Source organism: Gavia stellata, chromosome 1, assembly GCF_030936135.1.
Source record: "Gavia stellata isolate bGavSte3 chromosome 1, bGavSte3.hap2, whole genome shotgun sequence".
In the NCBI taxonomy this organism is placed as follows: Eukaryota; Metazoa; Chordata; class Aves; order Gaviiformes; family Gaviidae; genus Gavia; species Gavia stellata.
In genome coordinates this window covers 103453873-103598051 of record NC_082594.1, presented here as the reverse complement: position 1 = coordinate 103598051, position 144179 = coordinate 103453873, and the positions used below count along the sequence as shown (strand labels likewise).

Below are 144179 nucleotides of genomic sequence, written 5' to 3'. Positions count from 1 at the left end.
GTGTGATCAATTACAAGCACTGTGATGATGTTTTCATGGAACAAACTATTAGAAACCTAAGAGCTCATTCTTGTGAGGTAGCAATCACCTTAGAGGTCATCATTTTATATGTGAAAATAGGATTGTTTTTCCCATGTACACAACTTTATGTTTCCCTACAATGAATTTCCCTGACCACTTCATCATCTCATCGTTTACTCTTATAACTCCCTTCTGCAGTTCTCACAATCAGCCTTGCATTCACTGCTCTGAATAACTTAGTATGATCAGTGAATATTGTCACCTCATTTTTTCCCTTTTCGGATCATTTAGGAACACATTGAACAGCACGAGCTCCCCACACAAATCCCCACAGGACTCCATTCATGACCTTCTTCCGCTGTGAAAGCTGACCACTGATTTTTGCCTTCTGTTTCCATTTAATTATCCATGTGCAGACCTTCCTCTTTCCTCATGGCTGTTCAGCGCTGCAACAGCTGATGGTGAGGGACCTTGTAAAAGCAATCTTAGAAAGTTATCAGTTAAATGAATCACTCTTATCTACATTGTTGTAAACAAGAATGTGTAAGTAGATGTGGTTTTTTAGTCTTCTTGGATGTGAAGCCACATCCGAAGGCAGTGAAATTTCTAGCAGTGATAGAACAAATGTCAACAGTGAAGTTCTCCCTGTCTTCACACGTGCAGCTTTATAGCTGAGTAATGCTGTAATTGCAGAATGAATCCCTGATCTTCAGCACGGTTTATGCTGGTCTGGGCACTTCCAAAGAGCTGCTTTTATAAGAAACACGAGAATAAACTGTGAAATAACCGGGAACAGGTGTTGTAACCTGCAAATAAAACAAAATTTTATGCCAAAGTTGATATTTGGTATTTCAGTTTGAATTGGGCATTCCCATTTGGCAAAACATTATATCTTTGTAGTTATTTAAACATACATATATCACAGCCTTCTTACTGCACTGAGAGCAGTTCATTAATTTTTTAATTATCTGATTGTTTCTGTTAGTTGAATAAAACTATTGTGAAATCTGGGTTCATGTATTTTAATCAACTACCTCTTTTTATCCAACTTCTGGCAAATTGAAAGTAAAAGTAATACATCAGTTCTCTAAAGTACATAAGGAGAGGATCTGAACTGGTGATTCGTGGTCCCAGCACTTTGAGGATTTTAAAGCCAGTAGCTTGCAAACTCTAGGGCCCAGCTTCTACTCGTTACTTAAAGAGTAGAAAACAAGCTTTTCTGCTTCTTCCAATACCAACTGGCTGCCACGTTGTGAGTGAACCGGGCACTGACCTGAACTAGCTGAATAAACGAAAATGAAAAAATAATCCCTCTACTGTCAGAAAAGACTACTCTCGTCAGTATTTATTTGGCACCTCAGCAAGTCAGTAACCATCCACCAGCTCAGCAGTCTGCCTTTTGTTTAAAACGTTGGCACCAAAAATATGCTACTTTATACTATCACTTTATAATCTAGTCTGACATTGTGAAATAAATTTTAAAAATATTCCTTAAACTTCACCTTGCCATTGATTTTTAAATTGTGTCTCAATGAACGAAACAGTAAAATTTAAAGAATCACTTTTTGCAGTAGACACCAAATTGTATCTACTCTGAAATCTCTAATATCACATGCTGAGAGGATAAATCTTGCAACTGTGTGGGGAAGGTTTCAGGGGTATGAAAAATTTTTGCAAAGCAAAAGAAGACCAAGGAGCACAGAAAGCTTTTTAAATTAATCCACAGAAAATCAGCCACCTCTGATGGTGCGGTAGCTCTCTGTCCCCAGGACTGCCATCCCAGACTGTACAGTAGGAGGATTCTGCAGGGTTGGAAATATCGCAAAGAATATGATTTGGTTAAAGAACGCATCTCCTCCCCTCCACGCAAACGGCTTGGCAGCAAGCCTGACCCTGTAGCTGCCAGCGCGGCACATGTGGCTGAGGAACAGGGTTGCACCACAGCAAGACCCGTCAGATGCAACTGGGGTGAGCTCGCACGTGTCAAAAGGGCATTTGCCTCTGCCGCTCCTGCTGGCAAGGTTCTTGTTATGTCCAGTGAAACTGGAATAAAACTGCTGCAGTAAGTAGTAACAGAGAAGTGTATAAACGTTACAGAAAACACAGAGAATTGCTTCTGGCTGATTATTTCAGGCCAGAGGACATTTAAAAAATATTCTTGCTTTGAACGAGTACTGGGCAAGACCAGCAGAGGTGATGGCTGGACATGGAGCGCTCTCAAGAGAAGTTTAACAACATGCTGTCCCTTACAGTCCTCCACCGTGGTTTTTAAATATTTTATCTCTTTCCTGCACTCAGGATTATGTATTAGGAGAAGGAAGGAAGGATCTGGAAGATTGTTTTCCTGTGTTCTTGTTAAGCTTCTCTCTCTCAAGCCTGATGCCCATATGGCCTGTTAATAATGCAGCACCATAATTTAACACAGTTTGCCTTCAGATAAATCCCAAAGTAAGCATGGTCAGGGATAACGCTCACTTAATATGAAGTGCATGGCTCAAAGAGAACCGACAAGCAAACCAAACCATAAATGTGAAAAAATGGAGGAAAAATACAGGCCATCCCAAGCACTTCAGAAGTTTTTATTACTATTATTATTCTGTTGAGCCTTCATCCTGTCAGCTTAAATGAAAAAGGATTAGATCTTAATATTGTCCTGCAGTTCCAGTGACTTCCAGTAAGGTGCAAAGTTTTAATCAGAACAATAAAGGGGTTTTTTTTAGAAAAAGTTTGTAATTTCATTCTAATAGTATCTGGGAGGGTGTTTCAAGGCAACTGGTGAAATATGTCATAATTTGTTAGCACAAAAAAAAAAAAAGAGGAAAGAAAGAAAGAAAGAAAGAAAGAAAGAAAGAAAGAAAGAAAGGAAGGAAGGAAGGAAGGAAGGAAGGAAGGAAGGAAGGAAGGAAGGAAGGAAGGAAGGAAGGAAATGAAGGAGTTAAGGAGTTGGACCAGAAGTTTAGCTTTGTGCAGCAAAGCCAGGAGTGAGCTAAGAAGATTTCATAGCAGGGAGTATCACTGTGATATAGATACAGGGCTTACAGGTTTCAGGTCAGCCGCCGGGGACAGGTACACTCCCTTGGTTGGTGTGGGGACCACCCAGCAGTGCCGTGGCTGCTCTTTAAGTGACACAGACGGGAGGAAAGAGGAGCACTTTGGGCAATGCTCATGTGACACCCATAACCCCGGACACTGTCCCACATTTACCATGCCTTTGGGCTTTGAGACACCGCTATTATTTCTTCTTCTGAAAGCATAAGAAAATATAATGAGCCAAAAAGTAAGAGAGCCATTTGGACTTGAGAAAGACTGTGTCATGACTGTGACTAAGCCGTGCTTTTTCATTAGAAACCACAGCACCTATCCACGCAGGCCCTGCTTAAAGAGAACAAATAGAGAACAACGAAAAGGTGAGCATACAGTTTGGCCAGTACATTTAATTTTACTGCACCTCCACAAACTCTGCCCTGCAAGGTCAGAAGAGAAGCCTGGGACAGCATCTGGTAGAGGTCTATTAAGACAAATGGAAGAATTTATAGTATTCATATGGCTATTTTTACTGCCAAGTGCTGGCCTGACCCGGACTGACCGGCAGGACAAGGGCAGCTCTCGTGCAAGGGTGTGTGTCCTCCCGCAGCCTTGTGTCGCCTGTGCTGCCTGCTCTCACCGCCGGGCACAGCCACCCTCGGGATGCAGCCCCAGCTGAAGTCCACAGGGTTTAGCACACCAGGACTCTCAAAAGGCCTCTATTTTTCAAAGGAGAAAGCAAAAAGTTTTACTAAAGGGGAAATTCAATTCACTTAATGTGTTTCCAGTGATTATTCAGAAACAGTAACTCTTTTTATTTGATTTCTACCCACAGCACCCCAGCTAACATAATGCTTAAGTATCCAGAGGAGACAAAAACAATTATGTAACTTTGTGATAGCTAAGCAATAATAATGAAAAAGCTCCATTTCTATGACAGTTATAGAAAAACAAGACCTATTACTCACATAACATTTAACTCGCTTTCAATATGGCAGTACAGTTCTTCTGTCTCAAAGCATTAATGAAATGTAACTGCACTGCATATGCTGTTGAGAAAGCAGATTTCCACAGATTTACTGAAATATCTGAAGCTTTCTGTTTAAGCATGAACAGGTAACTGATATATTATTGCAACAATGAAACTAATGGCTTTCTAAAAAACTCCCCAAAGTGCACATGTGGCTTGAAAAATAGATAAATAAATATGAGGTTGAGAAACGCAATACCAGTTTCAGTTCCTGTTCTAGATTCCCCCCCTCATCTTCCAAGTGTAAGCAAATTTGCCAGGTTTTTTTTCCCTCTAATTGTTCTGGGAGTTTGAAAATCACAGAAGCAAAACAAAGCACATTCCTTCATATGCATGATCAGGATCTGTCAAGTCACATTCTGCACTGGTTTGCGTGCCTGAAACCCATAGCATTGGCATTTGCATGAATTAGAAAGGAAAGCTGAAACACCCAGTAGAAAATGGGGAGTTGCTGGCTACATGGGAAAGCTGGCTGCCAAAAAGATGACAAACCATTTACTTGTCAATAATGTGATGCTGTTTCTGAGAGAGGAAATCTTCTCTTGGTGTGCATTGACAGGATTATTGTCCATAAGACTCGCAAAGAAAATGATCGTTTCTACCTGTACTGGGGAGGCCTCAGCTATGCAGAAGTATGTACCTTTGGGAACTGCTCTCCAAGAGTGCCATAGGACAGATGGAGAGAGCACAGAGGCAATCCTTCTAACAGGTCATTTGGTCTGCATGTCTTCATAAGGAAACAGTAAAGGAACAGACTTCCGAAAATATTTTTTAAAAATTTATATCCATATACACACACACATATATATATCACATGTCTGTTTTCTAAGGGGATACCTTAAAAGTCAATGGCAGTACTATACAGATCAACTTCGGTGTTTACAGCCTAATGAAACAGTCCAGCACAACGCCTAAGTGCAGATTTCTTGATGAACCTTTTACTATATTGATTACATGACAAGCTACATAAAACCTACATTAGCTATCCACAGAAAAGCTTAGATTTTGGCTAAGGATCAATTTAAGAGTTTTTATGTGATGCAGGCAAATCTACTTTAGCTTTGCAAGACTATAACATTCCCAGGTTCAAGAGAATTTACTGTATAAAAATCCACTTTTCCCCATACTTAAAGTGTGTACAAGAATATTATAAAGCATAATTCTTCATGATTACTTAATGTTATTATGCCCCAGTTATATCAGCTTTTGTAGATTTTAACTTCATAGTTCTATCATTGCCAATGGATATGTTTATTTCTGTTTCAAACTTACCTAAAAATTATTCTCTACGCTTTTGTTTATTTTTCAAAGTTTCTTCTAAAAGAAGAAATAGCAACACAGCATCTAGACAGAGGACTAGAGAAAGAAGTTGCTTATGAACTCATACAAAGGATTTGCACCCTTAGCATTTTCATGACTGCTGACTTTTTAAATTTTACTTTGTGACTTTCACAGTTTAGATTTTAACTCACTGAACTGGAAGAACTTTGGGACATGGTGGTTTGGTACAGACACTGATCTTTTTTGCTGAGCACTATCTGCAGAGAGGAACAAAGAGATATATTAAAAGTACCTACAAATCTGTATGCAGTTTTCAAATGGGACTGTATATCACAAAGATTTCCTGCACTGCATCTACACTGGAAAGCAGTTAAATCAAGTTTAGATATACATAATGAAACACTTTTGAAGTACAAAGGACATTTCACACAAGACAACTACCAGATGCCTATTTCTGTTAGCTACATATCTATCTAGTAATGGCTTACAGTTTGAAATATGTATTTGTTTGTTTGTTTTCACATCTGATGGCTGTAAATAGCAGAAGTGACACCCCAGCTAAAATAAGCATCTTTCCTGGAACACATCCACACAAATCCTGAGAGGTTCAGTAGCCCCTTACCTACACAGGCAGCTCTATGCACCCATCCCTCGCACTCTGCAGGTGGGCTACAGCTGCATCAGCACGAATCTCTCTAGCATCCCTTGTCCACCTCTCCTCCACCACCCCCTCTGCTTTCCCCCAAAGACAATAAAGATCCTTTCTCTGCAGTCATCCCGTAGCTTGATCCAGAGCCTTTAATACCTGGTTAGGGCTAGGATAGGAATAAGCCGCTCTCACCTGTTTATCCAGTGCTAAGAGCCTGGGGAAAAGCAAGGAGATCATCCTCTTTATGATTATTACTTTTACATTTCCTATTTGCATCTTATTTGTGAAATTTCTACCAGCATCACTAAGGGATTTGAATGGCTGCCATTTTAGGAAGTGTGTATGAGAGATGTTTTGTCAGTTACCTTTAATTTTCTAAGCCAGATCCAAAAGATTGGTCAGTTTTCAATGAGCCTCCTTTCAAATCGTGGGTGTCCTCATACGCAAAACCTGCACTTCACTCAGGAAAGCAATGGGAGTGATGCTAGATTTATCTTCAGTGCACATGATCTCAATTTGTATCAGAGCAGGTTAAATCCTAACACAAGTTCAGCAAAATGGATCCCACTTCTTGCTATCCTTTTCTCTCTTCCAAGACATCAATCTGTGTGTGAATTATGGGTGTTTCTTCATTGCCTCCTGTGCATACAGTGTTGTCCTCAAAACATATGTGTCTGTTAGATCTGCATAGAGGCTTTGTTATAAGGGAATAAAGATGCTTGTATTACACAGTTTAAAGTGTGTAGGTGTTGCATTGGTAATGCATCTGTCCATTTATGCCTATGGTACGTTTAGCTTATGCCTCTAGTGTAGCGTTTCTGACGTACCCTTCTCACTGGGTGCATTCAAACCAGTGTGTTGCTATTTGCAAGACTTCTGAAGCCCTGTTACGTTTATCGTTATGCATTCACAATAAATAGCACTGTATTTTAACTGGATTGGAGGAAGGTTGGGTTTTTTTGCTTGTCAGGAAGCAAATTTAATATAGATGTTCATTAAAGGCGTGAAGCCAGAGCATGTTGCAGATGGTGCCAACTGCTTGTTGCAGGTTAAACTGAGGCAAAGGACATGGCAAAAATACAAAAGGTTCCTTCATCTATGTACACCCGCAAAGAACTGCTGCTTCTCTCAAACACTGACTGGCACATAGTACTGGTATGCAGGAGCCAGTGATTTTACCACCCCTCACAACTCCAGCCTAAAATTTTCTATTGTTCAGGGCATGCCTCAGTTGCATTCACTTATGGTTTTGAATGAGCTAAGAAAAAATTAAGGTTGTTGGTTTCTGAAGCTGCTTTCTCCATGAGACACTAATGATGGGTTATTTGCTCTGCCCTTTTATTTTATTAAGAGGAGTGCATATGGATTCTCATGCACTTTCTTTCTTCATGCTGCACAACTCTACAAAAATATAAAATCCTAACTCAAAGGAGATTAAATTAGATTTGGGAGATGAGAACTCCCCAAAAAAAAAAGAAAACAGAAATCCTAATCAATGTATTGTGATCATGGAAGACAGTCTAAAGAAATTTAGTGCCAAGTAATACATATTTAAAAGGCAGCTTTTTACAGCCACACATTTTTTCCTGTTTGCTTATGCATGATAACAAGTAACACTGAGACACAAAATGCATTAGAAGCCACTGCACAGCACAGCCACGCACGGAAACAGCGAGTTAATTTAGCATCCGCTCCTTGTGGTTTTTGACAGAGTCGCAAATGGCAGATTCTAGTAATAGCAAGCTGCTGCAGCTGGTTGCCCTATGTCCTTTCTCTTATCCCATTGAGAAACCACCCTTGCAGCTGCTCTGCTTGGTTGTTGCTCTGATGCGTTACTTAGTTATCTGCATTTTTCTTTCTTTATGCTGAGAAAATAATCGTCATTATAGGACCTGTCTTCTGCGACAAGCCAACCGTTGGGATGTAAATGTAGTTTCTTCCATGACTCAAGGAACTCTTTCAGTTCATGGTTATTAAGAGAGGACCGACCAAGGCTAGCTCGACCGAAGGATGTTGGTGAAACAATTCCACGGTGGCTGACCCAGTCTCACAGGTGCCTGCCTTAGTCAATGAACTCGCAACCCGAGGTGAGTCACACGAGCGTCCTATTCAGCCTCAGGGAAAGGAGTATGTATGTTGCACTTGGATCTGTGGACATGCTTCCTAACAAAGAGTCAGACTAAGCACAAAGATGGACTCCAGGATTGCACCTAATGTACTTGGCTGCTAATGGTATTCAGTTCATGGGACCAGGCTCGTGTTAAACTGACATAGCCCTTCCAAAATGCACTTAGATGGATATCAAGTCCCCAGCACCAAGTGTTTTCAACTGCACATCTGTTCCCACTGGACCACAATACTCGCTGATGTAGACAAAAGCATCAGCATGATGATCCAAGCTGTTCAGACGCATTATCCTCCCTCTGAGATTCAGAAACCCTAAACTTCTTCCTACGTGGTCGCCTTTCGTCATGAATCATTGGCACAGACAGAGATGTGGAACAGCCACAGATCTTACGTCATCTTTCTCCTAAACACCCCAGTGACTACTGGGAAAGCAGAGGTACACAGAAACTTTAGATCCCCCCCTAAAAGGTGAGCAAGGATTTTGAAGATTTATTTTTATCAATTCGTGGATCTGTTTCAAACACAGCAGTCTCCTTCTGTCTCCAAACTGAGCTTTCCCTTCTGTTGCTTAATACCACTGGTATCTGTTAACGTTCCGGGAGTTGTTATACTGTCTCCAAAAGACAAGACCATGCTGCTCACAGAAAACAATATTTCCAAAGGAAGTTCAAGCTGTTTCCAAAACTGGGATTGAACAGGGTTGAAGTTCATCCAGTGAACTGTATTGTACACTGCCTGAGCAGAACTTTGCCTCTAAATGGGTAAAAGACCATGCTAGAAATTAATTCCAGTCCATACATTCACTGTTAGTGACAGCCATAAAAGTCATGCTTTTGAAATTTTGAAGACTTCCATCAAATCACTTATTACTGCCAAATGCATAGAACAACTTAATTAAGGTTAAAAAACCAGACCATCATATGCAATCAGGATCCTATTATTACAAGAGAAAACCATTATCCGAGTGACCCTACACCCTTCAGGAGAAGATACAAAATTGTTTCTGCAGACAGATGGAAAAATACTCTTTAATGAGTCACCTTTTGACAATAAAGAATGAAACCTATCTGAATTTCAAGAATTCTGAAAGTTTTTTAAAAAATGTTTTAGTTTAAGAGAGTTTAAGACTTAGACACGTTACGCATACTAGTTTTTAAAGCAACAAGGTGGAACTGAATGAGTAGGCTAGTGGTAAATAAGGTTCTGTGGTACCTCTCCAAGTTCATTTCAAGAAGCCTTGACTCTTTTTGTTACAGATAGATTGCATCCAGAATAGACTGTTCAGGAAAAGGTTGCACCCTGAAAATGTAGAAGGGCAATAAAACAAAGGATGCATCATCAGATATTAAATCAGATCTCAACAGGCAAATTTTAGCCTTAGCTCTTAAAACCTTCACTTAAGAACCCGTCAATAAATGTCTTGATGTAAGAGAACAGAGAACATACATTTTGTTAGCTGTTAGGATCTGAGACAAATCTTTATATTTATCCTTAACCAAAGCAGGAACTGCTTCAGTGTGTGTTGGCTGTGTCTCTTGTCCTATTCCATACCTCTGCGTTGCAAGAGGGAAATGCTGCAGTGAACTGAGCTCCTAATGGTGCTCTTGTTCCCTGTTTGAACTCTAGTTCTCCTTTCCTTGGGGACTGGAGGTGTGGACATTAATAAGGAAAATCAATGATTCCTGATGAATCCTCACATTTCAGCTCAAGCCAGACACCAGTTTCTGGAGAAGTGTGCCAACAGGGGTTGACTGGCTCAAGAATCTGGGAGCCCCCTGGCCTTGGATGGCCCTTGCCATGCTGCACAGATCAGCAGAGACTGTAAGATCACCCTCACGGCCTCAGCATGAAGCAGTGATTCATGGTTTCTGGAGGGCAGATGTCCACAGGAGGAAGGCCCTGATCAGTACCGGGCATTCTTTGAGATGATATGGAGAACAGATGACTTACAGAGTCCCACCATTGTGGGATTTCCCCTGTTTTTTTAAACTTTGTTACGTAATTTGCTTTGTCAAATGCCATTTCTCACCATTATCATTTACAGATATGTCAAAAAGCAGCAACCTTTACTTTTCCGTCTTTTGTAGCAGATATGCTTTCCTGGACAAAAAGCAATGGAAATATTGAAACATGTAAATCAGGAATTGTTGTCTTCTTAGAAAAAGAGAGTTGAAGAGGCAACTGAGGCTCCTGCATGGTTCCAGCATCGTGGAAACTCTCTTTCCTTCTGCTGATCCAGAGATAACTCGCCAAAGGAGGATGGCAGCATAAATTTCCTCTTTCGTGGGGTCTCTGCTCAGAACACAATGTCTGCTCCAAAATCTGGTGAGATGTTGGAATTTTTCCCTTTGATTCAGTTGGTCTTTTTAAGGAAGTCTCTCTCTATAGTTATACTTCGGGGTTTGGAAGAGAGCTTTGAGTGATCCTTTGTGACTTTCCTCAGTGCAGAGCTTCAGAAAATATTTTGTGAAAATATTCAAGAACAGTAAGATCTGTAAATCTTTTCCAGTTCACCCCCCTGCTATCTATAGCTGAGGAATGAAGAAAGTTTATTGGCTCAAATAACCTAGGTTGGACTCTTCCTGTACTCAGCTTCTCAGCAAGGTTAATCAGTTCTCTAGGATGTAATTGAGAGCAGAGTTTAGGATACTCAAGGCAGAATTTAACGCCCTGCTATGTAGTCAGTTTTAAAGATCTCATTTGTTCATCCCTGAATAAAGAACTTACTGTGACAAAGCATATTCCTGTTAATTCACTTCCTGAGCATTTGTCCTACAATATTCTTGCTTCTTGTTTACAGAGAAAATGTTGAACGATTCCACCATATGGGTATAAAAATATTATCTCAGTTGGCTTATTATTTTATAGCATCCTATTTCCCACCCACAATATGAATTCTTACTTGCACACTACCCAAACATTAGCAGCAACTACTTAACATTGACATCTGTCCATTATTGCTGTTCTCTTTTCCCTAAGGAAACGAGGTTATGCAGTTGCACTGTCTATCCATCCATCTGCCTGTCTGACAGTTTCCCCAGCACGCCCCCAAAAAAGTGCTGGTTCTTGGCCAGTTGCAATGACATTTGACAGAAACATTTAAAACCCAAAATTAACAAGCTTCATGAAAATGAAAGTCAGTCAAAGGAGACGGGCCCAAATTACTGTCTCCGCTGTGGGAAAGGCAGGCAGAGCTGAGTCGTCCTCTGCTTAGCAGCAGCTACATGGCCGATGAGCCAACATGTCCTCACCTGCCCATTGGTGCAGCGGGGTCCCTGCCTAACCTCCGCCCGCACTGCTCCTTGCCCTTTGTGGTGGCATAAGAGTATATGCAGGGAAGAGAGACTCTTATCACAAGGAAAAGGGCTTAAGGACACAAACCTGCAAGAAACTTAGCTACTGGAGCTAGAGTTTTCAACAGTTCTGCAGTTCACGGGACAACATCCCTCTTATGTGGTGCCCGTGCCTAAAAGCCCCTTTTCTCTATCAGACCCCAATTTTCTCAGCACTGTACAAATACAGAATACAAAGACAGTCTCTCCTTTTTCCTGCCAAAGCTTCAGTCATTCCTGTCACAGTTTCTCTCTCCTGATTGTGTGTCAAAAAAAACCCAATAAAGACAACAAATTGTGGAATAAATATAATATAGAGTGACAGGGGAAATGCATGTAAAAAATATGTAATGAAGCCAAACCATTGCTAGTGTAAAGTCTCGAGTACGCTTAGTAACTTTGGAGATGTCGCTGGATTTATTTTGCATCCTCACTGGATATGTCGCTGACAATACCTTCAGAGGGCCTAATTTCTCAGGCGTAGTTGCTCAGTGCTGTGAAATAAAGTGAAATCTGTGTATGGGGTTCATGCAGCTGCTGATCCAATGCGAATGGCTGAAATTATTGCTTCCTCAGCCAGAAGTTCCCTCCCTGTAGATACAATGAGATGAGTGAACTGACCATATGCATGCTCCGAATCTGTTATAATGTGAAATAGAATAGGTAGCTTTTATCACACTTGGTCTATTTCTGGCTCCAGTAAATGAAAATAAATCCGTTCTGTCACCTTAGCAGGCATGATTTTCCCTCTCTCTCATGGGCATTAAGAGCTTTTGACAAGAAAAGTACCTTTTATTTGAGGAAAAGGGGAGGAAGCAAAAATAAACATAATGCAGCATCTCAAAAATTCAGTCAACTGCACAATTCCAGATTAACCAGGGAGCAGCAAAGTCCTTCGCCCCTGGTCAACCCAAAATCCTCCCAGGGCCCTGTGAGACACAGGGGAGCCAGAAGGGTGCCCACCCCATGAGTTAGTGTCCACCCAGTTTACATCAGCCCAGCTGACCCATCCAGGCTCAGCTATAATGTCAATTTTTCACCTCCCTGAATCTAACCACGTTTCCCCTCAAAGTCAGCCTGATGCTGTTTCTGACTCTGGCCCTGGATCACTTCAACTGTTTATCACAACAAACGCAACCGATTCCAAAGCATTAAAAAGAAAACAAAACCAAAACAAGCACTGGGTAAGGAAAGCTATGTTTTACATAAATAAAATAAATGAAGGTCGTGAAAGTTGAGTCCCCCCGCTTTTTTCCATATAGGAAGAAAATCATCTCCAAATCCAATGGTTGCAGGGGTTTCAATTACACGGACTAATCTTGTCGGGGTCAAGAGGATGAAATTCCCCAACATTGTTTTCTTGTGTTTTGCTTTAATTTTACTACCTCTCTTTTCCATTCTTTTGGCAGCTCAAGAAATCACGTGGGGTGCTGAGGAGGGAGTTTCAGTGCTCTGTGCTACTCCATGTCAGCATAAATTTCAGAGAAAAAACATGCAGAAACAGAAAATTCTTTTTTAACCTGAGGAAGGGTTAAGCCCCTTTCTCCTACCCACAAATCATGAAAAATGAGAATGACTCTGAGATATCTTTGCCCTAATCCTCTCTGCTGAGAAAGAGCATTGTCTGCATCGAGTCACAATACGACCTCACACCGAAGGGCTCTCTTTTTAAGGAAAAAGAAAAATCCACATTCCTGTTTTTGTTCACAGTTTCTGCTGAAACTATTTGCAGGCTCTTTTCGTGAGTGAAGATGAAGAGCTCTTTCATTTACATGTGGTTACTTTCACTTAATTTCCTTCAATTCATTCTATCAGCTGCTGCAATTATTTCTCTTCACAGAAACCCTTTGCTGTCTGTTATCAAATTCCCAGCACTGAGTGGCCGAGTACCCGCAGCAATACTTACCACCGGTGTCAGTGCCAGAGCCAAGCACATCTTCTTCTGAAGGACAGATTAGTAAATGGGCTCTGTTTACTTCTGGCACTTTCCTTCCCCGGGGCGATAGCGCAAGCGAGTCCGACTGGAAAAGAAAGGAAACACCATTCACGCATGTATGGTTTACTTTGAAAGAAATTTTCAGGAAAAAAGACAACCACTACAGAGAGGAAGAAACAGGAGTTCCCACTGCTCACTTTTGGCTGCAAAACGTGCTTTGCTGTTGCAATTATCCAGTGTGCTATTCTGTGTTATATTTCCAAATTAACAAGGCGATGTATTGTGGCAACATAAAATGAAGAGCAAAGATAAGTCTTCCCAGCAAACATTTGGGTAATGCAGGTCAGTCCGTAGTCGGCCTCGGCCATCTATCTGGCACCTGACCCGACTACTGCAGGATTGGAGCACTGCTGCCGTAGTCAGAAACAGAAACCCAGCCCTTCTCCAGAAGGAAAAATGTCTCCATTTCAATTTCACATCATTTCTGAGGCTCCCATCTTTCCGTGCATCCAAATACGCGTGCCTCTTTCGGCCAGTGTTATTTCCCTATCACCCACCCACCCAGACCTTTCCTTCTCTAGCTCCCTCACGCCTTCACTATACGTCTCAAATTCATTACTTGCTGCTTACCTCTTTTGGGCAACTGGTGACTCTGTATCTGGTTTGAACGTGCTGCTTCTGAGACAATACACCTACTGAACAGGGTTTGATTTCTTTGATGCAACATCCTCTCCAGGGTGATACCGTTCCTCAACGCCTGGTCTGTGCTGGCTCCGGAATCGCTGGCAGCAGGTCAGCTGGCCGTGTACACGTGTCCTCAGCTGCACCTACTGATTTTGTACGTACACGAGGGGTTTGGGGGGCTACAGGAAAACTATTCTGCACTACCGAGTCTCCTTTAAAGGAAGATGGGTTCTAACTGGTTTTAAGCATAAAGAAAAGTAGCAAACTCGTCTGCTTAACATTTCAAGACATTAACTTAGATTTGGACAAAGAAATCAGATGACAATGGCTTTCTCCCTGCTTCCTTATCTTTTCATCTTTTTTCTTCACCTTTTTTTCTTTCTCTCATCTTTACCTCTCTCTCTCTTTTTTCAATCTTTTCATTTTTCTCATGTTCTCCCCTTGTCTTTGTGTTCCTTGGTCCTGCACATCACCAACGCCTCCCTCCAGCCTGGTTCTACTCAGAGCCTGAGGCTGAGAGAAGCCCAGAACTAGGGTAGGAGAGTTCAGTGCAGGGCAAGGTTGGCATGGACAGGCTGTGCCCTACATTGCTTAGCACATGAACGCAACTGATTCTCTTCTTGGACACAAGTGCAAAACTCTGGTGGTTCTTCCTAAACGTAAAGCGCCCGGTTCAGTCTGGGGAGTGCTGACCGAAAGGCTACAGCCCAGTGCTGAAGGGGTGCAACCAGTTTTGTTGATGAAGATAGAAGTAGCTTGCACAGAGAGACAAAAAAATTGGTTGACTTTTGTGTAAACAGGTTTCATGTCCTGACACCACAGAAATCCACTGCATTGCAAACATTGTGCTTCTCAGCTGGATTTTTCAGGCTATTCACCACCACCCATGTTCACTCTTCTCTGCTCCATCTCCTTGCTTTGCTCCCAGGGACGTGCAGAAAGGTGGTCCGCAGCAGCAGTGACAGAGCCAGGCTGGTGTTGGCCCAAGCTGAGAGCTTTCCCTACTCACAAATCCTGGCAGTAGGCAGGTCTGACAGGTTTCTGGGAAGAGGGCTTTCACCTTTGCACGCAGGGGTCTGTGGGAGCATATGGTCTGTGTCAGTAGCACCTTGCTCATTGCAAAAAGCCACAGGAATTGTAAAACTTAATGTATTCTTTGTGTACTTCTTATGAGCACTAATGCCTCTGGGCTATAGACTCTTTGTTTTCCTTCATGTTCTCTTTTACGCTAGTGGCATTTTATCAGGTTGATAATTCAGCTATATAAGAATCCCCTGATATCAGCATTAGTTTTGTCAAATCCCTTATCCACTGCGTGAAAACAGACAGGCATTTTGTTGAAACAATAAATCCATTATGTCAACACAATTAATTCTGTTCACTGACTAAAACATTCTGTCGAGGAACAAAAGGCATTAACCTAATATCTTTATCTCGTTGACAAAAAACAAATTAGTTCAGAGTCTTTGATGTCATTGTGGATTACGCCAAGGAAAATCCTTCTTGTCGACATACCATTTTATCATCATTTTCTGGGGAGTCAGGACACCTGGGCTTTACCAGGGATCTGCCAAGTGACACAGGGAAAATTATTGCATTTGCTTGTGCCTGTATTTCCCTCTGTCTGTTTGGACCAGGGCTTCTGTAGAGAACCGTTTCTAATTATGTGCTTGTACCATGATGGTCTTTGTTCCCTGGGTCAGGGACCATCAGTTCCCTGTGTGTTTATTTTTATAATACAAAAGGAAAGGAATGGGTTCCCTCTCTGCTCTTGCAGCACCAACAATAAGCACTTGATTTCTCTTGGCACTTCTTAATGCTATTATAGATCAAATCACTTTCAAAGTCATTGCTGAACACAAGGGTTTCAGGGCCCCAAGTTTCTAAATGAGATCAGCTATCCATGTATGTCTCCATATGCCTTAAGGAAAGTCCCTCTCTTCTCACATGTATGTTTTTTCCTACAGCCATGGAAAATTAGAGGTTGAAATTTCACATTATTTCTTCAGGGAATTATTTCATTACAAAGAGACCTCAGGTTTCACTGAAGCCCTTAACAGTGTGCTGCATATGTACAGAGAAAGGAAGTTTTACACTGGGGTAATGTTCTTTTTTTTTTCCCCTTCTCCTCAGAAGAGGTGAATTATATTATGAGGTGAGTTTTTAAATCAGCAAAGTAGTCAGTCCTGCCTCCCTGGAGGCTAAGGTACGGCGGTGGTTTCCCTCAGCTCCTCCTGGCACTGGGATGGCTCCTCTGCAGCGGTCCTGGGACTGGAAAGTATGAGAGCAGATGATGCAGACAAACCCAGTCTGTAGTAGAGGACAGCCTCCCCGAGCTCGGACAGGGCTGGCACGCAGATACAGGGCAGGACCACCGCTGACACCACTGCAGCAATTCCTTTACCACCCATGAACACGTATATCAGGACAGCAGCCCCTCTGGCCACGGGAGTAACCCACAGGCAGAAGTCTGAATTTGTTTTCCCATGGGCACAGGGTTTGTGCAGCACCTCCAGCACCCCATTTGGCCATGCCGCATAAAGTCAGGGGCTCCCCTGTTCACCTTCTGAGGAAGGTCCTCCTTTAAAGATGCCCATTTTATTTTGTGCTAACAGCACTACACACAAGCATGCAGATCGACATTGTCTTTTTGTTGAATGGAAAGGTTGTTATGGAAAGGATTCTGGCTGAGATTTATCAAACGAGAGCTAAATCTCTGGTCTGCCAGGAAAAACCTGTGCATGTCCCAGGTTTCCTTTTCTTCAGTGTCCATCTGGAAATGGCCACAGCGGCACTTCTTTTCTTCACAGTGAGAATAAAGATAGCTCTTGAAGGCGAAGAGGGTTGTGAAATGCTACTGCATGCAGTAATCTGAGTTAGAACTAAGCACAAATACAGTTTTAGAGACAGACATTTCACAGTGGTCACTTGGCCATGCGCTCCAGCTTCCTTACGTACCCTGAAAGTAGCAGGACACCATCAGTCTTTGAAGCACTGTAGGTCCCACACACAAGACTTTAAACACAGGTCAGGGCACGGGGCTGTGTAAGATTCATCCTAGCTACTTGCTTACTAGGAAGCTACACTTGCCTTACCTATGGGACTAACATTTGGCAGCAGATTTAAGAGGTTCATTTTAAAAGATATAAAATAGAAAAAATTAAAAAGGTGCTTACAATAAACACTCAAGGAAAATCCTCAAATTATACTTCATTATATCTAAACCTCCTTCAGACTGCATGCCTACATTTCTTTTTCAAATTCCCAGTAGCTACATTTTTTCTCCTTACATTGTCTAAAAGGCAACAGTGTAGCTCCATGCAATGTAGATAGAATGATTGTGAATTGTGTGGTTATCAATAGATTCCTGATTAGCAATTTTTCTTCCATTTATGCCTGCAGTGATTAAGAAACATCCAGCTCCTTCTTTCATTTTTTAAGAAACCTTATTTTTTTTCTATTCTGCTGGAAAATAATCTGTCTTGGTTGATCTGAGATTTGGCCCTCTGTTGGGGTCATGCATTGTTTTAGAGGAGCTTGTGAATCACAGTTGTGAGCTGAATTTCTAATGTACTTACGCATACGCTTACCTTCAAGCTGGCAAGTGATCCTTGCAAGGTCAATAACCCTGTGTTTAAGTACATGCTTAGGGGCTTTGCTGGACTGAGACCTAAGTGTTCAGAATCTACAAAGCTGAATTCCTGGTGGATAAGTCCTGTAATCTTTAGATTTGTTAAGTTTTAATTTAACAGCCAAGGCTTTCTTATTTATTAGGTAGCTGCTGTCCCCTAAGCATATTGGCTATGACATTTTTTTGAATGATCGTCTCAACATTCCCACAGACCTCACGTGTTGTATCAGCTAAGGTAGTCCGCTCTCTGAACTTCAGAGTTAGTACAGAAGTTATCAGCAGTATCAAATTATGTGATAGCTATTTTGCTAATTTGGTTAATGAGATGCTTTTCCAGTGTGAGACAGATGTTGCCTATATGCACAAGCACAGAGAGAAACCTAGATCTCTGGAAATAGCATTACTGCCTTCGGGAAATGTTCTGCTCAACGTACTTGCAAATGCTCGTGGGAAGCCATCCTGTTTTACCTAGCTGAACTGAGATAATTGGCTAGGGGTTTTCTATCTTCAATTTTAAACTTCTCTGATGTTATCTGGAATGCTTCAATACTTGATCTCTGAGGTTTTGCTGTGTTTCCTAAGTTATCCTCACTGAAATCAGCTGCAAAATCTTATTAAAACATTGCTTGAAATAATTTCACGGTCAAAGCCAATCTGTCTAATGTACTGTCATAATATTTTAGATAGCATCTGTACAGAGGTCCCTTAAAAAGAAATATTCTTAATTGTGTATTGTTCCTCGGTTATGTTTTTCCACTTACTTGCCCAGTATATTAAAACTGCTGTACCCAAACTATTCATTCTTCCTAAACAGAAAAACTAAGTTAAACTTTCAACACAAAAAGTTTCCCTTCCAGACACAGAAACATCTCTTGCTTTGTAGCAAATAAAATGTTAGAACATCACAAAAAATTGTGCAAACACTTACAGTCTGGTAGGACAGAAGCAAAAGGTGGCAACGCCACGTTGAGCTGCTATTAATATGTGGTACTGGGAGAAGAAATACAGACTCACTGAATCACAGGAGAATGGCTGAGGTTGGAAGGGACCTCTGGAGACTGCCCAGTCTGAGCCCCTGTTCAGAGCAGGGTCACGCACAGCAGTGCCCGGGGCTGTGTCCAGATGGGTTTTGAGTATCTCCAAGGATGGAGACGCCACAACCTCCCTGGGCAACCAGTTCCAGTGTTCGATCAACCTTAAACTAAAAAATGTTTTTTCCTATTTCCTGAACAGAATACTGTACATTGGAAAAACATTCAGCTGCAGTTTTTCACAGAGGACTGCAGAACTGCCCTCAGGCCACCATCAAGTCAGCAAAATGGTGGCAGTCCCAACTGCAGCGTCACAGACGGGCATCAGGGTGAGAGACACCCAAAATTGTAGTGAAGATGGTGTCACTGGTCTTTTTGAAATAGGTTGGCATTATCACAGGAACAAGCTATTGCCATAGTATTAGTACATGGCCCTGCCTCAGATTCCCCCAGGTTCTGGCAGCCCAGTTCTGGCAAATCTCCTGTCAGCACCTTGAGGTGCTCCCACACCAGCCATCCCACGCTGCGGGACGCTCGCCCCAGAGCAGGCGGCTGTGTGGGCTTGTCCCACTGCCACACAGTGGGTCAGGCTCAGGAAACCCTCTTTCTTCTGTGGCTTATGCTAAGATGGATGGAGAAAGGGACTGCTGATGAATACTCTCTGCTGCTGACTCTGCTGTGGCAAATGTGGCTGTGCACGGACAGGCAGACCAACGGGGTGACAGCAGTAACATTTTAAAGCCATTTCGCAAATATCACTAGGGCTTGCCTGTCAACTCCCATATTTAAAATGTCATCACAGATGAAAGACCACATAGTGCAGTCTCCATAGGCCACGCGTAGCATAAGAAGGGACAGTGCACTTATGGAAGGGTACAAGTGAAGCAAAACAAAGTTTGGGGTTGGCAAGAGGTGTTCAGTTGCTCAATATAAATGGATGATGTGGGAGCAGGGGGAAGGGCAATTGCTGACTGATGAGTGGTGCCGCAGTGCCCGGTCCCTCAACCCCCTTGGAACTCCAGTTTTGGTCACCAGCCCCATGCCTGTCCCCTTGACATGTCTCACACATCAGGCTTACTCACGTGGCTGAGACAGACACACCAGGACAGCCCACCAGATGGCCTTCAAGGCCGTCACTGGCCTTCATGGATGTTTTGATGGCTGAGAAGGAAGGTAGAGCAATGACTTTCTCTGGGTCCTTGCACTGCCCCTGGTCAGCCAGAGATCCTGGGCATGGAGGACCCCATCGTCCTTCGGCCGTGGATGGTGACATGTCAAGCATGGAGGGGCACAACAAAGGCACGAGATGTTGCTGCAACTTTTTCATATTTCAGGAGCCCATACTTGCGTTCAGGAAGGCAGCTATGGCCCTCTGAAGATTCATGACTTCCCTACACCCACCAGCCAGTGGCTAACCATTTTGGGATGGCACGTCTACCAGGCACCTGACACAGGTCTCCACAGCCTTCCTCCAAACTTTCTTAGACTGAGTGACTAGCAAGTACCAACAAAATCACCTGAGCCTTTGCTTTCCAGGGTTTCCCAACCCAAATTAGCTGTGATTACACAGGCCACATACATACACAGCATTTGTCCCACCGGTCCCACGGCCGGTGTTTGGTGGAGTGTGCCTCCAGCCCTCTTACTGAGGACAGCAGGTGAAGGGCTGGAAGCAGCACCGTGAACACTGCCCTGCGCAGCTCCTGTGAGCCTTTCTGTGGTGACCAGGGCAGCAAGGACTGGCTTTTTTGGCAGCTGTATGCCCTGCCCTCCATCCCCACACCACGCAGTCAGGCCATCCATCCACACACTGGCTGCCACCGGAGAGGAGCACGGCCACGCTGGGTGCACGGGGATGGACGGGCTGTGTGAGGACACAGACTCCTCTGCTGGATGGAAAATGTCAAAAGATGAATGAAAAGCACCAGATGGCTTGTCAGGGTTATCTTGTCACCCCCTTCTCTTGCTCTCCAGCAGCATTTGATCATGGTGTCTTCTGGGCAAGCACATTTCCTTTGCTTGCCTGTCCCCAGGCCCTCTCTGCTTCCTCCCGAACAGCACAGTGTGCCCACGAGCATGGCCTCCACCACCCCCAGGAGACCTCACAGGCCTCGGGGAGGGTGGCTGGGTGGGAAAAAACACATCACAAAGTGGCTGCACAGAGGATGGCGGGAGGGAAGTTTGGCGGGTAGCTTTCTTCCCATTTCCCAGGGTAAAGGCAGGGGATTTGGGGGCTGTGGGTGAGGGAAGATGGATGAGCAGCTCAGGGGGAGTCAGAGAGCCACAGCTACAGGGAAGCAAACATGCAAACATGTTCAGAGCATGACAAAACCATACTCCCTAGGAGGGCCAACATGGCCTCTAAGCATTAGGAAGATGAGCTGGGCTGGTGGGAACACCCAAAGCCTTTTGAGATAGGGCAAGACTGATCTGGAAAGCAGGCAGGGAGGGAAGAGGGCAAACCATGACAACAGCACCAGCATCACTTGGTGGATCGGCACATCCCAGTGGGGACTAGCAGTAGTAAACACTGGCCACATCACGTAATTGAAGTAGCAGGTGTGATGCTCCATCATGGAGAAGAGATGGCTCCAGCCATGCCCCTGTGAGCAGAGCCTGGGGGTGATGTGGGCAGCTAAGGTCCGTCCCTGAGGCCCAGGGTTGCAGCAGAGCCAAGAGAGGGCATGGTCCAGTTTCAGAGGCAGGGCATCCTTCCTGCCCCCCTCCTCCTCCATGATACAGCAGGCTTACAGCAAACCTGAAGGTATATTTGGCCTCTCCATTGCCTGAGAAGCACTTCAGAGAGCTGTGCAACCTCTCGGTATTTCCAGAGCCTCTGTTAGCGCATGCATCTACAACAAGTCCTGGAGATCTCAACAGCTGCATGACAGGGTTGTTGGTTCAGACCTTCGTGTTCAGACCCGTTGAAGGCCAGAGTGCATGAGGTGTGCTCCTGGAGCAGATCGTCCGGTTTCACTTAATCCAAAAGGGCGCCAGAATCTCCCTGCAATGTGAACCGAGGCAGGGTCAGTGGAGGTGATTGGGATGTTTGCGTGGAAAGCACACCCCAGAGCCAGCTAAACCGCTAATGCAAATGCGCACTGAGAGATCTGCTCTGCACCTGTTTCTTGGCTTATCTAGTATACCAGCTTTTAAGTGAAACAGGACTTTTACATGGACCAAAAGCACTCAAAAAAAGTCCTCAAAAGAGATTTTGTTGTGGAGTCCGTTAGGGTGGTATAGGGTCTTTTCTTACACATTTTGAAACTGAGAGCTGAATCAAAGTTCAGAGGGAAAAAAGAAAAGAAGGAAAGAAGGGGGTTTTTTTACAACTTGTTCATTTTTATTATTTGAAGGCAGGCTTTTCAAAGATGAACTCCTGACATTTGACTATGAAATATATTGTCACACACCGCAGCCAGCAGTCACCCATAATTCTCTTGAAGATTTCATAAATGGAAAACTGCAAGACTCATATTCCTAACTAAATACTCAGTGCAATGCCACAACACAGTGAAAACACACAGATGAAAATGCTAAAACCCACTAATGTAATGCGACGAGCCACACAGAAGTGTGCTATGATGTGCTGTAAGCTGCAGGGCTTTGTGTTCAGTATTCAAAAGCTCATATGTTGGCACCATTGCGATAACAAGACTTTTTCTCCTTTATTCCTCTTGCATTAGCAACCCCAGAGCGGTGGTGCCGCCAGGAGAACTGATGTGGAACCGCCTCCATTAGCAGGAGAGAGAGATAGTCAGAGGATGCAGCGCTTACTTTCAAGTAGGTACATCCACACCTCTTTAATAAGCAATTATAGGAAACAAATACCAGGTCCTATTTTATTTGAAGGCACAACAAGGCTCCCTCAGAACTTCAGAGCATATCATGTCACCGTGGACTGAGTCACATTCATTCAGCAACGCAACCGAGCCATAGCTAGTTCCTATGTGCCCACTGATGTTTCTCTGCACGACAGGGAAGTTAAACCTAGGATCAGGAAAGACAAATCTGCATTACGAGAAATTAATACTTTCCATAAGTACCAAACCAGCCAAAAGACTGGAATCCCCTACCACGTTGACGAAAAGGCATAGCTGTTGGCAATGTGGTCTCACTCAAACTGTAACGCATCTCTTTTTGTGTTTTGCCTTTAAAGGAGAAAAGTAAGCCTGTTTTCTCTCTGCATTGAAGGGACTTGCACATCCCAGCCTCCAAAACAGTCCCATGCAGGTGAACACCTTCTCACTTGAACAGGATAAATTTATTTCTGCTCTCTGTGAAGAAGTTACAGTGGGAAGAACTTTCCCCATCCAAGAGTAGGCCTGAGCAAATTGAGCTACCAGTGGCATTTGATTTTTATTTACTTCTTTTTAAATCAAGGCTGTCAGGGATATACTGTGCCTGCTGACTTTTAATGGTGATTTCCAGCCTCTGCCACGATGGTGTGACAGCAGTTTTCACAGTGCAATAGGCTACAGCATCCCCAACGACAGCGTCACCATCGCGCCACATGGGAATAGCAGCAACCGAGAGAGTGCGAGCATGCCCAGGGAGCAGCCTGAACTTAGCTTTGGGAGCCCCAGCTGAAAGCAACTAATGCAAAACCTCCTCAATGCCTTAAATCCCATCGCTGCTCCTGGAAGGGTTCTTCTGCTGTCACCAAAATAACAGAGAGCCACCAATGGAAACGGTTGTAATGGGTTTTTACCATCCAGCACCTGAGCATGAGAGGTGTTCACACGTGCATGAGATTGTTTTGTCAGCATTTCTGTCTTGCCCTTACACTGTGCTGTATTAACAGTCCCTTCAGGCTCAAATTCAGTTGAATTTAATTATATTAGCAAAGCAACATCATCCTCTCGCATGACTAACATCGGTAGTTTTCAGAAACACATAACGCATACAGTGTCTCAAGGATGTTCAATTAATAGCCTGCAAGTGAGGCTGGCTCTAGTTGTTTAGACAGTGATGGAGGAGCTTCAGGAAGAAAATGCTCCACCAAAACCAGACATCACAGGTCAACTGATATGGTCCTCACGTTTGTGAAGCTGTTGGTGTTAAATACAAACAACTCCAGTTCTTCATGAAACTAGAGAGAAGCCCTTTCCTGGCTGTAAAGATCCTTCCTCATTGTTTCCTGTTTTCATTGCTGTCAGGACCACAGAGCAAGAATCCAAGAGAAAGCTTAATCGATATACTATGCTTCCCACAAGCAGACCTGATTCACCACTCCAGGTGTAACTTCAATTAATGATAACAGGGAGGATGTTTGGCAGGTGGTAGGACCAGCCAGAGATCAGTATTGCACAGTGATACCGCAGTTTTTTACACACAACTGTGGGGATTACTTGTCTATGTCACGATGCTACTCTAACCTTCTGCGTGTTTGGGATCAAAGTATTACTATCCTGCAAGTTTCTTCCTCATTCCCCAGTATTAGACTCTCCAGGGTTGGGACATCTTTGTGGACTGACGAAGTACTTGGGATAATAGTTTTGCAGTGTGCTAATTCCTTTGATTCATGCTAAGCACACCCTTTGCCTACTGCTGCTGTATATTTTATATTTATTTATCAGTGTAGAGCCATAAGGCAGCATTTTAAATTGTGCACAGTTTTAAAAAGCAGATGTAGGTGTAGAGGAAGGGAACCGCTACCCAGCTGGTACCACAATATGGTCTTTGTTTAGACCCCAGTCACAAAACCAACCGGGTGAAAGCAGCAGCGTCCCTGTGGATTTTCAACATCAGAACAAGCAGAGATCTCGCCCTGTGCTGCAGACCTCAACCTAATGCAGGGTTAGAATGTGTGACTGTGAGAACCTGGCATAGGAAGCACAAAAAATGGAAAGCCCCTCTGGACCAGGTGAGCCCCCTTACCAGCACAGACCGGCTCTGTATGTGGGGGGGTTGTCTGTGCTGCCATGCCCCACAGCCCTCACTGCGGATCAGGGCAGCACTCTGCAGGTTCAAGCTATTCAGCCTAAATATACTAAATAAAAAAGTCCTCCCCTGTAGCAACTGTCCCACAACTGGGATTGTGGATTGCAGTATGCTGTTTCCTTTTTCAAAAATTCTCTCTTCATTTCTCTCTTCAGTTCCCAGCGACATTGTCTCAACTGCGCCCTCTCCCACCCCTGATCTTAAGTCCCCACACTGATGTTTATGACCTTCCAACCCCTGCTTTTGCCCCAACATACTGAAACGTCTTCTTGGGCCATCTACAGAAATAATGCCAATTGCAGCTCGCTGCTAGGGGCCTTTCCCTGCATCTCCTTGAAATCAGCTCTTGCAGCTCCCTGGGGAAATGCAGACAGCTGAGCCCCACAGCTCCAACTTGTCTGTACCATGGTGGGATGAATCTTCCCAGATCCACCTACTGTTTTCAACATGCATTTGCTGTGCAAATGTGCAATTTTTTTCCCAGCACTCTCAGTTTTATTTTACTTTTAACAACAGCTCTTTCTTTACTTTTTAAATGGGAGGCAGAGAAGAAGGGACATTTAAAAATCATTTCATTGCCAACTGCTCATTTTCTCATGCTTTGTGAGGTTTTGAGAGGGCAGAGAGGATTGGATTTTCTTATCTTTTCAAGTTACTTCTTTTTGCTGTCTTTATCTCCTTTTCCTGGAGTATTAGAGTGTATAATGTAACTAATAGCCTGCTATTGCAGTGTCCTCGAAGAAAGCTGATACTCTTCCCCTAGTTCAGTCTTTTAGTTTCTTACTGGAGATCTAAAGGGCTTTTTTTAATGCTGTATTAGGAACTTGTGGGAGAGGATGAAGTAGATTCTTCTGAACTGCATTTCTACCAAAGTTTGCTTCCACATCCCTCTGCCTTCTCCAACAGCAGGGTTTTCCCCAAAACTCTCCAGTATCATGGAGAACTCTTGAATGCTCTTCACCTGCCATTTTTAAGCACAGTGCTGCAGTTCTCAAAGCAAACTTCAGTGATGCTAAGCTCTTGCCTTGACCTACCCAGCCACTGCCCAGCCAGGGCAAGCAGGAAGGCTCGCACTACAAATCTGTAAATGGTCTTGGCGAATGGCTGCTGGCTCCCACACGGCCTTGCAGGTCCTGCAAAAGCCACTTGCAAGATTTGCCGGTACAAAACCTGTTTCTCCTTTATGCAGTATTTGCCTGTCATCTGAAGCACTGACACAGGCCTCATGACAGGGCTGAGCAGCCGGCCATCTTCCACATTTTTGCCTGTTGGAGGTGTTCTCCCCATCCCTTCCCTCCTTCCTAAATCCTTGATGGGATCCTTCCGTCCCTTTGGAGACTGAGTACAAAATGCTAGGCAAGACAGAGGGAGAGAGCTGCCCTCCTTCTCCAGGGGAGACGGATACCCACCGATCGGGAGCACCAGTCCCAGCGTCATTAGTGTTTAAACTACAAAGATACTAAACTTTCTAATGCCTCTTGAGGAGTTAATTAAAGGGGTTTAATCTCCGCTGAGAAGAAGTGATTCTGAATGTATCCCTGGAAATCACTTTCTCTAACGGAATGAGGTAAATCCCAGCCAGCACCCTGCGCCAGGTCGGCGGCCGCTCTGCAACTGCGCGGGATGCCTTGCGTGACGCGCGCAAAGAGGACGGCGCTTGACTGCCGCCAGAGCACGCCTGCCTTTAATTTATTTTCTGTTTATTTGTTTTATTGCGGCGGAAACCCGCGGCGGGATAAATGAGGGAGCGGGATAACCGGGGCCGGCGGCATCTGCGGGGGAAGAGCGACCCCTGCTGGCCACGGCCTGCAAAGGAGCCCCCGGCCCCGCCGGGCTCCCCCGCTCGCCCCTCCCGTGGGGCGGCCCGCCCTGCGAACCAGCGACTCCTCTGCCCTCGCCCCCCGCTCCCCCACAGAAAAGCCGCCGGGCTCATTGCTGGTTTCTGCCTCTGCCTGGGGACCGCATGGCTCCGCAGGCAGAGCCGCCCTCCCCAGGGCAGCCCCGGGGTTCTTTGGCAGCTGAGCGCGCCCCGGAGTTTTACCCCGGGAAAGCACCGGGTGGGCTATTGCGCCGTCTGCGGGGACCCCTCTTCAGCCTCTGCTCCCTCCTGCAGAGCCTGAGGAGCCCAGCCGCTTGCCAGCAGCGATGCTGCTACCTGGAGGGCAGAGGCACAGAAGCCAGCTGGGGCTCTGGCTCCACGCTGGAGCTGGTGTGGGAGCTAACTGCCTCCCAGCCAGTTAGCCCTGGACCACCAGCAACAGACAAGGCTCACATCGTGGTCATCAGGAGCAAAACTGCTCCAGTCACACCAGCAAACAGGCCGTGGGGTCCTGCACAGTCACTGACTGTCAGCTCAGCTTCTGGCAAGCTGTCCATCACAAAACATTTGGAGCATATTAGCCATGGCAGAGATATCTGAGCTGAAATACCAGCCTGGAGGACCAGGCAAGCGCGCAGTCTTGTGCGTTGCCTCGGTTGAGTGGGGCAAAGCCTTCAGCATGCCTGGGGAAACCATGCCAGGCTGGCCCATGCAGCTGAAAGAGAGCCTCAAGGCTCATTGAGTTTCCATGAAAGAACCCCAAGGAGCAGTGAACCACACTGGACCGACCCAGCGACTGTGCAAAGCGATAGGTGTTTTCTCTAGGAATTGAAAGGAAAGCTGCTGGAACAATGGCTGTGCTGTTAAATTTGAAATGTAGCACCAGGGACTGCTCTCTGGCACTGGTGACAGCTGATCCAGAACAGTCTATGTCTGTGCTGTGGAGTTCCCTTGATCCCCACAACACCATGGCCACAGGCAAATGTTCCTGTGGCCATGTGCTATCCCATGAGTTAACACGGGGGAGCCTAGGGCGCCTGAGAAGCAGAAGAGGATCTGGTCTTGTTTAGTATCTTTATCAATTATCTGGATAAGGGGATGGAGTGCACTCTCAGTAAGTTTGCAGATGACACCAAGTTGGGCAGGAGTGTTGACCTGCTCGAGGGTCGGAAGGCTCTGCAGAGGGATCTGGACAGGCTGGATCGATGGGCCCAGGCCAATAGTATGAGGTTCAACAAGGCCAACTGCCGGGTCCTGCACTTGGGTCACAACAACCCCAGGCAACACTACAGGCTTGGGGACGAGTGGCTGGAAAGCTGCCCTGAAGAAAAGGACATGGGAGTGCTGGTTGACAGCCGGCTGAATATGAGCCAGCAGTGTGCCCAGGTGGCCAAGAAGGCCAATGGCATCCTGGCCTGTATCAGAAACAGTGTGGCCAGCAGGAGTAGGGACGTGGTTGTACCTTTGTACTCGGCACGCGTGAGGCCGCACCTCGAATACTGTGTTCAGTTTTGGGCCCCTCACTACAAGAAAGACATTGAGGTGCTGGAGCGTGTCCAGAGAAGGACGACGACGCTGGTGAGGAGTCTGGAGCACAAGTCTGATGAGGGGCAGCTGAGGGAACTGGGGTTGTTCAGCCTGGAGAAGAGGAGGCTGAGGGGAGACCTTATCGCTCTCTACAACTACTTGAAAGGGGGTTGCAGAGAGGTGGGTGTTGGTCTCTTCTCCCAAGTGACTAGTGACAGGACAAGAGGAAATGGCCTCAAGTTGTGCCAGGGGAGGTTCAGACTGGATATTAGGAAAAATTTCTTCACTGAAAGGGTTGTCAGACATTGGAACAGGCTGCCCAGGGAGGTGGTTGAGTCACCATCCCTGGAGGTTTTTAAAAGACGTGTGGATGAGGCACTCAGGGACATGGTTTAGTGGTGGACTTGGCAGTGTTAGGTTTATGGCTGGACTTGATGATCTTAAAGGTCTTTTCCAACCTAAATGATTCTATGATTCTATGGTGAAGGAGGGTGTCTAGAGCAATTCTTGTAGGTACAGTGAGTGCAAAGGTTCGTCCAGCGCTTTTTTGAAAGTGAGGCTCATGCCACATAACACAGATCTGTATGTTGGCCCTTGGGCACGGAGGAGCGCTTGGCTTTTTCCTTGCCACACTCCAAGCACCCCAGTCAGGTGTTGTTTCAGAGCTTGCTCTCCTCTCGGAGACAGTGTAGCACACACTTAATATTCTATTCACGCCTCTCTGCAGCTTTATGAATCTCAGTTTCTGGCTTTGATCCGGTTCCTGCAACATTAATTAATTTCAGGCCCTCTTGCTCCGTCTTTTTTTCAACATGCTATTTCTAATTATGTCTTATTTCCTTGGGCTACCTATTTCATTTCAAACAATTTTTTCCCCAAGAGCAGATTACTTGGCTGTTGTAACAATGTGTGATTGCGTACGGGGTCATCAGCTAATTGCATAGATGTGACATAGGGATCCGGCACACCTCTCTAGCACACAGTCTACTGGAGTCTGTCCTAGCACTCAAAAATGGCATCGGTATTCGCCTCTCCAAACTGTGCACGGAATTGCAAGGGGAACTGCGGGAGAAAGTTTCCCTCTGTCTTCCTCTGTTTCATGCAGAGATGGTTGGCTCGTGGTAGCACAGAGTTTTTAAACCAAAGCAGCGGGAAGGATTTCAGACCTGGTGCAGTGAAGTGCACAGTGAACTGGCATACACAAGCCACTTGTCACCGCTTGTGTGCATGCTCTTCTAGTTTTGTGCCGCTTTCTGCTTGATGCCCTGACTCTCCTTCTTCATTTCACTACCTCACTGACTGCCTGAAGGTTTTGGATTAGTCTGGTAGTATTACAAGCTGAAAATAATCCTACCTTAAGTAGCAAACATTAACTTGCTGCACAAGATGCCACTGCTGTAGGAACTGCTGCATGTACCATAACCCATTTTCATGCCATTTCCTTTCTGTGCCCTCTAGAGAGACATGGAGCTCTGCAACATTTAACCACTCTAAGAATCCTTGTCAGACTTGCTGGCAACATATTCAAGATGTTTAATTTCTACTTCCTTTCACTGTCATATCTTCATACTTTTTATTATCTCTTTTTGGGGAAAAAAAGTCCTGTGGCATCAATGAGCAGGATTAATGGCTCTTTGAGTACCAGAAAGGGCTCAGTCTGGAATAAAAAGCTGACTAATGAGGAATATGGCAGAGATTTCTGAAGTTATGGATGATGTGGAGAAAGTTAGTACAGATAAGAGTCTTCACAGTTTCCTCCAATGTAAAAAGTTGACAGGTATCAAATGAAACCAGTGGGATCAAAATTCAGAATGAGCAAAAGCAGGTGGCACATCCCTGCCTGGGTACCAGATCTCTGAGACTCCTTGCCAAAGGATGTCTGGATGCAAAAAGCTTACCTGGATTCAAGGGCACACCGGACAGCCTCCTGGAGCAAAAGTCATTGGACAGCTCCTAAACCCACAGGGTGGGATACAGTTGCCTTGAATGCCATCTGAGCTGCCCCAGGGTTACCCTACCATACTCCAGCTGCCCCTCCAGAAGAGCATAGCTCACCTGAAGCACCCATGTCCTCCCGCACCCCCATGCAGATAGATGTCTTGGACCTTAGATGTCTGAAGTGTTACTAGTGACTACATGTGGGCAGCTGAATTGACCTTGGGATCTTCTTAAGTGCCTTAAGCTACTACATCATGAAACAGCACTATGTGCCTGTGTTTAGGAGCTGGGAGCATAGAGGTTGAAGTATCACAAATGTTTGTTCTATTCTTCTTCCCTAGACAGGGAAGACAGGCAGACACTTGGGTGCATCTGTAGGGGAGCCCAGAGGCATACCCCACCCTCCGTTGCCCCTTGCAGTCAACCTTTCCCAAGAGATGCCTCCTTCAGAGTAGCCACATTCTGAGTAGGATGCTGACCTCAAACACCTAGTGGGGAGTAGTACCTTCAACTCTGATATGCCAAAACAGGGGGTTAAGGGGAGATTTTCTCATTTCAAATATTTTGCTTCAACTGGGAGAAGACAGGGAAGTAGAAAACATGATTTTGTATACCCAAACACAGTTTAGATGAAAGTCGAGTGATGTTTTTGCAGCAAGGACCTAATGATTAGTGACGAACAGGCACTTCTGTCATTTACTGTGTTTAGTAGACCTGGGGCATCCCAGGAAATATATCTACATCTGCACCAAACACTTCTCACTGGGGCTGAGAGGATCAGGAGAAGGTGACTTATGGCCTCTTCAGTTGTCCCACCCCCACAGTAAATCTATGCTGCTGCCATTTCCTATGCAAGGTTGTCACCAAGCTGTATCTCCTGGGAGTTTGTCTGTTTGGTTTCATTGCAATATTTTCACCTTTTGATACAAAATTCAAGATACATTTTGCAGTTTGTTCCTGACTGGAAAAAAACAACAAAGAAACCGAAACTTATCCTGTGTGACCGTGTGTGGAGCGGTGTGGAGGGGGAGTCATAGGATCACAGGATAATGCAGATGGGAAGGGCCCTCAGTGAGGTCTCCGGTCCAACCCCCTGCCCCAAGCAGGGCCAGCTCTGTGATCAGACCAGGCTGCTCAGGGCTTTCTCCACGTGATTCCTGAAACCCCCCAAGGTCAGGACCTGCACAAACTCTATGGGCAGCCTGCTCTCCTTTCAGGCACACCGAGGCGTATTCCCCCGCGGCTGTGTGCAGTCAGCATCGCCTGCAACATCAGTGCCTGGAGGTGCACAGCCACAGAAACCATGGCTTCATTTTGAAGGTCACATGGAAAATACTTCATTGGTTACAGCTACTCCCTGACCCATCATCGTCCCTCCCCCTCTTATTAAATTGGTTGGAAACACAGAACTGAAAGGAGAAAGCAGCTCAATACCACAGCATTAGCGTACTCCCAGCTGTACATAAAGGACAAAGAAATCCCTGCTGCCCTGGCAGTCTGTGTGACTTTTCTGATCACTTTGTCACTGTCACAAAAAAGGATTCCTCACTACAGCTAATTACTTCTCTACATTAACGAAAAGGAAACATCGTCCAGACTAATGGCTAAACAGCCTTCTGCAAGCCTTTCACCAGTACCACTGGCTTGCTGCATGACCTTCTGTGTACTCCTCCACCTGCCTTCATTTGCCAAGCTTAAAATGGGAACAATTCACCCAGGCCCTAAGGCTGCTGTAAGACTTCATTATTGCAAAAAGCTACTCACGCTCATGCCCACGTACGACGCAGAGCTACTATGTATTATTAACAGGATGTGGCCAAAGGAAAAGAGAAACAGAGGAAGCAATTTTTCAAAGGCTTTCTTTCCCCTCACTTCCCCCCAGAATAAGGCAGAGCTGCAGCAACCTTCCAAAATGCCGGACTGGACTCATTCAGTAATACTGACACGCTGACAGTCTTCAATCAACATGCACAACAGCTCTTGTAATTGAAAGGATTAAATAGTGTTCAACAGAAGTATCTCAGCAACTGTTGACAATAAAATTAAAACAAAAGGAAAGCAAGTTGCAGAAAAGCTGGAGACACTGGGAAGGGGAACATGAGCTGTGGGGAGAGGCAGCACTGTTGCTGTCTCCACGATTATCTGGCCACATTTAAAATAGCCATACACAGGGATCAGGGTCACATTCTTGACATGTTATCTGCAGAGACAATAGCCTCAGAAACAAAGTATTTCCTGTGTTGTCCTGAAGCCGGTACTAGCAAAGCAAGTCTGCTAGAGAAGACAACAGAAAAACCACTGACTGTTAAAAGTGGAGTTAAGAAAAGCACTTCCCAAACCTCAGTGCTACGGGATGCCTGTGCTCTCCCCATGAGACTGCTGCTTCTTCTACTGCAGGCCAGACCAAGGGGCTGTGCAAGGTTCTTCTCACAGCTCTGGCAGTAACACCTCATTTTCTAATAAACCAGTTCCCTAATGTCCACCAGCCCACCTTTAAGGGACAATCTGCCAGGATCCATGCACATAACCAAACTGCCTGTACATAAGTAGTCCTAGTTCCCCTAAAGAAAAATGGTGGGAGTAAGGGTCTCACCCACAGGCCAGGGAAGCTCCAGGCTGCACAGAACACCAACCCATGGTGTGCTCCTTACATTTGGACTAAAATTCAGCACCCCAAAGGGAAGGGGGTTGGCCACGGCAAGACTGGAGAGCTCTTCCAACATAATTGGAATTCTTCTGGAATTTGCTGCTTTTTTCCTCTCTATTTTTAGAATATGCACTTCAGGTTCCTTGTGACCAGCATAGAAAAAGAAACAGGCATGACTGGTTATGGACATAGTAAGGAAAACGGCAACTCTGGCTTCTGCAAAATATGAGCTGAGCCTTACCCGAGGGCTCTTCCCTAAGTTACAGTGACTGGTAGCTGAGAATACAAGAACTACTCCATAGCATTATACTTTCCACCTACCACACCTTCTGTGTAAGGCTTGATATGTCATAAATGAGCTACATAACATGAATTTTTAATGCAAGGCATGATCTTATTGCAGTAGGACAGGCTCTTTAAGCAGCTTCGTATACAATCTGAAAGCTGAAGTCAGTTGCTGGGAACACTGCAGTAGCTAGTAAGAACTAAACTGTGGGGGAGAGGAACATATGAACACATCTAAAGAAAGGTGGCATTTAAAATAGAAGTTCGTACTTGTTCACATCTGTTCTCTGCCAAGCACACAAGCAAGCATTAGCACACTTTGCACTCATGTTTCAGTAGAGGTTGATGCAGTTTCACAGATCTGGGGAACAGTGTTGCTAAGTTACAGACTCGAACATGCCATTTTAAAGGTAGTGGTCCCACTAAAGGAAAGCTTCATTTTGTGCCAAGGTGCGTGCCAAACAGGCACACTGTGGGCAAATACTTGCATCTAGCATTTGATCATCTTGTCTGTCTCATTTTCCATCCTCTAACAGGCAAGGCACAAGGCTTGGACCTTCCACTGGGGAAATAAATAAACAAACAAAAAATGAGGTTTCAATAGGAGAGAAGGGAGGCCAACAAGCTTGCCCCAGCCTTTCACATGGGACAGGCTGAAGCTCAGCACATGCTGGCCAAAAGAGCTGTTATTTACTCCAGAGCTCAGACCCCACCAAAGAGCAGAGCCAAGACAGGCTGAACCTGTTCTAAGGGGATATCCACACACAATACAGGGCACACAGTGCTAACGGTGGAAACCTTATGATTAAGGAGACTCCCTACAGGTTATTAAAGCCAGGAGAGTGATCCCAACAGCTTCATCTACTATAGGACTTGCTTCCCTCTATTGAGAGAGGCACCTGTCTTGGAGGACACACATACCACTCTCTTGTATTTTTTTTCCAGTATTTTATTTCTGACAGGCATTTACAACGTTCCATTCATAGAACTAAAAACATAAAAATAGACCTTCTTTCAGATTATAAAAGAAATATATAAGAACCTTTGACATAGACATGTCATGACATTATGTACAACAACAACGGTACCTTCCCAGTACCAGCCTTCCAGTATTTCAGCGCTGACTGTATTCCGCTGGGTACAGCATAGGACAGCTAAAACCTCCGCTTCTCTAATACGCTGGGACACGACTGACAGGTAGATGATATAAAACAATGATGTCATAATACAAAGGGTATAGAAACCTTTCTAAAGCTTTTACGAAAAGAAATCAGAAGATAGCAAAAAGTTAGAGAAAGCTTTCATAAGATCAAGTATAGTGCACCAGAAACCAGAAAGGCGGGGAGGGGGGGCAAGGGGAGGATGCTAGCTGGGACACAAAGACAGTGATGGATTTTTGGGGGGAATAATTTTTGTTATGTTTTAAAATATAGTCAGAGTGGATTTTATAAAATATACTCCTAAAGCTATTATAAAATTTCAGGTTTTCAAAGTACCTACTAATGTGTCAAACATTAATAGATACCAACAAAAAAAAAAAAAGAAAATTTCATATAATCTTCCTTTTTTCCTATAGGTGAAACTGAAATGGGAAAAGCTATATAAATCTTAAAAAAAAAAAGTGCTATTTTGTGTTTTGTATTTGGAAGTCTACTTAAAAAACACAAGATTTTAGTCACATTTTACCCTGTTTTAGATGTTTAAATAAAAGATTTAAAATGTTAAAGAGGTTTGCTTGTGTAGAACGTGTTCATACTCTATTGCGGTGGAAAAGCTTTTACAAAGGAATTAAAATACACTAGTTTCACCCACAGTAGGAGAGTGGATGAGGTCAGTTTTTTGGCCATGAATTCCCTGTCCCCTAAGCCCAAACTCTGCAAGAGAGTGGACCAAACGGATCTGTGATGTTGCTACACTGGCTCCAGCGAGATTACACCATGGATCGGTTTGGTCCACTACAATTCGGTCATGTAATTTTATTTTATTCTTTTTATTATCTAACTAAACTCCAGTCTCAAACATATACAATAATCATTTTCCTGAAGAAAGTTATACCTAAATAAGAGTTTCCAGTTCATATTTTAATATAAAACCACCATTCCTAACCCTCTGCAAAAAGCTAGCCTTGTATCCTAGACGTGGAGCTACACTAACACTGTAAAACTCTTATCCCTTTGTGCCCCTGCATCTCAGGTAAAATACAAAAAAATATTTCTTCAAGTGTTAAATTTGGATCTCTTTTAAGAGAGTTTGGCATCTTTATAATATTATGTAAAACTAGAGCTTCCAACATTGACATTAAATTAGACCAGCCACAGACCAAGAGGACTTAACACAACATAAATCCCAAACCTTTCCTCACACATTCCTAAAATACATGTATACTCCTTTACATTTAAAGAGGGAAAAGTAACAAGAATACTGCAACTGTACACGTTTAAAAAGGCAGTTTCCTCATTAAGGAGATGAACCTACGACTGACATTTTACAGCTATAAAACCCCCTGTTCGTTGTGCTATTGTTTAAGCTAATTTGCTGCACGTAGGTTGACATCCAGAGTAATTTGTTTTCCAGTGATTATATTCTCCCCATACTTAATTTCAGCCCCTGATTATTTGAGAATAAATAAAATAGTGTGAAAGCCCTTGGTAACGTAAGACAGGACCTTAAGCTTATCCCGTTCCAGGTTTTGAGCGTTTTACAGTTGCCTAAAGTGTGGCCGCATGGCTTCGGACCAATTCAGCTGCCGAAATGGTGTGTGCAAGTGTGCAATCTATCGGGATCAGCTCTCCGCGGTGTGTGGGGGCAGGAGGAAGGGATGGAGGGCGGGACGGGGAGACCTACGCATCCAGGCAGGGAAGGGGACCGGTTTAGAGCTCCGTGTTCAGTTTCCTGCTGGGAACAAAGTCTTCACGCCTAACCCAGATGACCTCCTCGCTGCGGCCCTCCATGTCGCCGTTGATGCCAGACAAGGCCGCCTGCTTCTTCAGCTGGGTCATCCTGGAGGCATGCGTGTCCATGGCCGGGCGCAGGCGGTCTCCCCGGCATGGCTGGCTGCTCGTGATGGAGGCCGCCTGCAGCCGCTCCCGAAGGTCTCGGTCGGCCACGGCACCTCTCATGGCCTCGCAGTACTCATCGTCATCGCTGAGGATGTCCGTTTCCTTGATGTCCTCCTGCTCCTCATACTGAGCAAGGTCAAACTGTTCCTCTACCCAGCGGTCAGTGTCCCCACTGTGTGTGGGCTGCTGGGGCTCTTTTTCAGGGCTGCTCGTGTAGACGGCATCTGAGTCAATGGTAAACCTGTTTCGGGCCAGCCGCCGCCTCCTCCTCCCAAGAGACTTGCTTGGGGCTGACACTGCGCACACACAAAGATAAAACCCCACAGGCTTTTTACACATGGTACAACTCTCTTTAAAAAGTTAGTCTTCCAGGGGCCCTTTATTTAACACCGCTAGGCACAAAGCAGGCAGACTCCCACGAATGACCTAGTCATTCAGCATCCTCCCTGCAGGCAAGTCACACTTCACTCAGCTCCTCAGCACAGGTCTCTCTCCAGCTGAAAAAGGAGTTTCTGCTATTCAGATCCACAGTTGGGATAATGGCCCACAATTACTGTTCCTCCTAAGCGGTAGGCAGGCAGCCAGCCAGCACAAAGTGCATCTGTTCAGCTCAGCTTCTCACACGCAGTGCCCTGCTGTCAGCACACCGTGAAAACCAACTAGCCTTACGCCTCGGTACGGGAAATTGCTTTGTCTCGGGTAAGAGCAACACTATAGGTTTCCAAGTAGCTACCTTGGTGCTGAAGATGCTGCAATTGTTGCGTTATTTATGGGGAAGTAAGTTCCCTGGTCTAGGCTCTGCTACTCCCTTCCCTGCTCCCTCCCTCCTGGGGGGGGAAAAAAGAAAACCCCAAAACCAGAAAAACTTTCAGAAGTTCCTTACTCAGCATCAGCTGGTCTACTAGCTTTTGCAACTGGCCCAATTAGCAAATTGACATCTTCTGTGTTGGAACATCTTCATAAGAGTCTTGTGAGGCAAAGCAGGGGACGAATCCTGCAGCTGAAGGACCTGCAGGCATTCCAGTGCTTTACGTGCACACACACGTAGCTCCATGGCAAGCGGGTGAACTCCGAGGTTACAGTGTGTCCCCCTCCACTAAACAGCACCTTAGCACTTTCAGTAGGTATTTACTAAACTCTAGCTTGGGGGCGGGGTTACATTTTAATGCATGTTTTGAGGCTCAGGGATATTAAGTACAACAGCTCAGCAGTTGCAAATTTTAGCTGTAGTGAGAGGTCTGGACTCTAAGAGGAGATTTTAATCTCTGCAGAATTCATCAGGCAAATGCACTGACGAACCAAACTGAAAGAACGTTTGGCATCTACAGCAGATCAGCCCCACAGGCTGATTGAAGAAGCACTGTGGTAAAACAGTTGCATTTTGGCGCTCCTTTGACTCTTCTTCCTTATGATTTTAAGTGTCTCTGAGGCAGATGGCTAGCAACACCCCGAGTGAGAAGCCATGCTGCGAATGTTATTGGTCTGGCCTGCCCATTACAGAAGAGGAACAGAAAGCCTGGTTGTCTACATTGCTGGATCTAATGAGCAGAAAAAAAATAAATAACAGACCAGAACAAAACACGCAGCGGTGCCATGTACTTTTCAGTTGGAAGCAAGTGTTTCCTCCCTCCATCATCTAGCGCTCTGAAAATGAGAACCTGCTTTTCCCTGGGATTTTCTCATTGCTTTTGCCTGAAGTCAACTGAAAAGGAAAATCCACGGTTTAGGACAGACCATCACAAAAATAATAGTATCAAGTGCATGCCTCTCAAAATGTGAGTAGAAGCATGTGCCCTTTAGCAATAGAGCTGAAAAGGCTAAGATGGAGGACATCCGAAGCTATCTCTTCAAACCAAGCCACTCACTCGGGGGGAGCGATTTTTCTTGTGCATTTTAGTTTAAAAGTGCTAGGGTTAGCTCAAAATTCTGTACAGGCTTCTAAGAAATATGCAGCAGGCTTCTGCTTTGTTCAGCTGAAACCCATTTCCAGATTAAAGTGCACAGCCAATCGGTATTGAAAGGAATCCCATTTCTTCCTTCCATGCCAGAAGGACCACTCTGAAGCTGAGCCTTGAGTGCAAAGCAAGGTAAATAGAGGCAATTTAAGGCTCTCAAAGAGGTGAAGCATGGAAAACCAGCAGTTTTTACATACACAGGAGAGAATGCTAATCCTAATACACAAGTAACAGACACCACCACATGTCCTACAACGGTGCTGGGGTTACTGGGATCTTGAAAGTCTGTAGCCCTACAGTACCTGCCCTGTTCATGGCTGGCCTTGCACCTTTTAGAGCACACAATCTTTTTCCACCAAAAGGAACATATTGCTGGGATGAGGGCAAACTTTCGGTTTTAAGAAGCTGTCTTCTGTGTTTATCCCGCAGAATCGAATGCACTGCCTTCAGAAAGTCCTTCCTGTGTTCTGGTGAACTGAAAAATAGGTGAGAATACAAAAGGCAGAGTTATCTCTTGGGATCTGCTAAAAGCTCGCTGTAAACAAGATAAATAATGACCAGTTCTGTGATTTCAGACAGTGTGAACCGACCGGCACACACTTCCCCCAGAGAAGACTCAATTTAATACAGTATTTTCAAATCAAAGCTAAATTTATAGTCATTGCAATGGACATCCAAGGAAACAAATACACTTTTCATCAACAAACATTTAGCCATTCACCCCTCTTGAGGCTTCCTCTTCCTCCAAATACCAACCACACACTTCGCTTTGTCCAATACACATCAAGCTGACCTATGGTGGCTAATTAAATCTCAGTTTGTCTCCTGTAAACACACACACCAGGCAGAAGTCCTGCAACTCTCTACTACCTATTAGTAGGAATTGGCTTTGTATCAGCTCCGTTGGACCCTGGTGAACTTGTGTACTGAGTTCTTATTTGAACTCTAAAACACATCAGGGCAACCACCACAACAAAGATGGACAAGGTTTACTTAAGGAAAGGGCAATGCCCTAAGAGCAGAGGTTGGAACTTGGTGGCGTGAACGGTACCAGCTGAACAGGACACATTAGCAGCTACCTGGCATAAAGATTCAATGCTGCAGTTTAACTGGATGTAAATTTGTGAAAGGAAAATTGTAATAAGGATATTCCCATAAAGGTACAAGGCTGATCAAATATATGCCTTTATTTTAATACATTTTACAAAATTCCACCTGCCAGAAGTAAGGTTTTAACACCCTTCTCCCCACTTCCCCTACTGGCTGTTCCCAGATTGCCTTAAAGGAAAGACATAGGCAAGCTGGGATCCGGAGATGCAGCTTCCATTGAAAATATGGAAATGCACTTACCTACAGCAAAGGTGAAACGTTCTTTCTGGCCTGCCTTCAGACTCAGATTTAACATGGACAATCTCACATACAGAATTGGTCTCTGCATCTAAAGTGAAAAGCAAGCAGAACGTCATACAACAGTTTCTCATATTAAACCTCAACTAACCCTGAAGAAATGGTTTAAGACCATCCAGGACAACAGATAATACACTGCAAATAATATTAACTCATGGCTGAAAGGCAGCAGTGAGCGAATGACTAATGAAACAGACTCTTAAACTCACCAAAATCTAGCATTATTTTATATGCACTCACTCAGACCCATAAAAATATGAAAAAAAACCCAAACCACAAAAGAAACCCAACCCATCTTTTCAGGTATTCCATAGAGTATTGTCACATTTTACAGCTATGTTCTTTCCTATGTTCTTTCCACTTTCACTTATGCATTAGAAAGGGAGCAAATTGTTTAAAATTTTGAAATTTTTAATACTATAAGTTTCACATGAAGCCGCCAACCACAAGAACAAAAATTCACTAGCTCTGTTGTCTCACAGCTGCAAGATTGCCTTCTAGTCTCCAGAAGAGGAACAGAGTGAACCAGAGTCAGAAACGACTTTGTCCTGTTTTTCCAGAACCCTGCCTGGCTTCAGAAAAGTACTGACAAGCTGGAGACACACAACCAGAGCTTCTGCCCCTTCATCTCTCTCCAGGGCTATTATAGATGTGGAGGTTGTGGATTCCTTTTTCAGGCCCCAGAAACTGCATACACAGGTAGTAAGGACAAACACTGGGCAGTGAACGCCCCCAGACCAAGCATTAAGAACCCTGCCTAATTCATGCAGCGGGAACATTACCTGCACTTGCCAACGCTCGAACCTGCAGTGCTTCTAAAGGTATCATGTGGCGAAAGCGGAACGGATCCCAGTCTTCATAAATTGAAGCTCTATGTGATCCTCCCTGGAAGAATTTCAAAATACCGTTAGGAAAGGAGACACCTTGGGATAGTCAGACACAGAAGTCTCCTGTGCTTTGCACTGAGAGCATCCAGCTAGAGACTTGTTGCAATTCTTATTTTCTCACAACATCTTAGTAACCAGCATCACTGGTGCCCATCAATGAAGATCTTGCTAAAATCTAGACAAAAGCAACCATTAGGCCAATCAACTTTTATCAATGCCTTCAAAAGTCATTCCAGTCCAATGCTGCATTCTCTCCTCCCAGTGCACATACATTCACAAACATGCATTAGTTTTGCTTTAGTCACTCCGAAGTTATATTGTGGCCAGCTGACTTCAGCCATACAAGCATTTCAAATCACACTTCGGTTTATGCCATAGGTGGGAATCAAAAAGTTTTCTGAAATACTATAAACCCTGTTGTAGCAAGGCATGTGTTCACCACAAGCTTAGCTGTAACTTTTAATCCCAAACTCCAGCAGGATCCCCTGATACATACTGTAGGCACACTTAATTTAGCTGAGAGCAGCCAGCACTTGCTCAGTGCATGCAACAGCCAGAACTGAAATGAGGGCATTGTGTTTCACTAAGAAAGTGGACAGACATCAGCTCATATTTTATTCATATACGCTGACCAAAGAGTCAAACACAAGAGAGAGACGTTCAAGGCGATACCTTGTTTCATGAAAGTCCACTCCACAGCATGGAATGGATGTGGCAAGCAACACGAGTGACTAGTCCAGCAGAGAGCAAAGGATAAACTAAATGAATGCTTGCAGACCACTGCATCCAGGCTGAACAGCAGGCCCTTCAGCATTACCCAAAACCTCAGTTGTGTGGCAGAGAACAAGGATCACATATGCACAAACACACTCTAGCACCACAGCTTTATGGAAAGCAAATCTTGATCGTAGCACCACAAATGCACACAGCATCACTGACATAGTCCATGCAACTTACAAGTTTCTTCTTCTGTTTGGAACCATCCTTGTATACAAGGACCACAGCAGTTTTGAACACTAGAAAAGAAAGTTAGAAACAAAAGCCACGTAGTCAGTAAGGTTGGGAACTGGTCTCCTCTATGCCCAAGCACACAGACCTTTCAGCTCCTCAGACAGCCCTCACCTGACTCAGGGAGGGAAGGCAGGAGTAAACCTACCAGCCCTCTTGCATATTCTTCCCAAAAAATCCAAGCTCAACAGCTTTTATCACACAAAACCAGGTTACTTCAAAGTCACTTGAAACTTAAGAGTTTAAGTTACCAGTTATCAGAACAACTATTCGAACAGCAACAGTTCTATATAAAAATTTAGAAAACTTTAATCCCCTGGCTAAGTTCACCTCAGACAAACGAGTAGCATCCAGCTACACACAGCGAGTCAGCAGACGAGACTGCGCTTGGACAGAGTTTGAACCCTTCCCAGGTGGGACAGTGGTCTGTCCTGAATTAAAAAGTGAGCACCACTGGCAAGCAGAGGTGTGATCCGATTCCTCGTTTGCCACGTAACATCCGCGTGGAGCTGGAATTTGTCTTTCAAGACTCCAGTTTCCCTTGTAATCTCCTTCTTCAGGCCTCAAGTGCACCCTTTGTTTTCAGACTGAATTGCATGGACACTGAATTTTGGACACTTTATGAAACCAATTTAAAGATTTTTGGAGTAATTAAGAGTTGCTGCACATTCCTAGCAGCTTTCATGAGGCCACTCAGCTTCAGGGTATGACCAGGTACTTTCCCAACTTACAGGAAAGCAGTCAATTTTTATATGCTCTTCCAGAGCAAAGCTGAAAGAGTCTTCATTCATTATCTGTTTGGTATAAAACAAAAACAAAAATAAAAATCACTGGCTTCCAAACTAGCATCACTTTCTGGAAACAACAAGGTAAAAGCCTGTTGCATGTAAAGAAATTTAGGAACAAATAAAGAAAACTTAGAACACTCTGCATTACTTGATATAATTCTGAAAGTAAGAGAGATGTGATTTAGCCAATATAAGCAATCATGTACCTTTCCAAGGGACCATACTTCAATGCAGTGGAAAGACCTTCAGATCTATGCCAACAGCAGTTTCAATTTCTAGTTTGGCCACCCAAGATAGACTACTCGGAGGGAGACAGACCACTCCAAAGCAACTCACTGAGAGTCCTGGCTTAGCTTTTAAGCACTTCTTAAAGCTTAGATATACAAGTTCTTTCCAGCAAAAGGCACGAAGAAAAAAGGCAAAGCTTCTGCAAGCCCCCAACCCATTCTACAGGATGTGAAGTAGAGTTACTTGGCATTAACCAGACTACTGAACTATATCTTTTCAGAGTCAAATACCTTTCTACATAACTCTCAATTCTTAGCCTTGGATATGGGTTTAAGAAACTCTTGCACTATTACAGCAGTAATCTCCAAATTCTTCACCAGTTTTAGATCAACACAGAACAGAATTTGACCATTGCAGCAAAGAGACTTATTTACGTTTTTAAGTTCCAGCCAACCTTGCAGAAGGCAATGCTCAACTACCTTCAACAAATATCTGCTAAGGCACAGTTGACAGTCTTATTAGGCATCCGAAATAAAATTACTAGGATACAAACCAAATGCTGCCAGCTCTGGTTCCTTCTTCCATTTTCCCAGTGAAGCAGGAGGATTCAGCCATATCACTGTATTATGCAAGAGCAAGTCTCCCATCGAAAGGTCTGCAACCTGCCAACACAAACACATGCACAAAGGCACAACGTGTAATCAGTTCAAGAAAGCTTACTTGAATTTTCAGTTCAAGAAAACTTGCTTGAAGTTTATTCCTAAACAAACTTTTGGAATATGTCATCAGATGACTGCAAGTGTGTGCAGACTGGACAGTTAGCAATAGATGCATGTAAATCCTTAACTAGTGAGCAAAAATTAGAAGTCAAACTCAGAGACCAGCTCTCATAATTTGGTGGGAAGTCAGGGCAAAACCCAGATGTTTTCCTTGCATTTTTTTCTCCTTTGTCCATATTTCTCCCTACCAGTTTCTTTCTATTTTGTTTGAACATTTAAGCATAGCCCCCATCACACAAGCACAGTTTGGGGTAAAGTTTAGACACTACCTCATGTGAAGCAGCCGAAGCACTTCCTCCCCACAGCTGCTATGGCTCTTCATTTTGCCCAAAGGCTCATCTGTGGAAACCACATTTCTGGAAATGGACTAATAAAGGAGTTCATAACAACTGCTGGGAGATGCCTACTAATATTACAACAACCAGATCTTTCACTTTGACTTAGGATGCCATCAGCACAACAACCTGAGGACTCCCCGATAACAAGAGCAACACTAAGATACGTGTTTACTGTCTCCTCTCCCAGATTAACACCAAACCATGATTCCTCTTCAAACAGATGTCCTGACACACTCTATCCACCACTGCTTGCCAGCACCAACCCTAGTCTCTGCCCTCTACCCACCATCTGATCATCCCTCCCCACTACTGCTGTCCAGCTCTCACACCCAAAGCTTCCTCAACACTGCTCAATCCCAGACCTCCCTTGCCTTGTAGCCCAATGCCTCTTATGTTTGTTCTTCATCCTGGCTGTTGGCAAAACCCCATTACCATTATTTCATACGGTCACGTCTCTCTCCAGCCTTCACCCACATCACTGCTCCCATCGGCCCTACCTCTTCCTTGAGCCCCCCTCGACCTTACTCCATTCCCCCACTACTGCCCACCACTCTCCTTCACTGCACTGCTTGACTGCAGACCTATATTTTATCGGTAAATGGCAAGTCCAGGTCTCAGTTTGAAACTTCAAGACACCTTCCACAGGTTTCTGAGATGGTCAGCCAGGAAAGAGCCACACTGGATCTTCATGTGCTCGCAATACACCATATTAGACATCTAAACCAAAGCCCAAGGCTCTCTCACATATCAAGCCCACTAACACACTTTCTACAAGAGAAACAGCAGTTTCTCACACACCACACCTCACATTTTTATCTTTTTAAAGTGATTAAAGAGCTGACTTGCCTCAGCATGCCAGTCCACTCAGACTGGTGGGGCGAGATTCTTTATGTGGAACAAGGAGAGCCAAGACATGGGCATCAAAATAGTGAACTGCAGGTTGGGATATGATTTTGACCCAAGCACAACATTGAAGGTGAATTAACCCACTACTTCTTTACGTGGGTCCCACTCACTAAACCATACATGGAAAAGCAGTTTTTGAATCGGATTGGGATTTATCTGTTTGCACCAGGATCCACTCAAATGACACAGCACGCAAGGTAAATATTTGATACAATTTGACATTCATGCTACAGGCACCAAACTAACAGCTTTTTTCTCTTAAATTTGATCATCTCTTACCTCTTTTTTCTCCCCTGTTTGTTCTGATATGAGTTGGTCAAACACTGCCCCATATTCTTCATGGATTTTCTGCATTTCATTAATGTGGCTGGCAACTTTGTTCATTGTTTTTATGGCCACTAGAAGACAAACAGAAGAGACAGGGGAAGAGAAAAAAAGGTATTTTTAAGCCTCTGAGGGGAAGGGAGAGGAGGAGGGTTTCAGATCAGAGGCTAAACAGGGAAGAGCAACGTAGGTTAGCTCCTTACCATCAAGGTGATAATGTTCTTCACTGTCTACGTCAGTCAGAGCAAAGAGTTCCTTCAGCAGGAGAGGGTATTTCAGTATCCGCTGGATGGGTTTGATGAGGTAAGACTCCAGCGTGGAGGAGTGCTGCCGTCGGGGATTCTGAGCATCCAGAAATGCCTTGAAAGCATTGTCTGTCTTGGCTGGAAGATTAAAACGAAGCGATTGGATAAATCAAAAATCTTAACAGCTGCCCTGATAAAGTGACTTTTCCAGCTTTAAAGTCATTTATCCAGAGACATTTTGCAGATGTGCAGATTTATCAGGTCCACAGTATTAGATTTATGCACTTCAGGTTTTGAGTTACTGACACTTTGCCACAGATATGCTATTTATGATTTAACAGGCACCCACCTACTGTACCAATACATGCAGTTTTTAATTTCACCATCCACAGTATTTCTGGCCTTGCAACTATTTTAGAGCAGCATAAATTGTTTTAATCATCTGTTTCCTTTAAGAAAAGGCCCAAATTGGGAATTTGTAAGAAGTTGCTACTCATGAGTCTAGTCTGACAGATACACCTATAATATTGGCGAGTCTGATTATTGTTACCTCATTAAACCTTAAAATGTAGTACTGAACAACAACAACCACCAAGAGCTAGCAAGGAGGCAGGAAGAAGTAAACTCATGATAGTACACCATATTTTCGGAGCACAGGCAGACTGGACACCTGATTGCTATCATCTTTTCTATTTGACTGCTACTGAATTTATAAAAATACCATTTTCTCTGTTGCTCCCTCTACTAGAACATAAATTTGTACAGGGAGGGAAGTATGGAGAAGGTGGCATTTTTTGACATACAAGTTATTCAGTGCAGGAACAATTCCACACAGTTGCTTTTATCAGTCATGTCCCCTGCCGAGGTTGGGTGGGTTTTTTGCAGACAGTCACCTGATTTCAATAAAGCAACTTCAGTTTCAAATCCAAGCGCCACCTGCACCTCAGCTGAGGACAGCAAATTACACTTGAAATACACTCCCAGGCTTTTAAAGAGATTTATCACTGGAATAAAATTTTAAGTTCTGTTTGTGCCATAATTCAAGCCCAACCATTTCTCAGTTATAAATACAGTCAGCAATGAAAAAGCAAAACAACTACATCTACCTAGTCTATGGCCTTAACATTAAGGTCTAACAAAATGATGTCAAAAGAAAGCATGGATGTGACTAGCAACAAATCATTTATTCATATATTCCACAGAGCTACAAAGTATTCTTTGCAGCATGGTAAATAAGAATTTACAAGTAGAAATGAAAAAAACCTTGCATTAAAAAAAAAAACAACCCAAACCCAAACCAACCAAGAAACAAAAAAACCCCAAAACTTTTGATTGTCAGGCATCCAGATGTTCTTTGAAAAATAAGAGCGCCTCCCTTAATGGCATTGCTCCTACAACTGGAACCATTTATTTATTTAATGTCTTGGCCAAAGATGAATTGCATGAAGCACGGCCAGCTCTAAGATTAACACTTTCACAGGGGAAAAAACATCACTCCAAGGTAAGGAGGCCCATGAGCATTTATAAGCCAGACCACAGTTTATTTATCTCCATCTCAGCAAGCCAAGCTTGACCAGGAATTCATGTATGGAAACTATTCAGGCAAATTGGAATGAAGGTGAGAAGAAGAGAGGGGACAGAGAGAGCACAGTGAAGTTAAAATATTTAGACAGCTTCCATAAAACATTCTCCCAGGCTGATCTTTTTCTAGTGACTGTCAGTGTTCAACCACATTGGCTGGAGCTTCAGTGGAATTGCCACTAGCAAGGATTCACGGCACAAACTCTAGGAGGATCCAGAGGTCATTACAAGTGTCACCACTCTTGGTTCCAAAGTACACAGTGATCCATTAGCACACACTACATTGCCCATTTATGAAGTCTTTCAACTCCCCACATAACTGAAAAGAAACTGAACATGTCAGGGGAGAATAAATTAAGTGTGGGGGGAAAAACTACATGCGATGCTAACGACCTCTTGTAATGAGCTACTCAGGTATCATTACAACGATGGTGGTCCAAGAACACCCATGGCACAGAGCTCTCTGCAAGCCTCTCAGGCCAGATGGACTTACTTCCCTACTGCAAAGGCTCCTGGAGAGCAACCAGGCACGTGTGTGCCCCCATTCTTCTGCCACAACTTGCCCTGCATGGTTTGGGGTGCAGTGGCCACCTCTCATCATCCACAAGGACAATGTGCGTCAGCCCAGATCAACATGTCACTGTGACATCTCTCTCTCTGCATGGCCAGGTCTATTTGTCCAGCACATGGCTCTTACCTTTCACCAGTACTTTGGGGACTTTTGTGTGGCTGGCACAAAAGGCACTGTACAGCTTGAACCGGTCAGCATAGTAAAGAAAGGATCCACCCAAGGAAAACAACACTTTCTAAGATTAAAAAAAAAAAGAAAAAAAAAAGAGGCATTAGGAAAAAAAACACATGAAAGCCAGTTAGTTATTTTGCCTTCTGCCAGGTCACCTGAAGTTTCCACTTAGCTTTTGGATAACATGACACTGCATTTTTAGTGTTTTCACACCATCTAGCAAGAAACAGGCCTAGCCTTGGTGTCTGGATTCAGGCTATGTGATTAACATCATTAGCCAAGTTCCAGTTAGGATGATCTGGAGACACCACTGACTATAGAGGGAACTAGGTTCACAGCTCCAGAACTGTATTTAAGTGCCTGAGCTTAAAACCTTATTGATGTAAGTAATGACCAGAGGCCACAGAAAGGACTGGATGTTTCTGACTTTGTCATGTATGAAGACACTAAGCAGCTGCAAGCAAGACTATTATCCCTCTGCACAAACACACCAAGGTCTTCACTCTATTGAAAATGAGTTTGTGTTAAGGGCCAAACACAATCTTTCCCTAAGATGTCTATGCCATGGTTAAGCATTTGCTCCACTACCCGCTGAGGAACAAGACAACGTGGGGTGGTGGGGAGCTGAGGCAACACATAGGCAGCTTGCCTACAGTCAGCAGAGGGAAGCAAACTGGAGAACTGAAACCATGAAGCCCTGAAGTCCCATAGCTTTCAGACTATGCCCATAGGACAGAACTGAAAGTGAAGTTGATGCACTTTTTATGGAAAGAGGTGGAAGCAGCAACACTCAGAAGACAGAGTTCTCTCCATAAGGAGGCTTCTTTTGCACCCCTCTCTCAAAGCTCGGAGCACACAGTGGTCACAGAGGCTTCCTCCACTAGAAAAAGTGTGTCTGTGCTCTCCATTAAGGGCACATTTCCTACAAAACAAAAGCTGTGTTCTAGTTACGCGAGGGCCGTGTTCATGACTGATACTTATTTTAAACAAGGACCTGATGGCAAAGCCACGCATGCACAAAAAGACAAATTCTTTCAGTAGTTCTTCCAGTGCTGTACGTTAGCTGAAGAGCAATCCCAGTGGCATTATTATTATTCATCAAGACATCCTGTCCTCTACCAAGGTGAGTGCTCAAAGCAAGAGTAAAACTCCCCAAAGACAAAACATTGTATTAGCTACTTGCTGTGTATCCAGTACATGACTGCATTAGAAATAAAAGAAAATTTGTTTCCGCATTTTCCTATTTTGTTTTAAAATGAAGTTTTTATATCTTTAGTTTACATTCCTACCTTTCGTGCACTCTGCTGATAGTTGGAGGTATTTACCATATAGTTTCGCTATGCATCAAAAGCCCAAATACAGAATTCAACTTACAGTTCTGATCTGTAGCCCTAGTAGTGGGCTTCTGAACTGCTACAATAGACTTGTCAGAACAAAGATTTTATGTAACTTTCCATTTCTAGCTTTTCCTGACAGCCCGAGACAAGAAATCTGGCAGAAGGGCAAGAATAGCATCTAAAAGCACATGGTGTTACAGATTTCTAGTGCTCTATAAGGCCAAATGCAGCATAAACTACAATTGTAGCAGGATGTTTTTCAAACAGCTCCAGTATTAGCTAAAAATTAATCTCAAGTGTAAGTAGATATAGGTTTTTACATGCACACTGACAGTAGTCAAGTACAATAAGGAGTGTTAAACGACTACTCAGAATGTAAACAATGAGATTACCTTAAATTGCTCAACTTTTTCAAGCTTTTCCAGGTCTGGAACCAGCCTTACTCCATCTTCGAGAGTTTTCAAGAACTCTACCTGGAATGCTACCATTTCAGTCAGATTCCCGAAGAGAACATCCAGCTAATAAGAGAAACAAAAGCAAGATGCTGAAAATATAACTTTGCAGCTAAATCACGTTTTCTAGAACGTCAGTAATTCTCAGTCCAATTGTATAATCAGTGTGATGTCAGGAAAAAAACCTACAGACTATACATTATTGAGCAGTACCTTTATACTCTACTCAATCCATTATTTTAAAAGCAAAGGAATTCAAATTTCTCCATAGCCCTTGCTCAGACAAACAAGTCAAGCTGGGGGTCGGGTGGAGAGGAGGGGTGTGTATAAGCTATCTAGCAAAAAGATAAGCCACAGTTAACATACCTCATCTGGTGTGAGGAACGTTTCTTTTTGTAGAGGCTTCAGGTATCTCTCCATTAGACAATTTAAGTCCTAAAAATTCAGAAAAAGAAGATTCTATGTTGGTTCCTCAAACTGCCTCTGAATATTTATTGAAGTGGCAAAGATCACCGTTTACCTAGTCTATGAATTTTTCCCTTTCACGCATAAGACAAAATAGCTGGATTTCACAGAATTTAAGATAGCAAAAGGAAACATTTACACAGTTTTACTTACAAAATCAATACCGGCTCTCATTGAGTAGTGTTCCTCTGCACACCAGCTAAGTAATTTCAAAATGACAGCATAACAATTTGGAAAGCCTACTTATTTCAGAGGTTTAAGTTACTATTCTAGTGACCAACTGTAGAATTGAATGTAAGTTAACTAAGAGATACATGCATGAAACATAATTTGAAGTATTTGAGAAGAAACTAACAATATTTTCCAGAAGGAGAAATATTAGTAGACTGAAAGAACACATTGAGACCCCTTACTTTGACATAGGTGCGTTCTGTCTCGAGAAGTTCACAGATAACCTTTCGCAGTTTATCTGCATCTGTGAGTTGTCTCATGGTGGCCAGCTGGGGTCCTGTAAATTCCTGAGGATGAGCACTTGAATCAGAAGGGTTCATTTCATGCAGACTGCGACAGAAAGCAGCGACCTGCTCTGTACTCTTCAAAAAGAAGGAAAAGGAAAGACCAGCGGTAATATTTTAAGTAAGAGCTATAGAAACAGTGGAGCTGACAAGCCTTTGCAGTTAAGCAGTTGCAGCCTGGGGGCTTTTTAACAGGCGCCAAAGTCCAGGAGTGCACCCATCATTCCATGTATCTGTCTTTCCTGTCTGTCAGTGACTGGGGATGGCGGGGAGGGGGAAGAAGAATTGCATAATTAAGGTTAATTGAAGTGCTGTTCAATAACATTTCTGGTTTCAGATAAGTATGAAGTTTAATTAAAATAGGCTCGTCCAGCACTTAAGTTTGAAAGCCAACCAAACAAAAAGGCCCAAAAATCGGGAACCAAAAATGACTGCAAATAAAAGACACATCCCAGCCCTCTGCCAGTTCCCTAATCTAGTTTGCAACAGTCCTGTGAATAGCTGTGTCAGCACAGCCAAGGAGACAACATGGAGACAGAAACCATTTTTTGAGGAAGCAGAGCCATCTGGGGAACCAAAGCCTCTCAAGGTTTCAAACGCAAGCTCTTTGGGAACGTAACTGTTTATCTGGTCTGTGTCTGGAAACATGCCTTGCAGGGTGAATTTCTTCCCCGTAAGTCAGGTTTTTCAGAGCTGCTACATCTAGCTGGTTTCTTTAATGTTTAATCAGCTGTCTATATATAAAGACAGTTATCCTCTCTTCACCTCATGTTAGATCATCTCGCATCTTTTGTTACGCTGAAAAGTTTGGAGCAGGTATAGTCTCTGGTGTCAGTGACAACAGCCCGGGGCTTCTAGGGTTGCCAAAGCAGCGGCGTGCCCTGTCTCCATCCCTCCCAGAGACCTGGAGGGGGCACGGGAGGGAAAAGAGCTGGTGCATTTAATCACACCTCTCTAACCTTCTGTGTCTAATCCTGCCATGGTATCTTAATGCAGATTTCGTGACTTCCCAGCACTGCCTCTATAGCCCTCCAGTCCATACTAAAACAACTTACCCAAAATTAGCCTGTTCAGAGACTATGCAAAGAGGGGGGGGGGAGGAAAGAAAAAAGTACATCAACACCTTGCAGTTTGGAGACAGAGCCCTGCCCCTGGGAGATCATTTCACTCCCACCAGCCAGTAGCAGGAACATCAGCCGGAGCCTGCACTAACCCACACCTTCATGATGACCCAGTGCTGAAAAATGCTGCATTTGTTAAGCTACACGGTCTGCTCACACATAGCTATTTTCCCCTCTCAGTGCACCTACAGCGCTACACAGCCACAAAGCCCAAGAGGAGCATTGACCATGCTAGTGACAAGTAAGGGATTTCCTTCAATAATACAGTTGCTTTCCCTCAAGGTATCTTATGGCTGTAAATGCTCACCTGAGTGTACCACTGCAAGGCATATTAGTAAAGATGCTTGTTATGCAAAGGATAATTTTCTTCAGGACACAAGTGTAAGCAACAAACTAATTGTAACTGACGGGCTATACAAAACTGCCTCTTGGACACAGTTCATTACAGGAAAAATACTCATCTTCAGTATCTGCGATTTAACTCACATGAGGAAGAAAGGAAAAGTGTTGTAAATTGAGGGCAGGGGGAAGCAGCGAGTTGAACCAGTCCATTTCCAACTAACTCAGCTTCTGGTAACAGCACATGTCACAAAGCTGAATTTCTTAATCAAAGTAATTCCTTTTCTTTCTCAGCAAAGTTCCACCTATACTCGCTGTATAGTATATCCAAAGCATACCCAAACTTTTAGGTTAAGTTTGCATTAGATTTCAACAGGTGTGATCTTAATCCAAACAGCCCCAAATCCACAAAGTGCAGTAGGGTGAAAGCCTAGCTTCCGCGCAAGCAAAAAAAACTGCCCAAGTTACCCGCTCTCCTGGGAAGGGACAGAGAACTGACAATTAACAGACATTAAACTGAGCCTGCAGAGACCCAGGATAGGCAGGATTTTCCTCAAAAGCATTTAACTTTATTAAGACTATTTTGTGAAAGAATATTTGAGGAAAGCATATCCAGTGACATTTTGTTGTAAGAGCCAAATGTACAATTAAAAATATTTGTAATGTATAAAGCAAATATGGAATCAAACTCCAAATATAAACCAAGTGTTTAAGCAGTTCATACCCCGCAGACATCCTGTTCATGCACTTGCAGTAAGTTGCAGGGAAAGGTGGGTCACCCAGAAAGAGAGAGCGAAAATCCACTTACACCGTGAAACACCAGCTAAACACTAACAAGTAGTTGAAAATTGGATAACTGTCATACAGGCAACGCAGTCTGCGCCAGAAGGAATAGCTACACCCATAGGCCAAAAAGGAAGCGTAGAAGACTTTGAAAAGCCTTATCTCTGCTTGTGCACAGTTGACAAACTGCTCGCTGACTTCAGCCATGCCCAGCTCCAGCCAGCAGCAGGGCTGAGCTCTGCCTTGCCCCTGCTCTGCCTCACATCTTTTACGTATTTCCCAAGTATCATTCACCCAATGCTCTTTGGACAGGCAAAAGGTCTCAAGCACAGTAATATTCACAAACCTGTTCTCTTGCTCGTTCATTGAACAAACTGTCTTGTTTCATTCCTGAATGTAATCCTGTCTGCCTTACATTTACTTTAAAAAAATCAGTTTCTAGACGGAAAGCAGATGCATATTGCATTCAGGAAGGTTCAGAAACACAGCTATTTTGCTGAAAACTCTCAAAGTATTAATGAAAGCCTCTCTGTCCCCATTTTCCTAGAGGAAGTGGATAGACTAGGGAAGGTCTGGAACAGAAACACATTCCTTTATCTCCCAACACCAGCTCTGTTTGCCAGCTGGTACAATGATGCACTGAACCAAGATTTCTCTAGGAGAATTACAGCATCAAACTTCAGGTACAATTCTGCGAGCAACCCCATCTAGCAACCTTAAAATGAGATGAAGGGCTGTCACAACTGGGCTGTAAAGCCAAGTTTACTTTGCAAGTACATTAACCCCTCCTCTGCAGGGGGCTCAGCAGAGGAGCTAAGCTCACACCCTTCCCATGCACTAGGAGCAAGTCTTTAAACTCATCAAGCATGTTGATGCTGCCCACAGTGGGGAGGTTTGGCTGCCTGCCCTATAGTTATGAGAGCGGAGTGCCATTTCCTCTTGCGCTCACCGTATAAAGACATACGGGTGCCTGGGCATCAGGCAGATTGCCCCCCTTGAATGACACGCAGCACCTCTGTTCTGCCACAGATGGCAAACTGTAAGCAGTATTGATCTCCCAAACAAAACTCAGGCAAATTGTATCCTTTCATGCATTGCCAGGACTGCTAATGACATTGCACAATAACAAAAAGCCTCTACAGGGTTATATACGTTATAGCTCAGCCTCGAATTTATAACCTGAAAATTAAAACAGCATGAAAATTCGTTTAACTGCTAATTACTTAGACTAGTCGCACTGCACAGTAGATCTGCTCACCAAATACAGCATACGGTACAGAGAGTCGCCGGCTCTCCCAGTGCTTTCATTCTTGAGTTTACGGTTAACTCTCCAAAGAGCCGACATCGCTGGAAAGACAGTATTGCCAGAGCTGTCACTCAGCTAGGAGGAAAATCCCAATGCTCCACATATTCAGCTGATCTGAAAGGCTTTCCCACTCCAGACAGATACTCTGTGCTGCTTACTTGGCACACAACACAGAAGACGGCTGCATTTTAATAAGGAAGGGCAGTGACCATATTTCTCTAAGCAAAGCCTTTCCGCGTGTGTCATTTGCTGCTGGCCTCGTTCGCTCACCACATCAGGTGGAATTAAGAGCCGGCTACCAGTCGAAGCTGAGAACGCAACGCTGCTTTTCATAGACTCGTTAAGAGGAAAACTTCAGCAGAGAGGCTGAAATGCAGCAAAGCGGAGGTGAAGGCAGCCCGGGAATATGAATGTCTGTTGCCTGTGGCTGAGCACGAGCCGATTGGCTATGAGCGGCACTGCTGAAGAATATTAAACATCTGAACGGACAGAGGCACAGAATTAAAGGAACTTAGAAAAGCCAGTTATGCTACTGGAAAACCTACCCCTCAAATCCCTGTTTTAATCCTTTCACGTCTATCACAGCACGTTGAAGGTTTTGAGACTTAATTCTGGTCTTGAATAATGCGGCAGAGAGAAGACGACCTATTTTCTCTGAAAAAATACCTTTAAATGGTATAAGCATGTACACACACAGCCCACTACAGCATGCTCCCCTGAGCACAAGTGCTGCGAGGTAATTAGCTTTCATTTCAAGAGGCAGATGTCTTTAATTAGAAACAGGGAGAAATGAGTGTCCTGCAGTATTTTAACTGATGACAGTTTTTCAAACACATCCCCAATCAAATTCAAAGGACCATTACAGGAAAAAGCATGCACAAAGACTGATCTTGAGACGCAACACAACACCTGTCTTAGCCTTTGGTAGCCTGCAACACTAAGCACTCACACATATTATCAGTTTTCAAGGTGCCTCCTTTGAACCTCAATTTATTCTACAATATTTAAAAGGCCAAAACAGTCATGCCACCACAGAGGCAAGTAAGCATTTAAGAAATTACTTTGGTATGAAATGTTCCCAATATTCTGTTGAACTGGAGACTGACAGAGGGTCATCATCTAGATTTCATCAACAGCCTGAAACTTGAATTCACACGCTAGATGAAAACAAGCCTGAAGAGGTGGCAGAGAGCACACTTTTCCCCACTCCCAGCTCTCTCCTCCTCTTGGCTCCCACACGAAATGGGGAGAGAAGGGAAAGTCAGGAGCCCACCCCAGAGCAGAAGCAACTGGGAGCACAACTCAGACCACTGCCAGTTGTATGGGTTAAAGGAAAAGAGTTGCACCCAGAAAGTGTACCTGCTTGCTACTGTTTACATAGATTTCAACCCAAGAGATACTGTACCTAAGAGGGCTGGTTGACACAGGGAAGGCATCACGAAATTAGATAGGGAGCAAGTCCAGAGAACAACAGCTATCCCACACCACTTCACTGCAAGCCACCTTGGAAATGGGTTTCTAGTACTTTATCGGAATAGTTCTACAGACATCCCATTTTTGCTTATTATTATAATGATTCTTTTGACAATAGTGCTGGAGAAGTAAACTCCACGTTATCAGGTCTTTAGGATATACAGAAGATAAGATTTTTCAGAAAAGGGAGGAATCCTCAGAGCTACTGGTGTACCCTTCAAATCCTTCACCACCATCAACAGCTTGGAGGCTTTTGCAGATTAAGAAACAAATGCACCACTACTAAGGAAACACACACCCACGTGCACACATGCTGGGCTGGGGGAAGGGAAAGAGACAGCTGGGAGGAAGGAGGAGAAGGGAAGACACATTCGAGTCCCTCCCATGTTTTACATCCACCTATCACCTACATGAGAAAGTTACAGGTAAGTCAGAAGGGACCCAAGCCCAGCTTTTGGTAGGATCTCACACAGCTTACCTTCATAAAAAGCCTACCCGGCCTGTGCTACAAGAGCAGATGAAGGAGAGCTGCAGCACTGTGTTCCTCTCCTTTTCCCATGAATTATTAACTCTCCCCTGGGATCGCTTTGCCGGTTGGAGAGCCGGGAAGTTTCCTTGGAGAAGCTTGGAGCTCTCCTCCTCTGCAGCACTCTGTGGGCATCAGCAGACAGCCAGCACCACGGCACGGAGCGGTGGTGTTTGCAGCATTAAGCCCTGCCTCAGGATCATGCTAGCACAAGGCAAAAGACAACCCAAACGCTATTTTTGGATCTTCAGCTGCTAATGCTGCATCTGCGCTGAAAGAAGGGGAACTCTGCATTTAGGTGGGAGGCTCCAGCGTAGTTAAAACTGGATTTCCTCTGCTGCCCAGCGGTGAATGGATAAGAGCGCTCCTGCCCTGCTTTTGCCAAGAAGGGCAGAAAATAAAGAAAGTCTCCCTTCAACTCCACCATCCGAGGGAGACTGGAAGCTGTGGCAGTAGCAGCGGTACAGGGGAACACACCCCTCCTGGTGGTACAAGGGCAGAGTGTTTCACTTGCCACATACAAAAATAACCTGTGTAAAACAGTGCGGAGGACATCAGCTTAATCTTCTGCGCCATAATCCTAGGAGCATGGAAAGGTGTGGCCGTGCACGGACAGGAAAACACCTTTGCTTTTTTTCCTCACCATACCAGCCGGGTGGGAACTTTTCAGGGAAAAACACATGTTGCGGACTCCGTACTCCCCAGGCAGATCGGCTTTTCCCAGCACACAGAAAAGCAAAGGGACTAGGAAAACCCTCATGTTGACTGAGCTTTTTTAGGTTAGGTTTTTTTCATTGTTGTTGTATTTAAAAATTAGCATGCGATTAGCAAGCAATGACATCCTCCCCTCTACCATATACTGGAATTCTCTATAGGCATTGCAAAATAATTTGGGGGTTTCTGCAGCTTTTTTTAGAGAGGAACCACAAAGAAAGCCCACCTAGTACAGAGCTCTTACATGTGAGCAGGGACAGTGGCATTCATCGAGTCTGCCAAATTGAGGACACTGTATATATACTATACAAGTACATACAAGTATATATACTATACATAAGCACAGACCGAATGAGATCTGGTATTTGTTAGATCACGAATTCTGTAGAAAAATAGCTGTAAGCTCTCACCATCACCTATGCAACGAATACCTAAAAGCAATCAGTACAAGTGTGCTGCTTTTTTTTATGGAAGACCATTTCAAGCAGTTTGTCTCATAACAAACAGAATGTGAAGTAAAATGCCTCACTCCCCTCTATATCACACAAACAAAACAAGACATATTTCTTAATTTGAAAAGAAAACATGCACTGATGTCAATATTTCATTTGCAGAAAGACAGATTTTCCTCTCATTGGAAAGCAAGGCTTGTTAGAGTTACAAGTTACTGTTCCAATATAAGAACATTAAGTATTAGAGCTGCTAACGTACATTTCTCAGTTTAACTAAATCTGCTGAGCCACAAGGCTAATCGTGTGATCCTTACGCCTTGCTTCAGGCAACTACAGCTCTGAAGATCCAGGAGGCAAGATGCAAAACAGAACCCCACAGCCTGTCGCCCAGTTCAGAAATAGAAAGCTACAGAAAACACAGCAAGAACATTTATTCCTCAAGCAGCTATATGTTATGCTCGGTGCTCTTCCACAACTTCAGTGTTTAACAGAAAAGACTCCTTTCAGAGCATATGAAAATCCCACATATTTACAGTTAAATATCCCAAAGTATCAACAAACACTTCCACTTACTCAAGAAATTCTTTGTACTTACAAGAAAAAGTCCCGTAATAAAACCTGGAAACAAACTGTAATAGTAATCACCTTCTCTGCATGCAAGCTCTGCATGTATTTCATGCATAGGAATGTTTCCTCTTATCTGACTTCCACTGTCTGGCTATCAAAGACAAAACTACAGGCTAGCGTGACATAAGAGATCAGGAAACAAGAGGCCAGGGTCTTTTCCTTCCTTTTGCTACAATGACAAGTAGAATAGCCCAGGGACCAGTTCAGAGCTCACTGTAACACATTTTAGTTAAAACAAGAGCTGAGAAAAAACACACCTGTACATAAGGACAGACCGAATGAGATCTGATACTCGTTAGATCACGAATTCTGTAGAAAAATAGCTGTAAGCTCTCACCATCACCTATGCAACAAATACCTAAAAGGAATCAGTGCCTTCAAAATAATCTCACTTGATTCTGCCAGAAAAGCCGCTAATCATCACACCTTATGTTGCGTAAAGCTCCCCAGCACCAGAGCAAGTGCAAACTACCAACCACTGCGAAACCCATCCCTTAATAGATGGCAATTAGCAATCCATTTGCACAACCTCTTAGCTATAATTGGAGAGTTTTGCTTCAATTTCAGGTAGATTGACTATAATTAGTTTGTATTTAAAAACTAGCATCTGCACTATGGTATTGATTTAAGGAAATACTGTTTAACTTACATTCCTCCTATGCCTAGAAATCAAGAAAGAGTAAGAAATCCTAATAATCCACCTGATCTTTTGGTTTAGCTGACCTGCTCTGGTGAAGGAAGTGACAAACCAGACCATTTAAAAACTATGTGGGGAATACCATCACAAGATACTGGAGATGTGAACCAACCCTGGAAAAAGGGCACAAGTCTTGCTTAAGAGGTAGCAATGTGCCATAATCAAAGCTGTAATTTGTTACATTCAATATCATCCGTAAACACCTTAAAAGTAAGATTAACGTTTTCCCAGGAAAGACGCTCTAATCGTGTGCAGCTGTGAAGTCCGCACGTCAGCTGTGACTGTACTGCACTTTCGCCCCTTGTCATGTGAAAATGAAATTTTCTCACCTTGCTCATCTTATCGGCCTCATCAGATGACTCCAAGTCTTGCGCTTCTGCCTCCTCTGGAGCTGTCTCAACAGAGCTGTCCGGGTCGCCGCAAAGCGAGTGCCCTGCTGAAATTGAGATGCGTGTGAAAACCCAGCCGTCATTGCCAAAAATTCAAAAACCTGGGTGCAACAAGCACGGAGTTCCCACGGAGGGCCAGGCCCCATCCCGCACACAAGTACACGCCAACAAGGTGTTACGCCAGAGGCACTCAATGACCTCAAAGGACTACCTCGGTTTACAGCAGGGGCCACGTTTAACTACAGGTGTAAAAATAAACAGGTTATGGCCAGACACGCTATTTAGTGGAAACTATGAAAGCCGATTCAGAGATAAGGCTAAAATGCCACATTGAAATTCTTACGTTTATTATTAATTTCTTGGCTGGTGAGCAATTGCCTACCTTTGTACTTTGGTGGTTTCAAATGGAAACTGCAGCATGTGAACAGGCAGGCTGTGCCAAGAAGCAAGCCTAGCTCAGCCCTTCCTCCGAGTTAAGTCGAACGTGATGATTTTAAATTGCTTGCAGTTTTGGCCTAACACACCCACTACTGAGTTTCGATGTTGATTTTTAAGGAAACAAACCCGGTTTTAGCAGTTTTTAGAAGTCTATTACATTAACTGAAAACTAAATTCCATTTCCATCAGTACGTGGCCACAACTATGTACCCCTACGCCTGAGCTCTCTTCTGGAGACTATGTTGTTGATACAGCTAATAACTCCTTTGCTACTTCTTGTAAGTAAACGATTCATTACCTGAAAGTGACAAAAGAAAGAAGAGAACTAATCCCCACCTCAGAGCTCTCTGCACAAATAGCTTTTTTTGGGTTCTCATTCTCTGACTCAAATAGCTATAAGAAGCAGTATTACTACACCTTAGTCAGTCTTCACAGAAAAATAGGTTTTATATACATTCAACTTCCAGCTATGGCAAATTACAATGGACCAGTGATGGACTGAACTCTGCCAGGAAACTCCTGCATGCCGCAATTGAGCTTCAAGCCAGTATAAAGAGATACTTTACAGCAGCTGAGTCCAGACACTAATTCCTTTTACCTTTCCCCTCTCCTCCCCTCAACCCCATAAGGAAGAGTTTTTTCTGCGGTGCCACTCCTGGGGCTGGATGGGGAAGGGTACTTTCTGAGTATGCCTCCCTGCCCGCATCCTGCCACATGAATAGGACAGTGAATGTCCCACCAGGGATTATACCTTTTATTCCATTACGTTTATTCTTCAGGTAATGCAGAAAAACATAATCAAAGTTCAATGGATGCAGCAACACAGAAAATCCCTGCTTTTTAAAACCCAAGACTCAACAGACTATATTAACATAATTTTTGGTTGTATTGTCAGCACGTAGCATTTAAACATTTTGGCGGAAAACTGACACTTTTCTGTAGCAAAATAGAATTTTTTTCAAACCAGTGGGTTTTTTTGGTTTGCTAGCCCTACAAATAGAAGCAGCCCAACAGCACACTATCATGATGTCAGCACCCAGTGGTCCAGCAGCTATCCCCTCCTATTCACCACTAGGTTGAAACATGGATGTTTTATAAAGATTAACAGTGATTTAGCACATCAGAAGCAGCACCATTTCTGTGTTAGTCCCACGCTGACTCTCATGTTACTTGCTATTTTTCAATTAGACATTTCAATTTAGGTTAAGTCACGTATATTTGTCTATAAGGAGCATTTGGCTAGACAGCAATTCTGTGAGTAAAAAGGCCACAGTGACGATAACACACATCTGTTATACTGATATATTTCAGTTAAACACTGTGTGGTTTGGCCAAAAAGGCTATAATAGCATTGATGGTCTTTTTAATTCAGATAAAATGGCAAGCCACTTTAAAATCAAGAGATTCTGAAAAAAACAAACCCTGACTACACACATCTAATATATTTGTTTATATTTATACTGGATGAAATATATTTCATGATATAGAAATTATACTCTCTAAGAAATATGTTTCCTAAATGAATAAGAAAAATTCTGCTGCCTCTTCACTACAATTGAAAAGCCACTGCTCTTCTTTCAAGGAGTGTTATGTTAATGCATAGTGTTGGTTCACAAACACATCCTATGTAAGGCTCTCTACATCAAGACTGAGGGCACAGATCCAGGTCTGGATTCTTCAGTATCCAACTTGTAGCTGCTGTCCTTGCAAGCTTTCAGCCACCATTACAAAAAAACAATTTCCAGGACTGTACAAGATTTCCACTCTATTGAGTCTGGAAATAATTTGGAAAAATTGGAATTCAGAAAACCAGAATTAAATTCAGAAAATGTTCTGCATGCTGGGATGGAGTTAAATTGGACAGCAAATGAAATTAAAAAGACATAAAAGGTAGTTCATAGCGGAGCTTCTGGAAGACATGCCTCTCTTCTGAAAAGATAGGGTTTACCTTTTAAAAAGATGTGCTTGTAGGGGATGTTGGACAACACAAAATCTATTTGAGGAAGTGTTTCTTCTGTAAGAAGTTAGGTTTTCTGAGCCTTGTCCATGATTTTATCAACTTGGACTATCAGCTTTCTGGTCTCTCTATTAATGTGTGAAAAAATTCTTCAAACCCTTAAGCTATCCATTAAAAAATAAGAGAAAAAATGTGCTATGTGTCATAATTTGTTTTGGGCAGTCTGTGTTTTTTCACCGCAATTAATTTCTCATTATAAGCTGTGTGAAATACATCCTACAGCTGTTTCTCACACCAAGCCAAGGCAAATAATGTTTGTTTTGGGGTTTTGGTTTTTGCTTTTAAGCTACCACTTTTTCTTTTCCTGTATATTAAAACACCACTTAATCTGTTTCCTGCAGTATAAACACTTTTACCCAGTAGACGGCAATCTCACACTTACGTCTTAATGAGCAGTCACACAGTACATGTGCTCAGGGTATTTCTAATGTCTTAAGCTGCCAAAGCCAATGTCGACTTTAGCAGGTTTATCTGCTGGTTGTTAAACACAGGCAATCAGTTCAATAACACCACACGTTCCTGCCTTTTAATACCTTCCAGTTACCGTCCCATTTCTGTCAGGTTCATTACATCATTTTATTTTTGCCCTGTAAATCTTTATTTAGCTCTGCAAGGAGCTCTGAGGACAATGTGCTCATTTCCTCCTGCAGCACCTGAGCGCTGCCCAACCACTACCATTTGCAAGGGACAGTAACGCATGGGCTTCCTTGACATTAAGGAATTAGAAAGGGAAGTCCAAAAAGCAGCAGGAAAAGGGGGTCAAATCCATGTGGCCACCAGCACAGATGGAGGTCACACGAGCTCCCAAATTGCCTCAGCAGTGTAACAGCCGTGACATTATGACTAATGCTCATTAAATAACTCCTACTTATGGCTGGAGCTAACAAAATAAAAGGAAGTCTTATATCACTGGAGCAAAGGTGCTGGGGCTTAAAGGCCTGGAGAACCACGTAAAGCTTAAGCACCTTGCCAACACTTGGCTAAAATTTTCCACAGCTGCTGCTTCCAATTTGCAGGGTTGCTGTCGCTCGAGATTTTAATGAGAATTCTACGATATTTGGTACTGCTCTTAAAGCCCACTTCTTGGTGCCAGATTATTTTTTTTTAATGCAGTGGAAATAAATATTCTTAGCCAAACTCTATCAGCTGTGGTGCAAAGCTCAGAAGTGCACATCCTACTAAGAAAAAAAGCAGCATACAAATCAGAAAACGCTACATCTTGATGCCTTATTCCCGAGCATGTGGAAAGGGCAATACTGAATTTAGTCCTCTCAGAGGCAGCAGTGGGGAAGTGCTGGCAAGGGCAGCCATCTGCCAGCATGTTACGCGCTGTGGGCCAGAAGCAACAACAGGCTCAGATGGTTGAAAGCTTTGGTTTGTAACTTTAAGGTGCCTCAGCCTCCGAAGCAGGTTGCTTTACACATCTTAGCACCCCACACAACACCTTGCCGTGCGACTGAGGCAGAGCTCTGGGACTGCTGCAGCCAGCCACAGGTGTCCTTCCCTGCCCGCCTGCCACCGCTCGCTCCCTGCAAAAGGTGCACCGTGCTCCTCCGTACTTCTTTCACCGATGAAACTCAGCGATACTGGAAGTCAAACAGAGCGATTGCTTAATCACTTTCAGCGAGAAATAAGGAGTGACCCCCATCCAAGTTGAAACCACAGAAGAAATATGGACCAGGCAGAGAGAACATGTCTCCCCCAGCCGAAACCCAGCCAAGACACTTGGGTGTCTGTGCTCCTGCAAGATGTGCTGCCGAGGCTTCAGTGGCCAAGTGCTTTCAGTGGCTCATGTTTGACTGTCATCTTAAAAGAAAGGAGTATCACTTACTTGGACAGTTCAACAGAGACTTCCTAAAACAGAAAGTGTAATTTCTAAATGCTGCTGGTGAACAGCCCCATTACGACAATGGAGGACCTTTCGGAAGAGACTCTGTCATACATGGAACAATTTTAACACAAAATGTTAGGGAACTGTCTCTCAGATTAAATTTTTATTTGAGACAAATTTTCACCAATAAATCTACAATAAAAAAGGTAAGCATGCATTTTTTTCTTTTTTAGAAGAATTCTGATTAGCTTTGAAATACAAAAGAAGAAAACATCATTTTTACACTGGGGCATACTGTCCCACTGGGGAGACCCACAGCATTGATAACATCTCCAAAGACCAGTAAGACCCAGCTACAACTATCACAGTTACAGTAAACTGAGCAACCAAAGAACAGTATAGGAACGAACTGGGAAATTCTGCCTTTCCTGGAGAGCTGCAGAACAAGACCATAATTCTCCTTCCCTTTTGACAGAACTCTATTGTTTCCCTTTCCATTTCAACTAGGTAATAAATTGTGCAAATATAGAAAAATCTATGCCGAATGCCATTCAATTCCTTCACTCTTCTTGGGAAAAATGCAAATTCAATGAAACTGTCCCTGTACCAACTGCACCACAGTAACTTTTCACCCTCCCCAGGTCAGGAGCCTACTCAAACACTTGTCATATGCTTGAGTAACCCCTTTGGAATAAACAGGAGTTTTCATAGACGTAAAAATTAAGCATGTGCTCAGGGACCTTGGAAACCAGGGACACTAAGATCCGAAAAACCAGCCTTTCCTTCTGCAAGTACCGTGCTGCAGCCTCGGGCTCACGTAGCTGGGAGGGGGAGCGGCAACACAGCCAGAATAGTAAGATCAGAAACACGTGGGTAAGGGAGCAGGTACGCTTGCTGCACCTAAAATGGAAAGGGTCAGAAAGCCAAAGCTGCAATGCAAAAAATAATGTACTAATAGCCACGCTGCTTTTTTCAACAGCAGCTCAGGCAGACTTTAGAAAAGCCAGGAATGAGACCTCTGAACGCAATTCTGACTGAGGCAACATCCTTGAGCTTTGGCTTTTAAGCTTTTAGAAAACAGATCTCATGAACAACAGTTCCACATGTTACTGACTAATTATATGCAAGACCCTCAGACTGCTGCTGCAGTAAATGCCCCTGGAATTGTTAAATCAAGCACTCAATGATAACATTTTTTAACATGCTACAAAAGGTATGAAATTAGTTGTCTGCCTCAGGAAAATAACACTGAAGAAATTAAGGTTACTGTTAGACTCAGCTTGTTCTGAAATCCAAATTACTTAGCCTAAGGGGACCTGTGACATGACAAGGATGGAATGAAAAATAGTGGCCACTCTTACCGTGCAATGAAAGTTTGTTTCCGTTTTATACCATGGTCTTTAGAGTGTGTGTTACCTTCAGCCTCTGGTTCTCCTGCTTTCTGAATGACAAAATAATAGACTCCTTAAAAATACCTAGCTGCTTCATATCTAGAAGATTAATATACCCATTCAAAACAGGGGTATAACTTCTTTTTTATCATTTATACATTCTGCACAGTGATTTATATGGCTCACAATTATCCCTGCAGAGTTATCCCTCACGCTAGAGGCCTCCAAAATACAGAAGCATGCAAAGCCTAAACTTCAGAAATTCTACCCCAGAGTAAAAAAGGTAGTAAATTGTGGGGAGACCACAAACAAATATGGGTACTACTCCCATTCCCAAATCCCCTTCTAATAACGAAATATCTTCTTTTTGATTTTGGGGAGATGCAACGCTGTGTTTCCAGCTTTCAGCCTCTCATTCCCTGGATTGATTGGAGCAGAATGGGGAGACAAAACACTTCTCATGGGGAGGGGAGACAGCTCTCACTGATCCTTTTAGGCAATAAGGAAAACATTCTGTGGGGCTCCAGACAGAATGAGAGCTAGTCCTCCTCAACCAGATTTATGCAGACTGCATTAGCAGGAGAGAAGACTGAAAGCCAGGAAAAACAATAATGGATGAAAGGAACAAAACTTGTGGCTCTATAGCCTGATGCAGCATGAATTCCTAGGGGAAAGTATATATCATACCCAAGATGATATTTTTCACATCAATTAGAGATATAAAATCCAAGGTCATTTCAAGAATAACCTGTTAAGTAAACACAATGAAGTAACAGCTGCCACAGAGCTGATTTGCAGCTCTAGCCCTAACCTCAGTATATACAAGGCAGTTCCAGATAATGAAACAGCTGTAAGAGACGTGTATTTAACAAGAGCACTGGCAGTCACTTCAGGGAGGTCGACTCCCAAAAACACAGCCCCGCTTTCCTCCTGGAAAACCTCCTACTGAGTAATAATGCATTAGGAAAGCTTCCTTAAAAAAAATGTAACACAGCACCTTTCTGTTGAAGACACACAATATGATTTGCCTCACACAAAAAATCTACCCTTTGCTGCCTTCATAGCCGATGAAGAATTGCTAGTGAAGAAGATAATGATAGGACATCAGCATGATCGGTCAACCAGACGCCAAATTTCTGGAGAGTGGATGTGCCTACAGGTGATTTATACCTCCTGGCATTCTGGCCCAGCAATGTTTCACCCCCTTGATGAAAGGAGGTCTACACTACTTCAGGACCGAAGAAAAAATCTGCATGCTATAAATAAAGCATATAACAGGTATCACTGAGCTGATTTGCATAGCCAGCCAAACTGCTGGTAATCCACAAGGACACAAATAAACGGGCCAGTGGGTATTTCATACTTGACTGCTCTCTACAAGAAGCTGTGGAGCTGAGACCAAAAATCTAAGATACAGCCACAATCTCCCAAATAAAAGCACACATCCCTTTTTAAAATTTCATGTGGATCCCATTTAGGTAACAAATCCCTGAAAAAGCACAGGGCCAGAAGAAGAAAGGCTTCAGTAAAACATTGTGTTCTACAAACACCTAAATAGAGAGAAATTGATGGGGAAGATCAAAACCCCTGCCTCCCAATAGCACACTTCGGTGCAGATCCTTGATTTCCCTCCCACCTCCAGCTAAGTCATCCCAAATTAGAGCATCGGCATTGTTTAGCTTTAAACACTGTCTTAACATCGTTCTTCAGAGGCATATTTCATATCGCAACTACAGGCACTTTCAGAAGCTTCCAGAGACACCTGCACATCTGCTGATGAGCTACTGCATTGCTTCTGTAGGTTAAAGAAGTATTCCTCCCCCTTTGAGGAGGAATGAAGGCAATTCCCACCTCAACGTTTGCTGCGTTTTGAAGGAAAGCAAATATCAAGAGAGCTCTAGCTTCTGTGCCGCCTGTCACCTGAGAGTGAAGGAGCTGACTACAGCACACCAAAAGTGAAGGGCAGCTGTACCAAGAGAAATGTGAAGGGAAAAGGCAGCCTTAAAGCTTATCCCTGGTCCTGGGGAGCTATTTAAGAAGCAGGTGCTTTGGCCCACCAGACAGTTCACATGCTTACTGCAGAACATGGAAAAACAAGCAGCCATTCCACACCACTGGGATAACCACAAAAACCCGGCTCGGGAGAAGCTTACAAAGGAGGACAGACACGACTGGAGCTGGGAGCAGCACAAAGGAAGTAATGTCTACAAAGCAGCGGAGGTGGGAGGTCTGATTTTGCCATGATGCGTCCATCAGCCACATCCTATGTCTTCATTACACATGGGGCACACAGGGTTATTACAGGATAGTATTAAAAGGCATATGCTAGGTTCTTCAGCCACATTTGGCAAACCGTGCACTATCTCACCCTCAGCAAAGAGAAGGACCCCTTGAAGATCCTGAAAACAATGATGCAAATAACTGACAGTGGCAGAACAACTGCTTTTTGAGACCAGCTGTTGAGATCCTGTGTTACGAAATGTGACTGCTCTGCCTTAGAAATCACTACGTTGCATAAATACAAAAGTCCCAGTTCCCAGTTCTTTGCACCCAGGGCAGACAGTCACTTCAGTGAAAAGTCAGGGCACGAGGACTCAGCACTCAGGGTTTCAGTGAAAAGCACAGGCAAGGATAAAAGGATGGGGCCTGTGAAAAGCTGGTGTTAAGTAGGAAATGGGGGCACCTTGTGGCCAGCTATAAAAATGTACAAGATGAGTTTGCTTTTTCAGCACAAAAGCCTAACTTGGAAAAGTTCAATGAAAATTAAAAGGGAAAAGATGTCCTTCTGAAAATGTTTAATTTTAACTGCCTTTGGGGGTTTATCCCACATCTTACCTGAGGGTGCTTTTATCAGTCCCCTCAGAGGTATTTGCAATAAGCTTTCCTGTTCACGCTATTCTACTTGCTATGCATACCACACTCCTCAAGTCAGATTAGGGGTCCAGCTTTCTCTTTCCCCACTACATGTTCCCATCACCTGAACAGTGACATTTTTGCTAGATCATTTTCAGTAAATATTTTCAGCAAAACCAGAGCAGCATCCAGAAATGTTGAAAGGCAGGCTGTACCTCCCTGACACTTTGCAGACAGAGATGAGTTGAGTCAGCTTGGTCCTGAGCCCAAGCAAACTACCTGTCACTGCGGCTCATTTGCTCCAGCTCAGCATCATGCTAATGCACTCACACTGCTCCTGGGTTAGCGCCAGTTTGCACCCAGATTCATCCCAGAAGCCCCTACACCAAGCGATTGCAGCAATCAGACAGACATGTCCTGCGAGAAGGTTGACTTTAACCCCGGTGAAGTGCTCTCCTCCCACTCCAGCTTTTTATGTCGAACGCCCAAACCGAAACAGTTTCATAGTTGTGAAAACAATTATTTTGACATTTCTGAAACCTGTACTTTGGGGAGAAAACAAAGTATTTTGACATACTCAGATGCCATTTACTTTTGACTGAAAGTCAAAACTACCTCAGCTCAGAGCAGTTTTGATTATCTAGAAATGACTTCTTTTTGGCCATTCCATCAATTTTTCCCATTTTTTAAATTACTCCAAAAACCAAAAGCAAGCAGATACATCCAGTATCCTCTTCTGTTATCAAGTATGGGGCGGGGGCATTTAGAAGCCAGCAAGTAAGACTTGACTAAGCAGGCAAGTAAGAGGAGACATGGCACAGGAGTTTTCCTGCTATCCCAGTGCAATTCCCAACACTGCTGTCTTACAGACGTAATGGCTAGGAACTGCCAAGGAGGCGATCCTGCTCTTCTGCAGCCATTTCTCTTATCCTAGCACGGGTGCTTGTCCTCAGCTGGTTCAGGAGGCTAAACTAGTGGCAAACAATTCACATTTGCTTGGGATTATTTTTCTGCCAGTTCAGTTCTCTGAAGAGGGCAGCGTGGTGTGCCGGAATGCCCCTTCCCACCACAGTGTGCTGCGGGACCAGTTAGATACGTTTGGCTGTAACGTCAATCCCTACATTAAGATGTTTTGAACTGTCCTTGTGAGTTATTTATGCATCGCATCAAACACACAGGGCTTCTGTGCTCCTGGCTAATCCCGAAGAGGGTGAATGCTTATCCTCTCTTCCTTTCCTGCCATACATATATCCTGTGGGCAAATCCAGAGGTAAAGGCACCTCCTCAGCAGCCCAGAAGTGAGCAATTAGTTCTGTGACTTGCTGTAGGCACCGCTAGATGATGTGACATGCATTTGGCGATGACACACATTTCACAGCCTAACCATCTACACAGTCATCCTCCATTGCTACTGCAGATTACAGCTTCCAGAGCTCCCATGTATTATCTACCCAGTGCATTCAGACTGTAATTCCTCTCACTTCCACCATGGAAGTTACATGCAGGGATCAATGGGATTACACCAGCACACTGTAAGTGTGAATCCTCCTCCTGTTAATTTCTCCATTGAACCCAATACCTTGGTTGCTCCCAGCAAATGCCAGTGTGCTGTCACTCAAGTCAGATGGGTTTTCCAAGCGACGTGGTGGTGGCTGCATGAGTTTCTGCCCTTCCTCTATCTCAGGATAGGTGCGCACGGTAAGACACAGCGAAGGCTGAACAAGGGCATCTTTCAGCAAAACTGAGTCCAGATCCTCAGCAGCTTTCTTGTTAATCTCCACAATTTCATCGCCAGCTTTCAGGCCTGCAACACAGAAAGGAACAGGTAAGACTTGCACAGTAGCTTTTCTGTTACCCACAGACATCAAGGAGCTCAGCCTGGTGTTTATGAAGCGCCAGACAGTGTTAAGTCTAGACATAAAGTAGACACTTATGACTGCAAATGATATTGAAATTCGATGGACTTTTGCGAGATCTGTTGTCAGGCTGGTACTCCAGCACCATCCCTAAGAGCGCAGTGTCCAGGAAGTCCCTCACAATGGATCAGCAGTAAGATATCCCCTTTTTCTTCATGTCACTCTGCAAGGGAACAGCCGCTGTACAGCAAGCCACCCTACAAAACACATCGCTTGTAAATAAATATATATTGAAAGACAGAGTTAGACTTCTGAGGAGCTGCACACAGGATGGGGAAGGATCAAGTGGCTGGGCTGGCTTGATTCTTGCTTTTAACTTTCCATATAAGTGAAGGCTTTTATTTGAAGTGGTCACCTACCCATACACCTAGAAGAAGAGAAAACATTTCCCACTCAGCCAGGGTGTATGGTGTAGGACTTCAGATAGCCTCCTCCCTGGCCCTGTCTGAATCACATCCTAGCACATAGGTCTTCAAAAGGCAAATTTTAGCGCTTGGTAAGTTAGTCATGGGTTTTTTCCAATCTGATTTCAGGACCTATTTATAGCACCAGCATGCAAGGGCAAAGGGGATCTGCAGAGGAAACAGCTGACTCCTGCTTGCTTCGGGGGCGACGCAGCAATGCTGACAGACGACGTGCAGCCCTCCGAGGTGCCGCAGGACACCTGACCTTCCCCTCAGCCAGCCGGGCCCACTCTCCGACTAACAACAGCAAGCTAGACCAGGTTTTAAACCCAAATAATCTTTAGGGTCAGGCAGGCAGCAGCACACCAGGGCACGCTGGTGCTGACAGCCCCAATCGTCGAGGCTGCTCCTACCACTGCAGCTTTTGTCTCCACTTGAGGGTAATGCTGGCGGTGCCCCCAGGAGCTGGCCCGCGGGGCACGGCCGGTGGGAACACATACTCTGCAACAGCCACCAATCTGCCTACGGGACCGCTGCAGCATCTCGGTCACCATCCTGCTGTTTACAGGGATGAAAGCTGGAATTTACAGGGTTGAAAGAGCTGCTCTGTGGGGGTGACCTGCCTTCATGCCATGCAGTCCTCTGGCTGGGCGATGATGCAAAGGACAAGCCTTGCGACCCTTAAGCCTGGATGAAAGGCCTGACTCGATGAGCCTGAGCTGCGAGCAGAGCTCAGCTGCATCCTCCAGGAAACAGATTACCTACCAGCATTCAAGGAAGAACACGGAAGGGAGGAAGCTAAAGGGCTTCAGTCTTCTTTAGGAAAATTGAGATCTTTCTAAACACATGTAATTGTGCCCAGAAACTGTAGTGAGGCGTGCAGTTTCGGAGAGAATAAAATGAGCTAGCTAGAACAGCTACAAAGTAAATGGACCATAAAATCATATTTGAAACAAGGACAAAACAAGGCAAGTCAAGCATTTCACATTATTTCATTTATTCTACTTAGTGATGCCATGTCATAATAGTAGCACATTAATATGCCTGCAACCATAAACATCATATCTGGGGCTTCATTTACTCTTTGTAATCCTTGTTTTGAATCATTTGGGATAAAGCATCATGTCTACCTCAGTAAAATCAAGCACCTCAAATTCCAACAATGGTCTAGCTAATGCAGACCAACAGAAAAAATAAAAAGATAAATCATAAAAATTATTAGGAGAAAATAAAATTTAAGTTTTCTAATTGGAGAAAAGATTGAAAATTAAATACTGTATCTCTTCTAGTTAGACTTACTATAGGAAGTGCAGTCAAATGCAAATATGAATGTAAATAATGGTAGGAAGAGAGAGTTTTCCTCCCTGCATTCTGCTAACTATGGGTATCTCGTTGTAATATCCTGCCAAATACTGTTCATACAGAGGTGGCTTTTTATATCCATCATGAAGAGCAACGTATCACTGAAAGCATGTTTTAGCGTTTCAGCCCCACAGGAGGCAGTCTGTGTTCATGCATTCATTTACCTTGTCGCAGAAACATTTTCTAAAAGCAAAATAAGGAAGCCCTGCTGAGTCCCCCCACCCCCCAATATTCTCTTTGCTCCCCACAAGAAGTCTGCAGAGTTTTATTTCCCTGGTGCAGGCTGGCAGAGAGCCACCCCCCACTCCCTGCTCAGGGCTTTTGGCAGAATCCCCATCCTGTCAGCCAGGGAATCGTATGGGGCTGAGGTGGGGTGAGGAGAGAAAGACGGTCTTTCCAAGCTCAACAGACATATGCAGCAGCCTCCAGAACCACCTATGGGGTTTTCTTAAGTTAGGGTTAGAAGTTATAGCTGAGCGAAACTGCAGGCTCCCTGTAGCCAGAACTGCTCCTCTTCCCCTGACCCGTTTCTTCCTTCCCAGTTTCTGTCCCTCCACTGTGCCACTTCTGCCACTCGCTTCACTGCAACGCAAGCCAACTCCATTTGCTAGCGGGTCAGAAAACCAGCCACGCGTTTCTGCCGTGGCAGTTTTCTATCAAGACAGTGACCTGAATCGGCTCAGCAGAGTGCCAGTGTCAGCACAAGGCAAAGGGCTGGAGCAGTTTGGGGGAGACCAGCCCCCATTGCTTTTGGCAACAGCAAAGTGTTGAATAAGCTCTGCAAGACCGTATAACTACTTGCCAAGAAAACTCTGAAGGTGTTTTTGAGGACTCTGCATACACTGATAGGTTATGAAGAGATGAGAGTCTTCTCACTTCATGCTCCCCATATTATATTTTAAAATCTGTTTAGGTTTCAGCTGACCAGCCCATCCCATCCTGTGACTGCATGAGCAGCAGGGCTGGCACATTGTAAAGGGCAATGAAGGGGAAGAGCTGTAAGGGTATGGCAGTGTCGGGACTGACATCGGCTTGGGTAAGCTGCAGTTAAACTGTATCCTGCCCTGCCCTGGGGTGAGCCCAGCAGAGTAGTTATCTCTGATGGTTTCTGGTCCAAGTGCTGTCATGCTTCCTGCAAAGGCTGAAAGCAAAAGTAGAAGCAGTAATCCCAGCCACAGAGAGCACTATTATGACTTCTACTGTACCTGTTTCTCTTGCAATGACTGACTGGAGAGGGCCCCTGCTTCCCTTTCTAGCTGCAAGGGACATGCTGACCCTGCTACATAGATAGCAACTCAAAATTAATAAGAGGTTGACTATATAGCATAGCTGATCCCAAGAGCAGAACAGCCATGTATTCACTACCTCAGATTCTTCCCAAAAGACCGTGATCTCTTTTGGACTGGGACCGTGGTTTGGTGTGTTCATAAAGCTCCCATCCCAACAAGTTCATGGTCTATACCAGGATTAAATAAACAATAACAAAAGCACTTTAAAAAGTCTTTTACCTTTCTTGAAAGCTAGGCCTGTCTCTTTGACGCCATTCACATACAGCCGACGAACCCCTTCTTCTTCCACGGAGGACAGAGAGAAACCTAGGGGGATACCCAGTGAGATAGTTAGAAAAAGCCAACCACTTCCAGCGTGTCCTAACAACTGCACGCGCTACAGGTAAGGCTGTGCTGTCCCGGCAGCGAGCAGTCAGGAATTCCTCCCTTCTCTTTTCCCATAAACCTTTAAAAATGTAAAGAGAAAGTTAAAAAATTAAAGTGGCTTTAACAAAAACCTGAACTGAATTTCTGATTTTATACATAAATCACCTACAGCTTTATTTGAGGATACCACAGCTGCAAAATGTTGGAACAGACTTCCAATTCTCTTCCCACAAAGGGTCACTTCAAGAAGTTTCGCTGTTTGCAGACAAAAGCTGCACAGAGATGTGGTTTGTGACCCAAACTGACAAAAGGCAGGAAACAGAGCTACAGCTGACCTGCCATCCTGAACTCAGACAAGGCATAACAGCGCCTGCTAAAGCAGAATGCCAACTTTTACTTTTTTAAATTCCTGGACTGGACAAGTTTGTAAAAATGGTGCTTCCCCTTCTCCCCCTTTCAATTCTCAGCTGCTCCTGGCATGACCTGTTATTTGCTAAGTCTTAGCTCAGCGCACATTTTACAGCTACATTAGAGACCCATATAGACCAGCCTTAATTTAAACAGTGCAAATGGTACTGTTAAGTTTGGTTTGGTGATTTTCCTGCCATATGGGCTTGACACTGTGTAAGATAACAATGTGTAAAGGAAATACAATGTGGTTAGTTAAATAGGGTTTATTTATTTACTGCTGAGAGTTATCTAAAGCAGAACATTTGCCTTTCCGAAACTTCATTACTCCCGAAATGGGTGTAGGCAACCATTTGCTCTCTCTTTTTCTGACTAGAAAAACATTTACAAACGTCCAGGGGGAGACACTTGTTTGACACGGAATCAGCCACCAGCCAAGAGGAAGCAGATGTGCTGGGAGCCTATTACGACTTTAGGACTCCCTTCAAGTTGGTGCTTATGGATGAGAAGTTTTTTTTTTCATCTATCATTTAGGAAAAAAGAAAGGAGGGAGAAGAATGTGGCAGCCTAGAAGCGAGGAGCATATGGCCCTTCGTGACTTACTGAGCTACTTGGAATCTGTATGCCAGCTCCTCAGCCTGAATAAAATGAAATTTGTGAAGCTCACTTAACACACCAACTTTGGCAGAGAGAAAAACTCTTGACTAAACAAAAGAGCAGCCGTAAAAAAAATAGTAGCTTGTCATCACTGCAAAGCCTACCTGGAAAACCCTTAACCAAAAGCACAGCAGAGCATGCCTAAGACTGCAGTTTGAGTCAGCACAAATTATCAGTTACTAATACCATCACCCTTTTGCAACTGAAACGCTATTTTGCAGCCAACTACCATACAGTTAAAACAAGGCTGAGTTGCATCTCAAGTTCTCGCTGTGGCTAACTGTGAAGAAATCAGCATGCCCAAGCAGTCCCAAGCTCCCATTCTCCTCCATGAGAAGACCTCTGCCCCCTCCAATCTGTCAGCGCTAAGGGCAGGTGTAGTTGCTTTTTAATTCGTCTTTCATTAAAAAAAAAAAACAAACCAAAACAAAAAAACCCTCAAACCGGAGCGGAACGGGCGTATGGAGCAATTACATATGTTGTCATCACCTTTAAGAGATGAGCGATGGGCAATTGGCAACAGCCTTGAAATGGTCATCTCACAAATACACTTAACCCCTCTGCAGACAGGGTATGTGACCATATCCCAAGTATGGATAAACTGGTTTATTTCCACAGTTGTGATGTGACTGGATCTGGTAAACAATTTGAATCAGCATTCCTGTCCCACTGCAGTGCCAGTGCCAGTGCTTTCCCTGCCATGCAGTAAAGCAGAGCAGGGAACTTGTCCAGATGGGAAATACCGTCAAGTGTGTGTGTGTGTATAGATACATGTATATATACTTGCAGATATATATATACACACACTTGCATATATGCATATATGTATGTGTAGCTTGTATATGCACATGGATAATACGAATGTACAGTTTCCATCTGGCTGAATACTGCAGGTGCTCCACACAAACACGTGTACTAGCATTGCATGAGAGGAAGGGCAGGAGTGGGTGGAAGCGACAGCGATTGCATAAGCTGGCATCACTGCCAAAAAGATTATTATCAAACTGTGCGTGGACTCTGAAAGACAGGTGTGAAGAGATGGGTGGTGACCCAGACAGAGCCTTTTCTTCACTGCAAAGTTTTGATGACAGGAGAACAAAAGTCTCTATCTCCGAGTGCACATGGCCTCACCGAACTCGCACAATAGCAGAACAAATCCGCCTCCAGAAAACTAGCTTGGCCCTCTGAGATAGACAGTTGCTAACAAAAACACCAGTATGTTCCCGATACATACAGGAGCTGGAAGCAATAGGTTCTTACTGCTGGTGCACCCTGATTCCTGCCCACACAGCCTTTGCAAAGAGGCTGGTACCAGTGAAAGAGGCAAGAATGTATACGCCCTACGCCCAAGCATCAGCAACAGCATCACATTGACAGATCTAACGCTGGAAAGGTCCAACACACTGGCCAGACACTCCAGGAGTTCCTCTTACCCCAGGCATGCTGGTGAGAGTAGAAACATTATGAAACATCCCCAGGTGAGCTTTCCCTGAACCGTTCTGCTTCATCTTCACATCACTTGAACTCACGATGTGCTCAGACACGATGGCGAAGCTGCTCCAAAGGCCTGCTAACGCCTGAAGGGGCAGCTCTGCCTCCTCCCCAGCACCAGGATGTCTTAGCTGGCCCAAAACAGCTTGCAAAGCCAGCAGACAGCTATTTACTTCCTTTATTATCTTACGTTTCTGCCAGGCTAGTGAGCTGAACTGGCCTGTCTAATTGCACTCTTGGTGAAAGCGTTTCACCTCCCTATCTTTGATACCACGTCTGTTAAATGAAGATAAAAGAACTAAGTCTACATTGTTGGGATTAATGAATAGCTGCTTGTGAAGTATCTTGAAAATTCAAGGCAATTTACAACTATTATTATTGCTATAGCTGGAATACTAGCAACAGCAACAGGTAATGTCACTAATGATTTTCATAATCTCAACCACTTTCAAAATGAAGACTTTTCCAGTTCTTCTGGAGGAATCAAGGCCCAGGGAATTTGGACATATTTTTTAAAATGGGCAAGAAGTACGAGGCTTGAGCAAAGCTGCACAGAAAAAACAAATAATCATCAGAATAAAAAGTCTCTTAGCGCTCTAGACATTTGGTTTTGGTACTCGTTCCTGACCCTGTTCCCAGTACTTGTTGAAGTGCCTGTGAGGGGCTGAGCCTCCAGCGCTGCCCAGCTGACCGAGAACCAATCTCAAAGACAGCGCCGCTCACACACAGACTTACGCAGGTGCTTAGATGCTTGGAGACTGTGCGTTCGCGTTATTGATCTAGGTTTTCTTCAAAACAAAACCAGTAGCAAGAACCCTTAAGCAACCCTGTTCAAAAGATTCTATGCCAAAATTTTAAAGCTCTGATCTTTGTGTTGCCATAGCCCATGAATGTGCTGTAGCTTTCTCTCTGGATTTTTGAAGTATGTATTGGCAATGCTAATTCTGTAAAGAGACTAAAAGAACTAAAAACTCAAATGTACCTAACATACAGGATGGGAAAGGATCTCAGGAGGAACCCTAGCCTTCCCCAGCACCAAGACAGGATCAACACTTTACCTCTGCTCCCCCACACACACGTATTTAAGCACACACGTGTCACTGTATGAACACATAGTACTGTTTCTATGAGACACGTACAGACTAGAGAAATTCTGCTGCCATTTAGAGTCAAAGTAAGTTTAGCCATTTTCTTTCAACGAGAGCAAAGTCAGCTTTTTGGGGGTGCATTTAGCATTCCCTCCCTGCAGGGTTGGAGCCACTGAACAGATACATCCCATGTCTCACACAGCTGATCTCATTTCACAGGACATGACAGTGCATTTCACAGTCTTTCCCATCTATCACTTAAAGAGAAGAAAAAGAAATAAACAGGAAATGCGATGATACCCCTAACTGTTGCAGTGTGTTCAGGCACAGCATAATTACTGAACCCAGGGCCATCGCTGTGCTGGTTAATATTACTCTCTTAGGCCTTCAATATTCAAATCGCAGTCAGCACCACTGCTTTGTAGCAGAGCTCAATATTCAAATGGCCTGCAGCTGTATAGCAAGCGGTTTGGGGATTCAGAATTATTCTAGTCATTAAAACAGAATATTTAGATAAACAGTAAAAAGATGCAGATTGGCTTCCCGCAGGGTAGGCTGCACAAATAACTTTCAAATACACTACAGAACTGTAATTGCCAGACCAAAGGGCAAACTCGCCAGGCTGGAGGTCTGTAACTTGAAATACTTGAAAGCTAAAAAATATGACCACCCCCACATAAAGACTGACGATTTTGCTGAGATCACAGAGGGAAGACCTCCCCTGTTTTATTTTTTACGCACAGATCTGTGTCACAAGTCAGATTCTGGCTCCAGGAGTCCAGAGGGCATCCTCGAGGGCCAGGCATGCACCAGGACCAGGCTCCCCCAGCCTCAGGAACAGCAGTGTGAGACAGGGACCCAGCTTGTGTGCCCACGGCAGGCGGGAAAAGAGGCCAAGCAGCCTCTCCTGGGACAGCAGCCTGGCCGCAGACCTTGAGATGCCTCGTACTCACAGTAATGCTCCTGGCAGCATCCCTGCCATCACGCTTGGTGGAAGGGGTGAGGAGAGGGAGAACCTGCTAGCCTGCTAGCAGTGGCAAGCCACAGTGGCAGCCCTCTCCCAAGCCGCACTGCAGGGCCCCTGTGAATGCCGTGATTGCAGGCATTCATGAAAGATGTGACAACTGGCAAAGGATGCTGTTTTCCGCCGGCGCTCAGTTGCGCAACCTCCGTAGGTGGTGTTTTGAGAAACTACAAGAACAAGAAAACATTTGTCCTTTCTGCCATGGTAGTTCTCATCAAAGAGCTGCACATCCTACAGCTCGAGCACCGGGAAACACAGCATTCAACGCACTACAAAAAAAACCGTCCTGCTTCAGGGCAGGGGAGTGAGCTTTCTGTGGATGGCACAGGAATCAGATGTGCTTTTCTTATTGTGTTCAACAGGCCCGTCAGGTATATCAATGAATAGCAAGCAAGAACCTGCATGCACTAGAGTTGACTTGGTAGAAAAGTAAAATCAAGGAGAAACTTACCATAAATATCAGAGGATGCATCAGACTTCTCTATTTGAATGTGCTGTGTAATTTTCTGACAGATTTCTATTTCTTTGTACAGCTGAATAGAAAAAAAAACACACCAAAATACGTTACTGTGAGAGGACACATCAATTGTAATCATTCTGAACAGATGGGGTTTTTTTTTAATTACAGGTGGAAGAAATGGACTGTGGTCATTATTTGTCAAAGAATTTTTCTCCATGTGCATGAGATGTATTCGTAGTGTCACTACGCTTTACTGTTAGGAACACAGTTAAAGAGGAGGCAGCAGTGTTTTACTACCACCATCATAAAAGCAAGGATACATCTATTTCACTTGATCAATACCACACTGAGTGAACAAGAAACAGAGCCTCTATTCCTCTTTTTGTATTTTATGGGTAGTCATTATTTAACGTTTTCATATTAATTTGATTAAGACATTGCAGGAATTCAATTTGTATTCAATAGTATTAAAATCACAAGGAGGGATTTTGTTTCTTAAATACATTTCTTAATTGTTAGAAGACTACCAGATTTCTTAGCACAAAATTTCATCTTTAACACATTTATGTTTATTTGTATGGAGAAAAACCCTCCAAGTCTTTGAAATGGTCATTAACATCCTTCCTGGGAGACTAACACAAATTCACACCTAGGTAATAACCCAGAAGCCTCTGCACGCAGGTGCAATTCACTCTGCATTTCAGGAGCCAAGCAACCCCTCAGCAGGGCTACACCCCACCACCACTGCTCACACATTTTGTGCTTTTAAATCACTTACATCTTCCTGCCTTGTGCGGCTTGCTATTGCAACCAGGTCCTGCCCCAAGCTCGTAACAAAGGAGCTTGTACTGGGGCCCGCCACCCCACCTGAGGCAGGGAAATCCTGCTCTTCCAGACAAAGTCAGAGGCTCTGAGCTGACATCTTTGGGAGTCGGCGCTGACTTACTCCTTGCAAGACAGCCTTGACATACTGCAAACCTCTGGCTCAGCACAGGTTTGAAGCTGGTTTGTCCATAGAACAGTAAGCACTTAAGTAACAAACCATCCTTTTGTCTTCGGAAAAAATCATACCCACAGGTGAATGAGAGCCCATAGGTAAATACTAATTTTGTTTACAAGTCAGTGTGAGTGTGTAAAAAAGCAATTCACCATAATTAACATTCTGAAACTAAGCGACATCAGTGTTTGGACTGAAGTATTTAAACCATTTCTTTAAAAAAGAAGAGTCACGCATTAGTAAAGGTTTTCCTTAATAAAAATATATTTTTATCTCCTGCTTATATCAGCACTTACACATCTGTTTAACTGCAAATATTAGATATTACAGAACAGTTATATACCCGTTTATATGGTTGCATATAGTAAAAGAAAATGTAAAATTAAATGAAGATGCCATGCTAGCAGTATTTTTACAATGCAGTTTTCAAATATAGGAATGTATTATTCAGAACCTGAAAAAGAGTCAAATTACATTTACAAAAATCTCAGCAAGGATTTTAAAAAGAGGAGAAAGAAAAAAAGGAGCCAAAATAGCAGTACTTTCAGAACAAAACTGGTGTCTGATCCCTGCAGTCATCTAAACTGAGCGTGCAGGACCAGAACCAAGGAGGACGGCCGACAAGTTTTCGCAGGGATTACAGGAACCACTTGCCGCCTGCATCCCAAGGCGCTGCTTTCAAGCAAGAACCTCTATTGAACGGGAGGCAAGTCACTGGGATGCACAGAGTGCAGCTGAGCTGCCCAAACCAGACAGCCAGTCGGACAGCAGCCCTGAGGTGCTGCTTGCATTTCCGTGCCCCGTGGACCCGCCGTCCCGACACCAAAAGCAGGCAGCATATTTGGGCTATGGTGGCTCACACCATGAAGCTGCGAGCCTCACTGGCACCATGGGCTCGTGGGGGAAACACCCTCTGGACCCAGCGTGGGGCCCAGGGCTCTACATGGAGCGGTCTGATAGCAATAGTGGGAGCATCCCAGGGGGGTTGCCAGGCACCGGGGAGTTCCCTGAGGACAGGATTTCTTCCCAGCAGCCACAGCATTTCCACTTAGAGCCACTCCAATCCCTCATAGTGTTTCTCATAGCAGCTTTGGGATATTATTGTTGTTGTTGTTATTATTATGGTGGTTGTTGTTGTTGGGTTGTGGTGTTGTTTTTTTTCCTCAAGTTCTTCTCTTCCCTGCCCTTTTTTCCTCTACCACTTTTGGTCTTATCCCAGCACCCTTTCCCAGGGCTACCTTTTCCAGCAGCCCCAACGCCTTCACCCCAGCCTCATCCTACCTGCAAGATTTTCGGGGAGGCCTCTGGGCTCCTGCTTCCATCTAAAAGTGCCATCCTACCCAAAGTAAAAAGTCTGGCACATCAAGCTTCAGCCAAAACACTCCAACACTTACTTTACAATAGAAGGTGCTTAGAGGTATAACTGCCTGGTATAGCACCTAATGTTAAATACTCTCCCCCGAGCCCTTACTAACATTTTAAACACATAATAAAGAGAGCTCATGAATTTTTGAAAGACTGTGTCAGTACACAAAGCATCACCATTAATGTTTTGGAGAGGAATGGAATATGGATATTTAGTCTCCATGTCTTATTTAAATATATCTGATACATTCTGCAAGAAAAAGGAGTATCATCTTAAGAAATTACTTCTCTGCAGTAATGTATGTCTGTAAAAGCATTTTAGTAGATGGAAGATAGCTCTAGCAAGGTGATATCAACATTAGACAATATTCTAAACAGCTATACAGGAGACTACAAAAATAGAGGCATTAGTTTTATCATATTGCACCAAAATCATTTAATTAAACACTTAAATAAAGTAACTCAAATTTTCTCATGAAACGAGTACACACACAGAGGCAAACATACAAATGTGTGTTGTTCTAATGTTAACTACGTTAGATACAACCCTGCAGCACCTATCTGTTTTATAATCTTTCAGCATGTACATAGTTCCACTGAATTTTGGTTTAATTTCCTTTTTTCAGAATAAACAATAACTGATCACTATGTCAATCCTACATCCTCTCAACATAAGAAAAGTCACCAGAGTCCTTCCAGGCAATGAAAGCTAAAATCTGGCTCCTCTGAGTTTTAATTTTTTCCCAACTATATTTCACCTCCCAGTCTTAATACTCCACTAGCACTTTCTCACTTTTTTTTTTTTGTTGACAGTGTTAATGGCAAATCCCAGAACTTCTTTACTAAATGAACAAAAGCATCCATAACTGGCAAAGTTTTACTTTTTATAAATAAAAAGCCACCAATGAAAAGGACTTTAAAAAGCTTTACAGCGTGCATGTGTAAAATCATAGAGTTAAAGCATGACACTAATTCTGTTTGGTCTTTTCTTAAATCTCTCATTTCAAAATTCCTTTGAAGTCTGCTTTTGAGATGAAGCAATTAGGAAAGTATATTCTCACACGTAACTCCAGAGCTTTTTAACCTCAACATTTACCTTCCCGTTTAGGGAAAAAAAACCCCACCAACCAAACAACAAACCAAAAAAAACCCAACTACTTGTGCACTTCCCCCCTCTTTAAAAATCAGGCAAAGTGATCCAAACAAGAAATACTCAGGCTTCAACACTGTCTTTAAAACCACCAAGGACAAAATGAACAACAGGGAAAGACAGCCTTGAGAGAAGTTAAGCTTAAATGTATGTTACAGTGACTTTCACACATTACCTGTGGCTGTTCCTCCTCTCTCTCTTCCACACAGACACATGCATGCACAAACATAAGCTAAACACCAACTCTCTCCTCAAGATGAAACATTTGGAGAGATTACTTTACTGTAGGCCAATTTGCTATGGTCTGCAAAGCACTATAATTGCAAGTTAAAAAGCATAACTCTGCATATTACAACTGTCAGATAAACACTAATTAATAGTGTCCTACCAAATGTCATTTAAATTTGTTCAGTAGGTAGCATTACCAGTTCATAGATATCCTCTTCTGGCTTTGGTACATAAAACTGGATCTGGTTTTCAATCAGGAATTTGAGACGCAGGTAGTGAGCAGAGTGATCCAGCTGGTGTGTCTGCAAGAAATGGAGAAGAGGCTTTAGAAAAGAAAAGCAATGGCTCACATCACCTACACTTAAGAGAATGGCCTGACACTCACAGGAAGAAAAATGGCCCAGCACCATCTTTCACAAGAGGCCCATGATCTCCTAACCTGAACAAGACCCTGAACCTCCTCCTCTTCCCCAGGAATAAGCATTCATTTAACCACTGACCAGGATGTCAAGGGCAGTGCTAGTACTCTAAGCAGCCTCTGTGGTTCTGCTTACCTGGCAGTTCAGCTCCCTCCCATGCTATTGCAGAAATAAGCAAACACTATTACAGCAGAAGACCCAGAGCATGCCTTTGTATACAAAGGACCTTTAAAATCACAAGGAGGAAAATAAATATTCTGCTGACACAGAAAAATATAACAGGAAAGTTTTTTCTGTTTGTTTTGGGTTTTTTAGCATCTTCATAATTTAGTGAGTAAGTATGATGTGGTAAATTTCAAGCAAGGCTATTACAAAAAAAATCTGTATGCCCTCTAAATTCAAAACAGCTCAGGATACACTGGCTTTATAAGGCTAAAAGAAGCCAAGAGTTGCATACTGGATTACATCCCAGTGGAAACAGGTCACACCGTTTTAATGAATTAGTTATAATTAGCTGAGGATACGGCATTTGGTCTGGGAGATGTTAACGACCTTTTCTCAGCACGATTAATAAGCTTGATTTAAGCAGAGGTTAATGCAGTGTGTAATCAAAACACATTAGAATTATGATAAACACAAAGGATGTCATTCAGAAGTTACTTTCAAAGTTTGTAAACTGTTGACGAAAGCTAACGAAAAACCCCAAAGTGATTCACATGAGGTAAATTCTCCTCACTGTCACTTTTGAAATCCCATTATTATATGCTTTTATACATTGGCCTTTTCATTTTATATGAGCAAATTACCAAAGTTTCCTAGGTTATACCAAAAACAATGGCTCATCTGAAAATTCATGCAAGAACATCATTATTGCCTATTTATTATGTTTTTTAAAGCCTCGCTTATCCAGTTCAAGCCAAAAGGATGATACACCGGGACTCAGCTGACTGATCACACAGCACAGATGATGAGTAATGTACACCAACTGACCTGTGGAAAAGATCACACACTGACCTAGCAAACCTTTCAGCAAATACTCAGAGAACAGTGAACGTTTTTTAAAGTCTAGATTAGCCCACAAATAAAAAGGAGCTACCAAGAAAAAAAAACTACCAAGAAAAAAAAAAAGACAGATCTATTGTTGCACTCTACGTAGTGCTACGTTCAAATACGTCCAATTGAAAGACCAAATTATCCGTATATGGAATTGAGTATCTGAAATGGGATAACCTCCGTAATCCGGACAAATACCTAGTTAATTAAATAAGGAACGTGACATCTATCAAAGGCCAAAATAAAAAGAGCTGAGTGTAGGAGATCCTCACCCTCTCCCCCCTTTTTCTTTTTTGATAAGCATTTTGCACATTTTACTCATTGTTTACTGACTGTTTTCACTGTTTTTTTCTCTTACATGCACACACATACAAACACCCCAGAAATTAAAGGGAAGCAGAATTGGTTTTAATTGTTCAGAAATGATACATAGGAATCCTAGATTAGTTTCCGGTCAGAGTACTTTACTATCCCTAGACATAAACTAAAAAGCGCCTTGCACACTAATTAAACACGAACATACAGAGGAGACATAAACCCACAGACTGCACACCCCACATCCAGAGGGAGAAGTCCAGGATAAGTCTCTCTGAAAGTCCAAAAAACGCTTGAGCCATTTATAGCAAAGCCAGTGGGGAAAAAATTCTATGTGGAAAAAACATACTGGCAGAAAAGAGAGCCAGGCAACCTGGCAGCCTCCTCCTGCCACCTCAGTGTATCTTCCTATGGTGTCCTGCGCCGAAGCTCTCGTACACGTCCTGCATTTCATGCCGCGTCAGGCACAGCCGCTGCGCAAACGCCGGTCAGCCAGACTTATGCTGACAAGCTACATGTCATCGACTAAAGCCCAGGGCTGGGAGAGAGCCCCCATCTGCAGCCGGGTATTTGTGTCACTTCCAACAGCAACTCCGACCGTCCTCCCCTTGCAGAGGAGACCCAAAGGGACGCTTTCCAGCCTGCCCAAGGCCAGCAGAAATCACAACCTGTCGCAGAGGGACATGAATTTACCCAGTCTGGGGCCTCCAGCCATTGGGCGCAGGTCAGGAGCTGCCTTAGCTGCACTGGTGGGGCAGAGAGCTCCGGGCTCCCTGCGGGGCTGGGGGCACCCCAGCACCCCTCAGCAACACAGCCACCAGTTCAGAGCCACCGCCTGCCCTGGGGCAGGGGCAGGGGCAGGGGCAGGGCGCGCTCGCTCCTGCCTGCAACCGGCTCAGCAGCCTGCGCCCTGATAGCATCTTAGAAGAGCAACCTTCCCCGCAGGTGACAGCTTGATCTACCATCCCAGCGGTCAATGACAGGGCTTCTGCCTGCTTTGATATGGGCACTGCATCAGGCATGGAGATGACCACTGACACATCTGTTTTGACACTGGTCTTTGCGGGGAAATCTGCTTACGAGAAAATTGTACATGTTGGCCATTTTAGAGAGTAGGAGGGAGCCAAATGCAAGACGACTAATGCTTCACTGAAGCCCTGAACTATGCCAGAGCACAGCATCGCCTAAAGAGGTCACTGGATAAAACTCACATGTATTTTGAGCCCCTCACTTCTTCCAAGAAACACCATCAGCCAGGGTGTATGCCATTCATCCACTACGTTGCAATCCCATCCAAGTCAGGCAATGAGAGTCATCACCATTAAAGCTGTGATGGTGCAGCATGTGAGCCACACCATTTAGTTAATTGACATTTGTATAGCTGCAGCAAGGCTTTGTCTACTTTGAAATTTCACATTAGTTAAACTGTTTCAAATAGGGGCATGATCTTCTACTGAAGTGAAAGGAAGAGGCCCCCTTAAAGTGGACATAGCCAGGCTGCCCTAAAAGCCATACCATTAACCCACTTTTTTTTTTGTTACTGGTCTAGCCGCATCCATATGCGGGAAGGTGGGAGCAGAAACAGTGCAGCTTTAAAGACATTAATATCCTTTCGAGACCACCCAAAATACCTTTTAGCAGTCCAAATAAGCTCCTCAGTTTATTTATTTCTCTCCTAATAACTCTGGCTATGTCTGGACTAAATTAAGCAGCTAACCCAATTTAAAGCACAACCCGACAGCTTAACTGACGTGCTCTTGAAGAAGAATTTACACTCTGGGGCGTGATCTGATTCAGCAGGCTCTGTGTGGTGTAGCACATCGGCACACAACCCGAACTATTCATCCATTTTGGCTCCCTTCTAGTTAAAGCGAGGGACAGCACCTCCAGAGGACCATTCAGCCTGATCTCAGAGCCATCTGAGACAGCTGGGCTCATCATTCCCCCAAGTGCCACCTCCCTTAGCAGAGGACCAGGAGATACAAGAAAAGGCATATTCTTTCAGCTTGGTGGGGGAGCCCTTCATTAGCGCTGAAATGACAGCATCACAGAAACACGCTAGCCATCCCACCATATTATTCCTGCTTCACACTTGTGTGTCCCAGGCTTTTTCGGCAGAAAAAAAACAGCTCAAAATTAAAGTAAGCCTGCAGATCATCAGGCTTATTAAGTAACTTCTCAGAGACTTTGAGCACAGACCCGGAGACCTAGGAGAAATTTGCTCCTTGCCCCTCATGCAGGTCTATTTGAAAAATGCAGATCGTGAGAAGACAGAACCTTTTTCACTTCTCGCTTTTTATCCGGTTCAGTCAAAAGACTAAATGCCATGATGTCTTCTATGCTTGACTTTAGGTGTTACTCTCTCCATACTGGCTCTGCCTAAATCCATACACAGTGTGTGTGTTTCTACTGAATTTTAAGACATATTATTATGCAAATGTTAGTAATGCATATACACACATTCACACTGATCAGTATTATCCATAGGAAACAATTTAGTGCATATACAGTGACTTTTCCTGCCTTCCAAGTGATGTTATTAGTTAAATCTCAGGAGAAATCTTTGAGAAACCACTTTGAAATATGCTTTAAACTCTCCTCCCACCAATCTTGAATCATAAAAGTGTCACAAAGCAGCCTCCAAAACCTAACTCGCTGTATGATAACAAGCAGCAATGTTAGTATAAGAACACATTTTCTACAATGACTTGAGTGCACTTAATGTTCTCCAACAGAATAATCAAGCTCTGTTTAATAGCACAGATAGATTTAACCACATCTACAAACATGAAGAGGTTTATATGAAATGTAGATCTTGAAATGTTTACTATACCAGAACTTGACTGGTTCTCAGATGGCAGATGGCAAACTGATGTGAAATGATGTGGATCAGATATTAAAGGGGAAAAAATGAGCTGAATGCAAGAGACAGAAGAAAGAGATTGATTATTAAATGCTACAGAAAAGAAGGCATCCATCAGTGTTTTCCAGACTGAAAACTCTTACAGAAAGGAAAGAAACAGATAATAGCTCTTCAAAAAACAAACACTCACCCACCTCCCCTTCTGCTTATACACCACCACCCACAACAATCAAACACACAGTGAGAGACCAGATTCTCAGCAGGCACCTACTGAAACCAGTGGAGCTACACCAGTTTACTCCAGCTAAGGATTTGGCCCACTGAGTTAATCACTCTTACCCAAAGGAAAATATAAATCCTAAAAATAAATCATTACTAATAATGTGTCATCCAGCTTCCCTATTATGTCTCTCTCCAAAAATGTCATCTTTTCCTGAATACAATGAAGAGCTTTCACAAGCTGCAGCACTCTTTAATAGCGCACCTGGCAGAGAGACGAGCACGCTGTATAATTATTGCAAACAAATGCCTTTCTCTCACCTTCCCTCTCTTTGGAAGCACATGCAACATGTTCTAAAAGTCCGCAAAGTTAAGCTCTTAATAGTAATAAATGTTTTCTTTTCTTTTGCTGCTGTTGTTGTACAAAAGAGGACTCACTTTTCAGAACGGCACGTGACACAAGTTGGGTCTAGCTTGCAGTCAGCTGGTTAGCAGAAAACATACATTATGTAGCTGCCAGAACTGAAAGGTTGTATTTAATTTGTCAAAGCTTTCAACTTCTCTGCTGAGATGTAACTCTTTTTAATGGCCAAATGTCTCTGATACTTCATCTTGCAAAGAAATCCAGGTGTTTTTTCTTCCACACCCCCCCTAATGCTGGGAGAAGCTTTCCTCTCTCTTCCTCCTGCCACCTACACGAGGCAAGTCCGACTCCGCAATGCAGACAGCAAACACTGGCAGCTTCTCCAACTCCTGGCGCTGCTGTCTTCTCCGTGCCTTCCTCCTCTGTGCCAGCCTGAGGGGAGGAAGCCCCAGGGAGAAGGAAGGAGGAAGGGCACCTGGAAAAACGGGCCATGGGAGGAGGGCTTGGCAGAGGCAGGGGTCCGGGGTGGTCGGATGAGGGTGGGGTGACTGCACTACCGAGTTGCGGGGACACCCAGCAAAAGGAAGCATGCTGGGGGCCAGGGGCTGGGATGCTGGGGGCAGAGAGGGAGAGAAGAGTCCTGCACACAGTTTGGCCTCCAGTGGAGGGGGAGTGGGTAGGTGGGTACGTGAGAGGTGGCAGCACAGGCAGTCAGGGTGTTACGGTGTTTCAGAAGCTCATGCACAGCAGCCAGAGTGGAAAAGGCAAACCCTAGTCTGCCTTCCTCTCCCTACACCCATGCCAAGTTTAGCTCCAGCTGTAGCAATTTTTCTTGTGTGGTGATAGCATGAAAAATTCGATATAATTAATGTTTTTCACCTAACATACAACTGATCCCCAAACACAGTGCAGTCTGAGCACTGGCATGTGAGAAATTCACTATGAGGTTCAACTGAAAGGGCTCAGGGTTGTAGACACTCCACCGCACCCCAGGGCACGCTCGCGGCCTTTACCTTGCAAATCATTTCCAGCACATCTCGTGTGGTGTCACCAGGACGGATGACTGTCAGAGCAGGCTGGTTGTTCGGCAGGCAGAACCAAGACGGCGTAAAGTACTCATGAACCCAAATATCACAGTCAGGATTGTGCTGATGGACACTGCTCAGTGCCACTTCTTTTTCCCTCTAAATAGACAAAATTCATTATGACTCTACCAGACAAATACAATCTCCCTCTTTATCAATAACACGTGTAAGGAACATTATATTCTGTATCAAAAAGCCCTCTTATAGAGAAGACATTTTATTCATAAGCCTAGATTGAAGGCTTGTCTGGACAGGAAAACTTTGCAGTTTTACCTGAGCAGTATAAAGTGTGCCTTCCCATGCCACCCACAAAGCTACAGTGGTGCAATGCACTTGGCCTGGAATTTCACCCTGTGGCTATTGGGAATGCTAGGAATGCAACAAAAAATAAAAGTGATAATAAGAGATTTAAAATTAAAACTTAAATGCACTGTATTTCTGGATAAACCAATGCAAGGCCAACAAAACTGTTGTAGATACTACAGTTCCTATACCTAGAAATGACAAAATAGGAAATCTTAGCATTTCTTTTGAATTTACTGTCTTTTACACACCCAAGTTGCACTCCAAGCTATAAATCCCCAGGAAGTGATGGAGCTGCAGAATTCCTGTGTCCTGCAGTGGGCTTATGCAGCTAAACCCATACTCACTACATGAAGAATGTGCCTCTTAGCACTGTCTCAATGCTGTTTTATAATTGACTTTCTCTGGGAAAAGAGAAAGCAGTTGTAATTGTGGCTGCAAACACAGAAGCTCATAGAAGCACATGAGAACAAAACAGAGAAAGCCCTGCGCTTCGTAGTTGCGCCAATCCTGGATTACGAAAACTCCATATGGCCGTCACAAGGAGCCATCTTCCAGAACCAGCGGCGTCCAGGTCCTCCTGTGGGCAGGCATTTCCCTGGCGTGCAGTGCTAACACCCCTCTGGGACTGGTACCTCCAGCTGCGCTTGGGATGCCACACACAGAGAGCCCTTTTGACAGCTGGCAACCAGCTCAAACCCTCCCAGAGTGGCTACAAGCCCTACAGCACACAGAGGGTCCTCTCGTTTCGCGGGGGCTCTGCGTTCCCTCTCGCGTCCCAGAGTCAACAATAAATTTAGGCTGGCTGCAAGTGGGGGTGAAGGAGGCAGTTAGAGGGCTGGTGTTTTACCTTGCTATCCGGGACCGTATCGTCAAAGATTCCTTCGAGAGATTTCTTTACTGAATCAACTCCTTCACCAAACACCTGAGGAACAACAGAGCAACTCTGCTTTAAAATGTGAACACGCCTCCGTAACGTCCGCGGCACAGGCTAAGTGGAGAACAGTGTATCTAACACCTAGCATGGAATTCAACCTGAAAAATACATTCATCTCAAAACACAGAAAAGGAAAATATCAGTTGTTAAAAGGGAAGAGGGGGTGAAGGACAAGCTGGTAATGGGGCATCATGCTGAAAGATTAGAGGCCAGTTCTGCTTAGTGGTCTGTCACTGACTTACTTGGTGGAACTGGACAAATTTTATCTCCTTTTGTGCTCAGTTTCCCCACCTGTAAAGTGAAGTGGGGGAAATGAACACTTCTCCACCTCTGCTAAGGCTGAGAAATCAGAAGAAGGGCTCCACTTCTGGCTGGTTTTGTAATAAACCAGCTTCCAAAAAGTACTTAGCAAACATTTAAGTACCACGAGTCAGCGTAACCCTTCTCTGATGAAATAAGAGCTGGTAACCCAGCACAAGCCAGACAGCCAAAATCAACAGGACTCCGTGCAGGATGAATGACAGAATGGGAATATTTACAGGATCCACCCCACATCAGCAGAGGACTGCATCAGACAGGCAAACAGGGATGTTACTGCAGCAGAAGCTTATAATTAAAACTGAAAAGTTAAAGTTTTATAGCTCCACATCAGCACAGCTTTATGATCAAGTTGCTGGGTCTGGCTGTTAACTACTCTGTACCTAAAACGAAGCAGGGCTCATGCAGGATGGGAGAAGGTCGCTGCCCTTTAGGGATTTACAGTTTACTGCTTCAACTTGGCAATACTTTGCATGCTACTACACACAAGCAGGGGAAATGTATTCAGGCACTACATTTAGACATTCTGCTACTTTCTCAAAACTTCACTTTTTCTTTGACTCTATCCAGTATGACTTTTCTTTAACCTGGAACAAAATCCCTTTTCATGCCTGTGCTTCTTGAGGAGTGAGGGGGGTAGGGGTGGGGGCGAGAGGAGGAAGTGTGAAGAATGCATTTATCCCCACTGAAAGAAAAAAAAAGGGTGAGTTCAAGAAAAAAAAAACAGGTCTGAAGACACAGCATGGGTAGGATCCTAGTTCAGGACAAGGGATTGTGTTTGATTTGGGGAAAGTAAGTACAAAGCAACAGGGATGCCGCAGCACCAGCACAAAGAACTGGAAATGCGCTCAGGGATGCATCTGTTGCTTCCCAGCAAAACCCTGAGCTTTTGCTCAGCCACTAAATATTAGGCGAACTTTTAATGTCTCACTAAAAACAAGATAAACAGTTTTGCCGCATTCATCCTCTGCTAAACAAAACAAACACCCACTGCTGCTTTAACAGAAAGAAGAAGAAATCACAGGGCACAGAACAACATGTGTCCCAAGCCTTTCTCCCCTCAAAAAGTGAAAGAAGAGAAAGAAAAGCAAAGCCTACACTTCCTGCAATTAGATGAGGTATGGCTCTCAAAAATTGAAAGCTATAATTAGGGATGTTTGGAAAGAATAACAGGGAAGCACCTTCCTACCACACTGAAACACGTTTTCTAGAGAAAGATCTGGGCAGTGACTGGCTGGAAACATTTCAGCTTTTGCTTTTTAAAAAATCTGAAGCAAAACAGGGACTATCCCTACTAAATGCAAAGCTTTTTGTTACTTTAGGAAGTTTTCCTCAAAATCAGCTACATTTAAAGTATTCTACAAACTCATCATTTTACTTTAAAGAAACAAACAAGTCTGTGCTTTTTTTTTTCCTTCCAAAGTTGTGTCTGTTTTACACTGCTGCTTTGTTACTCCTGAGTTTAGGGAAAGTACCTCCAGCAAAAGCAGAAGCAGCAGAAATGCAACAACAGTGGAAATGCAACCAATCCAGCTAAAGAAGGTGCGAACTCGAAACCTTGTTTGATAGGAGTTGCTGTATACTTCTCCGTAATTACAGTCACCTGATTTTTGAAGAGGATGTGGAATGAGATGACTATATGCCATGAAAGATTAAACAGGCAAGGTTAAGGTTGGATGTGTAAGTGCTTGATGCAAGCGACGCTTTGCATGAGCTGCATTCTGCACTCTAACAAATAAGCCTTGAAAATAACAATATCACAAACTTCTACACACTTACCTGATTAATGCTTGGCCTCCCTTGTTTTTTCTTCGAGGTAGTATCCAGCCCCCAAAGAGAAGAAAACCTGCTTCTCCGTTTACTGGCAGATCTGGACATGGCCTGCGTCCTTCTCCTCACTCCGGACTCCCCTGTGCGAGCCGCCACCTGTCAATGCCACATGGTTTTAAAATCGAATGTCGCAGCATCCCACCACACCACGGCTTACATAATCTAACAAACAGTGGAATCTCGTTTGAAAAAAAAGGCAAATGCTATGGCAACAACGTTTACTCTCAACAGGGACAATGGTGATGCTGCCAGGCTACTTCCTTCTCGCTGCAATTTAACTCACTTCTTCCAATGTCAAACATCAAAAATTAAAATGGACAGTACCACCCCCCCATTTTTTGGCATTTAATCTGAGATATTTTCAAACAGCCGAACCATCACAGAGCAAAACCTCAGCACCAGTGAAGGGTTTGGGTTTTTTTCTTTTTTTTCTTCTAACAAGGTTTCAAAGCTGGACACACGAGACCTGAGATTTCCAAACTTATCTGTTGCTTCTGAAAAGCCCGGTCTTTCTCTTTCCTCTTTCCTGTGGAAGCACGCTGGGCATCCTGGAACTGACTCATAACTGTTACAAGGCCAGCTAAGGCTTGCAAATAGGTCAAGGTATTTAAAACCTGCACTTCCTTAAAGATAGCAACATTTGAAGGAGTGAGCAAAACACAGGAAGAAAAAAAGTGAGCTGAAATGACCCTTTCAATTAGAGCAGTGTTAACTGCTTGGGTACTTGAAAAATGGCCTGTGGCAAACCCTTTGGAGCAAAAAGATATTTGCCTTTGCTGAGACTAAATATTTGGGGAGAATTTCTCAAATGAGGAAGCTCTGGTAGAAATTAGCACGACATTAGTCAGAGGTAAAGTGCTTAGGCCAAAGTTTAAGCAGATTTCCCATGTGGAGGTGGCCTCAGGAGAGTGAGCTCCTCTCCTGCGAAAAAGGGAGTGGTAGCAGATGACAGGTATGAACGGGAGCGCACAGCAAAGCTAGACAGACAGACAGACCCACCCTGCCGACTTGGCCGTACGCTTCCTGAAACACCTTTGTACTGGATTCCCACAGCCGAAACTAGCAAAATGTGACTGTCGTTTGGCAAGCCCAGCGGGAACACCCGAATCTCCGAGTGATGCCCCAAGCTATAGAGCTGAGAAACTGGTTGTTTGGGTGCAGCAGATACAAAAACCCATATAAAGACAGGACGAACAGAAGGCTGGCTTGTGTACCCAGGCAACCGTCACTGTATGAGTAATGGTGATTCTCCTCGGCAAATGTGGAGAAATCAAGGAAAAGGAGTACTTAAATCCTACTGCAAGCGTCTCCATTTCCACAGTCTGGACTTGTGAGATGTTTCTTAGCTGTATCTGGGACGTTTCTGCAGAGGTACCTGGGAGACTTAGCACATCCTCTGACTAATGTACTGGGGAACATCTTCAGGAGAGCTAGGGATGCCACGCTATCGCCATGCAGCACCCAGCTCGAGTCTGAGACTCACTGCACCATCTCCACGCTATTGAGGGCAAAGGAGGACACGAGAGTTTGCTTAAAGGAGAAGAAAGCACGTGTCTTTTCCAACACAACATATTCAAAACATATTTTTTTCCACTTGGCTCTCAAGAGACACCAGCATGAAGAGGCAGACTGTTTTTCAGGCTAACACTCAGTGCTTTGCTAGATGCAAAAAAATAAGCATAAATGCAAATTACAGCCCACCACTTAAAAAAAAATATAAATCCACCAGCAATTATCACGATGATGACGCTAATCTTTTCATATATAAAAGAATAAAAACACCCCTGATTGAATTACAGCTCTGGATTCAATTGAAGGGTACAGCTGACATCTACAAGACAACAGTGGAGCTCAGCTATTTCTGTGAAGCTCCAGGAGTCCAAGACGAAACTACAGGAACTTGATTTAAATTCATTAAAAAACCACCATTTTGCAATACATTTCCCTCTATTTTTAAGAGCTGGGCTGTTACATTATTTAAACAACCATTTTAAACATTATTTGCCACACCGTAAGTAGCAGAGAAGAACATTTCCCCTCCCTTGTGGAGCATCAGGTGTTGATCACCGGAGATCGGATATTAGACTAATTGGTCAGTAGATTTTATCCGTATGGTAGAAAGCAAGCCATGCCTGAGAAGGTGTAAGCCAATATGTGCTGAGGGCATCGGAAAGACCCCCATTGACTTCACAGGACTTTTGGATCAAGCCCATGTACACAGACATTAGAGATGAGCCTGCTCTTGTAACAGGAAGATCTGTTTATAGAAAGCGTGTTCATAGTGCAGATCTGGAAATCCAAAATCACATGTTTAGGAGAAACATGGTTCTTTCACTTCCATAAGGCCACGGCTTGCAAGCATCTGCTTTTTAATTTATATCCAGGACACACACCCCTTTCAGGAAGCAGAATATTCTGCACACTAAGGTAAGGGCTCACCCCCCAGGCACAGACTGCTGTTTGTCGACGTGATCTCTGCATTGGACACATGAAGCGATTTGCAGGTTGGCAAAGGTGACCCCTGGCCTCTGTTCAAACTTACCAGTGCATGAAACGACGAGACTGAAAAGATTCCAAGACGGCCCATCGCAACTTTCGTTGGACGGCTGGCAAAAGCAAGCAGTCTTTTAGGGTTTGGGAGCTCCCCTCCTTGGAGACTAGCCAAGTAACAGCGGTACCGAAATAGGTCCATCTGGAACTGTTCAAGATTTTGTTCCCAAACGAAGATCTGTGTACAGCGAAGATTGAAGAGTGAGAGGCATGAGAAGAAAAGGGGAGAGGAGGAAGAACAGAGTAGTAAATACCTTGAGAAAATTCTACTGTTCCCCATAATACACCTCTTTCACCAATGCTGATCTCATTCAAGAAACTTTGATTCCCCTTCTCTCCCGCTCTCCCCAAAAAGGATACAAATAGTAAAAAAGTTTTCATTAGATGGAAAACAACTTTTTTTATGTTCATGGCAGAAGTCTTCTCCTGGGACAACCGCTCCTTTGATACAATGCTAATTAATAGGATTAAACTCCCATTTTTAGTTTTCTTTGTATTGCGTGATTCTCTTCTGAGCACTCCCTTAAGAGGCTTCTTTCATGCATCAAGGGCATCTGAGAAACAAGAAGACCAAACTCCACCAACTTCCACACACAGAAGCACCCTAAATCAGCAGCCGCAGCAGTAGCGTTGCTGTAAGCATCAACAGAGCTTGCCATACTTGAAAAAGTGTAGCACACTGGGGATAATTAATCTTATCAGTGGAAGAGCACTATAATCAGCCTATGTAAGGACTTATTTAAATAATTCAAATTGCTGATAGGAAACAGTTTCAAAACGTTTAGAAAAACTCAGTTACATAAAGAGAGAGACTGCTCTGCCCTCTCACTGTGATTGACAACCTTTGAGTGGAGCCCTTTCAACAGAGGCAAGCATCTTCCCCCTCTCTCCCCCTTCTCACGGGCTTCCAGGGGGTACGAAATCTCTTTAACTTAGCGCATTAGGGCCCTGGCCACTCCCTATGGTTTGCATTACAGGCGTGTTTGGCAGCCGTGGTAAAAAAGCTACAAACTGATGAAGCAAGAGCCATATGTTAGTTTTCTAAAATAAGGTGCCACTGCAGCAGCGGGAGAGACATCTGCTCTAGACTCTCTGCTTCTCAAACGCAACTACGTTGTCCATTTGAAGTCAGAAGGAGCGGTCCTGAGGGGCAGCCAGGGCTGCAGCCATGAGGTCAAGGCAGGCCCTCGCAAAGAGTAGAAACTAGGGAAGACTTCATCCCATCTGCCAGCAGAAGAACCAGCCTCTTGCACTCTTAAGACAACAGCAACAGCAGCATTTGTCGGTCTATGAACAGCTCTTCCCTAAGGCATCCTGCTGCCATGGCCTGGTAGCCTTTCAGTCCCCTAAAGCCCTCACTCAACCTCTGAGCAGCTAGCCAAATCCCTTGCACGGAGGCCAGGAGAAGACAGCCCATGCTGCACTTCAGTGCACGTTGTTTGGAGCAATGGTGCAACTAGGGCAGCCAGCACAGCTCTCCTGTCAACACACATCCTGCCTACTCTGGGGAGCTCTGCCAGCGCACACACATGGCACTGTGGGAGCAGACAGAGGTACTGCTCATCTGAAGAAGGCCTTAAATACTTGCTAGGGGCTTATTTCACATAAGCAAGCGAGATTACTTGATCCAGTATGGTCTTCTTCTTCTTGGAGTCCGTTACTGAGGACAGCTGCATTTCACCCATTTTCTTCATCTTTTCATCCATATCAATCTTCTGCTCCAGCTTTTTTATCTCTGTTTTCAGGAGCTTGACAGTGTCCTCTTTGTGATGCTGCCTTGCCACCGCGGTTGCACAAGCTGAATGGATTGCAGTGATCCAGTTCTCCAGTTCAGTCTGGCTAGAGGTCTGAAGAGAGGGAAAGAGGGAGAAAAGAAGTCAGGATCCTCTTTAAAATTGATTGGAGATTAACAAACGCAATTCCAAGGAGTTTCCTTTCCCTTTGATCTGAAGATTCAAAGCCTTAAATCCACTTATGAGAGAAGTAATAAAAACCCCATCATTCTTAAGCAGGACATTTTTAACTCGGCACTAGGCATTCAGCACTTAAAATTACACCTATATCTGTGCTTTGCAGCTGTACAGTGTTTCCCAGCAAGGTCTCAGGAATTACCTTCCTTGTTCGATGCAATGCTGCCATAATTCGTAGCTCAACATTTAATGATGTTTTCTAAACTCCCAATTTCTTAAGGCAGGGAATGTTCCAGTCTCTGTGCTCTTCACAGTATAGAGAGGTATTTTGGCAGGCAACAGTTAGTAATAAATTAACGGCATAAAACGTGACCAAGATATCTAGGAGTAGCTTTATTATGATGCATAGACAAACAAGCTTTCCACTTCTGAAGGTCCCAAAGCACTCTGAAGTCAAGCCTGTTATCATTAAAGCCAGGCTCATTGTAAGTTTTACGGCTCTAGTACTGTCCCTTCCCAAGTATGTATGTGACAGTTTGGGAAAAGGGAACACTCTCCCTCCCTGGAAGTGTTCAAGGCCAGGTTGGATGAGGTTTTGAGCAACAGGTATCCCTGCCCATGGCAGGGGGGTTGGAACTAGATGATCTTTAAGGTTCCTTCCAACTCAAACCATTCTACTATTCTATGATTCTATGAGATATTGGGCTGGGGCATGGGACAGCAATACATTTTTCTGGAAGGGCACTATTCTGATTAGAGGCTTTTGACACAGAAAGAAGAATATTTCAACGTGTTCCTTTTCCAGACTTTCAAAACAAAAAGTAAATCTTCTTAGCCTTCTTACTAAACTTCATGCCTTTTTACAGTAGGTTGTAAAACAAAATTTGCAGCCAACTCAGGGTTGCAGCGGACTTTCTCTGAGTGCCAGCCTTTAGCAGTAATCACACTGGTATTTAGCTCGCGGCTGAAAAAGTAGGAAGGTGCCAAACCACCTTGTTCTAATTAAACTTTCTGATGATACCTGATCTATAAATAGACAGGTATGACTTCTCCAGCTGCTAGCATAGATGAAGAAGGTCATCCCCATTGCTCTCCTGGCAGTGACAACTAACAGCAAAGGACGTGGCTTGCTGAAGCCAAGGAGAGACTCCTACAGAAGCCTGATGCTGGAAATCATGTATGCACAGGTCAGACTTCAGACCGATGCTCCCAAAACTTCTGTGGGACTTAAGCAGATGAAGCACACGGGCCCCAGAATGACATCACTTTCCTTAGCTCAGGTTAGAAGTCCTAAGCAGAAGATAGGGTCTACACTGGAAAGACTGATCTCTTACTCCCAATTTTCTTGCCTTCAGTTGGCGCTGTACAAAGTAAATTGCTTAAACCGGAGATGCTCCCTGCCCAGGTAATAACACTAACAAGCTTTCGTTCATAGATGGGGCTTACAATGTCTTACCACCACTGCTAAAGATATGTTGAGCTCCCCTTGCTGAGGAGTTTCTGCTGAAAACAGAGAAATTATCTGCAGAATGGAAGACACTTTGCTCACAGTCAGGTGGTAGAACCTAGCCCCCACTAGAGAAGAGAGTACCACTGGACTTACAATGAGATGGTATGTTTTGTTAATTCCTAGCAAAATCGTAACAGCAAGACATCATATTTTTATCTTACTAAATTTTAAAATATTATCTGTATACCATTAGGTTCAGTTTTCTTTTTGGTTTCCTAGGGAGAAGGAGGGGGCGAAAATTCTGGAAAGGATTTTAGGAGCTGAAGACTTTTCTGGTAGATGAGTAGGCAAGGGGGATCACTCTGCTTCTCAACGGAAAGGACCACATAAACAAGCTGCAAACATCTGATACACAAGTATGTGGTGTCACAAGTTGCTCTGAGCTCCTGGAAAATGCATGTGACATCTGCAAGTAATGGATTTGTGTAGGCATGATAGGAACTGAGTGAGCAAGGAATCATCGTGTAGGAGGTATGTGATGTCTCTAGGTGCAATGCAGTGGGAAGGCTTGTTACAAGATGTCCAATATCTGTACGCATTACAAAGCAACCCTATTTTTCTCCCTAAGTACAGAGTCTCCATAGGACAGAAATAGTCTTCTGCAGGTCTGTGGTTTCTTCTCACCAAAACTGCTACTACAGCACTGTGTTATGTGTGGACAGACGTGTATGACATGAGCAGTTAAGTAACACTGCTGAACAGCCTTACACGTGCTTCAGCTGCCCTGCGCGCAGCCGGGCAAGCCCTACAGCACAGTCACTCGCACATTACTTCCACCACTGCAGCTGGTCTCCTTCCCTTCTCCCCAAAACCATCCCTTCTTTCTCTTCTGCTTCCGCTTCGCTAGCGATGCATGGGTTATATGGCAGAAGGGACACATCAAGGAAAAATTTCTGCAAGGCAATATAAATTATTGTTTCTCATTTGAAAAGGCTCATTTTTGTTTTTTCCCACAAAGTTACATGAAAATCTAGCCATGGCATAATGACACAGGGCTTTTAATGAATAAGGACCTGTGTTGCCACAGAAGAAATGTACTAAATGTGACCTTTTCAGTATTTAGCATCCACTGGCATTAATTTTATAAGAATGAAGTTTTTTCCACAGAAAACTGCATGGAAAAGATTTTACAGCACATATCAGTAGATCAGGAGGAGGTGGTGCTCCACAGCCCTTCAAGCACATGCTGAGACCATAAGCACCACACTTACCTCCTCGATGAAGCTCTCCAGGTGGCAAAATACACGTACCCTTGCCCAGTAAAGGCATGAAGTAGAAAGGGGCAGTGGAGCATTACACTAGGAGCTGACAAAAAACCATACTGAGGTGGCAGAGAAGCTAGTCCGCAAAAAAATGATTATTTTTTTTTTCAGTATGCAATCTGATACTAAGTCTCTTCAAGATGTAAGCCAGTGACACTTGCTTTAAGTCAGTAAGGCTTTTTCATTTTGCACTAGTTTGAGAATCTAGCCCCTTGTTTAGGACAGCTGCAAGGACCTACAAGACAGTGTAATTTTAAAGATTTGCTCTGGAGTACAGGGGAGTGTACAGAGTAGCTTCTGGTTTAAGAACACAAGAAACTCTGAATACATTGCCACTGGAAAAGGAAATATATAAGGCATTCCTCCGGTGAAGAAAACTGAATCAAAAGAGGAGGAAATGGCACCACCTCAACACAGGCTGGCAATTACAAATAAAAGAGTGTCACACTTTGACTAGTGACAACTTGAAATAAGAAAGTAGAATGCCAACCAAAAATCACTCAGGGAAGCAGTAGTTACCAAAATACAGAAATCTTTTTCAGTGAAACACATCAACTAATGTATGGTCTTTGATATAAGTACTGGATTTTTTTTAAACGTACCCTGTGAAATTCAGACATTTCTAATTTCTAATTAAAAAAACTAAACATGGACTTCCAGTCTCCTCTCAGGCAACAGAAAGATGCTGACTAAGGTCTGTATGAACAAAGGGCAACTGGATTCTGTAGTGCCACTGGGAGAGCACCTGGAGGTCCAAGTACCCCCTTGCACTTCAGACTCCTCTTGGTCTTGTAAATCCCTTGACCCTCTCCACAAGGTCCCGTCTATGATACATGTCTTTTATGAGATGCAGCTAGTGTTACAGCACATTTAATGCACTACTGTATGTCCTATATGGTAACTGGCCTGATCTGTGTGTTATAAGCACACTGTCAAGTCATGCAAAATTCCCAGTTTTTACAGGGATGTAAGAATATTTCTTGATTCTTACTTTATTCCAACCATCCACACAAAGAGGGTCCGGTCAGTCAGTAAAAACAGCAGATCTGACAGTGATTCACATGTGGTGGTGGGTCTCTTGAGTGGCAATTACCAAATGTATTGTGTCCTTCCTCTTGCACTGCCAGAGGAAGATCCCAAACCTACTGGCGTCAGCAGGATTTTTCCATTGATTTGAACCAGAGCTAAAATTTCCTCCTTGGTCGGTGAGACGAAGGAGAGAGAAAAAGAGAACAACTTTGTAAAACCCTTGAACCAGACCAACCTGAAAGAGGAAAGCGTCCCCAAGGGAGTTGCTGAGACAGAAGACAAAGTCCTTCTTGGGGTGTTCAGGCACCGCTTGCACTATGCTGTTTTCCACCCAGACAGCATGCTTTGGGATGCTGTTGTGGTCAATACCAGATCTGCCATCAGTCTCATAAAAAAACAATGTGCATCCTAAAAGAGATGATCATATATTAGCAAGCAACACATTCAAGTGCAACAGCCACCCTGCATCTATTCAGTGTGAATACTTGGAACTCTAAATCATCCGTAAAAATGTCACAGGGATGAGGGAGGATTTGCCAGGGCCTGTTCCGGTTTTCAGCCCCACAGTGGAGAGCACCAGCAACAGCCCAGTTTTTATCCCAACAAGGTGGTGGTTTCCATGCCATGGGGGCACACCATGAGCTGTATGGTACATCGAGCCGTGCCCCAGCAAGCCATTTTGTTCACCCTAGGATAGCTAAAACAGAGCCACAGACATGAGCTGAGAAAGTCACGGGCAGTAAAATACAGCCCCAGATGAGAAATATCATTATAAATCCCAAAGCGAGGGTCCTCCACAGCCACCCTGTCCCACCAAGGGGACCAAAAGGAAGATGCAGGTGTGAGAGCTCGTATCCCCTGGCAGTGCCGGAGAGCTGCGAGCTGGCCCAGGCAAACCTCCATGGCCCTGCCTCAGCCTCCAGCAGCTGCTAGCTGCTACGGTCCCTGCAAGGCAAAGATCAAGTGATTTAATTACTGGATGCAGATGAGTAACTGGAAGAAAAATGGATTGGAATGAGCTGTGCTCACTGAAAGACTGATGTACAAAAAACCCCCAACAAACAAACAAAAAAGCATAAAACAAATCCTTATGCCACTATAACGTTTAAGCTCTGACTCGTGGAGATACGGCCAAAAACAAAAACGCGTTTTAGCTGGGGACAGCAACCAACCTGCTTGGTTTTACAAAATAATCTTTACAATTCTCGGTGGGGGGATATAGCAAGCCTGCAATTTGGGAGACCCCCAAAAAAGGGTCTCCTTCTCTCCCTTCCACCTTCCCACATTATCTACAGTTGTTTTAAACTAAAACTGGCAGATAGTTTCTCTGCCACTGGAAACGGCCCTCTCGGTGCAAAGGGATGCTCCGTTACCCAGCCCCTCAGAAAGCTATTTGCAGCCAAACAATAGCAGCTGTTAACCTCAAAGCCTCGTTTAAACACTGACATTATTAAGGCACAGCAATCTAAGCAGCAAACACTCCACTGGAGTCAAAGCACTTTAAAATAACATTGCCTCCGCGCTCATCCTTCCCCTTTTTCCTCCCAGATGGCCCTTTGTTTGCCCGCTCCTCACAGCAAGACCTTCCTGCCACAGGGCCCTCCTCCCGGGAGATTAGGGCTGCCCCCGAGCCCTCCCTCCCTCCTCCTTCATTTCCCCAGTCTCTCTAACCACCCCAAGGAAGAGCTGCCACCTAACTTTGCTGTCGGTTTGAAAACAGTGCTGCAAATGAAAAAAAAATAGCGCTCTAAGCAACGTGCTGTGCAGGCAGGACACGACGTTAACTGTACTGAGCTTTTCGGAAATCCCACCTACAGCCGGGGACATGGCTCTGCCTCCCCTGGCTCACAGAGGAGGCTGGTAGCGGCGGCGGAGAGCGAGGCCAGTCCCAAAACCCTGCAAGCGTTGCTTCCCGTTTTGCTGCTGATGCAACCGCATGAAGATTAATCAGAGGTCGCTTTAGGAGGCCAGCTCCTGGGTTTTGCTGCGCTGTTAACACTTACATGCATTCACAAGCACTCGGACCCCAAAGAGGGCTGGGGCACCCTCCTAGCAGGAAATGCAAAAATTCAGAGAGAAAAGGGCCTGATGGCCCGAGCAGCCGAGGAGGCCGAGGCTGGCAAGGGAGGAGGCCGAGGCCGGCAGGGCGGCCGGGTGCCGAGGGCCGCCCCACTGCAAGATGGGCGACGCAGCCACAGCCACCGTCACCCAAGTCACAAGCCAGCCTTGATGACCAAACCACGGCTTCCTGTCCACACGCGAATGTGCTGCAACTCGCTGGGTGTTTCTACTCGTGAAGCACACCTCGGAGAAGGAGAGGCCAACGCCACTAAGCAGGAGAGGAGTGCACACAAAGACAGAGCCCCTGTTTGAACACATGAATACAGACTCCCACTACCACGTGCCTGCGGCTGCACACAGGTATTTAGTTTGTCAGCAAGCCATAGACATGCTTCTTAAAGGAAAACACGCGGTGCTCGGAGAAGTCACGCCAGGTGGTGCCAGCAGGACTCGAAGCAGGGTAGGAATCTCACTCCAGTGCAGCACAGTGATGTGTCTTGGACTACAAGCATGCCGTAATGTGAGCACATCAACAACCATCAAATAAAACACCCCTCTGAAAAACATCAGGACCACCTCCTCATACTTGCTGTTACTTAAAGTTCACAGCAGCTTTTGTTAAGAGTCTAGGCTACTGGTTTCTTCACCTGCAGCAATACACAACCCACAGGACACCGCAGACACCCATCTGGATAAACCCTTGCACGCTTGCTCTGTACCTTTCAGGGAAACCCAGTAGTGCTTCCATTTCCGGCGGGTGGCCGACTCCACTTTCTTGTTCTTTTTGTGCACCAGGAAGTTTTTCACTGCCAGAGCGCCAGCTTTCCGTACCGTGCCCTGGGCGGCTGTCAGGAGGATGTCGGACTGCCCCGGGGAGCTGAGGGTGCCACTGCTCTGCTCGTCGCTGAGGGCAGAGCCGGCCTCCTCCAGGTTCTCGCTGTTGGTGGTGCTCATCTCCAGCTCCCGGCGGAAGTTCTCGTACACTCCCTGGCGAAGCCCGTCGCCCGTCGAGCTGCTCCCACTGTCGCTGCCGATGAAAGCCCGACTGGCCGTCGGGGAGTAACTCGAGTTGGTAGCATTGGAGCGTCTAGAAAGGAGGTCGGTGTCGGTGGCCGCTCCCTCGATCCCACTGTCAGTGAACTCGCTCCCCTCGCCTGCGTTGACGTCCTAGTTGTGAGAGAGACACAGCATGAGATGAAGAGCCTGGCCAAGCCTGGCCTTCTGGAGCCACCGACAGAACCCGAAACGCCCCGGTGGCACCACATTTCTTCACACCCTCATTTTGTCTGACACTGGAAATCCCTCATCTCTTTTTCCTCTTAAGACAAACAACTGGAAGAAAAGGTGGGGTAGGCAGAACTTCCAGCACAGTTTAGGAAAGACCAGTCACACACGCACGATTTCAGGTGGTGCCTCTACCGCCTTAGCATTTTGGAATATAAGATGCAGCATCATCTGTTTACATTAAGCTAAGTTAACAGTGCTAAAGGTTTTGCAAAAGGCGAACATATGGTAGCAGAAACTGGCAGTGTCAAGAAAAGCAGCAATCAACCTACGCATTTTGAAAAGAAAACATTGATATTGTACATTCACACCTACAGTTGAAGATACATTTTAGACATCCCAAGATGGTAATTTGCAAATTATATAACTAAAAAGGTACCTTTTCTTCCTCCTAAGAAGTTAATGTATTTGAGATTATTTCTGTTTTGTGTCACTTCTACCTCACAAACCCTAACGATGGGCCAGAATCCCATGGTGATAGACCCTGCCAAAATACTGCAACAACAGCAGACCCTTCCTGGTCCCCAAGAACTTGCAGCTGAAGGATCAGAAGAGACAAGAATACGTCCGGCTTGAGCAAGACAGGAAACAACATGACCAAATTCAGGTTTCGAAGGCTTAGTGGCTCAGCCTGCTCCCTGCAACAAGGCTAGTGCCCAAAGGGGGCTAACCGCTACCATCTCTGCACCCAAAGGCATCTGTGGCAGTTTTTGAAGGAGGACAAATAAAGGCCAAGCCCTGTACATGGAGAGAAGTATCTTATGTTAGATACTCGGGAGAAGAGGGAACCAGGGAAGAAGATGCAAAGAGGTGAGAAATAGGTCCAAAACAACAGGAATTAGAGCCGCTACCTCTCCTGCAAGAGCAGCTGCTGCTTCATTTACAAGTTTGGGAAAAAAAAAAAAAGAGGAGACTCTGAGAAGAGGTGGCAGAATGCAGTATTTATTTTGAGAGAAAACAAGCTTCTAGGTGTTGGTTCAAGCACCAGTTTTCTATGCATCCAAAAGCAGCTCTGCAGAAACCGAGAAAACCTCCACCGAGCTCTGTTTGAAACCTTCCTCCTGTGGAGCAAGAGCTGGATGAGGAAACCTTAGGGGGAGGGGAGGGGTGTTGCTGAATTTTACTAACTTTTAAGGCATTAATTTGTAATGGATGGGCTCATTCTTTATAAACGCTACCTCTCAAGGGAGACTTGGAGTCCAGCTGGAAGAATAAGCGCTTCCTTCCCCACTCACTGAGCACAGTTATCCTAGTTAGTATGGTTATTTAACGCAACACATAGTGATAGACAAATTGTTCTGGACAGGCCAATATTCCTCTACTCCCACCGCATGTGAATGAGCTGAGCAGGGCTTCCTGTAAGCGCAGTCATCTACCCGTACAGAGCAGTTTTCACAACCACACCTTTTTTTCTGCTGTTCCAATACGCTTGTGTTTTGGAAGCCAACTATCTTCCCATTTCTTGCAGCACTGCAAAGGAGGGATATCTGGAGAGGGGAACTGGTGCTGCTCAGAAACCGGTGTTTACAAAACAGTGCCGCGAGTGAGTTTTTGCACTCCCATCACGAAAAGCTGGATGGTGCAACTTCTGATGACAGCACTCCATCTGAGACCCCGTGCGTCAGGGAGCCAGGACTGGCACCGCCACTCAACGCTCACATGCCCGAGGCAATGCCTATCTGCCAGCACAGCTACCTCGGCATAAAACTGGAGTGCCAAAGAACTGAAACAGATCCCCCATGTTCACTGGGATAATTATTCCCAGAGAATGATTGGGGTTTGCATTTGTTTTCTGGACCCCTCCTCCTCTGTAACTTTTTTAAAGGGAAAAAGCGTGCCACTCATATAGCATAAACAAATCTGCATTCTGCAATGAGCACTGCGTAACTGTGGCAACAAAAATTATTTGAGGTTTTGAGATTTTTATTTTAGGTTAATGATTTAATAAATACATGGTCTGTCTCATAATTATTTTATCCATGCTGTACAAAAAGTATAGAGTTAATTCCAAAATTTTAGCTGATGTAACTTTTAGGAAGCGTATCTCATGCTTTAACTAGAATTAGTCGGTTTAAAAAAATAAAGAGCTACTAAAACAGACTACCAACTTGAGGGAGATAGGATTTGTAATTTTGCCAGCCAGTGTACGCATACAACTTTCTTGGCGCTTTTTAGCAGATGGAGTATTTTTTCAAAAACAGAAGTGCACCCAGAGATGTTCACACACAACATTGCAGGGCAGGCTCTCAAGGTTCCTCGTACCCACTGTGACACAGCCTTCTCCTACAACCTTGATGAGACACAGCATTAATCGCCTCAGTTTCCCTGTCCATAAACGGGGATTATACTCCGTAACTGATACATGGGCATAACGCCTTACTATTTATAAAACAATGAAAGGATGTAAAACTCAGAATGAATGTTAGATACGCTCATGAGCTTAAATTGTAGCACATTTTGCAAACATCTTTATAATCTTTACCACAATGCAAATGATAGGCTGGATGGGTCAAAAGCTCTTTTCAGCGTAACGCTGCAGCCCTGCCCCTAATCTCCCTCTGCTCCCTGCACTCCCTTTTCCTCTCTTAAATATCCCATATCAAAGACTTCTCGCCAACCGATGCAAGCCCTTTGGTAGGAGGAGGGTCTAAGCATACAAAGGTCAGAACGGTTCAAAACCTACAGCCTGATAATACTGTTCACGCTCATGAATTATGAAATGTAGCACTGAGCGAGCTTAGCACTTTCAGATGTCTGTTATATGTGAAGATCGGTCTCAGGGTTAGTAGGGTTAAGAGCATTCATTGCACAGGTCTCTGACTTCTGAGTTCCTGCTGCAATGTCAGCTCGTTCTCATTGGAGGGTATGAAAAGCTCTCAAGAAGTAGCCGGTATCTGCTCTGGCCGTCTTGCAGTGCTATAATCCGCACACTGAAGCGCATTCAGTTAGGAGTTCAGCAGAAAGTACAGAGGTTTAGTATTGTGCTTCTGCAGAAATGCGCGGAGGCCGAAGGAATAACACTCCCAAGCCAAGCAACAAACCATAGCAGGGTTTGACAAACGCATCACTGAGGGCACAGAACTGCTCCTGCAAATTTTCAAACAAGGATGCTGAAAATTAAGCATCCCAGCTTGCACCGTGAGCAGCACAGCTCCCTGCTGACAAGACCTATGTGGATACATGGGCCCCTAGCTTTGGACTCCAGCCTTCAAAGTACCTGCTGACATGGCCACCACAGGCTACTGCTCAGAGGCGAAGCGAACATTGCGTAACCTTGATGAGAGCTATTTAAAAATTACTCACGTTTTCTGCTCAAGTTCTCAAAGAGCCCCGCGGGCGACAGCAACAATTCTCTCCTCCGAGGAAGACCTATTACCATCCCAGGTCCATGACGGGATGTGCCACAGAGGCTTGCTAATGAAACAGGCATTTCACTCCTCAGCAGAAGGAGTTCCCAGGCAAAGACTCTTGAGGCTGAGAGTGAACTACAGACACGGCTCAGTCTTCACCCCTCTGACTCTTGCCCAGCATCCCTGCAGCTCTGCACCAGGATGCCGACGGCATGTGCCAGGCACGTCGCAGGAGCTGGAAGACAGCTGAATACTGCAGAATGCACGTTTCTGAAGCCCGCAGTTTTGGACATTATACACACGTTATAGCAAATCACCAGCACGTTACTCTGGACTTGTAATTACTGTCATCAAGGGGCTCTGTTTTATTTCACTGGTTAAAACCCCCAAAAGTTTAATTCAGCTCTGTGTAAGATTCAGGACACTGCACCTGATATTTTGCACCTCGCCAGCGATCTTGTGTTTCGTATTTTCAGATTGGCAAACAGCTGTCTCCACACAGAGGAATATTTTTGCCTGGTAAGACTATCCAGGAAACAAATGCAAGACTGGAACTAAAATCTGTGCTGCCCCGCTTAGCCTTCCCACTGGTGTTTACCTAGCTTCGAGCCTGGGAGGACAAGAGAGCAAAGCAAGAGGGAGGTGGAAATCATTAAATTGGTCACACCAAGTAGAAAGCATGTAGCAAAGAGAAGAAAGCGGATTTCCTCCAAGACAGAGAGACTGGGCGAGTCATGGGAATAGCAGTTCTTGGCATTTTGCAAACACAACAGGTCTTAGTCGACAGTGACAACAAACTGAATAAAGAGGGGGCTTTGTCCCTTCAATTTAAGATTGCTCAATGGGAAGCAGGGAGAAAGTTTCATAAAGACCACTGGCTGAAGAAGGGAACTAAACAGGCTCTAGCGACTGTGCTGCACTATGCAAGTGCTTTGATGGGGAGGCAGGAAGTAGTAGCACAGCTTTTACCAGGATCCAGGATCCCTGCTGCTGCTGAAGATGACGGAGAAGCGGCACTGTTTCTTACACTGGCAGTGTCACCATATCGGTTGTAAATGCCCAGGGTTTATGAAACGATGTTCAGCACACAGTAATGGAGGGAAAGAGGAGGGAAAGGTGGAATGCCCTACACCAGAGAGATGTGCCACAGAATGAGAAACCAGAGATGGGCTGAATGGTGCTGTTGTTACCAACAAGAATGCAGCGAGGCCCAGCAAGCAGGCCACGTGCCAGGACAGCTAGAACAGCCCTAATAGCATTCAAGCGTAATGAAGTGGAATTATCACAGCCCCATCAAATTCAGAGAACAATTTAACTGATGAACCAATTGGGTAAAATATTAGTGAAAGTATTAGCAACCCACTTAAATATATGGGTTTTCCTCATGCAAAGCAAGCTAGTGGGGAATAAAACTGTAAGGCAGGCTACATCAACATAAGGTATTTGGTGCTGTAGCTTCTGCATACTCGTGATACTCACACCTCTGTATATCCGCTATAGCCACATTTGTCAAAAAATTCTTGCTAGATTTAGAAGATATACAGAAAAAACCCTTTTGCTTCAGAAAAGTGTCTACTTTCAGCTAGTGAGGATCAGGCAAAAAGTTTTGGGACAGGTTCCAAGTGTCTTTGTCCCCTTGTTGAACACATTTGGTACTGGCCTTCGCTAGCAGGAGACCACGGGATGGGATAAGCCTTGCCCAACTCTTCAGCCCATGACTGGACACATTCAGATCGCTTGCAATAATAATACACTTACCAAACCTCCCATGAACAGCCCTGTTACAGACACTATTAAAATGGCTTGGTGAATCACTTTCTCCTGCTTGACTGACAGCAGTGATTCATGGGCATTTTAGGCACACTGGACTGATTTAGCAGGAAAACTCCTTCTTACTTCCCTAATCTAAAACAGTTCCTTATGTGGTTAATACTTCTTTCTAAATTAACAATTATATTGAAAATACTCGTTAGTAAAAGGCGACTAAGTGGGCTTTTTTCTTGGAAGGGGCTCCCTCCAAGACAATGCAAATCCTCTGTTCCCTGTCCTGTTTAACAACAGAGCAATAAGGTGTTCACAGCCAGCAACATCCTGAAATTGCACATAACCTGTCTGGTTGCTAGTTAGGCAAGCACCATGGAATACATTTAAAATAGATGTGTAAGCAACCTGATGGTTTGCATGCTTTGATGTGCCTGGTGTCTCTTTGAAGCTCCTATGTAGAAAAAGATTGGCCTGATAAGCGTTATTCCTCTCTTTTCAGTACTGACTCTACCATCATTTGATGGTCAAGGTGGTCTGCTAAGGTACAACTTGCTCCAAATAAAAATGAAATCCTTTCTCCAGAGTAACTTGATCACGTGGTAATGAATGCATTAGAAGATTTATCTGTCTTGAAAAGAGTCAAAACATTCAAAGAAGGAAAGATAAATCATAAATTGCAATTGAAACCTGAGTGGGAGAAATGGTGTTAAAGCTGCAATGGATACACAAACAAAAGCAACTCCATAGCTTGTTCCGTCTGGGAGGAGTACAGTTTTGAAGACTGTCGCAAACATACTGAATCGTGTCCACATAACTCACTGTAAAGTCAGAGGGATTATAATAATGACATGAAGGAGATCTGCCACCGCAGCAATGAACAAAGCCCCTCAACCAGATGCTGGGAGTTGATACTAAAGAAGGTTTTGAAGATACTACAGGCCTGCATACAACAGGACAGTACTGATAACTAGCCAGGATGCACCAGATTGACAGGAGGCTTTGGAGAACTAAACTGACAGCCACAAACCACACGGGCCAACTGCAGTTTTCTGTTGGATTGGTTGGGTCTTGTTTACACCTCCTAGGAGGGGTCCCAAGTCCAGTGAGGTACAGTTACAAGCTAACTGCAATTTGTACGTGGATACCAGACTGAGATGCAGGGTTTGTTACCTTTGGGAATTCAAAGAGATTGGATACTGATATGTACAAGCAGCTCTGGTTCCTACTTCTGTGCGCTCACTGCACTGGTGCAACAGCTCTTCAGATGTCTGAAAGAATTGAAATTTAAAAAAAACCCAAACCTTTATATGTGTTATTAAAGCTGCTCAGAGTGGTTTAATAAGCCAGCAGGTTTTGGCCGTGGTTCTCTGAAATCAAATTTACTCCCAACAAAAAAGGTACTAGCCCAGACCTCTAGATATTTCTCCTAGCAGTAAGCTTCACTCTTATTATGAAAGGATGAATCACAGTCACAGGTTTCTGGGCAATAATCCCTGGGAAAGTCTTAAGGCGTGGATTTCAATGGATTTTGGTTCCAGGATTCCTTTGTGAACTTGTCTTGGTGAATGCTGTACCGTGTAATTTGGCACCTTGGAAAGACAGATAAGATACTGGGTGCCAGGCACCCAGAAGATACTCGAATATGGGAAGGAGATGTGCATCCACTTTGCTCCTGTGAGACAGGCAGGTAGCAAACAGCAATGTATCAAGCACCCATCAACCCCATTTGCTTTGCAGGCAACTCTGACTGATACGGCTATTACCTCAGTATTACGCTTAGCTCCTTCACCCCACGTTAAGCAATCATGTTAGACTGGTGCCTCTAACACAGGGGTTGGGAACATTTTTGGTTCACTGACTCCCCAAACATTTTCCAGCTACTATGTGGGCCCTTCCAGAAAGATCATCTCTGTAGACCACCATGCTTCCCCAAGGAGCCTTGTTTTCTTAGCTGACTTAGATGCCTTAAAGGCAAACTATGGACCCACAGGGACTCCTGCAGCAGTCAGAAAGTACAGCCCTGGAGGACTTCTCAGCTGTGAGATAGAAAAGGATGAAAATGAAACTGTCCCTATAAAGCTGCATGGAAATGGCCAGGACAGCTTTACCCTTCTCTCCAAGGCACTGTGCGGAACTCTTCACTGACTCAGGACAGCTGTGGCATCAGTGTGCAGTCTGTTCATATTCAGAAAGCTGGTTTTGTATCCCTAAAAGCTAAAGTATTGGGTAAAGGGAAGGGGGAGGATGTTTTGATTTTGCTTTTTAACAACATGAGAGAACTCCAAGTCTGTGAGAGAACACACAAAGGACAATAGGGCCCTAAGCAGGAAACAGCATGAAGCACCGCCATGGGGCTTAAGCAAACCAGCTCTTCCCTGGCTTTAGCACTGACTTTTAGAGGGTGATAAAGGATGTAATACCATGAACGGGAATCAACCCGTAATCCAGTAAAGCCTCTTGCAGTGTGGTCCTTGCACACAGCTCCAACACCTGCACAGATTTGGGGTGGACGCCCGCTTTCTATTCCCCAGCAGTGGGAGGAAGTCTCAGCTCTTGAGCACAAGTGTTTAATCCCTCTGTTCCCAAATGATATGCTGAGGACCCCCCAAAACTTCGCTTGCTTTCAACCCAATGGACCACCCAGATGAACAAAGTTTCTAGAGGGATTGAGCTAACCATAAACTAATGCAAGCAGCCTAACCGTGCTTGAGTTAGCTACACAAATGGCAACACGCCTAACCAAAATCCTCAAAGTAAAATACAGGGTTAGGTTACTTTTTGTTTGCTCAGTGCCAAGAAGAGGCAGTTCTTCTTGAGAAATGTAACAGAGGGGTGGAAGCGGGGAAGCGGGAAAGCTGCTAGAACAGCAGCTTTAAATCAAAACATATTATCTGGGAGGCGTTCACCTGAACAATCACCTAACTTAAGGGAGCAGGGAAATGTCTGCCATCTGGGATGATGACTAGTCACAGGATCACATGCTGAAGCTCTCTGAAAAGAAATGGTTCAATGGAGCACTTCACTGAGAAGGATCACTCCTGCAAATTGCATCCATCTAAGTAAACACAGCCCAGCAAACAAGCAGCTGGGGTAACCTGTCTGTGATTTTTAAGTGGAAAGTACTTGAAACTAAAAACATGCAGTGTATATAGCTTTACAGAGAATACAATTATTGCCAATGGTACAAGCACTTCAGATGTATAAATGACAAAGTCCTACTGTTTAAAAAAAACATGCCTGAATGGAGCTAGATCAGATATCAGGACTGCTGATTTGCTTTCCATTGGCTTCAGACCAAGAGCAAAGGAAGAAAAACAAATTAAGATCTTCCAAAGAGTATCAAAATATTTGCCAGCGGAGACCAAAACACTCGTTTTCAGATGCTCCTTTCGCTGACAATATTGGGGCAGAGTTGTATGCTCTGAAGGCAGTGACTGCTATTTGCTTTAAAATATCCTGAACAGGCAATACCTGATCTAATCTCATCCATCTGGGAAGGGCAGCCTGGTGAGAGAGCAGGGAACACCTCTGAGTTCAGGTCTGAAGCCCTCTATTCAAGCTTTCCCCCAGGCTCACGCTGAATCCGCTTCCAGTTAGCCAGGCTATAAACGGCTCATTTGGTCTAGCCATTAAATGGGTCTGGTCATTCAGACCCACTGAGAGCTGCCACACTGGCAGCCAGCGGGACCCAAGATGTGGATTCCCAAGCAGTTTACACTGGTGCAAACTTGGGCTACCACCAAAATGAATGGTTACCCCTTCCCCCCCAGCCCATTTCCACCCCTTCCTTTAACTTGGTGCCCTGTGGCTAGTAGCCAAAACCAGAGATGTTTGGTTTTAATAGGGTTGTTTGCTTGGAGGCTCAGCAAAGTGACCGGCTGACCAGTGCTCTCCATTTGGATTCAGTCCCTTGAGTCACTCGAGCCAAACCGTCCAACTAAAGGATCTCCAGCTTTTGGAGATTCGGACTGCAGCTCAGGCTATATTGAGACCTTGGGAACAACCTCCCTGAAAGGCACTATGGGACTGCCTGAACAGGGGCTCAAATCAGTGAAATGCACACTACACCTGAAAACCAGTAACATCTTACTTTTAGGCACTTACTAACCTATGTGTCATTAATTATAATTTAATGATACACGACTTTTTGTCTTTATTTCTTTCCTCGATTCCATCCAGAGTCAAATGACTAAGATTAAAGGTCTGGGTCAATCTGAATAAGAATCATATTTAGGTTGGAAATAGCGACATTTTCCAGACTACAGACTGAGATGTACAGAATTATTTTAATAGGAGCAGAGCTTCAGCTGCTGAAGATCCTCTGCCTGGAAAAGCGATGTCCGAAGAGGGCTATAAGAGCAGGCTGTAAGGTCACAAGTGTTATGTAGAGAGTGAACAGGATGCAGTGGAAGCCAGAAGGAGAAAATTATTTCAGAAAAGAGAATTCATGGGGGACAGGTCAACCCAACACTCTTGGATGCACTCCTTGCTCAGGAAGACTCGAATTGCTAATTTTCTAGGATTGGGAAGAATGCCCTAAAGGAAAGTTCAGCCTGTACTCTCCCAGTTTCTTTTTTTCTTTCTTTTCCTGAGCACTTGGTATTTGGGGAACAAGGTACTGGATTGGATGGTGCTTTCATGTGACTGACCTGGTGTGGTCCTTTTACATTTTGAGGTTATATCCTCTATGCCACAAAACCATTTGTAAAAAAGTTTTACACAACTTAAAAACAAGTATCAGCTCTCTGGAGTTTAGCCATCCTACAGAATGTAACGCTATAACCAGTTATAAAATTCCCTGAGATAGTAAAAAAATAATATCAACTGGAAAGATATTCTAATTTTAGACTGGTTTCTCTATATGTCCTCATCCCCACAAAAACCTTGGTTTCATCTCCTGCACATTCTGCAAAATTCTTTTATATAGTTTTTTTTTTTTTTTAAAGGCTTGAGACCCCAAATTCCTTCGGGCTACCTACAGAGGTCTAAAAATAGTAATAAACTTGAAAATCAGACAAAAGGGGATTTAACGCGCCAAGGACATAGCCTGGGGCTGGCGCTGAAGGAGGCACAGTTTCCAAGTCAGTCGAGCAGGAAGTTTGTTCACTCTCCCCCTGCTCAGCTTCACACAAACACTGGACTGAAGACTGTAAAAAAACTTTGCTTTCCCTGCAGAGCTGAGGGACGTCTTCTTGCTGCTCCATCTCAAAAGTTATGTAAAAAACCTGGACTGCGCCATTGTAACGCTAACGCTGGAATTGAGCTTTCCGGAGGAAATCACAAACTGAGCTATAAAGCTCAGAGAGGAACGAGCCACCCTTCTTGTATCTGAGTAGCTGACCACGCAGAAATGCTCTGACCACTGTGTCTCCTTGGATTCTAATGCACACAGGAATCAGACCATGCTCTAAACACTGTTTGTAAAACACCATCGCTCCCCTAGAAAAATACAGTAGCTTCACACCTCGTACTCCTAGGGACTACTCCTAATGTCTTCCCCACAACGAAAATACCAGCACTGGAAGCCCATGGAGGTCTCTGGCCTTGATGGCCATTGCCATCCCCACCTCGCCATCACGAAACCAGACGGGGAGGAGTGGGACCTGCAGGGCCAGAGGCAGCAGCAGGTAGAGCCGGCTCATGCCCATCTGCAGCAGACACCCATGAACAGACATGCTGCTGGCACCACAGCCGGGCAATCAGATTTTGCCACGACCAGAACATCTTCTGTACATGCAAGATGTCTTCACCCAACTGCCCTTGTAGTGGAGTTTGAAATGTCAAAAGAGGTTCATGCCCTACACGAGGCTGTATCCCCCCATTTGATGGTCTAGAGAAAAGACCAGTCAGAATTTACCCGCAGAGGGGGAACACGGAATAAAGAGGTGGCAAGACGGGCTTGGAAGTGGCACAAACCCTTATCTCAAGGTTTCCATTCCCTAATTTCCCTCCTGAAACTTTAGGGCTCATAACAGCAGGAGAGCATGCGGTTACATTTGTCTCTGAACATCTACCAGGAGAAGAAGGAGGAGGAAGGAGTCTCCCGCAGGCAGATGTTTAGCTGCAAGCAGGACACAACAGGGCCATTTCACAAAATCTGTATCCCAACAAGCAGGTTGTAAGATCCTGGGGATCTCACAACCCACAGTCAGAACAAGCTGTATCCAACCGGAGCTTGTCTCTCTTCAAGCAAAAATGGGTGAAAATGTCAGCCAATTAAGCTTTTTCCACCTACATCACATCAGCTCCAAAAGCCAAACAGGATCCCAGCAGAGCTCTCTGGGAAGTCTCACTTCAGCAGATCTGAACCCTTAATGTTAAAATGTTACGAAAAACAACTGCTGCGTGGGTGCCCCAAAGCCACCCTGTGAATATTAATCGCTTGAGAATATTGAATATAATTGTCTCTCCAGTATTAAAAAGCTCTCCTTCTCAATTAGTGGAAAGTGACTCCCACAGTTCAATTTAAGGTTTAAATCTGGAAGGGAGAGATTTTATTCTCTTTTTTTTTTTTAATTTAATGTAAACCACGTACTTGTAAAGAACCCATGGATAAGGCATAATAACAAAACACATACAGCTGTGATTCTGGCATCTCCTTTCCGTGATACATTCAAGGATGCATTTTCCCAGTAGCAGTGGTCAGCACACCATAAAAATTACAGTTACTGACAACTTCTAATAAATTTAGCCTGTATAGAAAATATGATGATGTACATATAGTTGAACACGCATGTAACAGTGGCTGGATTCAGGAATCAAACACAAGGGCACAAGCCCATTGCCATGGTCTCAGACTTACACTGCGCTTGGCATTCCCTGCTTTCAGGGACCTCTTTGGGAACTAGACTAGTCAAAAGCTACCTACAAGTGGCCATCAGGACCTTTCAGTATTTCTAGCACCAGGGCAGGTGAGACTAAAAAATTATGCAAATATCCCGCTACGACTTTCCAAAAACTGAAAAAAAAACCCACTGGCAAATACAAACCCAAGTTCTTGTGAGGATGGGCAACAGTAATCTGAGCAGAAACCTCACTGCTGGCTATGAGGCTCAATTAGGTGACTTTGAACAAAGGAGCTAACTCTGCACTGTTAAATAACATAGGGACAGTGACAGGTCATTGGCCTGGAGGTCAAGAGGGAAAACTGTGTCCAACACCATATTATGCTTGGCCCTGGGTCCTAAGACGTGCCCCTGTGATCCTAAGACGTAACTATTATTTTGTGGGATCGGGATAGGGGGAGGTAGTTCAAAAGGCTGGAAAAAAAAATCAAAGTTTTGCCTCAGTCCACTAAATTGTTTTTATAGCATGAAATGTTTTACAGCATGAGGACACATATGGCAGGCTTGGGGGCAATGCTCAAGGTGGTCATCGAGAGTGTGAAGCCCGTTGAGAAAGTGTTAAAAGACTGGGAAGGGCAGAGGGAAACAAAATTCCCCAAACTGTGACCAAGTACCTGCTAGCACAGGCCAACACAGTGCCAAGGAGCGCATTAACAGCAAAGCAATAAGGCCATCAGCTCTACATCTCAGCTTCCACCGTCTCAGGTAGGGTAACCATCATGCTCTACTTCATACCAGGGGTGTGGAGTAAATATGGGCAAAGTGCTGAGATATTGTCGGACTGGGGACCTGGTACAGAGTCAGGTTGGTAGCTTCCCTCCTCTCACCCCATCCAAAATCACCTAATCAGGTTCACCAAGGAACTAGTCCTTTTACTTTGTGTGCAAATCTGGACTTCCTTTTCGCTCTATCTGTCAACATAATGATAGTCATTTCCCTAAGCTTGCTACAGGTAGGCTTGGGCTAACATGACTTCATTGCTGCCAAGTATCTTGTACTTACTGTATGCTGCTAGGATTAAAGACTTGGAAGGAATTTTGACCTTTCCAAAGCTTTAATTTTGTTGAATTTATACGTGGTAATAATCACTGCTGAGACTCCTTATAGACACCATCTCCAAGCTCAGGAGATACGTCTAGTGAAACCAGCCCCACAAAGTGATTTCCCTGGGTATAGCTGAGGCCTCACAAAATGCTACGCAAATTCGTGACTTACAGTAAGTGCCTCAGAGGAATCTTCTTAATGCCAAGATAGGCACCATGAAGAAAAACAAATGCTTCATTTTTCACCAGTGACACTGCTCTCGTTTTTCTTAAATACACTTGAAAGAGGGCTGGAGGCAGCAGTTGCACCTAACAATCTTCATGAAAGCTGTTACGTTCAAGGCTGCCAAATAACATCCTTTTTTTTTGCTTGTTGTTGTTGTTCTCTTGCTTTTTATCCTGCACTGCCTTGATGGAGCACCAAAGGAGTTTTGTGCTCGCACTGTAGAAATACCTCCAAAAATAAAGAGCTGATTTTGAAGTACAAAGCTGCTGTTGTGGGACACTGCAGCATCTGGTTTAGCATGTCACTTTTATATTTAGAAGCAGCGTATCTCCACAGATCAAGGACAGCCAGTAAGTCACTCAGCAACCCCTTCCCATCAGCTCTCACAAGTCAGTGCCAGCCGACGGGGGAGCACACGCTCCTCTCACCCTCCGACAGCCCTCCGCACCTCCGCAGCCCTGCACCTCCTCTGCGGCACGCTGCAACCTGCCTGACTCACGCTGCCCAGCCTGGTATCTCTAACGCTGGTGTCCTGCCAACAGCTCAGCCCAGCAGCAGGACATGAGCCTGCCGGCCTCCGACCTTGATGCAATGTGCTGCTTTTTTCTTTTTCTGGGTCATGCGGCGCAGTGTGTGTACGCTGCATGGCATATGTAGGAGAAACCACGCAATAAAATCAGGGGAGCCGCTGGAGCATACAATCTCGTGCACAGCTCTGATCTGTGCTGTCAGACTGTTCCGTCTGTGTCCCCCGGCCATGTTTCTGAGCCAGTGCCCACAGCTAGGAAATAGTGCTTGTAAAAAACGCCACAGCCAGCCTCTTCCATTAGGCAGCTGGACCACTGCTCTGAGAAGGTCCAGCAAGCCAGACGAACGAATTTAAAATGAGTGCAATATGCCCGCAATGTGTATGCCACATGCGGCTTGTACAGGTGGGCAGGATTCGTAGCTCCTTTTTCCCCTTCTCTAAGAGCAGTCTGCCACTTAACTAGAAGCAGAACTGCTTTTTGCAGCGCAAGGCAGTGCTGTGTAACTCGATCAGGCAGAACATCGCCAAGAAAAGCAGAACAAAACATAATAAAAGACCCAACAGCAGCCATCAAAGCTAAGGTCACAGGACTCGTGTTTGGAGCATGGGAAGGGCACCAGATAGAAAAGCTCATCTTGGCTCTGCTCCCTGTTAAAAAGATGAAAGATGATGGGTATGACATCCTCCTTGGCTAGGAGAAGCAGCATCTTCTCCATACATCTACATCCCCCATCATTTTTCGGTTTACAGTGGGTGAGCACTGCAGCTTGCAGGACTGGTAGTCTCCTGCGAGGGGACAGCACTGTTTCTGGGTGAGGTTCTGCACAGATGTGAACGTCAACTGATTAGGAGAGTGAAATTTCAGCCCAGTGAGTGTTTATGATGGAGGTTTTGCAGGTTTCTTCTTTGCATCCAGCCACGAGAGCAGAGGAGTGCTTGCATGTGTGGAGGCAGGGGAGGGCGACGGGGCAGGGAGGGCAGAGAGGGGAGACACAACCAACACACACGAGCTCCCCGAGTGGAGTGATCAGTTTTGGCAGCTACCCTGGAAAAAAAGGCACCGTCAGCACTGCAAAACACGCAGGAAAATCTTTAGCTGGCAAATGCAGATTTATCTTTTCCAGAGGCAGTGAAGAGTGGAAAAGGCCCAAACAGAGTTGCAGATAAGGAAGGGAGCAGGGATGGGATCAAGCCAGCTCTGGAGACCAGTTAGTTCAGCTCTCTCCTGGATACAGCCCTCTTCTTGGAAAGGGGGTGCTGAAGGAAAACAGAGCTGGGAGGAACCTGGAATATCTTTATCTACAGACACAGCTTAGCAAATGCCACACGCTTCCGTTTTACATAGAAGAAAACTGCCTTACCTGAGTAGTTTTTGCCCTTCTGCCTTGCATGCTGTTACTATGGCTAATTTGTGGGTTGGTGGCCCCTTCGGAAAGGCAGTGGGACTTCCTACAGGGCAGCGTATTGTAATTACTGTAGGAAGGTGCATCCTCAGCGGTAACCGATGTCATCTTATGGCTCCCAATATCTGGGATGTCGGACACTAAATTCCGGCAGTACCCTCCAAAGGCATTTCGTGGGCCTCCGTTGACAGTAGCGCTCGGGGTTTTGGGGGAATACAAGTCGCTCATAGAGTTGGCACGCTGGCAGGTGACCAACGGCTGGGGACTGCCGCTGGCCTCCGTCCCCCGGGTGGCCTCGGCATCCTTCTCCTCGGCTAAGCCCAGGATTTCCTCGTTGCTCGTTAGATGCTCCTGGCTGAGGTCAGAAAGCGAAAACTCCAAGCTGTCCTCACGCCAGATGTCAGCCGATTTGGAGCGCTTCTTCTTGAAACTGGCCGTCTCCATGAAGTTTGTCCCATTGGCCGTGTATCGGTGCGACCTCCCGTCGCCCTCCGCTAGGAACGGCGGCTCGTCCCCGTAGAGCCTGCTCTCCTCCGAGTCGGGCATGCTCTGGACGGAGGCAGCGGTGAGGACGGTGCTGCTGTCCACGCTGGGGGTGACAGAGGAGTCAGTGTGATAGGAAACGGGCCGCAGGCCCATGTCCACACGGTCCACCCAGATGGGGCTTCCAAAGTCCTCCAGGTTGGCCTCCTGGGCGAAGGGCTCCAGGCCGTTCTCCGCCAGGGACTGGGGGATGCTAGGGGTGCTGCTGGAGCGGGTGCTCACTTCCGAGTTGCGGTGGATAATTTTTCCAGAAGAAGCGTGCCGCGTCCGGCGAGAGGCTTTATTGGAGAGGCGAAGCGAGCGGGAAGTGTGCTTGCGGCCCAGGCTGGTGTGCTTGTCTCCATAGAAGGCATGCTCCACGCTCTGGCTCTCCGCGTTTCCCATGGCGTCACAGTCTGCAAAGGGAGAGAGTGAGCACCGTTAAAGGCAGCAACCAAACATGCAGGCAAGAAGACACAAGGGCGCCCCAGTACACCCCAAAGAGCTTTTTTTGGTTTTAATGAACCTGTCCCGAAACCTACACCACAGCTTCCACAGCATCTCGCAGGACATGCTTTAACAGCGGCAACTAATCCCACAGAATTAATTAAGGGAGCCAGCGACCGTACCAGGAAACTTATAAATGCAACTCAGTTAAATCAGTACGTAGGAAAAAGCCAGACGATAGCTATGCTGGTGTAAATGAAGAGTGTAAAAGAGAGAAGGATTGAACCTTGAAGTTTGGTGTGAACTGGAGCCCGTTTACCACCAAAGTGCACTGGCAATCTCAGCTCTGCACACATTCACTTGACTCTTAGCACTAGCTTCGCAATTCCAGCCAACACTGCAAACTCAAAAAATCAACAGCTATTGTTTATCTGCATGTAACGAGATTCCAAAAAGTAGATGGATATACACATTTATTTGAGATTTCACTTTTTTTTGCTAGGAACTGTGAACCGAAGCACCAAATAGCAAAGTACAAATTTAACTGTTCGGCAGCACGCTAATGATAGGTTTGATTTCTGGAACAAAAAAACAGTGCAACATTAAGCAGGTACAGAGAGCCCCACACAAGAAAGCCATATTATGAAAAATAAATTAGCATGAGTGACTCAGGCTATACAAAAATAACCTTTCCTTCCCACTCACTCTGAAGCAGATAGCTAGATCTAAGCGCTTTGATCTAGCAAAGAGAAAACTGAGCTGGAACACAGGGACTGCGTTTCTGTCCCCATCTCTGTTCCTAGCCTCCTGCATTATTCAGGTGCGCATGTCCCACCGTAAAACAGGTTTCCCATCCAGAAGATGGGAGTGATGATCTGGATTCAACCTTGGAAAACACTTTGAGGTCTGTGATCTCACTCATCAAATGTCAGAAATATTTTATCAGTAGTATTGGCTCCTTCTGGCCAAAGAGCAAGAAGTAGAACAAGAAAAATAGATGTTAAAGTACATGGCCATTCAAAATCAAATAGGAGATCCTGAATTACACATAAGACACTTATATCTAGATAAATAGTCCATAAATCTTGAACAGAAATTCGAAGACAAAACTTCCTTGTTTTGAGGTATTTCTATTAGTCTTCGTTGGGAAAAAAAGCTGCCTTGACAGTTAATAATCTGGAGGTTTTCCTTTCTTGGGGCAATTTCCTCTCCTTTAACAGGATGCGCCGATGGGTATTGAGCCAGATGCTGGCAGAATGAATGTGATCGTGTATTTTCCCTCCCTATCTAAATACACACTATCGCTGCTGCACAGAACTGAATTAGCCCTACATAAATTACATAGAAAGTGAGGAATCAATTGTGCTAAATGCAGGCACAGCAGTTCTGCCGTGGGCTGCCCTGGGCGCATAGAGTAGAACTGAACTTCTGCAGTGATACTTCTGACCACAGTCAGAGGACTGCGCTTTGCCACTCTTCTACTCAGCTAAGTAGGTCAAGTCTGAGGCTAAAAAACTGTTCAGTGCTGGAGCAACAGGCACTTCCATAAAATCTGGACATTTCTCTATCTAAAATAAATATAATCATATGTCAAGTAAACTATACCAGGAAATACCCTACATCTACTGAAATTAATGGCTGAACTCCCATTGACTGTCATGAGACTTAGCTATCATGCATCGTTTAGAAAAACAAATGCGCTGAACAGAGGGCAGGTTTTAATCTGAAAAAAAAGACAGCATTATAAATCCCCGGACAGGGTTTATTATCCCTTAAAAGCCACAACCCTTTGATATGGACCAGACTGAAAAACAAATGTCAGCTAGCTTTTGCTTCTAAAACATTTTACAGCACAAAAACTGCATTTTGTCTTCCACACTGATGTCTAAAACCAGACCTCATCACTCCCCATCTTGCAAAAGAAACCCTCTTGGGGTAATGCTTTTAGCTGCTTTGATTCTGAGATTCTTGCTAACCACACTTTCATTCGACAGGATTTCCACTGGCTGCAAAGCCCATCAGAGCATGTAACCATTTATCCCCAGTCTCCAGCCACGCAGCCATCACTTCGGTACCTATCTAAGGAGAAAGAGCAGTTTTAAAAGTCCTCTTGAAACCCTGAATGATTGAAGAGTGGCTCTTTACCTTCAGAAACAGAGCTGCCAAAGGCAGGAGCGTCCCCAGCACACAACGCAGCGAGGCACACTTGCTGATGAAAACGCCAGGCAGCGTGGCTACGGAAAGCAGCCCTGTGCCACCATCTCGACGTAGTCTCCATGCACACCAGGCAAAATTTCATCCAGCCAAAAAGTAACAGAACCACAAATGACTTGGCGAGGAAAGGAGCAGCAGCTCAGGCTGCATCCGATGAGGAAATAACGCTGCTAGAAAACACTCTCATGGAAGAAGGAAAGTCTTTTCTCTGCAGATGGTGGCAGGAATGTTTACTGAGCGATTTCACACAATGAGAAGTATCTGCTAGATACTGGCAAGAAGTGTCAGACTTCAAAGTAAAGAGCTGTCCCTTTTTAATTCCGTGGATTGGCACTTTAGGTGAGGATACGTTTGCAAAGCCAGGAGACAACTATCTCTCCTGGCGATTAGCCCATACCTTGCTCCTGCACCCAGGAAGGACGACTGAAGAGGCCTTACCCTAGAGCCACTGATTTCCCCAGCATTACGTTGCAGGTTTGCACGTTCTGCACGGTGGGTGCAAGTGGGCTGCAGGCAGGCACAGTGCAGCTGATCCAGCTGCAGTGATGCCAGACGGTGCCATCCCCACAGTTTGTCACCGTTCCCCACCAGATGCCGGGAGATGAGGGGCACAACAGGCTGAGCCCACCTCAAGTGAGGATGGCCAACCACAGCGGGTAAAGCTGAGGGTGACTGCTTGTGGGGTGCCTGAGACAAATAGCTCGCCCTGGAAGGGACCCTCCTCCTACCTTCTCACCCCCATTTTTGCCTCCTCTCTGCATTTCTAGCTGAGCATTTCCACCAACCAATTCAGGTGCTTATGCCGCTGAGTCCACTAGAACAGCAGGAAATAAACCTGGGGAGGGGAAAAGGGAAAAAATAACCCCAACTTTATTTATTAGTTTATTTTTGCTGGGATAATGAATTCAACCGGCACATGCCAGAAGCAGCACAAGGCTGCCCGTCTGGGGATGCAGCAGGTCGAGGATGGGGCAGCATGGCTGGAGGGCGACGCGGGAGCTGGGGAAGAGGAGACAGCGAGTGGCACCTTCCCCATTTTTTAGCAGCAGTGAGCTGTTAGCTCAGCTCAGGCAGATGTGGAAAGGCAGCCCTGAAACATGTGAATTCGCACTGAAGCAGATGCCAATGTCCTCAGCTAGCGGGCGCCGGGCAGGGGAGGGGAGCCCCAACCTCCCCCTCCCAGGGGCAGCAGCAGACACCCTGGGGCAGAAACGTCTTAAACTGCTCCAGCTACAACTGCCAGATGCTGCCTGTCTACGGCTTAACTGAATTTAGCACACTCAATGAAAAAAATCTGTATCAAATTAAGAAAATGAGTAATGTTAATGGGAGTTGCACGCAAATGCTGGTAGGACAAAGGCTCTCCTTGTTAGCTCACCCGCCAAATCCAAAGGTGACCATTAAAGACCTATCAAGGTACCACCAGGATACAACATAAATCAAGTGTGACACGTCTTGATGCTTTAAACAGGTCTGCCGCACTCGACCAAGGATTGCGACGTGTCAAAAATCTGTTCTGAATTACTCTCCGAAGCTAGCAGAGATTAGCGCACACAGACCATGCATTGCAAGCAGAACTAGTTGGAAATTTTTCAGCAGAAAATGTTGATTCATCAAAACCCAAACTTTTCATGGGAATAGACTGCTTTTGATGAAAGGCTCCTCCGCTCCAAGAGGGAGAGATTTGAAAACCGAAGCGGGGAGACAGGCACGTCTCCTGGAGAAGGCACCAGCTCGGTGACTCAGTTACTTGCCGAAGACGCGGAGCATCGAGATTCATATCTGCAGCCCAAGTCAGGGAAACAAGGGGTGGCAACTTGTTCTTCCACATCCTCGAGAGGCGGCCTGATCATCAAGCTATCACTGCTCTGGGAAAAGGCCCTCTCCCAAAAGATCTGCTCCTTCCCGGTTCAGAGCAAGGAAAATGTCAAAATTGTGGAAGTCTTCAAGGGGCCAGGAAAGTCACCTTGTAGCCAGCTTGCACGTCAAGAGACAGTACAGGGGTTTGAGGCTGTTGGGGTTTTTTTAAACCAAAACTTAAGATTGATAGTGACATTGGGATATCAGCAGGGAGAACACAAATTCTGCAGGAAAGCTTTGGAAGAAACAGTGTTCCCCACATCAACTACCCTAGACAGGCAGACTGAACTCTACCTGAACTGCTGAGTTTTTGCCGGGTGAGTCTTATATAAAATGGTTACACATAAAGATGATGATCACATTCTAGATGACCACTGATGACCGCACCATCAAAGAATATAATCTTCTTTGAAAACAGTAATTTTCCTTTATCTTGCCTTTCCCCTGATATTAAACATTTCCTAAAATAATTACAAAACCAAAGTACTAATTTCAACTAAACCTAAGTTACTAACTCTCAAACTTGCAAAAAGTTGGGCCTTTAGATTCCAGAAGAAAATCTGAAATATATTAACTTTCCAACCAAATTTGAAGCACCTCGCAAGACAACAGATTGCAAATTTAAAATTAGATTCTAGTGGGAGGCCCTGGTGACAAATCTGTATTTTTCTCCTGGAGTGGAGCTTGAAGGCTGTGAGAACCAGAACAATGATTAAATCCACAGCGAGCAATGAGCCTACAGAAATAAACTTTTGCTAAAATCTGCCAGCCAACAACAAAGATTTTTACTGAACTCACAAGAACTACATAGAAAAATGTACAAGACTAATAACCAAGTGTGAACATACACATTTTATTGTAATTAAAATGTGCTTTTTTAAAAGGGCAAGAGAGAGGCTGAAATTCCACACTAAGCCTTTGAGTTTCTCGGAAGCTCCAGCAGCATATTTAATTGTTTTCAAATCAGAACCTTTTAACCAGCCATTTCTTTTTTGTGAGCCTCTCTTGCATATGTTAAAGCACGGGGTGGACTCCAAAAAGGCCCTGCAGGCAATTCAAATAAGAGGAGGAGAGAGGGAGGAAGGGATGTCATCAGTAGCTGCTTGATAGCCATTCAAATGCCTTTGTATTGCTAAACGGGTGTAACCATAAACCGCATGCAGCTTATCCAATATTTCCCCTCCCCGTAAACCATTATACAACACAGCAAACTCCTAAAGAAAAATATATGGACACACATGTACCTTCCAAGGCAGTACTGGTATCCAGCGCAACCTTCCCCAAGAGAGCTGTGGCATTTAGAGGTATAGAATTGCAAATGATACCAAAATGAACAGTTACTGGGACTGCAGAAGCTGTCAGCACCTGCCACTCAGCGACTCCATTACTCTCGCGTCAGAGTCTATGACTATATGCCAAAAACCTGGGGAGAAAGAGGGGAGAAAAAAAAATCAGACAAAGGGTTAGCAGGAACGGCTATACAGGAGGACATCTTCTGCCAGGTCCTGTTATCATCACTTACCTAAGAAACACTGTGCAATACAGTGTGCGAATGCTGTGCTTAAATTCGAATGATGAAATCTGATAATGGCAGAATAAATGAAAAACCCAGTCAAGCACCGTCAGCCCAAACTACTGAACGTGAAGAGTTCCTCTTCCCACCACTTTGTGCAATAAAAATCCTCATAGACATTAACATGGCCCTGCTGAGGACAGTCTGTCTCAGACAGGGCTAGATAATCTCAGGTCCAAAACCACACCTGGGTCTGAAGACGACCGCCAAGAAAGGCTCCTTCCAGTAAACCAGGGTTTAACTTCTGGCAGCAAGGGGGAACCCAACTGCCCAGGAAACAGGCCCAAAACTGGAAGATCTCAAAGGAGATTTCTCTGTGCAGACTGTCTAATTTACGAAAAGGGCGATTATCCGAGCAGGGATTTCATTAACATTTCTCAAGGGCGAATCAGATGTGTAGGGCAGAGCATTTACATGCATTTCTGTGCAAGGTGAAAGGATCCTTGGGTTAATTGCATTCACTAAGGAGGAGCTTCAAGAGACCAGTCTGCACCTATTTAGACCTAAGACAAGTCATAAGAGTAGTCCTCAAGTTACACGCGTATGCACTCGTGTGCGTACCAAATCCCAGCTCTTTCTTGGCCTGATACCGCTGGCAAGCTCCCTTGCAAGTACACCAGCTCAAGGTCCAGTCCTGTGAGATACCAAGAAGCACAAACTCACCGGAGGGCTGGGTGCTCTGCCCAAGCCAGCTCTCAAGTCACCCAACTCCCCCTTCTCCCAGCCAGACACCGGCAGTGAAACTTCAACTCAACACTGCACGCAGAGTTTTGAGAGTTACAAACTTTTGCTAACGTCTCAAGGAAGAAAAACCTTGGAAGAGATTACTGATGCCCTTCATGTTATTAGAGCTGCTTGGTGGGGAAATTGTGATCCTCAATCTTGGCTGGATCCTCAAAAGAGATGAGAGTCACCGGCTCCTTTCTAAATTAAAAACATTCCCTTTTTTTTTCTCCTCCTTCATGTTCCCCTCTCTGCTCCCCACCTCCCTCTCTTCCCCCAAGCTGTTGGTTAAGATCTGAAAAGCAGTTCATGAATTGCTCAGGAGCTGGCAGAAATTAATAAAATGAAGCTCATTTATATTGAAATGGACTCATTACCATGCCAGCTGCCAATAATTTGCAAGACGGGAATCTTGCTGACAAACAAGGTCCTACAGGCAAGAGTCTTCCCACCTGCATCCACCGCACGACGACGAGCAACCCTGTGATGTGCATTCCTCACCTCCAAAGAAAAAGGCATTGCGACCATCTTTTTTCAGATCCGCCTGCTGCTGCCCCAGAAAACTTGTGCAAAAGAAGAAGAAAACAGACACAGCTGAGCAGTATCAAATTTTCCATCCTGAAGCGGCTGTTGAGGAGTTTGTAACTCACTCAGAAAAATCTGCTCCAGGCTGAAGCGAACTCTGGTCACTTCTGTGAGAAACCAACGACAACGTCACCTGCTCCACACAGTGCCTGCGCTCCTCCGACAAAAATCATTCTCTTCTTGCACTCATTTGTTAAAAAGGTGGGAAGATCCAAAGTAGATGAGGGTTACCCAAATCCTCACTACACTCCAGTACATCTGAAGGGCTGGCAATATCCTTTGCCACGAACAGGTGAGTACCGTGCACGCACGGCTCCTCCAGAAGAGAAGGATTTATCATTACCCACGAATTCTTTCCTGAAAAGCTTTGTTCCTATTAACTTTTACAACTTGGAGAGTCTTTCCCAAATGAAACCAAGTCATACTTTTCAAGAAGAACATCAGTTTTTCATACTTCTCTTTGTCTGCCATTAATACGCACTGGAACGGTCCTCGCCCCCATGCTTCCTGGTTCACCCCAACAGCTCAGGCTCTGCTGCAGCAGAAATTCTGGAGGTCGGCAGTGCTGAAGCAGCCTCAGACAAGGACTTCCATCCGACAAGGTCTTGGCAAAAGGGGATGCCAGTGCTCCTCCATCAGGAAGAAAGGCAGAAGCAAACACGAGCACAGCCCCATGGCTTGCTTCCCAGCACAGAGCCCTGCCCCGCACAGGACGTGTTTGCTCCTGTGGACACTTTCTCTGTCTCTTTCTCCGGCTGACCAACGAGGAAGCTGACCGCACATTCAGATCACCGGTAACTCGCCAGTAACTGTTCTCAAGGTAGATGAACAGTTGTAAATGTTCACACATGGACCAGTTCATCTCATCAAAAAAGAAACATCAAATAAAGATTTTCAAACTTCTGTGCTCAAGACAAAATATTCAGTCTTAGAGCTGACTCCCGCAAACATGCATGGACACACACACATATATACACCTATGATGCATGTATGCCTGTATTTATGCCAACGTCTACATACGTCAATGCAACTCCTCTTGTTCTTTGAAGGTTTGGAAGTAGCACAGCTGTATTTATGTCATAGCCACAAAACAGCGCCTTGAAAAATCAGGCCAAGGAGTTCCCACAGGGCTCATCACACAGCAACTTAAGTCAATCCAAACTGAGGAAGCTCACAGCAAACCACCATGAATGGATTAAATGAATGCATAGTAGGGAAGCAGAATATTTTAGAGAATCTTGTTATTCATCACACCTGCTACCTGTGATTCTAGGTACAGCAAAGAGAGGTTTGGCTTTCACATGCTGGGAGGAGTTTGCAATGCCAAGAGATTAGGAAAAAAACCAGCACACCTGTTTTCTTTTTGCTTGCAGACACTTGACATGAACATTAATGGATGAAAAATATGGAAGCTGTAGTTTTCTAAAAGCCTCCTTTTCAAAGCAGAACCCTTCCTTTCCAGCAAGGAAAAATTAGTATGCAAGTCTATCTCCTTGTCCAGTGAACATGAAAAGTTGGCTAGAAGGACGACAGCTCTCTTTCAATTCTATTTTTACTTTTGATTTTATCATGCATCGTTTTTGTCAGATTCCAAATGCAACTGCAGATGCGAGATCAGTTGGTCATTAAGTAAATCTTCATCCAGCTTTGAGAAGCCCTCGGTAATTCTACCATAAACCATCAGAATGTATATACATAGACAGAAGGCAGTAGTCATTTCATACAGAAACTATTTAATATTAATCCGTGGCTCTGGGCTGTATTCCCCACCCATGATCCCAGTTTCATGCCATTATAACTCTGGTGTTCGATCCTGTCTCCTGAAATGGAGAATCAGGCCCTTTATTTGTAACTGGAGGCCACATTTTGTTAGCCTTTATTACCTCTAGTTAATATGAACTGCTGCCGAAACCGATCTATCAAATCACCTACCCTAAGAAGACGGTAAACGCTCTAGTATGCTCCAGGGTCCTGCTGCCCTGACAACTCTGGCTCACCCCATCCTATACCCCTGGGCTGCCCTCCACCAAATGAAACACTGCAACCCACAGGAGATGGATGGGTGGGTGGATGGATGGATGGATGGGTGGATGGATGGATGGATGGAGGCTGCGCTATGCCCAGATCTTTGTCTAAGAGGGCTTTCTGTGACGCATGGGTGCTGGGTGCACACATGAGTTCAGAAATGTAATTCAGAAATGCTCCAAGCTTCCCCGTTCTCAGCGTAGTCACTGAAACTACGTACAACCCTGAGCTCTGAGACCAACTCTAGTGGATGGCAAAAGCTAGTTGACTTTTAAACCAGTGAAAATAAATGACAAACATGCTCCTTTTGATGTTTTCTTTCTATGACAAACAAAATGTCATAGAAAGCTTTTGTTTGTGAGAAAACCAAATTCTAAACCAATCACAGCTTCTACTACTTGTCAGAGAGAACGGTTGCTCCTGAAACTGGAGTCTGACAACAATGACCATCCAGACAAGGCTGGGGGGACCATCCGCAGGTCCACAAGAATTGGCCAGCAGAGCTGGAATTGCAAAACCCCTTTGAAACCATCTCACTAACACACAACCTTTGTGCCTGTCACACTTAGGACAACAATGCTGGGTGATCACTCCAGATGAAGAGGAGGGGAAAGAAAAATAAACCCACGTTCTCTTTGGAAAGATGTGGGAAGCCTTGTTCCTCCTGCTGTAGCACCACATCTATGAGAATTTCTAAGGGAGGGAAGAAAGGGCAAAAAGAGAGGGAGGGCGGGAGGGAGGGAGGGAGAAAGGTCTGTCAGGAGACCTAAAACCTCCATATAGCCAACAGTCAACCATCCCCAAATCACAGCTAAAGAAAACAAACCCAGAAACATGGCACTGACAAAGCGCCGTGGGGCCTTGGTAATAAATTAATGGAAGAGAAGAGCAGGTAGCCCAAGGGAAAGCCCCCTCTTCAGGGTTTCTATATTTATACGAGGGGATGTGAATAATTTGACATGGTTGTGGGTTTGTTTTTTAATTGTTTTTACAAGTATCTGAACGTGTTTCAAGTCTTTCTCCTTCCCTTCCCTTTTATTTTTAATGGTGGGAAAATCCCCCTTTCTTTCCTAGGGGAAATCTGCAAGGTTTTACACGTTTACAGAAAAGGGCAATGCAGGGAAAGGATTCTAATTTCAGATCATCAGACATCATAAGCAAATTTATTGTAAGCCACAAGGGCAACTCCCTGGAGCCTGTGGGGCAGATGAACAGCAGCTTGTGCGCTGCATCCTGGGAAGCAGAGGGGTCTTACAACCTGCTCCGGAGAGCTGCAGCCAGCGCTAAGCCAGGACGGAGCTGTAGGGAAGAAGGAGCCCACTTGGCCTCCATAGAGGACGAGAATGAGAAAGGTAGCTACAACAACTGTGTGTGCATTTATGTGTTCCTTTAAAAAAGAGAAAGAATGTCCAAAATGCAGCTGAAATAAAAAAAAAGGTGTGGTTTGTTTATTTACCTTAAGGTTATGCATTATTGTTATTACACTTTGCTTGAAAAGGGCTTTCTGCTTGTGCCAAATGAGCAGAGAACTGCTGATACACAATGAGGACGGGACGTGCCAAATGCATTAAAAAAACCCCTTTATTTAGAAGTAACAAGAAAACGTTCAGACCAGGAGACATAACCCTGAAGGGATGCATCAGAGCACTCACTGCGCAGCCGAGGATGGGCAGCTGGAGGAGGGAGGAGGGAGAAGCGGAGCGGGACACGGCGGACCATGCACGCACAGAAGAACCACCCAGTGCCACAGTCTCCGGCAATAAAAATTGAAACCCTTGGCTTGAGTGACCAGGGAGCCACAGCAGGCAAGATGTGAAGGATTAAAATGTTGCGGAAAAAAATTAAGGCAGATAATTGGGAGAGGGGGAATTGGAGAGGAAGTGTTTAGTGTATATCCTCATTTAAGCACAGAGGTAAGTAATCTGATTTTCAAGCAATGCCAAAGACCTCACACAGATCATTAAGATGGTGCCTGAGATATGAAGACAAGTATCTAATTTTAGATACCCTGACTTAAGCACCAGGGAGGGATTCCTGAGGTCTACGGAAAAACAGGCAGCAAATTAAACTCAGGCGAATGCACGATCAGAGCGGCTTTCACATTTTGGTCACGCTCTCTCTGACGCAGAATGAGGTACCTCACTGAGATACAAAAGCATTATAAGGTATGCTATATAATTAGTAGAAAGGACGTAAAAGTAACAACAACTTCCACGATGAGGCCACAAGGGAAGTATAATAAGGAGAAGCATTGAAGCGGAAGATGTCCTTTTAAGTTTATTGCATGCCTTGCGGAATTTTCGGTACCAGTATCTCTCTCCCTGAGCTCCTACTTTTAAATCAGTACCTCGCAAGATTCAGTCTTCACTGAAATTGTTTGCCAGGGCCACTGCGCCAGGCTAGGATGGAGAGGCCAGCAGCTGCAGCATGGTGAATGGAGCAGGGCTCAATTCCTGCCTGGCAGCCTGCCTCCCGTGCCACCTCGGGCACGCCGCGCGGACTCCCCATAGCTCCTTTCCTCTCTGCAAAGCATGAATAGCTCTATATGAATGAAGCTCTATAGCATGAATAGCTTTATAGCTCTCATCCACTGCAGAAAGACCCAAGATGGCCATATCCCCAATTGAAAAGGGCACTGGGTGACTCCAGGGAGGAAAGCCACATTTACCTGGCAGAAAGCACATGTTAAACATCCCATGCTTCCTGAAAATAAGAGAGCTTATTGCCTGGCATGTCGGTGATGCCACAGCCGGGTTGCTCTGGCATCTCCAGGTGGAAATGTTAGTACGACAGGGCAAGGCGGAGATGCGTGAGACAGGAGTTCACCCGGGCCAAAAAACAGCACTACCAATAGGACTACCGGCCTGAGCCTGCACTGAGCGCTGCCGCCGGGGCTGCCGGAGAGGACGGGAGAAACAAAAAGGAGCCCCAGGTGAAGAGGCAGCCGTGCTTCGCAAAACCCGACACTGGGAATTATAACTAGTGCTTATTCAGAGCCTGGGAGGAGAGGCAAGTGAGCATATAACCCAATGGCTGCTGTTTTCACCTAGTGTGATGATACCAACCGCAACAGAGCAGGTTTCCCAGCCTGGCATTACCATAGTATAAGCCCTCGCCGTTTCTCCAGCACGCAGAAAAAAAGAAAACATTCATGCAAAACTCGGCTGGTCTGTACCAGCTTGCCACTGTCAAAGTTAAATTAAGCACTCAGATTTTATCTTGCACGTCCTGACAGAACCTGATCACTCAAACCCCGTCGCAGAGGTGTATCTGCGCCGCAGTTAAGTTTATCTGGGTTTACCAGTTTTAGTCACAACTCGTACATCACATCTCCTGACACAGCTCCTGCTGATAGCTCTTCCCCCGCGGGAGGAACACACAACACCAAGGCCGCACGTTGGGTGTTGCTTCTTTAATTAAGAGGGGCAAAACCCATGAGGGATGGTAATCTTGGGGGAAGACACCCTTGGGGCTCAGGGGGTGAGCCCCTACCCTCGGGAGAGGCAGTCAAGGAGCACAGAGCCCTGACACGGAGCGGGGAAAAGGACTGATCAGCAAATGTTTTTGAGAGGAAAAGCCAAAACTACCAAAAGTCAGGCTAAGGTAGCTTCGTGATGGAAAGCTGAAACCCGTCAGCACTGAACGTGGCCTCAAAATAAAATGAATGCTTTGCCTTCATTTTCAGCAAGGGCATGGGGGAGCAAGGCATGTGAATCACCACGTCTGAGGTTATCTGAGGAGCAAAATTCAAAGAGTTTAAAATGCGCCAGTCAGCAGGAGTTTTGAATCTGCATCCCAAAACTATGAAAGAAGCAGTGCAAGCAACCACAGGGATATGGACAAGAATTTTTATATTAAAACCTGTGGATCAGGATCCTGCCTGAGACTGGAGAACAAGTGATCCCAGCAATGACATAACCATCTGTCTGGCCTCAACGGCACGCAAGGCTGGAGAGCAAATCTGAGAGACGGAACAGGGAACGACGTGGGAAGAAATGGGAAACCGAATAAAATGCAGTATGGATTGTGGCACACTACTCCGATCACTTTCTCCAACAAGATGACCCATTTTCCAGGGGAGGAAAGGACAGAAGATACCTTTCCAGGAAACTACTAGTTAAGCTGAAGATGATGAAAACTGGCATAGGAATTATGATATGCATAGGAAACTTTGCAAAGAGGTTGGAGAATTATCTGGCTTAAGGGACCAGGTTTTTTAATGCTTTCAATGATGACGTGCAAAGAAAAAAATGTACCAGTGACCTGTGCTGATGACACAAAGCTAGAAAAAGTCACAATACAGAAGAGACCTTTTGTATTGATCCCAGAGGACCATAAGCCCCCGATGTGATAAAAATGACAAAAAAGCAAATGTAATCAAAAGATGCACCAAGCAAGACTTGCCCAGCAGAAACGGGAGTGAATGGTGCCACAGAAGACACTGACCTCATCTGGAATAACATGCGCAATCCTCGTCATTCATGGCAAAGGTTAATACAGGCCAGACTACCTTCAAGAAAAGCAAAGCAGACACAGTGAAGCATAGAGCTTCACTCTGAGAGGCGAAAACAACAGGACTGTCTCATGTGGCAAGACAAGAGGCTGCAAAGGGACATGATTTATGTTCACGGGCAGAAAAGGGTAGGTTAAAAAAAATCATAAATTCAAATAGTTGTATTCATAGTAATTTCATCCTGACAAAACAAGCAAGGCAAGGTTAAAATAGACTGTGCCCTCCTCCCGCTCCCTCTCCCCTTCGCAAATGGCCTCGAGTCTGGCAGCAGTCCCTGGTACTCGGCTTCAGCTGGAAGATCTGCCTAAAAGAAGCCAGCCCCCAGCATGCTCATGGGATCTCCCAGGACAAGAGAGATGCACAGCCGGCAGATCCCCACCATGCCAGCATGGTGGGTGCTGGCCCTGGGAGCTGCAGGAGCAAGCCAGGGTGATCTCTCTCTCAGATGCATTTCAATGCACAAGGATTAAAGACTATACAAGTTTTGCACAATAATTTCTCTTGGACAGATTGAGCTTCACCTCTAAAATAACAAATCTGTAGTCAAATGGGACACAAGTGTGTAGCACAGAGGCAGCTTTGTGCACTAGCAACCCCAGCGGATCCAGCTGGCTTGCTCAGGAGATGATTACTGCCCTGGATTTCATGAACTGACCAACCTTGATGGGATCCATGGACTGCAGTTGCATCAAGGGAGAGAGCTCGTCCTTTTAAAAGATGTGAAACTCAAGCTCTTTCTAAGCAATATGAAAAAAGCAGTATGTTGATGAAGCTGGACTAATTCTCCATAGTTTGGCAGGCACGGTAGTTGGTTCAAGTTCTCCTCTGGCTTTGCAAACTACGGTCAATAATGGTAAAATGTTGCTGCTGGCACACATAAGCTACCTGTAATTAGTGCAAAGCCGGCACTGCCAGATAACCAGCTGTGGATGTCAGGATGCTCCTGACATCCTACAGAGCAGACTGACAAAAAGAGCTTCAGTTTTCTTCTTCTTTTGAAAATGATTCAAAAAGTATCACCAGAGAAGGAGCAAGGAGAGGTGTTCCAAATGCTAGGTGGGAATTTTCCAGCACCAGGCTCTCACTTTCTCTTAGTGCCTCAATATTTAAACATTACATGAAAAACATAAGCAACTAATTACAAGACAAACTGAGGACAACTGTTCCAGGAACATCCGATAATGTAGTAACTCAAGAAAGCCTCCTGCAAAGGTGCCTCCCACAGGAGAGGTGGAAAATGGGGATTTTAGGCTAACCAGACAGAGAACTTTCATCTGGACCTCCCTGGTTTTGGAGGAGTGACATCCTCTTGGGTATAGGATGGAAAGCAGCATGCGGGTGCATGCACATGTGCAGGGGTAAGAGTGGGGAAGCCACTTTTTCTCTATTAGTCTATATGGAAAACTAAGTTTTCAGTTGAAAATACTGAGTGAGTTTAAGTCAAATCCATAATTGTAGCGATCGCTCAGAGCCTCGGATCCTGTCGCGCATCTGCCTAATCCCCCCTGGGAGCTCCAGCGATGCAGTATCACTTGACTATGGCCCTCCGCAGCTTATAACCAGCTCCAGAGTTCCTTAGCTGTCCCAAACTCACTAACCACATTTCAGTGAATAAACCATTCACCAGAAAAGAAAAATTGATTGCGTAGCCTGAAGTGAAACATTACTGGAAAGTCACCCAGTAGAGCTATTTATTAGAGAGAGCGCTACAGATGCCGCCTGACTGAAGCACAACCAGAGTGTTCGTGGAAAACTGCTTACTGTCAGCTCTGGTTCAATGGCTTTTTTATAAAAGAAGGTCACTAATAAAATGTTCTGCCTTAATATTTATAAGAAGAATATTTTTCTTACCTGTAGCAGTTACTGCGGGGTATAGTCACGTAAACGAAACATTATACAGTGCTAAAATACGGTAACATGCTTAAGTGGGATTTTTTAAGGAATTCTAAAGTATGCATTAGAAATGCAAACATCTCATGAAACAATAGGTGTACCTCTTCAAAAACGCCAGCTTGGTGAAATATCAGCCACACCATCAAACAAAGACACAGTAAATCTACACAGCACTTGATATTTTCAGCAGTAGTAAGTGTCATTCCATCATTTCAATGTTCCAAGTTGGTATGTGGCCCAAAATAGTCCTAAAAGAAAATAAGCAGTTTCCTCTTTAAATTTAAAGAGTGGTAGATGATTTTAGTAGCTGAGAAAACTACTGATATTTTCTGTGGCATCATTCCCAGCCCAAATGAAAATGAAAATTGCAGTAAATGTACACATGGTGTATTTGCTGGCACGCTGACCGTATTCACCTATGCCCGTGTTACAAGTGAATTATTCAGCCCACCTGAGCTCACAACAGTTCCTGAATTCATGTGAATAGCATCTGTCTGACAAAGAGAGTGATCTCCAAACTGCAGGAAAGACCACACTTTCCCAATAATTTCCCAGCACTGTTTTTGCCTGTATTGCACACAGCACCCACTTTGTTACTGGATAAAGTGATTTTTACTCAAACGGGTGTTAAAAATAATATCAGGGAGCCTGAATTTCAGTCCTCTTGAAAGCCACGTTTCCTCCCTCCTGTGCCAAAGCCACCAGGAGAGGTGACTCCCCCGTGCCTTCCACTCTACCAGCAGCCACAGCCTCACCGTATCTCCACACTGATCCTACGGACCTAGGGCAGAAGGAGTAACTTACTTGTTTGCAGCAAGTGGATACAGCTCAAAGACAAAGAGACTACTGCCTTTTTAAAGGGGAATTTTAAAGGGAACCCCTTTAAAGAGGGGCCAAAAGAGAGAAGTGAAGGACACCTTTACAATTCAGCTAAACAGACTCCTTCGTTTTGCAGTGCTTGCACCAGCCTTTGCACCTCTTTTTGAAAGGCAATATTCTTTGTGATGGTTCAGAGGTCTTCACTGTTGAAGTTTTCAGATTGCTAGTACAGAGTCTGCCCTACAGATGCTCTGGTGACCTCTGGATGTTTTGTCATCAGAGCCAGCCTTCCCATCTTAAAAGATCACCTTGTCGCTCAGCATTGATGGGCTGCACATCCCTTCAAGTCACCCGAGAGGGAAATCAAAATATTTCAAATGCAGTTCCCTCCTCCTCTTGTTTACTTGACTTTTTCCACCACTTTTCAGAGCCGACATACCTAAACGAAAAGAGGAGGAGGGGGGGGAAAAGGCGAATATTTTGCACTTGATCCTTTGCAGTTTTCAACCAACTCAGATCCTACAAAATCTTCGCCAAAAAGTTATCCCCTGTACATTAAATGAGGAAAGACAGCTCTGTGCAGTGCAGGAATCTAAGCACAGTCTCAAGATTCAGGCCAGACCTACGTTACAAATATTTGCCAGCACAGCTTTGTCAGTCACAAATTTGATGGCGCATGACCTCTGATTATGCCTGGAGAGGCCACTGCAATACAGTTATAGGAGCAAAACTGACACGGCTTATAGTAATGCTTCTCTTTTCCGCAAAGAAAAACAAGCCTAGAATAAGCTCTTCCAGCAAAATCGCTGGTTTGCTGGCGTAAGCGCCAGCCGCTTGAAGAAGGCTTCGTACCGCTGTGATGAGGCTGTGTCGGTGCACCACACCAGCGATGTGCTGTTACCACGTATCTGGCCTTGCTGCACCCCGCTCCTGCGCCTCGCCCTCAGCGACGCGATGCCTTTCTTCATTCCTCCACCAGCCCTGCTGCTCTCAGCATGCTAGGAGGGGAGAGTCACTCCTTTCTCCAGCGGTCCTTGTTGCACAAACCTGGGCTCCTCCAAGCAGCCTCCAGTCGTTGCAACACGCAGCAACGCAAACGCTCTCCTTTTTGCGATACTGCAGCCGACTGTTTCCCGTCTGCGAGGCTGCCTGCTCCGGGCTGAGCTGAGGGTGGGCAGAAACCTCAGGTCCGTCAGGAGAAGAAAAAGTGTCTCCCTCCACAGTGCTGACACCATCCTTTTCTTCAGAAGGAAGCTGTCGAGCTTATACATATCGGTCTCTCTCCGAACAAGCCACCACACGAGCGACCCAGCAACCCTTCTGCCTGCAGAAAGCAGCACCTCTCTTAAACACCTCGCTTTGGGCCCAGCCCAAAAGCCTTAGTGAAATCAGTGGAAAATTAATTCAATGGGCTTTGGATCAGGCCCCCGAAGAAGTAATGAGGTTTGAAGAGTCGCACACAAAACCAAAAAGCTTAGCCTGGCTTCTGCCGCTTCTGAATTGCGATGGGAAATTCTTCTTTGCCTCATGCACGTACTTCCACACCAAAAAGAAAAAGGCAAAAGGGAGCAAATAAGGCGGGGGTAAAAATCTCAGAGGAACGAGATGTTATTTCTCTGGCCTTTCTAAAAAACATTTCCTCAGCGGTCATTTTTAGCACCCTTTCCTTTGACCCGCAATCCCCTCACCAGCCGGGCTGTGCCTGAGCCTCTAAAGCCGGCCCCATTCCCCCCTCTCCCAGGGGCTGTCCCACCAGGGTTTGCCTGCGGGGAAGGCTCCTTCTCCTCCCCTTCTCCCTGCTCTGGCCCAGGAGACCCTACGGCCCCAATGAGGAGGAGGAGAAGGAGGAGGAGGAAGCAAAGGCAGTGGCAGGCAGCGCTGCCGCTCTCCCCAGCTGCCAGCTCCCGGCATCGCCCCAGGTAGCAGTCCCAGGGCAGCACATCTCACTTTCCTATTTGAAAAAAAAAAAAGGTGTGCTTCAAAGGAAACTCACAGCAAGCATTTTGAAAACACCCTTGTTAACATCTTATACATAATTTTTTTTAATACCTGAAATTCCCACAGCAGCTACCTTCAGGCAGGGTACCCAAAACCCAACCAAACGCTCTTGTTCCTCTGCAAAAAGCGTTCATTGCTTTAAACTTTTGAGAGCCAAACGAAGACAGCTCAGGCTGGAGAAAAATCGTCTCTCCTTTCAGCCCATCTCACAGGCTGTAGAATCCACTGTACCGTCCTCCTGGTGACATCTGTAAGGTTGAAATTAGCTTCCAGTATTTCTGTAACCTTATGTAGTGTAGCAAACAGTAAGCCTATTAACTGTGACATTTTGGTGGGATTTCTGTCGGTTCGTTTGGTCCGGAGGCTTATATTTATAAAAGATACTGAAACCTGATGGGCTCCCTTTGTTCGCAGTGTTTCAGTCAGATTCACCAACTTTTAGGGCTCATTTCAGGTGTAATTATTAGATTAATAATTATGTACACAGGCAGTAAATCCCTTTTAAAGATAATAAAAACATTTGAAGAGTAACTTAACGTTAAACATAAGAGTGACGCTCCTCCAAGCATCACCCAAAATCCCACTGCACCAATTAATATGCCGGATATCGTTTCGTCTGACCACTTATCAGCACAGCAGGTCACAAGGGAGAAGTTAATTTAAACCAGCTGTGTCTGCAATGGTTTTGAAATGAAACGAATAAACTTCTACAGCGACGGCTGGAAACGTGGTTTGAGGCCAGTTTCTACCACCCCCATTCGCCATGAGCTCTGCGTTACCCTGAAAAGTCTCACTGATTTCACCGGGCAGAGGAACAGGGAGAAGAAGGTGGGTTTTGGCGGAGACCTCATTCCCTGGGATAGGGTGACGGGGCAGGGAAAGGGCTCCGTGCACTGCCAGCCTGGCGATTCAGGGGTCAACTGCAAGCACCATGGTGAGAGGGGGGTGCAGACCCCTGGGATGGGGACAGGGACAGGCACTGGTGCTGCTCATGGGTACCAGTGCTGCTCATGTGCCGCAGGCGGAGGAAAAGAGGCAAACTGACCCCCCCCCCCCCCCCCCCCCCCCCCCCCCCCCCCGACCACCTCACCCCTCTCCGTCTCAAAACAGAGGCCACAGAGCAGCCCCCAAGGGAGAGGGCTGCGAACAAAAGAAGCCAGACATGAGGTTTGGTGTGTCTTATCTACACCCGGCTGTGGGAAAGGAGGGAGGCACTTGATTATCACTTCTCACACAGGTTTTAACGTGCCTGAACATATTCTCTGCTTCTTTAAAAAAAAATAAAAAATTAAAAGGAATGTATAATCACTTTTGCAGGGTACCTTTCCACTCCAGCTTGCAGAGTCTGCCCCGCCATGTACTTTTCCCAGCGCAATGTGACTTGCAGAACATTTTATACAATGGGCACCTCGAACTTTTCAAGGGGAACAACTTCCCCTAGCCCCACCGGCAAATTAGGCGGAGGCCTTTGCTGACAGGCTCCCATACCAATGAGGAAAAACACCCTGGTGAAATCTGAACGCGGAGGTAAAATTAAAAAAAAAGTGTTTGTTTACATGGAAGACGCGGGAAGCTCCAGCCAAACGTGCATCCAAGCGCATGGAGGCTGCTGGGTTTGGGCTTTCGGTCAAACAACTCTTGCGGCACCTGGAGGAAGCACGCACCCAAAATGCTGCAACCATTTTCCAGCACCTACTAAAATGCCGGAAAAAACCCTAGCTGGATGGCTCTAACCAATACTGCAACATGGAGGTGCGTACGCTGGCGGGGAAAAACCTTCTCAAGAATAAATTTAGTTGTGGGCAGCAGAAAGCCATGCCAACTCTCTGCCGAGTAATACAAGTGCATCTCTCTGAGCCATACATAAAAGCTGGTGCTTAATTTGAGGCACAAAGCATTGAGAAAAACCCAGAGACCATGAGGAAAGGCAGGTAATGAGATCTGGAGTATCGGACTGGGAGGGGAAAGGAAAGGGATTGCAATTAATCTTCCTAACAAGCAAAAAGGCTGGGAAAACTCTAGGAAGGTTTTGTGTGGGGATTTATACGTGCTCGCAGGAACTCAGCAAGGTTAATAACCTGCTCTTCTTACAACGCTGCACGTAAATACACAATTTTAGGGCATGGGCCAACTTTGTCAGTTTATAGCTCAATAGTTCTATTTTGATCTTCCTCCTTAAAACCTGACTTCCAACCGTGTTTTGAAAAAGGAAACGAGTCCTATACCTGTCTTAACAAGTTGGCAACACCTGCTCCGGCGCTTTTGGTTTTACTGTATTGTTTGGGGTTTGGGTTTTGTTTTTTAAAGCCCAACCTAACAGGCTTAGGGGGAAAAAAAAGGTCTGTAACCAGTTTTGACAACAATAGAGAAAAAGACTTTATTCACTCCTTCCTTTGTTTTCAGGAATCCTATCCTGACATTTCTCTGTCAATACATCATGAAAAATGCAGAAAATGCAAACATAGGCGGGATGGTGCTTCAAAGGGAAAAGGTACGGCCCCGCTTTGGCTCCCAGTTTCTTCTGACCAAGCCCATATTCTGAGATACTTCTGTATCACCAAGAGACCTTTTTACTGGAACTTTGAACAAGCAGGGAAAACACAGCAGCATCCCACTTGCCAAGTGTAATTTGTTTATGCAAGTTTTCCAGAATCCATCTTCTTTTCCCCCACAGAAATGGGATGTTCGCTTGCAAGGAGGATCTTTAAATGCTACAATACGAGACCTGAGCAAAGCTCAGCACTTCTGTAATGTTAAGTTGGCTCCCACTACACTCAAGGGATGTTTTTATATGAACACTCGTGTGACTGAAGTTAAGTATTGTCCCACAATGCTACACCGGGATCATTATTTCAGATATCACCCTGAGAAGTAACTTCATTAAAAAGAAACAAGATTAAAAAATTATGCAGCATTCCAGACAGAATTAGCCCCCAATTCAAGTGAGCAGCTTGAAGCGTGGATCAATGCGAAGCGAGGATTGCTAGCATGCCTACCGGCAATGAAGCCATCCCCAGGCTAGCACTTTTTTCCAGGGAACTTTCAGATGAAGATTAATGGAGACATGAAGACAGCTCTCAGTTTAACCTGTCAGCCAGTGACTTTGGACTAAATTGAACTATGAATTGTTGATCCCATAAGAACACTACTTAGATGTTTTCTTGCAGTGTACATCGCTTAAGACACTATCCATCAAAATGAAACAGAAAATAATTTTTTGTCTGCCATGGGTGATTTTGCCCAATTAATTCATTAATGGAGTTTGAGGGAAATATTCAGAAGAATGCCACATGGTGTGAACAGATACATAAGATGCCCCACTGTACATATTTTCTAGCTTAGCCTGTATTTAAGGCAAGCATTAAATAACAAAACTGAACAACAGTGAACACAGTTCTTAGTACTAACATAAAATTAAAAAACCAACACGTTGTTAATTTTGTTGACTCCTTTGCTGTGCCAAGTGTAACAGGTTGATAAATTCCTACTGAAAGGATATAATACACAAGGACCATTCTTGTACTACCTGGAGGCACGCAAGCAACAATCTGAAACACTAAAGCCAGCCAAGCCGATGGCACAGAAGTGATATCTCAATTTCGCATGTTCAAACGCCTCGGCAGCGGCAGCTTCTCCGGTGGGTTTTGGGCTGTGGTCTCTGCAGCAGCCCGTAGGAATCCGCGGGAGCGGACTGGGAGAGCACTGCCACAGCTGCTACGCAGCACGCTGCCCACTGACAACTTCTAAGGGATTTAGGGCTCTGCTGGAACGGATTTAGGGATGTACTAACCAAAAGATGTTGAAAGCCACTGCACTAAAGTACAGGCTATGCGCACTGGAATGGGCTGAATTTGCAGATAGAGAAGAATAGATCAGGATAAATCACAGTCGATATCATGACATCTAACCATAAATTTTAATTTAGCTGACGTGATACCAAAAATGACATCCTGGACTAGACTGACCACAAAGTTGTGACTGATGTCACACAAGCTAACTTGATGCTTCAGCATCAGGCCTAAAAGCATTAATATGTTGTTACTAAGACCAGCCTTAAGTAAAACCTCAAAATTCTACCGATATTTTCCAAATCCATATAGATGAAGAAACATCGATGCAACAGCCATCCAGCTTTTCCAAGGAGATCATAGTACCTTTCATGAAAGAAGCCAGTAAGCAATTCTACACGCCAAGTCAGTAAACAGAATTAGATTTAGAAGAGTAGCAATTCCATTTTTAATCAGGGAAAATGGCAGAAATAATTAGAAACTAATAATAATTATGGAAACCCAGCTGAAACATTTGTTGATTTTAAATTAAAATGGTCTTGCATTGGACTAACAGAGGGTTGTATTTAGAATATTTTCAACACTCTCTTACTGAAAAAAGCACTTAAATTTATTGCATTTTTAATTAAAAGAATAACCTACAGGACTCGGAAGAAAAACCTGGTACAGCTTTACGGATTACTGTGCCACAAAGAAAAACACTGTAGTGTTAGCTCCATCAAGAACATCTAAAAGAACTTCGTCACATCATTCAAGTGAAGTTCAAAATACTATGCATATAAAATTTTAGTAGTATAAAGTTTAGATAATGCAGTGTTTTCTCCTTTCTCCTCACTCTTACATTTTGTGATTTCATCGCATTGTCTTCATCTTTTCACCTATTAGCAAGGGATCATAAATATCAACAGGAGGGCTGATTAGGGTGTGACACCTAAAACCATCCCCATGGGTGTACCCAAGTGCACTGCTCTGATTTTAACTGGGGCGTACAGGTTGAGCAGTACGGCTTAATGCCACATTTCGCCATCGCTGCTGCAGGGGCGGTAACTTCCAATAGAGGATCGGTAAGGACGGCTGCGGGCAGTCGGTGACTCAGTGCCCAGTTTAATTTGCTATTACAGAAGACAACACCCTTAGCTACCTTTTCTTCAGCGCTTTCAGGACCAATCGCACCACGCGCAGCTGCTGCCCGGTCGGGATCCTATGGCCCTGTGGCTATTCTGTTGCACACCCCTAACTCTTTTCAGCTAGAGGGAGCTTTAGAGGCATGAAGAAACCTAAACTCTGGTCCTCGGACAGCCTTTTCGACAGCAAAACTAAAAAAAGTCAGTTCCTCTGTGATTTTCTAGAGAGACAGATGCGGTGATATCAATGTACAGGTGACCTCTGCTGCTGCAGCTGAATCCCCTTTGTGCAGGAAAATCAACTCCAACGGTGTTCTTGGTACCAACGGCGCTGAAGGAGGCGAGGGAAACCTCACTGTAAGCAGGGAGACTCTCACCTGGTGGGCCTATGGACCTCCAGGCATTTCCAGAGGGACGCAGCACTGGCTCAGCCCTCTGAGCATCCTCACATCTTCAGAAGTTGGCTGCCCAACTCCAACAGCACAGTCCAATGTGCATACACATCCCTGACATCAGCCAAAAGACAATGGATATCTGCACTGGACTGCGGCAAGCTGGAAGCATAAATGGTCATTTAGTCAAAAAAAAAAACCTCAACTTCCGTAGGAAATCATGATAACCGGCCCAGGCACACAATTTTTCCTGACGCTCATAGGGATCAAGCTCTTCAAATACATTTATGTTTAATTCTTTGAGGACTATCACAATGTCACAATGAAAGTAAAATAATGGCTTTCAAGTGTAGCTATTGAGATAATCACATTCAGCCAGAAACAATCAGAAAGCCCAAGTCTTCAAATCCACAACTTAGAGTGAAACAGCTAATGCTAACAGGTAGCATTTCAGATCACATTCTGTACTGCTGAATAAATTTGACAACGTTATACAATGGTGTCCCACCAGGTAGACCTATTTTCTGTTATTAGCCTGATGAAATAACCTGCAGTACTTACATTGGGCATGTTCATATTCCTGTTGTTTTCTTTACACTTAGCACCATCTCTTATTTTCACGTATTCAATAAGATTTTGGAACAGTCTGATCAGATGTGTGGGGAATGTTTTTCAAAGAACGGCATGCGCCTTTAGAGCTGAGGCCCCTTTTTTTCTAAATTTTTAAATTCTAGAGGATTCTGTGCAATTGCAAGCCAAGAAATTTCGGCGTGCAGCATGCCGGCTTTCTGACAGGTTTATTAGTTTATTCAGTTGTGAAGCTTAAGCGAAGGCTCTATCTTACAGTGAAGGCACTAGATTAGGGCTCCACTCTCAAACTTAATTCCATGGATTCACAGGCAAGTATATCTTAAATCTCCCTGCATCTCAAATCTCCTTTTACAGATGGAAAAATTACTTTCTTCTATCACTGAAATAAAGTCAGAATAAATCCATTTATATAGGTGAGGTGCTCAAGCAGGTGACGTGGTGGTGACAAATATCTAGTTAGACAGAAGAGACCGTGCTCAACACCGCATAATTTCATTAGTGTCAAAAAACACAATGTCACTTTGCTTCACATAAAAGGTCTCTCTAAAATAAAGCGAAAGGAATCATATGCACCTCCTTAAGAGACGACCAGAATTAGTCTGATATACAGACTTGTAGGACCCTCTCAATTACTCTGAGATAATATTGCAATAAATTGTAGGTCAGGCATGGTGGAATATGAATCCCTGGCCTCCAACATTCATCTATTAGGTTTAAAAAGAGAGATCGGACAAAGATAATCCTCTTACTGCTCTGTCAATTTTACTAGCAGGGACTCTAAATGTGACATTTGGTCCAGCTTTAGCAATAAAAAATTATTTTCATTTGCCAACATCCCAAACCTCTGCCTCTCATGAGCTCCGGCTGGGAGCCTTGCTGAGCTCCAGGAGCGGTGCAGTGGGTCCAGCCTTGAGCACCCGCCAGCTGAACCCAGTCAACCCTCCCAGCTTCTGAGAGCCCTTCAAGTGGGGAGCTGAGACAGCAGGCAAGCAGAGAGGTTGGACAGGCCTCTGCACAAATACATTAATTTCTGAGACCTCCGGAGAATTTTGCTAAAAAAACTCATGGCAACAAGTTTTGGTACCTTCTGGTGCAAAGACAGTAGCAAAAACCAAGCGCCGCCAGGAAGGCATGAAGTTGCTGTCTCTCCCTTCTGTACCAAATTCTGAGTAACATTAAGATGTGACTAACATCTTTTTGCAGATTGCAGTGAGGCAGGAAATTTTATTGCCATTTAGACAATGAATCAGTAGCTCTGGGAGGAATAAAACCTTCTAAAAGCTTTTATCTTCCCATATTCAAATACACATTTTTTAAAGAGAATTTGATAAAAGTATAACTTTAAATACCTGCTGAAAATGCTTTCATTCTTAATTCCTTCTCATCAGATTACATGCTGCCAAAGCCTGTCTGTTAGATTTGTTTTACTTCTCCCTCTGAATAATCTAGGACCAAAGCACGTTACAGAAAAGTCAGTGGAAGCAACAGGTGGGCAGAGGTTTCAAAAATCTGATGCCACTCCCTTAAGTGACTCATTTGGGGGGTTCAATGAGCGAA

At 44.6% G+C, this 144179-nt stretch overlaps 1 protein-coding gene across 3 annotated transcripts; it reads right to left on the bottom strand.

Annotated features, from left to right (window-relative positions):
* Window positions 1-35744: 35744 nt before the first annotated feature.
* TIAM1 (TIAM Rac1 associated GEF 1) lies at window positions 35745-118485 on the bottom strand. Of its 3 annotated transcripts, none has more exons than XM_059818972.1 (25): window positions 117514-118485; window positions 101831-102278; window positions 99286-99458; window positions 94962-95186; window positions 93332-93517; window positions 90739-90885; window positions 88555-88629; window positions 87330-87500; window positions 81281-81385; window positions 77335-77416; window positions 72069-72155; window positions 68458-68682; window positions 58289-58392; window positions 49820-49999; window positions 49308-49376; window positions 48882-49007; window positions 47108-47216; window positions 44788-44967; window positions 44540-44658; window positions 42791-42899; window positions 41171-41229; window positions 40109-40211; window positions 39270-39357; window positions 38222-38394; window positions 35745-36260 (listed from the first exon to the last, which is right to left on the bottom strand). In XM_059818972.1, the coding sequence occupies exons 1-25, from the start codon at window positions 118480-118482 to the stop codon at window positions 35776-35778; spliced, it is 4797 nt and encodes a 1598-aa protein (XP_059674955.1). In that variant the 5' UTR covers window positions 118483-118485; the 3' UTR covers window positions 35745-35775. The 3 variants fall into 3 exon arrangements, with proteins under 3 accessions (XP_059674955.1, XP_059674942.1, XP_059674947.1); XM_059818959.1 differs by having other exon boundaries at window positions 49820-49924; window positions 117514-118482; XM_059818964.1 differs by lacking the exon at window positions 88555-88629 and having other exon boundaries at window positions 117514-118482.
* Between the last annotated feature and the right edge of the window lie 25694 nt (window positions 118486-144179).

Coding starts and splice junctions, on each gene's coding strand:
- TIAM1 (XM_059818972.1), bottom strand. CDS start 118,482: ATGGGAAACGCGGAGAGCCAGAGCGTGGAGCATGCCTTCTATGGAGAC. Junction 39,358..40,108: donor TCGAGCGTTGGCAAGTGCAG/GTAATGTTCCCG, acceptor TTTTCACTTTAG/ATGCAGAGACCAATTCTGTA. Junction 36,261..38,221: donor GCCAGCCATGAACAGGGCAG/GTACTGTAGGGC, acceptor GTGTGTGCGCAG/TGTCAGCCCCAAGCAAGTCT.